Source organism: Tachypleus tridentatus, chromosome 12 (genome assembly GCF_004210375.1).
Source record: "Tachypleus tridentatus isolate NWPU-2018 chromosome 12, ASM421037v1, whole genome shotgun sequence".
Lineage (NCBI taxonomy): Eukaryota > Metazoa > Arthropoda > Merostomata > Xiphosura > Limulidae > Tachypleus > Tachypleus tridentatus.
Window position 1 is genome coordinate 61,373,107 of NC_134836.1, and position 140,032 is coordinate 61,513,138.

Sequence of the window (140,032 nt, forward strand, 5' to 3'; positions counted from 1 at the left end):
TATGATGTATTTTGGTTCCAGTTGGCATGCTTGTTTTATATGATGTATTTTGGTTCTAGTTGGCATGCTTGTTTTATATGGTATATTTTGGTTCTCGTTGTCATACTTGTTTTATATGGTGTATTTTGGTGCTTGTTGGTATGCTTGTTTTATATAGTGTATTTAGGTTCTAGTTGGCATGCTTGTTTTATGTGGTGTATTTAGGTTCTAGTTGGCATGCTTGGTTTATATGGTGTGTTTTGGTGCTTGTTGGCATGCTTATTTTATGTGGTGTATTTAGGTTCTAGTTCACATGCTTGTTTTATATGGTGTATTTTGGTTCTAAATGGCATGCTAGTGTTATATGGTGTATTTTGGTTCTAGTTGGCATGCTTGTTTTATATGGTGTATTTAGATTCTAGTTCACATGCTTGTTTTATGTGGTGTATTTTGGTTCTAGTTGGCATGCTTGTTTTATATGATGTATTTAGATTCTAGTTCACATGCTTGTTTTATGTGGTGTATTTTGGTTCTAAATCCCATGCTAGTGTTATATGGTATATTTAGGTTCTAGTTGGCATGCTTGTTTTATGTGGTGTATTTTGGTTCTAAATGGCATGCTAGTGTTATATGGTATATTTAGGTTCTAGTTGGCATGCTTGTTTTATGTGGTGTATTTTGGTTCTAAATGGCATGCTAGTGTTATATGGTGTATTTTGGTTCTAGTTCACATGCTTGTTTTATATGGTGTATTTTGGTTCTAAATGGCATGCTAGTGTTATATGGTATATTTAGGTTCTAGTTGGCATGCTTGTTTTATGTGGTGTATTTTGGTTCCAGTTGGCATGCTTGTTTTATATGATGTATTTTGGTTCCAGTTGGCATGCTTGTTTTATATGGTGTATTTTGGTTCTAGTTGGCATGCTTGTTTTATATGGTGTATTTAGGTTCTAGTTGGCATGCTTGTTTTATATGGTATATTTTGGTTCTAGTTGGCATGCTTGTTTTATATGGTGTATTTTGGTTCTAGTTGGCATGCTTGTTTTATATGATGTATTTTGGTTCTCGTTGGCATGCTTGTTTTATATGGTATATTTTGGTTCTCGTTGTCATACTTGTTTTATATGGTGTATTTTGGTGCTTGTTGGTATGCTTGTTTTATATGGTGTATTTAGATTCTAGTTCACATGCTTGTTTTATGTGGTGTATTTTGGTTCTAGTTGGCATGCTTGTTTTATATGATGTATTTAGATTCTAGTTCACATGCTTGTTTTATGTGGTGTATTTTGGTTCTAAATGGCATGCTAGTGTTATATGGTATATTTAGGTTCTAGTTGGCATGCTTGTTTTATGTGGTGTATTTTGGTTCTAAATGGCATGCTAGTGTTATATGGTATATTTAGGTTCTAGTTGGCATGCTTGTTTTATGTGGTGTATTTTGGTTCTAAATGGCATGCTAGTGTTATATGGTATATTTAGGTTCTAGTTGGCATGCTTGTTTTATGTGGTGTATTTTGGTTCCAGTTGGCATGCTTGTTTTATATGATGTATTTTGGTTCTAGTTGGCATGCTTGTTTTATATGGTATATTTTGGTTCTCGTTGTCATACTTGTTTTATATGGTGTATTTTGGTGCTTGTTGGTATGCTTGTTTTATATAGTGTATTTAGGTTCTAGTTGGCATGCTTGTTTTATGTGGTGTATTTAGGTTCTAGTTGGCATGCTTGGTTTATATGGTGTGTTTTGGTGCTTGTTGGCATGCTTGTTTTATGTGGTGTATTTAGGTTCTAGTTCACATGCTTGTTTTATGTGGTGTATTTTGGTTCTAAATGGCATGCTAGTGTTATATGGTATATTTAGGTTCTAGTTGGCATGTTTGTTTTATGTGGTGTATTTTGGTTCTAAATGGCATGCTAGTGTTATATGGTATATTTAGGTTCTAGTTGGCATGCTTGTTTTATGTGGTGTATTTTGGTTCTAAATGGCATGCTAGTGTTATATGGTGTATTTAGGTTCTAGTTCACATGCTTGTTTTATATGGTGTATTTTGGTTCTAAATGGCATGCTAGTGTTATATGGTATATTTAGGTTCTAGTTGGCATACTTGTTTTATGTGGTGTATTTTGGTTCCAGTTGGCATGCTTGTTTTATATGATGTATTTTGGTTCCAGTTGGCATGCTTGTTTTATATGATGTATTTTGGTGCTTGTTGGCATGCTTGTTTTATATGGTATATTTAGGTTCTAGTTCACATGCTTGTTTTATGTGGTGTATTTTGGTTCTAAAAACTAAAACTACCGTGGCAGGGATTCAGTTTAGAGAGAGAGAAATCAGAAGAGTTATCTCTCCAACTGGGGTGTTTAGGAACTTTGTAGTTCCTCTTCGTCCCCTTTCGTGGATTGTTATTAAGATTAAGTGGTGGTTTCTTTTTATTATTATTTTAATAGATTAATTATCGTTATTATTCTTGACTTTTTGGGTGGAGAATATCTCACTAAATGTTCTTTTGGGTGGAGGCAAAGGCAGCAGTGGAAAGAAAGGCCGGGACCTGTCCCAAAAGGAAAAGTTGGGCAGATGTGAACATGAAAGTAATTCATTCAAATTCAGATCAAATCAAACGGCCCGATTCTGGGTCTGGCAAAAGGTTGCCTAGGCTGGGATCTAGAAATCCAATGCCTGAAGATTTTGATGTGGGGGGAAACGGGAGTGCCCCGAGAAAACCCACTTTCACACGACAGGCGCCGAAAGTTTTGCCTGTCGTGTGCCCTGTACCTGAAAAAAAAAAGGAATTCATGTTAATAACATAGATTTTATTTGTTTAGATTCTTTTTTGAGTGGATTGTGATTCTTGAAATATGTTGTAAGGTGATATGTATTTTGTTGGTGCACTTGATAATTTGTGTAGTGATGCCCTTAGTTTGTTTCTATTTTCTGCTTTTTGATAATATTTGAGAGAAAGTTCTGTTATTCTATCTCTTATAGTGGGTAAATTACTAATTTGGTGTAGATAATTTGTTTTGGTTCTAGTTGGCATGCTTGTTTTATATGGTATATTTAGGTTCTAGTTCACATGCTTGTTTTATATGGTGTATTTTGGTTCTAGTGGGCATGCTTGTTTTATATGGTGTATTTAGGTTCTAGTTGGCATGCTTGTTTTATATGATGTATTTTGGTTCTCGTTGTCATACTTGTTTTATATGGTATACTTAGGTTCTAGTTGGCATGCTTGTTTTATATGGTATATTTAGGTTCTAGTTGGCATGCTTGTTTTATATGGTATATTTAGGTTCTAGTTGGCATGCTTGTTTTGTATGGTGTATTTTGGCTCTAGTTGGCATGTTTGTTTTATGTGGTGTATTTTGGTTCTAAATGGCATGCTAGTGTTATATGGTATATTTAGGTTCTAGTTGGCATGCTTGTTTTATGTGGTGTATTTTGGTTCTAAATGGCATGCTAGTGTTATATGGTGTATTTAGGTTCTAGTTCACATGCTTGTTTTATATGGTGTATTTTGGTTCTAAATGGCATGCTAGTGTTATATGGTATATTTAGGTTCTAGTTGGCATACTTGTTTTATGTGGTGTATTTTGGTTCCAGTTGGCATGCTTGTTTTATATGATGTATTTTGGTTCCAGTTGGCATGCTTGTTTTATATGATGTATTTTGGTGCTTGTTGGCATGCTTGTTTTATATGGTATATTTAGGTTCTAGTTCACATGCTTGTTTTATGTGGTGTATTTTGGTTCTAAAAACTAAAACTACCGTGGCAGGGATTCAGTTTAGAGAGAGAGAAATCAGAAGAGTTATCTCTCCAACTGGGGTGTTTAGGAACTTTGTAGTTCCTCTTCGTCCCCTCGTGGATTGTTATTAAGATTAAGTGGTGGTTTCTTTTTATTATTATTTTAATAGATTAATTATCGTTATTATTCTTGACTTTTTGGGTGGAGAATATCTCACTAAATGTTCTTTTGGGTGGAGGCAAAGGCAGCAGTGGAAAGAAAGGCCGGGACCTGTCCCAAAAGGAAAAAGTTGGGCAGATGTGAACATGAAAGTAATTCATTCAAATTCAGATCAAATCAAACGGCCCGATTCTGGGTCTGGCAAAAGGTTGCCTAGGCTGGGATCTAGAAATCCAATGCCTGAAGATTTTGATGTGGGGGGAAACGGGAGTGCCCCGAGAAAACCCACTTTCACACGACAGGCGCCGAAAGTTTTGCCTGTCGTGTGCCCTGTACCTGAAAAAAAAAAGGAATTCATGTTAATAACATAGATTTTATTTGTTTAGATTCTTTTTTGAGTGGATTGTGATTCTTGAAATATGTTGTAAGGTGATATGTATTTTGTTGGTGCACTTGATAATTTGTGTAGTGATGCCCTTAGTTTGTTTCTATTTTCTGCTTTTAGATAATATTTGAGAGAAAGTTCTGTTATTCTATCTCTTATAGTGGGTAAATTACTAATTTGGTGTAGATAATTTGTTTTGGTTCTAGTTGGCATGCTTGTTTTATATGGTATATTTAGGTTCTAGTTCACATGCTTGTTTTATATGGTGTATTTTGGTTCTAGTGGGCATGCTTGTTTTATATGGTGTATTTAGGTTCTAGTTGGCATGCTTGTTTTATATGATGTATTTTGGTTCTCGTTGTCATACTTGTTTTATATGGTATACTTAGGTTCTAGTTGGCATGCTTGTTTTATATGGTATATTTAGGTTCTAGTTGGCATGCTTGTTTTATATGGTATATTTAGGTTCTAGTTGGCATGCTTGTTTTGTATGGTGTATTTTGGCTCTAGTTGGCATGCTTGTTTTATGTGGTGTATTTAGGTTCTAGTTGGCATGCTTGTTTTATATGGTATATTTAGGTTCTAGTTGGCATGCTTGTTTTGTATGGTGTATTTTGGTTCCAGTTTGCATGCTTGTTTTATATGGTATATTTAGGTTCTAGTTGGCATGCTTGTTTTATATGGTGTATTTTGGTTCTCGTTGGCATGCTTGTTTTATATAGTGTATTTTGGTTCCAGTTGGCATGCTTGTTTTATATAGTGTATTTAGGTTCTAGTTGGCATGCTTGTTTTATGTGGTGTATTTAGGTTCTTGTTGGCATGCTTGGTTTATATGGTGTGTTTTGGTGCTTGTTGGCATGCTTGTTTTATGTGGTGTATTTAGGTTCTCGTTGGCATGCTTGGTTTATATGGTGCATCTTGGTGCTTGTTAGCATGCTTGTTTTTTCTCAAACTGATGTGATACATTTTATTATATCTCTTGTTTTTGCAATACAAACATTGTGCCATTTTAAATCATATACAGTTTTGTTGTATCTCAAGAAGACTGGTGTGGGTATTAAAACGTTTATTACAATAAAGTAGTGAACAACGTTTTACCCTTCCTAGGTTATCTTCAGGTTAACAAAGATGGCGTTTGCAATTGACCGTTGCCGGGCACGTGTCTTAGGAATGATAGTATAAACGGGTACGGGATTGTAGGGGGCGTTGCAGGTGGATGTTAGGTTATTAATTAGTATAGTTATAAAGGTGTTCCTTTGTATTGGTTTAATTTTGGTTTTAGTTACTGTAAAAGTAGGACTTCTTCGATTTTGCATTTGTTTTCCTACTTTGTATCTTGGTGTTTTCTATTGTTATATTGTGTTTGTTTAAATTGCAGTGTTCAAAAACGTTTGAAGGTGTTTGTTTGTATTCTTTGAATCTGGTTTCCATTTTTCTGCTTATTTCTCCAATAAAAATGTCGTGACAGTTGTTGCATTTTATGTTATAAATAATATTAGTGTTGTGTTTGTCAGTATAGTTTTTACATAGTATGAACCTTAGTTTTGTATATGGTTTTTGAATAAATTTTGTGTTTACTGGAATGTTGTGTTTTGTTATAAGATTTTTCCAAATGTTGGTTTTTTTCGCTTATGTTGGGAACATATGATATCCAGCAGTGTAAGGTTTTGTAGCTCGTTGTTTCTTGGTATTTATTATTGTTTGTTTGTTGTTAGTCTAGGTATGTACATATATTTATTATTGTTTGTTTGTTGTTAGTCTAGGTGTGTACATATATTTATTATTGTTTGTTTGTTGTTAGTCTAGATGTGTGCATACATTTATTATTGTTTGTTTGTTGTTAGTCTAGGTGTGTACATATATTTATTATTGTTTGTTTGTTGTTAGTCTAGATGTGTGCATACATTTATTATTGTTTGTTTGTTGTTAGTCTAGGTGTGTACATATATTTATTATTGTTTGTTTGTTCTTAGTCTAGGTGTGTACATATATTTATTATTGTTTGTTTGTTCTTAGTCTAGGTGTGTACATATATTTATTTTTGTTTGTTTGTTGTTAGTCTAGGTGTGTACATATATTTATTATTGTTTGTTTGTTGTTAGTCTAGATGTGTGCATACATTTATTATTGTTTGTTTGTTGTTAGTCTAGATGTGTGCATACATTTATTATTGTTTGTTTGTTGTTAGTCTAGGTGTGTCGTTATATTTATTAATGTTGGTTTGTTGTTAGTCTAGATGTGTGCATACATTTATTATTGTTTGTTTGTTGTTGGTCTAGATGTGTGCATACATTTATTATTGTTTGTTTGTTGTTAGTCTAGGTGTGTACATATATTTATTATTGTTTGTTTGTTGTTAGTCTAGATGTGTGCATACATTTATTATTGTTTGTTTGTTGTTAGTCTAGGTGTGTACATATATTTATTATTGTTTGTTTGTTGTTAGTCTAGGTGTGTACATATATTTATTATTGTTTGTTTGTTGTTAGTCTAGATGTGTACATATATTTATTTTTGTTTGTTTGTTGTTAGTCTAGGTGTGTACATATATTTATTATTGTTTGTTTGTTGTTAGTCTAGATGTGTGCATACATTTATTATTGTTTGTTTGTTGTTAGTCTAGATGTGTGCATACATTTATTATTGTTTGTTTGTTGTTAGTCTAGGTGTGTCGTTATATTTATTAATGTTGGTTTGTTGTTAGTCTAGATGTGTGCATACATTTATTATTGTTTGTTTGTTGTTAGTCGAGGTGTGTACATATATTTATTATTGTTTGTTTGTTGTTAGTCTAGATGTGTGCATACATTTATTATTGTTTGTTTGTTGTTAGTCTAGGTGTGTACATATATTTATTATTGTTTGTTTGTTGTTAGTCTAGGTGTGTACATATATTTATTTTTGTTTGTTTGTTGTTAGTCTAGGTGTGTACATATATTTATTATTGTTTGTTTGTTGTTAGTCTAGGTGTGTACATTTATTTATTATTGTTTGTTTGTTGTTAGTCTAGGTGTGTACATATATTTTTTCTTCGTTTTTTGAGGAAATTTCTTAATGTTGATGAAGTGTTGTTTTATTTTGTTGATTTCGTGGTTAGTTTTATCAGGCGAAAATAGTTTTGCGGTTGTGTTTATTTGGTTTCTTAATATGTTGAGTTTTTGTTTTGTTTCACGTGCTGAGTCGCAGGGAATGTATTGTCCAGTATGGGTGATTTTTCTATGGATTCCTGTTTTGAATTTGTGTATCAGTTCTAGTGATCTTGAGGTTGAGAAATATTGTTTTGTTAGTTTTTTCCTGTTCACAGATGAACTTAATGTTGAGGTGTATCGAGTTAACGTGATTGAAAAAACCAAGTGTGTGTTCTGTAGATGTGAATCCAGAAACTGTATCATCAACATACCTGTACCAGTGTAGTGATGGGTGTAAGGCTGAATTGATCGCTTGAGATTCAATATGTGTCATAAAAAGGTTGGCTAGAACTAGTGACACGGGATTCCCCATACTTAGGCCACCTACTTGTGGGTAGTTTTGGTCATTGAACATAAAGTTAGTTTTGGTGGTAGTGAATTATATAAGGGTTGCTAATTGGTTGCTGTGGATGTGTACCAATGGGTTGGGGTCTCGGACATGGAGTTCTAAATAATGCAGGATACAATGGTGGAGACTTCCGTGAAGAGAGAGATTACGTCAAAACTGGCCATTAAGACTTTATGATTTACTTTGTTAACAATATATTTAAAGTTAAAAGAGTCTTTAAAAATGAGCCAGCTGATGTTACATATTATAAAACGCCCATGCTATATATTTACCGAGGTTGAAGTTAAATGATTCGTAGGTCGGCATTATAGGTCGTAGTGAAAATCTGGTTTATAAGGCTGGGGGGTGCTATATAGTTGTGATCTTGAGGCTGGGGGGATCTATATATTTGGTTGTGAGGCTGGGGGTGCTATATAGTTGTGGTCGTGAGGCTGGAGGGTGATATATAGTTGTGGTCGTGAGACTGGGGGTGCTATGTAGTTGTGGTTGTGAGGCTGGGGGTGCTATATAGTTGTGGGTGTGAGGCTGGGGGTGCTGTATAGTTGTGGTTGTGAGGCTGGAGGGTGCTATATAGTTGTGGTCGTGAGGCTGGGGGTGCTATATAGTTGTGGTTGTGAGGCTGGGGTGCTATATAGTTGTGGTTGTGAGGCTGAGGGTGCTATATAGTTGTGGTTGTGAGGCTGGGGGTGCTATATAGTTGTGGTTGTGAGGCTGGGGGTGATATATAGTTGTGGTTGTGAGGCTGGGGGTGCTATATAGTTGTGGTCGTGAGACTGGGGGTGCTATATAGTTGTGGTCGTGAGACTGGGGGTGCTATATAGTTGTGGTCGTGAGGCTGGGGGTGCTATATAGTTGTGGTTGTGAGGCTGGGGGTCCTATATGTATCACACATATATAGTTCTGATTCGACACTGCGATGTCTCCCTGTTAAATATAGATAGTTGATACTGATACGATAATGATATTGTAGTACCTGGAGTGGTACTGATACGATAATGATATTGTAGTACCTGGCGTGGTATTTGTTGTAGAAGTGTACAATCTATTAATATAATATAGTTGAGAATGTTCTTTATGTATATAACACAATATCATTTATATTTAAACTCACCAACAGGCTGTCGGGGCAAGTTTTTCAAAGTCAGTTGCTCCAACAGTCACCTCAAAACCAACTTTCTGATTGTTGAAGTAAAGTCTCGTTTTGTGTTTACTTTAAACTGCATTGTTATTTCTGCTTCATTATTCCCAAGTGTATTTTTTACAGACCTTGAATTTTGTGTTAAATACTTAAAGTGTCCAAATTCAATATGTCGACATTTATCATTTATTATTATTTTAATACCTGTCACTCGAGATAGCCCAACATTTTTAATATGGAGCCGGCCCAGCATGGCCAGGTAGTTAGGGCGTTCGATTCGAAGTCTGAGGGTCGCGAGTTCGAATCCCCGTCGCGCCATTTCAGTCGTGGCGGCATTATAATGGGACAGTCAATCCCACTATTCCTTGATAAAAGAGTAGCCTAAGAGTTGGCAGTGGGTGTTGATGACTACCTACCTTCTCTCTAATCTTACAGTGCTAAATTAGGGACGACTAGCGCGGATAGCACTCGTGCAGCTTTGCGCGAAATTCAGAAACAAATAAACAATAGTATGGTGCTGGGATGGTCAACAGTAGTGGCTCGTGTTAGAAGTGTTCATGTAGTTAAAAGTTACCAGGCTAACAACATTTAAGAAGTCATATATAAACAGACATAACGATTCTGACATCATACATTTCAAAATATCCGTAATGACTAAATAATCATTTCCAGCAAGTCTTATACATATTGCACTGCGCATGTTATCTGAAGTAGATTGCTCAATCATCTTCGTATAATATTCAAAACGCTTAAAGTATAAAGATTTAAGTTCGGTTTGTTTCGAATATTCAAGCGAAGGAAGCCAACATTACTTTCCAAGTGACAGACAAGAAAGAAGGCGACTACGTAATCAGCAGCACGCGCCACAAACTGATGAACTGCTCGAATTCATTTGTTAGACTTCACCGTCATTCGTATGTCGTACTCAACGTGCAGAACATGATTTTGCGATAATAGGACGAACAACAGATTCTCGGATTCACATCCTGGCGCTAAATACTAGGTCACGCCCGGCCCATTTAAAATAATAAATTTATTCATTTATGAAAATATTCCACGATTTCTTGAGGTCAAGTTCCGTTTGAAACGATTACTTTATAGTGTCACATAAAATTTCAGAATCGTTTATTTCTATTGTTTGTTTATGAACAAGCACAAAGCTACACATGGCTATCTATACTCTGTACACCACGGGTATCGAAATCCGGATTCTAGCTTTGTAAGTCTGCAGACATACCGCTGTGTCAGTGGGGGTGATTACCTCGAAAAATTGAATTTCAGCATAATAATTAGGCATCTACCAAGAGAAGAATGATCTGTTTTCTTTCATTAGTTTTAAATTACCTCGAAAGTATAGTATTACTATATATCTTTCATATATAAAGTATAGTATTACTATATATCTTTCATATATAAAGTATAGTATTACTATATATCTTTCATATATAAAGTATAGTATTACTATATATCTTTCATATGTAAAGTATAGTATTACTATATATCTTTCATATGTAAAGTATAGTATTACTATATATCTTTCATATGTAAAGTATAGTATTACTATATATCTTTCATATATAAAGTATAGTATTACTATATATCTTTCATATATAAAGTATAGCATTACTATATATCTTTCATATATAAAGTATAGTATTACTATATATCTTTCATATGTAAAGTATAGCATTACTATATATCTTTCATACATAAAGTATAGTATTACTATATATGTTTCATATGTAAAGTATAGCATTACTATATATCTTTTATACCTTCGACGTAGTTAAATTGTCCTTTTCAGAAAATTTTTTCAAATAAATGATATAAAAGTAAAGAAACTAAGACAAACTACTTTGTTAAATGTTGCTAAGTAAAAATATTGTTTACGAACCTCAAATAACATTGTAAGACACTCAAACCTGATTTAGTAGTGGGTGGATATAGTGTACCACAGTTTATTGTCACAGGTTTAAGTGTTTATGGTTAATAAGGTCACTGGATATTAGAGAATGGAGTGATCAAATCTGTTATCACCAGAATAAAACTTTGTGAACCACAATGGTTCTGAAGTTAGTGTTTGTAGAAGACACTAGTAAGAAGGTAATATCAGAATTCTACTTACGCGCACTGAGTGTCCAGTTCTTCCTCAGTTTGAGAAACATTGTCATCTTGGTTGACCAGTAAAGCGGCGGCACACACATCAAGCTTTCTCATGTGACAATTCTGGGAGTACACCAGGTATGTTGCTAAAATAGAAATGAAATAAGAGTAGTTTCTTGTAAACCACTATGAGCTTTAGTTTTGTTTTCACTCGTCAGCTACAACTTAACTATATTGTGATCTAACTAAAACTACAACGTAAACTATATTATGATCTAACTAAAACTTTCTAATCTTCCTTCAGAACTTTTCAATAAGATAAAATGTATATACGTGACACTTGTATAAAAAAAGATGATACATAAAGTCTGATAGATATAAAATATCACGTCAGTTGTAATTACATTAATTTGGATAATATAAATATATGTATATACGTCAGTATACGTATTTGCACGTCAAACTGTGTGGCTATCTTCAACATATGCTTTTAGATTATAAGTTAAAAGTCAATGAGTGTTCATTTATAGCATTCTGTAAACAAATATTGCAACAATCAAAATAAAACTCGTCATAACGAAAATCGAGCTACACACTTGATTGTGTTTACAGTGGTAAACAGTAAATCATGAGATTAGATCTGTAAATGTTTTTCAAGTGTAAAAACAAAGAAGAGTGACCATTGTATGTGGTACTTCATGAGTCGGGTGGATTATTCGTATCTCACTAGTATACAAGGTAGAAGGCCGAATCATACACACATTCGACACGTGTCTGTCACATGTATGAATAACCAACAAATTATCGTTGAAAAGCTTTCATGATTGTTCTTTTTATTTTTGTTTCTTTCAATGGTTGACACAGCAATGATGTAGTTAATTTTAAAATCATTGTATATATAAGAGAAGTAAGAATCATTTGGTCTGATTAGAAATTAACGAAAAATCATCTTGACACACCTTAAAGTATAAAGCTGTTCTCAAGGAATAAGTAAAAAAAAAAGTGTCATACGTGTTTTACACATCAAATAGTAAATTAACTCAATGATTACTTACACTGAGTATTGCAGCGAGAAAACACGTAAATTCTCCCGGTATGACGAAATGCATAATATGATAGCCAATGAGATTTTTTTAATACGAAAAAGGACAAGCTGAACAAATATGACGTCATACGGACGAATATTGATATTCATACATGTATTTGTTTAAAATAAGGTTAGTTCAGTAAGTTTTATAACAACAAAAAACGTTTTATCTAAGTAGGTCAGAAGAACTAAACATTTTCAAAGCTCAGTTTGCCTTGAATTAAACACGAATTATTAAGGAAAGTAAATACTGAAATTCGAAGAAAAGATAAAAACTAAACTTGTTGACTGACTCAACTAGTTTCTAAAACTTGGGTGCTACCAAAACCCACACACAGATTCCACGCGCTTTTCCTTTCCTTTTAGTATGTTAATGGGCTAAATTTTTCACATAATAAGTCACTGGAAAGTAATATTACTATTATTCAATTGCTAATGTAACAATAATATTAGTCCAGTCATGAAGAAGATTTTTAAAGGTTTTCCTTTTATTAACAGGTACACACAATATAACATTAGTTTGTTTGTTTTTGAATTTTGTGCATAGCTACACTAGGGCTATTTGGGCTAACTGTCCCTAATTTAGCAGTGTAAGACTAGAGGGAAGGCAGTCATCCCTAATTTAGCAGTGTAAGACTAGAAGGAAAGCAGTCATTCCTAATTTTGCAGTGTAAGACTAGAGGGAAAGCAGTCATCCCTAATTTTGCAGTGTAAGACCAGAGGGAAAGCAGTCATCCACTGGTAACTCTTCAGTTACTCTTTAAGCAACGAATAGTGGGATTGATCGTCACATTATATAACCACCATTGCTGAAAGAGCTAGCATGTTTGATGACTGGGATTCGAATCCACGAGCCTCAGATTACGAATTGAGCGTCCTAGCCACCTGGCGATACCGAGCCCAAACAAAAATGAATATAGTATGATTGAAGTCTTGCAAGGTAAACATGATGGACCCCAAGCTTTAGTACACAGAATTCTGTGAATTTTCTTTAAATTAATTGGATTAATTTATTGAAATCACTGTATATGCTTTGAACTATATTTTTAATTAAGTTTAGGTGATTATAATAATTTCAGTTTGAAATATTTTCAATGTTCTTTACCATAAAGTCTTTAAAAATGAAGAGTTTATTCAATCTCCAACAGAAGCATTGTTGTTTTTCTAATTAGTATTCTGTGTTCTGCACAAAACTAGAATAATGAAATGAGCACTTCTCAACTGCCACCAAAAAGCTTGAAATATATGTCATGGTGGTCTCTTATTACTAAAACTGTCTAATCTCTAGACGTTATCTTTAAGGATACTGGTGCCAGTCTAGTTTCTATAAAGACATTGTCTTATATATTCGTTGAAGGATATATTTATTCAATTATGACGACATGATAAAGAAAAATTTATAAACGTTGGAGGAAAGTAGGGTCTTAATAAATCGGGATTTCCTGGCAAAGATGATGTTATGTTTGGCTACTACTTTATGCAGCATTTTATGTCCATGATGGCTGAGAGTTGGATTAGCAATTTAATCTGCTTAATAGTTTTGTTTTCTTTCTCCATTATAAAGTCCTTTTTCTTACTTCATTCTTAGAGCGGGTGTCAAAATTTGATTTCTCCAGTTTGCCTGCTTTGCTGTCTGTTAGTTCAAATTATCTAAAAAAATAAAATTTATATTAGTAGTACAATGATCCTCTCTTATAACCCCATGGTTAAACAACTAAGTTCTAATACATCAAATTATTTTTAGCAAACATGGAGTTACATAAGATTTAATATTTAAAATATAGTAAGTTTCTACAACAGACATCGACTGTTGTAAGGTTGCTTGCCAAACAAAACCTTTGACAATTTGGGTGCCTATGCAAGTAATCAATGCTAGTTACATTGAGAAGCTATACAGTGAGACAATTAAGCATCACTTGGTTTAGAGAAACATTTCTGTCTTGAGAAAGATAGGGAAAACCCCACAGTGGAAGCTTCTGTGGCTGAGCCTTTAACAGACCTAGGTATTCAATGAGTATCTTACGACATGTTCAAGCTTCACCAAGAGTAAACCAGCCCCTAATTTGTTCTGCCAGCGTGACACAATAACAATAGTGGCTCTCAATGAGTTTATTTCTTTCTTCCATAATATCTGTAAAGCACTGGATGCCTTCACCCTGATTTCACTCTGTAAGGGAGGACCCAAGTGACTATTTTGTGTGTGGAGACAGCAGGGTTATTTTAAATACAATTGGGCATACTTTACTACGCAGCAAGTTAGGTGAGGATACCAATTTTGAGTGACTATATAGAAGGGTAAGCACCTACTTCCTTTCTTGGAGCCAACAAACTTCATGTCAATTTTTGCAGTAGAATTGAAGAGATATAGTAGACAGCTGTACCAAGTCTTTTGAGTTTCTGATAGAAATTCCATCTATTAGGACATGGATAATCTTGCCATGTATCAGACATTCTCAGTGAAGCCACCAATTTGGAGATTTAACACTGACTTTGTTCAAGCAAACAGTAATAGACTACAGGTGACTGGCATTAAATATAGGTGATAGCAACCACTGAATGAAACTAGTTCTTGTCTAACTTGGTTCTGGCATTGTTATCCTTGTGATGGTCGCACCATTACTAGTTAGTTTTGCTTGTGAAGCACGGGTGAGCTACATTCTGTAAGAATGGCAGATAGAATGTTCCAGAAGCAGTAACTTGTATGATTATATATTGCACAGAGTCACAGTACTCACATACACAAACGTGGCGTCTTGCCGTTCATTAAAAACAGGGTTTAGTGTTGTGTAGTAAACCATTATGAAATATAATACTCTGTTCAGTCTTTTCTTGAAGATAGTTTCAAAAGTCCCACCACTAATCCTTCCAACATAGGACTATATGTACTTTCGCAACGTTCCCAAAGTGTTCTGTTTCAATAGTAAATAAAATAAAGAGTAATAAGTATTTTTATTTCTTGCTTTTAAAATTCATGTGTCATGTTATGTTGTAGCCTAGAGAGTGCATAATTCTTCTTGTGATTCATAGCATGCGCACGTTTTACTGATGTAACGACAATACAAACTGCAACGCTTAGTGTCTATTATATGAAGTCATTTTAGTGCTCACTGACTGACTGACAGACAACACACTATTGTATTATGGTGCGAATGGTTAAAACAAGTTATCCTTCCATGTTGTCTTCAGGCACGTTCGGGGTAAATTGTTTATCAACGAGACATTTCATGCTGAACAATAATAAAATTATTTAAAAATCACACTAACCTCATTTCAATCAAATCTCTTCTAATCGTCATAATGTCTCTGATATATAAATATTAAGTACCCTTGGGTAAACAATCGCTGTTAAGAAAGTAAACAAGAAGACCAGAGTAATTAATTTAATTATTTAACATCAAAATGGGAACATGTTCAAGTTCAGTTCCCTGTTGAAGTAATTTCTCTACTTACTTATATCAATTTTCTTTCTATCACGCTCTTTGGCAATTATTATATCTTAATTGCAAGTTCATTTGAACAAATTACACGATGTAACAAAATTTTTAATTTTTCTTGTTCCTCGGCAGAAAGTGTTATTTCCCAGTTACTTATGCCTAAAGTAAATGGAAAAGACCTATTTTTCTCTTTAAACTTTGCTTTTGTGACCTGAGAGCGTATAACGAAAATATGATGGGAGACTATATTTGGTAGCTGACATGAGAAAGTGACTTACATTACAGTCAGTCGCAAATCTCGAAAATCTACTCACTTCTAAACATTTTTTTGTGTAACTTTAGTATTAATACATGTAAATCTTGATTCATATGCTGTTTTATTTAGACCTTATGTAAATGAAAATGTGCAAATTTGCCCGTTTTTACACAGAATGGCCAGGCATGGCTAGGTGGGTTAAGGCGTGCGACTCGTCATTTGAGGGTCGTGGGTTCGCATCCCCATCGCGCCAAACATACTCGCCCTTTTAGCTGTGGGGGCGTTATTATGTAACATTCAATCCCACTATTCGTTGGTAAAAGAGTAACCCAAGTGTTGGCGGTGGGTGGTGATGACTAGCTGCCTTCTCTCTAGTATCACACTGCTAAATTAAGGATGGCTAGCGCAGATAGCCCTCGTTTAGCTTTGCGCGAAATTCAAAAACAAACAAAAGAAACAAAACAATTTTATATAGAAAATAAGTCAATTTCTAAATTTCATTATCCAGGTCACAAAGCAAAGTTTGAAGGGAATAATGGCCATTTTCTGTACTTTTACAACATAAATAATTAAGAAATAACTCACACTATCCAGGAACAAAATTTGTGTTATCGTATTATAACAATTGGTCGAAAAGTCAAGCACATGAGATACGTAGCGACATCTATTTTCATAAATGTTCATAATGATTCTTTTAGATGGAATGGAACGTGGCGAAGAATTTGTTTCGCAGTAATTCTATCATTATTATCAATTATTTTGAATTACTGTTAAAGCAATTAATGTATCTATCTGTGATTAGAAGACAACATAATGTATGTCACTTATTAAAGAAGTTTGTTTTTTTTAGTAAGGCAACTCGAATTACTGCGACACTTTAGAAATTTGGTTTCCTTAATAAAAAATACTGATACGATAACTAAGCAACTATTAGGTTTGTTTCCACTATTTAAATGTTATATTGAGATTGTTTGGAAGGGTTTCTTATGTTGTGTGTTGTTATTATTACCACTTAAGAATCATTTTTTGATTAAGAATTATATTTTGTTTCCAAGTTAAAATTTACTTCTTACATTATTCTTTTTGATTGGTTACTGTTTATGTAAATCTAATTCAATCACTTAACGAATATTATCACATGTTTTTACTGAATACGCATTATTTGAAGGTGTATTTTATATAGCGTAGAGCTACATTACATATCTGCTCGCTGGTAAAACTTAGACATGATTGGCTGAGTATCTCACAGGTACAGTTATGTGGGAACATTCTGTAACTCTGTGCTAAAAGTGTTTTAATAATTTTCAGTTGGAAAGCTGGTTTGGTGGAAGGCAAATATTCCAATAGCTGTTATATTATAGGCTAAGATTTTTTCCAGATTATAACAATAGAAACGTTACTTACAGTATTCCTAGCAAAACAGTGTTAAGACAAAGTAAAAAATTATATTTCAGGTTACTTTTAAACTTTAAAGTAAATCACAGATGGCGCCTAACAAAATTAGCAACCTTCATATTCCAGCTGATTCTCACACCGCTAGAAACAGGGTTAGATACCTGTAGTGGGCAAAGCACAGATAGTTCATTGTGTAGCTTTGTGCTTAATTCCAAGTAATCACTCAATCACTTGTTCGAATAACTACGGGCAGGCATTGTTAAAACACATTTAATTAAAGTGCCCTTTGGAATTTTACTCCAAATATCTTTAATACACTCTCATAAAGTTTCTTCAGAAGTAACCTTTCATTTGTTAAGGTTTTGATCCAAGCAATCCCAGATCTGCTCAACTGCGTTTAGATCGGGGCTTCATGAGTTAGCTACATCATTATCTTCTTGATAATAGAATCCTTTACCAATAATACACAAACCACTGGGTATACCATGATGGATCAGTATCTGATGGTACTAACGCTGGTCTATTATTCCATCTATTTTACAAATATCTCCTCTCGCCTCAGCAGAAAATCAATCCCAACCTATCACATTGCTTACCACATGCTTCAAGATAGGTTAGTATTGAGGTTAGTATATTTAACCTTTCTTCTGCCGGATGTACAATCTAGACTTTGAACCAAATATTTCAGACTTGGATTCATCCATTCATAACATCCTTTTTCAATCATGACCAGTTCAGTCTTTGTAGTCTTTAGCAACTTTCATTCTCTTGATAATATTCAACAATCGAAATGAAGGGTTTTTAACTGTTACATAACCAAATATTCCATTTTCATTAAGTCTTCTTGACACTGTAGATAGGGACACTTTTCTGTCATGTTTGTATATCTCACGTGTGAGGTTTACAACTGTTACACGACCAAATATTCCATTTTCATTAAGTCTTCTTGACACTGTAGATAGGGACACTTTTCTGTCATGTTTGTATATCTCATGCTTGAGGTTTACAACTGTTACATAACCAAATATTCCATTTTCATTAAGTCTTCTTGACACTGTAGATAGGGACACTTTTCTGTCATGTTTGTATATCTCATGCTTGAGGTTTACAACTGTTACATAACCAAATATTCCATTTTCATTAAGTCTTCTTGACACTGTAGATAGGGACACTTTTCTGTCTTGTTTGTATATCTCATGCTTGAGGTTTACAACTGTTACATAACCAAATATTCCATTTTCATTAAGTCTTCTTGACACTGTAGATAGGGACACTTTTCTGTCTTGTTTGTATATCTCATACTTGAGGTTTACAACTGTTACACGACCAAATATTCCATTTTCATTAAGTCTTCTTGACACTGTAGATAGGGACACTTTTCTGTCTTGTTTGTATATCTCATGCTTGAGGTTTACAACTGTTACACGACCAAATATTCCATTTTCGTTAAGTCTTCTTGACACTGTAGATAGGGACACTTTTCTGTCATGTTTGAATATCTCATGCTTGAGGTCAGTGACAGTCTTCAGACAACAGAAACAAAGGTACTTAACATTAGTATAATTGAGTTTAAGTGTTCTGCCTCTTCCATTCCTATTTTCATATTTACCTGTCTCAGTCTCACAATCTAGGATGTACTTGATAGTGCATTTCAAGTCTGCAGGAATTTGTTGAAGAGTTCAATTAGCATCACATAAAGCTTGTATGTGAGCTCTCTGTTCTACTGAAATCCTCTCCATTTCTTGGGGTCATGGCAAGACAACTGAACTTAATATTTAATGTTAAACACCGTTTTATCAATGTTTTCTTGTGCAGTGATTTAAACTGATTTCTTCTAGTACATATCTGTACCATGTGATAGATTATTTCGATATAGTTAAGACACTGCATGGGTGCTATGACAGTTATTTCAGACCCTAAATTTTGCAAGTATATTAATTTAAGCAGAACCCTTATGACATACTCTTGGTACAAGTATATTGGAATTCTAAAGAATAATAAGTATTCTCACTCTGGCTCATTCATTTGTCAACAGTGATCAGTGAAGTATTACCATAGTGTTGAAATTTACATTCTATATTGGTATGGATGAATTATCCACATAAAATGGAAAGAATGACAAAATATTCTACTGGTAACACTTTTGTACAGTACTGTGTTTATTAAAATTTTTGCAAAACAGGATTAATATACTTATAAACCAAAAATAATGACGATCTGAACTTTTAAAAACTGCACACATTAGATTTCAAAAACATTTTAATTCCACAAAATACGCTTGACTGAAGTACATAACATCAGCGCAATCAACGGTAGGAAAAAAGTTGTTGTTTTGGAATTTTGCACAAAGCTACTCGAGGGCTATCTGTGCTAGCCGTCCCTAATTTTGCAGTGTAAGACTAGAGGGAAGCACCGCCAACTCTTGGGCTACTCTTTTACCAACGAATAGTGGGATTGACCGTCACATTATACACCCCCACGGCTGGGAGGGCGAGCATGTTTAGCGCGACTTGGGCGCGAACCCGCGACCCTCGGATTATGAGTCGCACGCCTTACGCGCTTGGCCACGCCAGGCCAGGACAAAAGGATTAGAGCAATAAAACTAACTCTCGATTATTATTACACACACACTTCCTTTAGAACACCGTAAAATTTTATAATTATTACTTCCACTAACCCAAGCGAGTAATTCACTAATTTTTTTTCTTTCATAGTTACCTGGCGATTAGGGTTCATTAATCGTAATTTGAAAGTCACAGGATTAAAATCGTTCACCGAATATTCTCGCCCTATCAGCCACTGAGGCGTGAGGCGTTATAATGTGACGGGAGTCTTAGTATTCGCTGATAAAGAATAACTTTAACCTGAATGTAGAACATATCTATTATGAAACATTGAATTGTATGGAAATACCACTAATTGTAGATATATTTCGTAGATTAGTTTCTTGTTTTTTATTTTGTAAAATTAATATTTCTACCTAATATATTTGTTGTTAAAAATCATAATAAACAATTTGTAGATCTAGTCTATTCAGTAATTTCCTTCTGTTACTGAAAAAAAACAACAACACGTAATCAAAATCTCTTACTACAACTACCTGAAAGGACAAGCTGTTGGCGCTTTTCCGCTAATTTGCATAATTATATTTCAGAAACGAGGTTGTCTGCTGAATGTCTGTTTAAAATAATGATTTGCTTCAATTTTCTTGCGACTCCTGGAAACAATCATATATAGAAAAGAAGATTTCCAAGACTTAAACCAATAAAAAGATTTACAACTACAGAAACGATTAATTCAGAATATCTAATGATTCACGATCTTAATTATAAAGTAAGTTGTATATAAGTTGGTGCTGTCAACGTCATTAGTAATATCCAAGAGGAGTGGTGATTTTAACTGAAAAAAAGAAATATACTTACTAATCGCACTCTCTACGTGTAACACATTTACAGTCATAGCTTAAGGCCCCCTAATTAGTGTGAGGTCCTGGGCTTCAACCCTGTAAGCGCATGCCTTAATCCGGTGTTGTTTATATATAGATACAAAAAAAAACACAAAATAACAAACATAACCATTAAATATAACAGAAATGATATCAGCAGGTAAAAATTATAGGTAAAGGTTAAGTCTGAACAAGTGTATGAGTGGTGAATAGACATTGCTAAATACAGTTGATATTGCTAGGGCCATTATTACAGTTTAGTAAAAAGATGGCTTGCTTTGATAATTGGCGAATTAAAACCTGTCGTTATTATTAGCAAAATATAATCATTCATAAAATAGATATTTAACTTTATATGTTAATAATTCTTTAGGTACTGCATTTAAATATAATTTGAAATGAAACTTATAATATTTCATAGAATTTACTAATAACATGATTTACATTATGGATTGATCAACATTGCAATTTATTTACAGCTCCGTGATGGGCGGAGTACAGATAGCCCATTGTGTAGCTTTATGCATCATTACAAACAAACAAACAGGTGGAAAACGAAATTTTATAATATGTGTTAGAAACAACGTGATCCTAAAGAAAAAACAAACATATCATTAGTTACGCATGCTTCACAGTTGTTCAAAACTCCAACATCAGTGTTAAAACCTCAAAAGTCAATTCGCAGTATTATAACTACAAAACAAAACAAGCCATCTATTAACTAGGCGTTTTTGTTACTTATTTGTTGTTAAGCTCAAAGCAATACAATTGGTTATCTGTGCTCTGGCTGCTGTGGGTATTGAAACACGATATTCAGTGTCATGAATCCTCAGACTTATTGCTAAGCCACAAGGGAACGAAGAGATCTTCAAATACCCACAAAATTCGTTAGTTTTGTAGCTAAGCACATAGCTACGCAATAGGCCATCCGTGCTCACGTTTTATCTTACATTTTATTATATAGTTCTAGATTAAATATTTATTTTTCTGAATTTTTGGTTTACCAAAACCTGTCATTCAGTAGCTGATTTTGATTTTTGACTTAAGAATATTGTGAATTAACATTTTTGTTATTGTAACGCTGATGATGGGATATTTACAAAATCTGAAACATCTGTAATTAAAGATTTAACTAGTGTTACTGTGATTCTCAGTTTTCAATAATTGTTATTATTTATTTGCATTTCTTATATCAAAACTATCAAAAAAATCCGCATGCATCCTTAAATATCCGATATATCAGTGATTCTGCTGTTAAATTCACTTATAACATGGGCATGAGAAACGCGAAAGAAATCAGGTTACAACCTCATATATGTGTATAAAAATGATTTCATCAAATGAAATGGAAAATTTATTTAAATACAAATTTATTAGCCTAATATTAATAACCTTTCAAGTTGCTCTGGGGCCTCACTTGTCGTAGGAGTGTTAAACGTCTGAACAATTTGTTGAGTGATGGGAATGATGAGCAAGCGTGATTTGTGGGACGATGAAAGTGCCATTAGTTGCATTTTGTTGTATCATTCGTGTGTGTAAGGAATCGTATGTACTGTTTTACAAATGGTTATATTTATTTTCTTCACAACTGTAATCATAGATTGAATTATTTACAATTATAAATTATATTTGATTATTCAGTCGTCAGAGATGTTATTATTAAATGTTGTTAATTTTGTTAACCTATTCGTGTGTTAAGCCTAATTGATATGACTAAAATGTTAGAACTACTCTACCCGCAATAGTTAATGCGATGAGTTAGCGATAGTTAACTTTGTGATAACGAAAGTTAAAATTTGTGAATACATAACTGTATAATACATACACACACGTACACACAATTTAAAAAAAAATGTTTTTCGAAATAACTTGTACTCTCAGTAACAGGCTTAATAAAGTTAATTATAATAATGGTGTTAAAACTTGAGAACTGGAATTTATATTACTAGTCAAGTGTTTAGACATAACTGACTTTCTTAATGAGTGGTTAAAGACTTAGTTTATTATTAGTAATGCTAACAGTAACCTAATATGATTAAACTGGTGCTAGTAGTAGTAAATTAGATATGTATTTAACTTGTTTTCCAATATATGTCAATTCTTTGCGACTTAAATACTAGAGTGAACACTGACAATGAAAGATTGTTGAACTGTTCAGTATTTGTTTAAGTTAATTAGATTTTTACACTTAAATTACTTGTGTATTTATATTACTTCAGTACTGGATGCAAATACTAATTTACTATGAAACATAATTCTTGTACAATAGAAGGTGACAATTTATTTCTTTCAATTTCTGGATATTACTGATTCAAGAAGTGAATAAGTTACATTAAATAATAGTTTGCCTTTTCAGTCTAGTATAAATAAAAGTCATTAAAATTTTTATTACACACAAATGTTTAGATATATTTATAGAAATGCACAAGCAAAGAAGACATTTCATTACATGTGAATGTTGATTAGATCCAAGGACACTTCTGATTGGTAATGTATGAAATAAGGGTGAATAGTATTAGAATTGTAAGTTTGACACTGTAGAGATATTTCTACATTATTGTGTTGTTTTGATGGGGTTTTTTGTTTTTAGTTTTCTATAAGTAGAGGGACTCTGTTAAACAAACACTAAACAGGTTGAAGTTCTGTTCTCTTCTTATTGAACTGGTACTAATATAATGTTGCTGTGCATGTAGTTAAGATAGAACTTGTGGAACTGTTTTTTTTCATGTTGCAGGATTACAAAGGTACTGTCAGTGTAAGATTTCCAGTGTTTGGTATAAGAGAAGATGAAATCAGGACTGTTAGTTCAGATTTTTCCATGAAACTTTCACTTGAAAGCAGTGAGAATAGAGAATCCTGTGTTGTATGTTGAAAATCAGAACCCTGAAATTAGAAATATGACTTATTGGTGTATGTCAGTATTAATTCTGTTTGGTGAGCGATTAGAACAGTTATTATTTTCTGTCTGGTAACATTTGGTGCATTTGAAACTGGAATATTGGAAAAAGTGTTCTTTACATAAATTACAACAGATTCAAGAGCCATATTTGAGTGGAAATTTATAGGGAAGGGACTTCTTACATTTCAGTACAGGAATTTGGAAAGACAGAGATGTGTTATGAAACAATAGAATTATGAGTTGCCAATTACTTGTACATTTCTTTTAATTACTAAAATTGAAAAATAAATTAAACTTTGTTGTGTTTGTTTCTTTGTATTACAAGTGAAACAACTAATATAATGACTGTGTTAAGTTTTTATTTTGTCATAGAATCTGGTTTCAGTGAGTGGAGACACATGTTGAATCTAGCAATAAACTTTAGGCTAAGCATTGTATACACTTACGATTAATCAAATGTAATGAACTTTCCTTTTACATTTGTCTCTTATACATATCTGTGTATTGATTTATTATTTTTTATCATCTTGTCATTTTAATTATTGGTCATAATTAAATAGTACCACAGTTGGTTTTATTAATCTTCTGTTTTTAATATAATATTAAGTTTTTATAATATTATAAAATAAATATAATATTATATTTATAATATTTATTATAATATTTAGTTATTTTTGAATCTCAAGTGTTAAATAACAGTTGCTGGAAAGTAGTAATATTCAAATCATTAAGTGAGATGGGGCATTACATGAAACAGTTATGTACTTGGTGTTTAGTTACATTTTATACTTGGAACTTATGTTAATAGTGTTGCTGTTTGTTTTTTGTTTACAAATGTAAAAGTTATGGGTGAATAAAATTTAAATACATGTTGTGTACATGTAGTCCCTCGAGCGAACACTAACAGGCAAAATTAATGACAGTCAAATCTAAAGAGGTTCAAACGGTCCAATTCATTAAACTTGTTATATTAGTGTGCAGAATGGGCAAAAAGTCTGGGTGCCCATTTTATATTAAGTTCATGTTAAAAAAGTTAGTTTTTTGTATTTTAGTAATGACTGTAGCAAAGGAACAATACGAAACTAATGCTTTGAAACAAAAAAAATAATTGAAAGGTTTGTTGAGGTCAGCTGTAATATGCTAAGGAAGATGTCACATCACACTTGGAGATGTATCATTCTATGTCATGAAAATGAAGGCCATCAGACATTTTGAATTATTAATCAAATTTTTTATTAGTCTGTGTCAGTAAATGTCAACATGTTATAAATTATTTCATATATGTTGTTTTTATCTGATGGTAGAGGGTGCCGAGACATATCGTGTATTTTAACACTAGCACTTTAGGCTTGTTTAGTCATAGAAGTATTTCCCAAATATTCCAGGAAGCCAGAAATATGAAAAAACAACTAAGTGTGAAAATCAGCCAACACCCAAGGGCTATGAACAGTTATAATAAATATTATTCTGGTCTTGCAGTGTTTTAACTACACAAGTCATTCATTGAGCACAGGATGTAAAGTCTGTAAATACCTTTAGGAGACAGACTTATTGTATAGCCTGTACTGTGTAATGATGTTAAACATTATTTGGTAGCTATTTATCTTTATTAAAACATATTGGGGACAAGTCCTAGAGTCAGTGTACAAAATTGAGTTTACGTTATATTCATCTCACAACAAACCTTCACAGTTAGATAAGACAACCTCATTCCAACGTTACACCTGTCTTCTGTTAGGTACATTTTTCATTAATTTTAAAATTTACAGTATACCTTCACAGCTGGCCTTGCACAATTGTGTTTAAGCTGTCCACCTGTCTACTACTGAGCACGTTTGCAAGCATCATCTCAATTTGCAACTGGGTGAAGTATTTCTCATTACTCCTTCAAATTTACAACTAATTGCTATGTTAATTACCAAGTGTGATATGCACTAAGAATATTCCAACCATTTTGCAGTACCACCATGCATGGAGACTCAAGAGTACATAAAGATGGTTGCCATTTATGTTTGGCCACAATGGGAACAGCAAGGCTACTGTGAAATGTTGCACCCATGAATAATTTTCGGGCAATGTGATGCCAAATGTAACATCACATGACTGGGCATGGCTAACATGTGATGTTTTCTTGCATCAATTTTTAACATGCTCAACAATCTATAAGATATATTTTTTTCAACTTTGCATAATATATGACATTTTATAATCCAGCAAATGCTTAGACACCTAATTTACCCACCTGGTCTGTGTGTGCTTTTGTTTTTTTGGAACATTTTCTCTGAGTACGTGGCAAGGTTGTGAATTAATTTTCATTGTTATGTGTGTGACTTGAAGCACTGTTTCTATAGAATATGATTTGAATTTCACATGCACTTGTGTATTTCACAACAGGTACACTGCTGGGACAGCAGTAAGTCTTTGGATTTACAATGCTAAAATCAGGGGTTTGATTCCCCTTGGTGGAGACAGCAAATAGTCTCATGTGGCTCTACTGAAAACATACATATTTTACAACAGTGCACAAAGTATTTGTAGTATCTGACTTGGAAATGAAATGAATTGTGTTTTTTATATGCCACGTGATTAAAATGTCTGTGGTTTTCAAGTCCGTACAATATGTTTTGTTTATGATATACAGAAGCAGATGAAAAGAAATCACTGAATGTGTCATGTCCAACATGCTTAATATTTTAAAAATATCTTTGTTTTATATAAAGTTACAAAACATGAACTTTTGTTATACAATGCTATATGAAAATAACTTTTATCTTATTATAATATGGTAAGTACAACTAAAGATATTGTATAGTGTTATACAGGTACTGTTAATGTATGTAGCAGAGTACGACTAAAAATATTGTATAGTGTTATACAGGTACTGTTAATGTATGTAGCAGAGTACGACTAAAGATATTGTATAGTGTTATACAGGTACTGTTAATGTATGTAGCAGAGTACGACTAAAGATATTGTATAGTGTTATACAGGTACTGTTAATGTATGTAGCAGAGCACGACTAAAGATATTGTATAGTGTTATACAGGTACTGTTAATGTATGTAGCAGAGCAACGACTAAAGATACGACTAAAGATATTGTATAGTGTTATACAGGTACTGTTAATGTATGTAGCAGAGTACGACTAAAGATATTGTATAGTGTTATACAGGTACTGTTAATGTATGTAGCAGAGTACGACTAAAGATATTGTATAGTGTTATACAGGTACTGTTAATGTATGTAGCAGAGTACGACTAAAGATATTGTATAGTGTTATACAGGTACTGTTAATGTATGTAGCAGAGTACGACTAAAGATATTGTATAGTGTTATATAGGTACTGTTAATATATGTAGCAGAGTACGACTAAAGATATTGTACAGTGTTATACAGGTACTGTTAATGTATGTAGCAAAATGTACAGTAATGAACCATTATACATGAATAATTTGTACACAGAATTATATACATGTCCTTATGTCGTATATTTTTCACTGTTTGTAGGTTGTGAAAAGGTGTTTTATTTCACCAGATAAGACGAACAAAAGGCTTGATTTATTTTAATGATGGCTAGTATTAATCGTGATCACCTTCGAGAACAAAGAACTTCTGCAGCTGTTCTAAGTGAAAGTGCAAGAAGTATTGAGGATCATGCTTGGTCAGTGGATTCTGTATTAGATTTATCCTACATGGACCTTGATGTTGTGAGCTTGGCAGAAAACCTGGTAAACATGGACAATGATGAATGTGTCCCTGGGTCTGTTAAAAACTCTCTACAGTTACTTTACCTACATCATAACAGATTAGATGATCTTCCACAGACTATTTGTTATTTCTGGAACCTGCGTTTATTAGACATTAGTAATAATCAGATGACGGAGCTACCAAATTGTATAGTGCAACTTGTGAACCTTAATTCATTGATAGCCAGGGGGAACAATTTGAATGAGGATTCCTTTCCCAAAGATTTTGGTAACTTACTATCTCTTGAAGTTTTGAATGTAAGTGGAAATATTTTGAAACTTATACCTCATCAGGTGATGAACTTAGAAGGTTTAAAGTCACTGTATCTGGGGGGAAATCGTATTGAAGAGATTTCACATGACATATGGAAATTAGAAAGGTAATACCTATACCTGTTAAATTATCTTTTTGTATATACACACACAGGTAATTTTACGCGTTTCTGATTAGTTGTCAGTGCTGAGTTACTTTTTTTTTTTTAAAGGTTTGTTAAGAAACAAGTGATAATACAGGCTTATAGTTTGTTTATCTGATGTATAGAGACCTAATATGTACACTTACATTCACTGAAAATCCATGTCAAAATACTAATTTAACTTTTACAATGCTAACATACTTGTTCCTATTAAAAATCGTTTTAATAAATTATCAGGTAATGTTGCAGTCATATGCATAACAATTTCCATATTACTTTATAAAGACTGCTATTAACTTTGAAATATATATTTACATATTTCATGAGTGAAATGAGATGTTTATTATATACCTTAGTACATAAGTACAAATATATATTTAATCCTGCATGCTTATGAACTTGTATATTGTGTGGATAATATCCTGTAACTGTTTTAGTACTATAATAATTATTCACTGTGTATTTTCTTTTGACAATCATTTGGCTGTTTGTAATACTTTCATAGTGGTTTAAAAGGTGATCTGCTATTTGTTTTAACAGCTGAGACTTGATTGGTTTTTATAGGCTGGAAGTACAGTGGTTTAAAAGGTGTTCTGTTATTTGTTTTAACAGCTGAGACTTGATTGGTTTTTATAGGCTGGAAGTACAGTGGTTTAAAAGGTGTTCTGTTATTTGTTTTAACAGCTGAGACTTGATTGGTTTTTATAGGCTGGAAGTACAGTGGTTTAAAAGGTGTTGTGTTATTTGTTTTAACAGCTGAGACTTGATTGGTTTTTATAGGCTGGAAGTACAGTGGTTTAAAAGGTGTTCTGCTATTTGTTTTAACAGCTGAGACTTGATTGGTTTTTATAGGCTGGAAGTACAGTGGTTTAAAAGGTGTTCTGCTATTTGTTTTAACAGCTGAGACTTGATTGGTTTTTATAGGCTGGAAGTACAGTGGTTTTTGAGACTTGAAAGGTGATCTGCTATTTGTTTTAACAGCTGAGACTTGACTGGTTTTTATAGGCTGGAAGTACAGTGGTTTAAAAGGTGTTGTGTTATTTGTTTTAACAGCTGAGACTTGATTGGTTTTTATAGGCTGGAAGTACAGTGGTTTAAAAGGTGTTGTGTTATTTGTTTTAACAGCTGAGACTTGATTGGTTTTTATAGGCTGGAAGTACAGTGGTTTAAAAGGTGTTCTGCTATTTGTTTTAACAGCTGAGACTTGATTGGTTTTTATAGGCTGGAAGTACAGTGGTTTAAAAGGTGTTGTGTTATTTGTTTTAACAGCTGAGACTTGATTGGTTTTTATAGGCTGGAAGTACAGTGGTTTAAAAGGTGTTGTGTTATTTGTTTTAACAGCTGAGACTTGATTGGTTTTTATAGGCTGGAAGTACAGTGGTTTAAAAGGTGTTCTGTTATTTGTTTTAACAGCTGAGACTTGATTGGTTTTTATAGGCTGGAAGTACAGTGGTTTAAAAGGTGTTCTGTTATTTGTTTTAACAGCTGAGACTTGATTGGTTTTTATAGGCTGGAAGTGCTATATCTTGCAGGAAATAATTTACAAGAAATTCCGGCAGAGGTTGGAAGGCTTCAAAATTTGCAAGCCTTGGTTTTGTGTGAAAATCATTTACACAGTCTTCCGCCTTCAATATCAAATCTTCGATGTCTTCGATCCTTAGCACTTCATAAAAATAACCTTACCACACTTCCTCCAGAGATTGTGACATTAGGTGGTCTTGTAGAGGTAAGCTTTTACAGCAGAGTTACAGTTTAGTATAATCTCAATATATAATATTGACTTCTTCCAGACCACTGAGAAATTGTAAGGTGTAAAATATAAATCAGTGTTAGGTTTCAAAATAAAATAATTCCAACCGTATTTCAACAGTAATATTGTATATTGATATTTTGCTATTTTATAACATTTATTTAGTATAATTCACACTGAAAAATTAAAAACAACATTCAAACATATTTCTGCAAAGTTCTAAGGAAACGTCTGTAAACAACACACTTCTAAATTTTTAAAAATATTACACTCATTGAAAAGCACAGGTTGATATTTAATAATAAACTATCATTCTTTAAGGGTATGATTATTATTGTTGTAATATTTTCCTTTTATTTCACATAATTTACCAAATATAGCTTACATTTGTAATATTTTATGATTTTTGTAAATGTCCTCTGAACATTTTAATAAAGATGTCCTTTGAAAATAATTAGAAGCAAAATTTAACTGTGATAAATAATTTATTTTTTAAACACTTGTATGAGAAAGTGATAAGACCTGGTTTAGACAGAGAATAACACATTGTAATAAGTTTAGAAACTTTACAAACAAACCACAAATTGAGGAAGTGTTTGATAGTTTGTTTAGAAAAGAAGTCTGAACTTGACTGTTTAATGTGAAGTTCATTTATTTAAATAATGTAATTACAGTGTCTGGAGCTGTAATATTATAACAGAAATTCCCAGTTTACTGCAGAGTAAATTCTAATTGTGAATCTGTTGATTAATTTAATTTTTCTGTGATATTGTTTTTGGCAATAGTTTTTTTCTTTCTTAAAATATGAAATTTTATTAAAACTGTTTTGTGTGAGATATGTGTTAACTTTTTATGGCTGTCTCTAGTGGCTTATAAATAATCATAGAAGTTTGAATTTAATTATTAAAAATTCAGAATAGTCTGTTAAATAGCTAAAAAAATTGAACTCGTTGAAACAGTGGTGGAATAAATTATTAAGCTTATTAGTTTTCTTACTTATTATATCTTATGATGGTTTTAGGGTTTTATTTCAGAATTGAATTATAACCAAATTCTCCTTAAACTTGACTTTATGCTGACAAAATGTTTGTTATATCAATATTTCTACATACTATTAAGTCTTCATTAAAAATTGAATTACATGTTTTACTTCATTTTCTCTGACTTTACATGTTTAATTCATTACTGTTTTAATAAAAGTTATTTTAAATGAGTGCATGGAAAGATACGTTTCTAGCAATATACATGTTAGAATTTTCTTTTAAAACGTTAAGAATATTTTAAATTTAATTTTATAGTTGAGTCTGAGAGACAATCCTTTGGTAGTTCGATTTGTAAGAGAAATGACTTATGATCCACCATCTCTCTTGGAACTCTCAGCTCGTTGTATTAAGATCACCCGTGTAACGTATAGAAAAAGTGATCTCCCAGCAAATTTGTTTAACTACTTGGCTTTGGCTCAGAGGTGTGTCAACCCAAAGTGCAAAGGTAAGCCAGTAAGTTTTATATATGCAAATATATGTACAAACACACAGTAGCAGCTACAGTGTATTAGCATGATAACTTGTATCTGGACGGACAGTAGTATGTGCCAAAAAATTGAAACATATAAATTTTAATTGGTACCTAAACATATTTCTGTAACTATATAGTCCTGTGAATTGAATATATAAATCATATATCCTCATTTATAAGTCTGTGTGTGTGTGTGTATTTGAAATTATCAGCTATTGCTGCTGTAGATAAGTTTTAGATATTAATTTTTCAAATAAATATATAACAGGCTTCACAAATAGTATGACTGTTAGCAGATGTATTTAATCAAAACTGTTTGTAATGGTATTATTCTAAGGCCAACAATGTCAAAAGAGATTCCAATCAGGACTTCAGCTGTTAAAAATAAAGAATCATAGTGATTGGAAACTCACCATCTATTCACAGGATTTTTATACATTGAGCAGTATTGTTATAAACAAGTAAAAGACATGGCAATCGAGCTAAGCTAGTCGTTTAAGATTTATGGAAACTAGAATACCCATCCTTTGTATGGAACACTGAGGTATTGTAACAGGTACATCATGGGTATTTATGGAAAATTGAACATTTGTGTGTAAATTAATACAACAGTTATATATGAGAGCTAGGAGAGACAAACAAAAGATTATCTTGCTAGGTGAGTCAATATTCACTCTCTTTTGTTGTGTGTCTATGGAGACAGCCTATGAGAGCTTTGGTCTAATTGGAAGGGATACATGCTGTGACAAATGCCAAATTTTGTTGGTCTAATCATTGAGCCAAAAAACACTGATAGTTGATTGTTGTGGTAAGTACTTTAAAACACTAGTTGAGAATGTTCTTTTAGTTTATATATCGTTATATCTACTACAACAACTGCTACTGGACTGTCCTTTATCCTCACATCTGTATTTGTTAATAATGTAATTGATTATTTCAGTATATGTACACATAATTTGTTTCACTTACTGCCACAAGTTCTACGCATAATGTGCAGTTGCTACACTGAAAGGTAAATCTTATTTTTAGTTATAGTTAAGAATGAAGCCAAGCCTAGTGGATATATTGTTGATGGGAAAATCAGCCTAACTACACTACAAGTGACTATTTGTGATATTATTGGTTTTTAAAGTAATTTTGGTGATGATAAAGAATTTTAATACTTAAAACCCTAAAGTTATAACTATTTGAGAGGACTTCATTAAGTGAAGAATGACCAAGGTGGTATGTATTGAGACTGGTGTGAACTGCTTGTTTTGTTAGTGACTTGAAATCTATTCATCATATGTACATTTTCAACTATGTATGATTCATGAGACAGAAATATGCTTCACTTTGTGTAATGGAGATGCTTTGAAGATTAGGTTTAACAATTCATATTGATAAATAGTATGAGTATCAGAGTATCTTTATTAAAACAGCAATGAATGATCATTTGAAAGAGACTGGTAGTTGTCTCTTTGGATGTGACCTAAGCTGAGAGAGGTGTTTTTTAGCATGTGTATATTTATGTTCTTTTTTTAAAGTTTTGTTTTATTATCCCTCAAGGGTGTCCTACACACAGTACAGTACCAATTGCTGATCTTGACTCGTAAGGTTTGAATAACTACATTAATTATTTTATACATTTGCGAGTGCCCTGATATCCAGTTGTATGTCTCCCTATATTACCAATCATACATGTGTATATGTAGACTACTTGAGTATTTGCTATCTTTAATTTTTTCATTCGTCATGAAAAACCAATTTTTCATGTTTCATGTTTGTTAAAATGTTTGTGTTTACTTTCTGACAGGTGTTTATTTTGATGCCAGAATTGAACATATTAAGTTTGTGGATTTTTGTGGTAAATATCGCCTGCCTCTTCTACAATATCTGTGTTCACCATCCTGTACCAGTCGGCCAACTTATGTTTCTTCTTCTAGCAGTTCTGAGGTCAAGTTTCTGATGATGATGAGCAGGTAGCTGCTAGCAAACTGAAACGTGTTCTTCTGGGATGATTTATTGCTGTCAACTACAAGTTCCACTTTGTTTTTAAATCCATGTTTTGACTGTATCTCTGTATTAAGCTTGTTTGTATTTGTATAATAAGTAACTACTGAGAGATCATTTATTATACCTTTCAAGTTTAGTTTTAAAAACATTTTTTTGTTCTTATGTTACATATTAAACAGTAAGATTGACCTTTATAGGAGTTAGATATAGCTTTGTGAAACTGAACTGCTGGGGATGAGTTTGGTAGTGCAGTTTTTAGATGGTCCAGTGAGACCAATTGTTTACAAAGCCGTGGTAGTTAAGTTCATTGTTAACATACAACTTTTATAAAATATGTCAGTGTAAGGTTCATGGAAAACATCCCAGGCTTGAACCCGTATTTGTCAAGAGTTTGTGTAAAATCATTCTGAAAATTTATGAGTGAAAACCTGCTAGTCAGAAAGATATCTTTTATTATTATACATTCTTTTCATTGTAATTCTTGTTTCTTAGTTTGTATTCAGTAATAAAGAAAGAGAGAAACACAGAATAATAACTTTGATAGATTGTTTAGGCAGAGTATTCATGATTAAACTTTGTAGAGTGGACATCAACTGCCTGTTGTGGAGACACAAGTGTAGAAGACTATGTCTTCTGCCTTTCGTGGACCTGAAGACAAAAGACAGAAGACTTTCAAAGCATCATCCTCTACACTTGTGTCTCCACAACAGGCAGTTGTCGTTCACTCTACAAAGTTTCATCGCAGAATAATAACATTTATTAAAGACTGTTTTTCTTAAAACAACTTTCCATAAACATTGTGCTATTAAATATACAAGTTTGTGTATTTAAAACTTAACATATGTAGTTTAGCAGAATAGTTCACAGTGTTATAAAAGTTGTTCACTTCTGGTGTTTACAAGCAGTCACAAAAGATATAAAGTTCTAAATTTCATTTCATAACTAAAGTAAATTATTAACGATTCAAATGTAAGAACTGAAGTTGCTTTATAGAAACTGCGACAATGTATGTTCCAAATTATGCAGAGTATTTTTATAATGACTTTGAAACAAAGTTCACAATTTTTTTTATTCTATATTGAGGTTACATTTGTGATACTTAAAATCAAGAAGAGATTCAAACTCCCAGAATCACAAGCATTATCCTATGTTTAAGTTGGCTTTGTAATTACAAAGATTTTATTTAAAGTTCAAATTTTCTGTAGTGGTGTCATCTGTAAACCACCTTTGCACTTTCTAACAACTGGTCTATGTTTGTTTATGGTAAATAATAAACACCACAATTATAGTGTTACAATTATCAGAGAATTGATATTTTTATTAGGACAACATTTTTTATATGAAAAGTCAAGCAATAATTGATAAATACTTCCTTCCGAACATTAACTATTGTGTAAGTCTTGGGAACTTTACATGGTGCTCCATAGAATTTAAGGATATATATTATACTGCATTAAAATATTTTCGTAATTGACATGGATATATGTGATGGGTATGACTTGAGAAATTTATTAAAACAGTTGAACCAGAAATAAAAGTTACCTTCTTAAACTACCTCTACAACTACCAGTTAAAATAAGACTGAGGTATCTCAGTGAGATATAGCTATAAAATGCATTTATAAGGCTATAAAATATTAACCAAATTATGTATATAGAAAAATGTGCAATTTTATTATAATGACCATGTAGTACTTTATAAATATTTAGCTGTAAGACTTCTATGGCTACCTTGTTTGTGTTATAATTAACAATATTGAAGTGTGAAATGTGTTGTTTTCTGGATAGTTAGCAATGTGTATGTGGTATCTTAGAGAAGAGCAGATGGAATGAAAGTCTAACATTTATTGAGTGCTTATCTGAACATAACAGTACATTGAAAACTGGCTTTTTGGTATTTAATGAAATATCAAGGCTTGGATAGTTTTATGAAATATATAGATGTGATGTTGATGTCATATCTAGTGAATTGTTTATGTGGTGATTTGAATATTTAGGTATTAATGTTGAGCTACATGTATTTAAATGTTTAACTGTGAGTTTCATTTATAATGGAACTGAGCATTTGATTACATACTTGTGATGTTACGTACAACTTTTTACAGCTATGAGATTGATATAACAGTTATGTTTCTAAGGGTGTGTAAATAAAAGTTGGTGTAACAGTTCAGAAAATATTCTGTTCATATGGTGTACCATCAGTTCAGAAAATATTCTGTTCGTATGGTGTACCATCAGTTCAGAAAATATTCTGTTTGTATGGTGTACCATCAGTTCGGAAAATATTCTGTTCGTATGGTGTACCATCAGTTCGGAAAATATTCTGTTCGTATGGTGTACCATCAGTTCGAAAATATTCTGTTCATATGGTGTACCATATATGTAGATTTTTTTTTTAATTTGGTCACAGCATTAATTGAATAATTTTTCAGTTTAAGTTGAGTTAATGGTAAAAATGAAGACAATTACTCAACTTTCTGCCCATCAAAGAAAAAATAGAAAATGTTAAGTTTTAAAACAAATCAACAAGCTTGGATCTTACGTAAAACCAGTCATCTTTTTATATTATTCTATGCTGTTAAATTAAACTATTAAATATTATAATAGGAGTATATTAAACAAAAATCATAAAGGTGTTGTGGGTAGAATAAAAAATAGTCTACTTGTATAACAGTTTTTATGTACAGTGTATTACATACTAGCAAAGGCTTAAAACATGATGTTACAAAAGGGGAACACAGCTACTTTTTTAGTGTTTTAATCCACAATATGTGAAACCATTCATCAGATGCAAAATATACTCATGGTGTGTGTAACATTAAATGTTACTTTTATTTGGCATCAGCTCATTAATGAATCTTCCTGGACTTTTTTTAATTTTAAATATGGTTGAGAATTGGAATCTCATTTACCTTAAACTATTAAAGTTACAACAAATTAATCTTGGGACATGAAAACAAATTGACATTAAGGTTAATTGACAAAATTTAATAGGTATATTACTTTCCATCATTGTGAATAGGGTGACTTATGGCATTTTAGATTTTGTTTCCACTGTTAAAAGTGTAAAAAGTTCAAACCTTTTTGGCACTTGTTAACTTATTTCAAAATAGCAATATATAATTAAAATTAAGAATTGGTAGATGGATATGTTTGTAAAAATACTTTAACTTCAGTTTCATAAATGATGAGATTATTAAGTTTATAAACTAATTGAAGGAAGATAAAATCTTGAATTTTATAGATTGGGTGGTCAAAGCAATTTGAGATTATCAAAAGTAAACTCTAAAGTTATTACAATTTTTGTAATTTCCTCCTTACAGTTTCTGTAGATCTTCAATAACTGAAACAAGTTTGGGTTTGTTTTTTATAGTTTAAAACTAACAGTCAGTACTTTATCCACTGACATAAGTGACTGTGGAGGTACATTGAAATGAAACATTAAGAATATATTCTATAAAATTTTGTACTAGAAGAATAAACAGTGAATTAACATTAAAATGAAAGGTGTTAATTAAAAATTATAAACATTTGAAAATGTAACTAAAACAATTATCAAATGAGATAAAAGATTTAATAGAAGAAAATAATATCTTATTGGTTTTTTTCTTACATTTTTGTTTTTTGGGTGAATGATCATGGCATCTGTGTACATTTATTTTACCAGATGTGGCAAAAACTTGTTAATAAAAAACGTTTTCACCTTATTGAAGAACATTTTCATTATATTGAAGGCATCATGGTAACAGTATAATAGTATTGTTATAAATGTCAAATGTCCTATTTGATATAACCTTACTATTTCTGTTACTTAGAATATGAAATTATAAATAACTAATGAAAACCACCTTTTCAGCTTATTAAGTAATAATGAAACAACCAGTTGTTGATAATACAAATTTGTCAAGTCAGCTAAACTAATGAAGTCATTTGATTATTTTGTTTGTTTAATGTAATATCAACATAGGTTTTGAAATAAAACTTTAAAATGTTTATTAATATGGCCAGTGTTTGTTGTCAGTCAAATGTAATGACAACATTATCAGTTCTGTTCACGTACAATTGTATATTTTTTCTCAGTTCTGTTCATTAAGGTTTCTTTTTGATATTTGTGGAAACATTTTTTTGTGTAATTCTAAAAGTAAGATATATGAACAAGTTTATAATAATAATAATCAGTTTATCTGAAAAGTACATAATAATAATCAGTTGCAGTGGTCTTTCAACTACCAGGTATATTATATGCAACAAGTGGTTACCATGTGTACTTGTATCAACATGCTAATGAACACAGGTTTAATGAGTGGTCACAGCTTTGTTTTGTATATTTATCAAATTACACACAGCTTTGTTTTGCAAATTACACTATTATAAACAGTACTCAGAATGAAATGCCAACTTTACTGTATATAATTGAAATGTTTATCCGGATGACAGAATAATTATAATTAAACTTTTGTTACGGGTGGTACATTAGTGAAGTTTTTGACAACCGTGGTACATTCTGTAAGGTGCTATATTTGTAATAAACCAAAATCGAGCTATGCCCCACTTCTCTATTCAGTCTCCTACCCCTAGCCAGTGGAATGTCTAAAGGCTTACAATGTTTACAAAGTTTAATACATGTGTTTGGCACAGCACAGATAAACCCAGTTTGTAGCTCTGTACTTAAAAACGAACAAAAGTTGCCTTGTTAGGTAATCAGCATGACAATGGACCTGTTCTAGCATGCCTAGTGCTCTGTATTCAAACAATGTTCCTTGAACAGAAATATTGAATTGTTATTGAAGCATCTGTAACAATTAATTAATGTTTTATTACACAATCATAGATTATTATAACTAAAATATAATTAATGGTAAAATTAATTCGGTTTAATTGTTAAGATCATGGACATCAAAGGCAGATGGTACATTCAACTGTATTAAGAAATAAAACCTGGACCATTTTACTTTGTTTTTGATAAGTAGCAGGGATGTATGTTAAAACATAACTAAGATGTGACTAAGAATAATTTGTTCTATGTAACATCTTGTATCACAAGAACAAATTCAATTAAAATGTAAAGAAAAAGTGTTAATTACATATTTATAAGGACATTTAAATTTTAGATAAAGAATTTGAAATCAACTTCTGTTACTTAAGCTGGCTATAATGAAAGTTTTCTTGTTGTTATTAGTGTTTAGTTTGTACAGTGCTATTAATTGTTGAATGCAACACTTGTAAAAACAAAATAAGGCCTGGCATGGCCAGGTGGTTAAGGTGTTCGACTCGTAATTTCAGGGTCGCGGGTTCGAATCCCTGTCGCACCAAACATGCTCGCCCTTTCAGTACTTAGATCTGCATATTCATTATTTTAATTTATTTGCTTTCCATGTATTCTGTATGCAGCATTTTCTAAAATGTAAAAGTCACAAGTTCCATTCTCTCAGAAATGTCATTTGGTAATCATTTCCTACACCTTATATGCTTCATGATAGGTTGTTGCTCACTATGTGTTTGATATAATATGTCTTGAACTAAACTTTTATTGTGTCTCTTGTGTATGAAGGAACCATGTTTCTGTGTGCTGTGTCATCATAAAACGTATTTTTTCTAAGTCATGACACATTTATTTGGCCATTCAGCCTTATTTCTGTTTGTTTTTTTTTAACAAATATCTTAACCAGGCGATTTGTAGCCAGATATTATGTGTATGGTTCACTGTTATAAGTGCTCAGACAAACCAAAACAAAACCATGCTTCACATTGTTTATTTAGTTTGAATTTCGCACAAAGCTACACAAGGGCTATCTGCGCTAGCCGTCCCTAATTTAGTAGTGTAAGACGAGAGGGAAGGCAGCTAGTTATCACCACCCACCGCCAATTCTGGGGCTACTCTTTCACCAACAAATAGTGGGATTGACCACACATAACAACAACCCCATGGCTGAGAGTTCGAGAATGTTTGGTGTAATGGGGATTCGAACCCGCAACCCTCAGATTACGAGTCGAACGCCTTAACCCGCCGGGCCCATACTTCACATAAATGCATAAGTTGAGCATTTATATTAAAATGTCTTTCAAGCATCGCTAAGTCATCACAGTGTATGTCGTTGTGTCTGGTCATGCTCAGTCTGAAGTCTATGCATCTTGACAATAGCTCTGCGAAGTATTTCTATAACAAAAACTCTGTTGGAAAGATATCAAGTCAAAATCACAACATCTAATGTACAAGGATGACAGTTTACCAACGCCTATTTTAACAATCTCATTGTATAGAAATTCATAGCTGATTCATCCAGTAACTTCACTGATATTTCATCGTGGAACAGCATAACCACTCACTTTATTCTCCAGCGGTTTGAGGTATGTAGCAGTTGAACAAATATTTCGTAAAAGAAACTTTCAAACACGTGACTTAGGTTGTTTTTCTGAATGGAGATGAATCTTTATTATTCTGTATGATGTTGCCTTGGATACATACTCTATGTCATTAACTTTTGCGTTCGTGGATTCTAATTTTGTTACAAGATGCTGTATCTTGCTTATCATATGTGGGTTACGATTTGTTGCTGCCCATTTTATTGATGGTCCCGATACCCTAAGTTGATCCGTATTCCTCTGTTTTCCAATGCCATTGAGCACAAGAGGTACCCCACCTTGGAAATTATAAATCCTCAATCTGAACACATCTTTTGAATAGATACGTTACATCGGAAAGAGTTATAACGTCTTTCACCAAAAGCGATCAATTTTATATAACGTAACACTACTTACGTAACATTTAACAATGTCTGTTTGTTTGTTTTGTTGAATTTCGCGCAAAACTACTCGAGGGCTATCTGCGCCAGCCGTCCCTAATTTTGCAGTGTAAGACTAGAGTGAAGGCAGCTAGTCATCGCCACCCACCCTCATCTCTTGGGCTACTCTTTTTACAACGAATAGTGGGATTGACTGTAACATTATAACGCCCCCGCGGCTGAAAGGGCGAACATGTTTGGTGTGACGGGGATGCGAACCCGCGACCCTCAGATTACGAGTCGCACGCCTTAACGCACCTGGCCATGCCGGGCCATCGAAACAATGTCAAATGTAGTTCTTATACACGCTATCTGCAATTCTAATGTGACTTCTTGGTTTGCACATTTAGAATAGCGTTGATATAATACACACAACTCTATGTAAGATATATATAAAAAAAAGAAATATGGATGTTGTAAACCTAAACTTAAACTGCTCAAACTTGTGACTGGTATGAATGTTTTTAACATACAGTTAGTCAACTTATGTATAATGCACATGTGTACTTACGAAATTTAGTTAGGAAAACTGTGACATAAAACCTCGTGTATAATATTAGTAACCTGATTTTATTGCTCCTATATATACAAATCAGGGAAACTTATAAAGACAGAATTATGACAAAAAAATGTCGGGTTTTGGTTATCGGAGGACATTTTAAAGTGCAAAATGCTTATTGATAGTCCGGGGGGTATCTTATCTGAAAATTACCTGAAGCTTCATGACCATAAAATATGACTTTGACCATCAGAGAACTTGAAAACTTATCAAGTCTGCCTTTTTATCAATAGAGGATTAACCGACTTCTACAGATAGAATTTGAGATGCGTTTACGCTTTATATTACAAAAATAAAATACTAATGACATAAATGTAACATAAATCGTAACATCTGTACAGTTGGAAACATTAATTTAACAAAGTGACTTTCAAAAGTTATAGAACTATTATATTTGGAAGCCATTATACCCAAAGATATTGCACTGACCGGATAGTTCTTTCTATCCAATACCACAAAACATTCCTTTCAATTTAAACATTGGCGGGGTTATAAGATTAACACTTGTTCCCTTACCATGGGTGATAAGGATCTGATCTCATTCTCTGTGGCAGAGCACTAGATAGCCTTAGTTTGTCGTGAATATGAACTTAACTTTTAATGACATGTATCAAGGTTTATTTTTTAATGTTATGAAAACTAATATAAATCGAGAAAACAAAAACACTTCAAACTTATAATGCCATTTCAATGTACAGTAAAAGAAATCTTTGTACTTTAACATATCTTATGTATTTTGACAAACTTTTGATTTTGCACGTGGTTTTCCCACAATTTATAAAAACTGCCTGCAGCATACTTCTTATTAGTGTAATTCCTACAATAAATGCTTCCAATCGAAACCTACATTTGCTGTGTGAGTAAGAGGTAAAACTGGAGGACAAACCAAAGTCCACTTTCCATTCTCATCTTCTTCTGTTGTAGCTACAGCACAGTAAGGTATTCCATATACTCGATGGACAATATCGTGGGATGAACGTGGAGGATTCCCTGTCAGCTGTCGAGTGCACGTGTCTAACGTAGCAGCGTGACCCACGAATAACAGTGTTTGTCCTAAAAATATAAAAAAATCATTTGTAACGTTAAACAGAAAAACGCATGTCCAATGAACACGCTTATTATAACATTTATTTCAAAAGTAATTGAAGCTTCACTTTACAGGTTGTTCAATACTTTTAGATGTGCAATAACAACACATTTTGAACTTCAAGCACGGCCAGGTGGTTAAGGCACTCGACTTGTAATCCGAGGGTTGCGGGTTTGAATCCCCATTACACCAGACATGTTCGCCATTTCAGCCGTGGGGGCGTTATGATGTGACGGTCAATCCCACTATTTTTTGGTAAAAGAGTTGGCGGTGGAAGGTGATGACTAGCTGCCTTCTCTCTAGTCTTACACTGCTAAATTATGGACGGCTAGCGCAGATAGCCCTCGTGCAGCTTTGCGCGAAATTCAAACCAAACTTCAAGCGTAGTTTTGTATATTGCAAATAATTAGGGAATGGGTAAACAATGACCAGGTAAACAAAAGTACATGATAGAAGTACCCTTCGATCGTGTGCAAATGAACTGCTTTAGAATTCAACCTCGTATTAAGAGCTTACACTGTTTTTAGTTGTTACTTGTATAAAAGTGAAATGACGATATAAAACCTATTAGCGCACATACTTTTAAACTATTATCCAGTTTTAGTAGTATAAATGTCCCAGAATTCAAATACCGCATGGCAAGAATAATGGATTCAAAAATGTGGCTAGGAAAAGTTGGATATCTGTGTTATTTACAGACGACTCCATGTTTTAATTGTTCGACAACAATCAAAGCAGAAAGAAGAAGACTATTATAGCCAATCTGCACAAAATGTATGGCACATTGACTGCTGACAGGTACAGGACGTACCACGTTGTTAACCCTTTAGAAACATTTCTTATGACGTTTCCACATATGGAGTGTCAAAGCATATTTATGTAATATAATCGTGGTTTGTAGACTCAATATACGTACATATGTATGTATTCAATACTATCTGTTCAATTGAGCCTGTTTTAAAGTACTGAATGAAAATTTTAGCAGGCATACAACTGATATAAACAAAAAATAACGTATATCAAGGAACTTGACACCAACTATATCTTCAGACGGTTTGCTCCCACCCCCCAGAAGTACAGAAATACTGCTGTGGGGCTGATGTGATTCCAAAAATGATTAAACCTAGATCGATATCTTATTAACCAACTACTGGAACTTTTGTAGTCCTTATTTAGTGAAGTAGCAACATTATCTAAACATCTGTATTTATAAATTCAATAATCCCATACCACCAAAAAAATGTTCGACCTTAAGGTGTATTTTGTAAAACATTTCGGGAAATATATTTGTGCAGACATTGGTCATTTTTGTTGTTGACTATTGTAAACGTTATACTTATTGTTTGAAATTATCATGTTTGTTTCAATACTTGTTTGTTGGTTTGGAACTTCGTATAAAGATACCCGAGGATCATATGCGCTAACTGTCCCTAAGCTATCAGTACAAGACTAGAGGGAAGGCAAGTAGTCATCACTACCCATAGCCAACTCTTGGCCTACTCTTTTACTAACCAATAGTGCGATTGACCAACACCTTAAAACGCTCCTACGACTGAAAGGTCAAGCAGGTTTGGTGCGAATGGGATTCGAACCCGCGACCCTGAGTTTACGAGACGCACGCCTTAACCCACCTCACTAAAGTTCCATATTAAGATGTCATGTTCCCCCGCTCTCCCGTTACCTTCCTTTCCACATAACATACAATTCTGAAATATCTAAGTTAGTTTTGTTTCCCATATTTATTTTCCACACGTATTTTCTTGACATTTTCACATCTGAATAAACGTTGAGCATTTTTCCAAATTTGTTTCTTATTCAGTTTTGATCTTCTGCTCTATTTAGTTAAGTTTTATCTTTAGGCGTAACATGTACCGTTTCTGGTAACTAATTCTACATACTTGAAAATGTAAAGCTATAATAAAAATTAACATCCTCTATACTCTTGTAGTGATTACCAAACGTATTACTATTTTATCCGAAATGTCTCAGCCGGATTACGTGATAATGTTTTTACTTCATGTCTTTATCAACAGTCATCAAGTTTTAAAATACACGTCGAATTTCATTAACTTTTGTAGAGGATTGACTGAGATGTAATCAATATTCCTCTACAACTACATATATTAGAACACAACCTGTTTTAGTAACTGTAAAAGTTCACTGTGATGTAATCAATATTCCTCTACAACTACAAATATTAGAACACAACCTGTTTTATTAACTGTAAAAGTTCACTGTGATGTAATCAATTATCCTCTACAACTACAAATATTAGAACACAACCTGTTTTATTAACTGTAAAGTTCACTGTGATGTAATCAATATCCTCTACAACTACAAATATTAGAACACAACCTGTTTTATTAACTGTAAAAGTTCACTGTGATGTAATCAATTATCCTCTACAACTACAAATATTAGAACACAACCTGTTTTATTAACTGTAAAAGTTCACTGTGATGTAATCAATTATCCTCTACAACTACATATATTAGAACACAACCTGTTTTATTAACTGTAAAAGTTCACTGTGATGTAATCAATATCCTCTACAACTACATATATTAGAACACAACCTGTTTTATTAACTGTAAAAGTTCACTGTGATGTAATCAATTATCCTCTACAACTACATATATTAGAACACAACCTGTTTTATTAACTGTAAAAGTTCACTGTGATGTAATCAATTATCCTCTACAACTACATATATTAGAACACAACCTGTTTTATTAACTGTAAAAGTTCACTGTGATGTAATCAATTATCCTCTACAACTACATATATTAGAACACAACCTGTTTTATTAACTGTAAAAGTTCACTGTGATGTAATCAATTATCCTCTACAACTACATATATTAGAACACAACCTGTTTTATTAACTGTAAAAGTTCACTGTGATGTAATCAATTATCCTCTACAACTACATATATTAGAACACAACCTGTTTTATTAACTGTAAAAGTTCACTGTGATGTAATCAATTATCCTCTACAACTACATATATTAGAACACAACCTGTTTTATTAACTGTAAAAGTTCACTGTGATGTAATCAATTATCCTCTACAACTACATATATTAGAACACAACCTGTTTTATTAACTGTAAAGTTCACTGTGATGTAATCAATTATCCTCTACAACTACATATATTAGAACACAACCTGTTTTATTAACTGTAAAAGTTCACTGTGATGTAATCAATTATCCTCTACAACTACATATATTAGAACACAACCTGTTTTATTAACTGTAAAAGTTCACTGTGATGTAATCAATTATCCTCTACAACTACATATATTAGAACACAACCTGTTTTATTAACTGTAAAAGTTCACTGTGATGTAATCAATTATCCTCTACAACTACAAATATTAGAACACAACCTGTTTTATTAACTGTAAAAGTTCACTGTGATGTAATCAATTATCCTCTACAACTACATATATTAGAACACAACCTGTTTTATTAACTGTAAAAGTTCACTGTGATGTAATCAATTATCCTCTACAACTACATATATTAGAACACAACCTGTTTTATTAACTGTAAAAGTTCACTGTGATGTAATCAATTATCCTCTACAACTACATATATTAGAACACAACCTGTTTTATTAACTGTAAAAGTTCACTGTGATGTAATCAATTATCCTCTACAACTACATATATTAGAACACAACCTGTTTTATTAACTGTAAAAGTTCACTGTGATGTAATCAATTATCCTCTACAACTACAAATATTAGAACACAACCTGTTTTATTAACTGTAAAAGTTCACTGTGATGTAATCAATTATCCTCTACAACTACATATATTAGAACACAACCTGTTTTATTAACTGTAAAAGTTCACTGTGATGTAATCAATTATCCTCTACAACTACATATATTAGAACACAACCTGTTTTATTAACTGTAAAGTTCACTGTGTTGTAATCAATATTCCTCTACAACTACAAATATTAGAACACAACCTGTTTTATTAACTGTAAAAGTTCACTGTGATGTAATCAATTATCCTCTACAACTACATATATTAGAACACAACCTGTTTTATTAACTGTAAAAGTTCACTGTGATGTAATCAATTATCCTCTACAACTACAAATATTAGAACACAACCTGTTTTATTAACTGTAAAAGTTCACTGTGATGTAATCAATTATCCTCTACAACTACATATATTAGAACACAACCTGTTTTATTAACTGTAAAAGTTCACTGTGATGTAATCAATTCTCCTCTACAACTACATATATTAGAACACAACCTGTTTTATTAACTGTAAAAGTTCACTGTGATGTAATCAATTATCCTCTACAACTACATATATTAGAACACAACCTGTTTTATTAACTGTAAAGTTCACTGTGATGTAATCAATATTCCTCTACAACTACAAATATTAGAACACAACCTGTTTTATTAACTGTAAAAGTTCACTGTGATGTAATCAATTATCCTCTACAACTACATATATTAGAACACAACCTGTTTTATTAACTGTAAAGTTCACTGTGATGTAATCAATTATCCTCTACAACTACAAATATTAGAACACAACCTGTTTTATTAACTGTAAAAGTTCACTGTGATGTAATCAATTCTCCTCTACAACTACATATATTAGAACACAACCTGTTTTATTAACTGTAAAGTTCACTGTGATGTAATCAATTATCCTCTACAACTACAAATATTAGAACACAACCTGTTTTATTAACTGTAAAGTTCACTGTGATGTAATCAATATCCTCTACAACTACATATATTAGAACACAACCTGTTTTATTAACTGTAAAAGTTCACTGTGATGTAATCAATTATCCTCTACAACTACAAATATTAGAACACAACCTGTTTTATTAACTGTAAAGTTCACTGTGATGTAATCAATATTCCTCTACAACTACAAATATTAGAACACAACCTGTTTTATTAACTGTAAAAGTTCACTGTGATGTAATCAATTCTCCTCTACAACTACAAATATTAGAACTCAGCCTGTTTTATTAACTGTAAAAGTTCACTGTGATGTAATCAATATTCCTCTACAACTACATATATTAGAACACAACCTGTTTTATTAACTGTAAAAGTTCACTGTGATGTAATCAACTGTATCCTCTACAACTACATATATTAGAACACAACCTGTTTTATTAACTGTAAAAAAGTTCACTGTGTTTTATTAACTGTAATCAATCAATATCCTCTACAACTACAAATATTAGAACACAACCTGTTTTATTAACTGTAAAGTTCACTGTGATGTAATCAATTATCCTCTACAACTACATATATTAGAACACAACCTGTTTTATTAACTGTAAAAGTTCACTGTGATGTAATCAATATTCCTCTACAACTACAAATATTAGAACACAACCTGTTTTATTAACTGTAAAAGTTCACTGTGATGTAATCAATTATCCTCTACAACTACATATATTAGAACACAACCTGTTTTATTAACTGTAAAAGTTCACTGTGATGTAATCAATTATCCTCTACAACTACAAATATTAGAACACAACCTGTTTTATTAACTGTAAAAGTTCACTGTGATGTAATCAATTCTCCTCTACAACTACATATATTAGAACACAACCTGTTTTATTAACTGTAAAGTTCACTGTGATGTAATCAATTCTCCTCTACAACTACATATATTAGAACACAACCTGTTTTATTAACTGTAAAAGTTCACTGTGATGTAATCAATTATCCTCTACAACTACATATATTAGAACACAACCTGTTTTATTAACTGTAAAGTTCACTGTGATGTAATCAATATTCCTCTACAACTACAAATATTAGAACACAACCTGTTTTATTAACTGTAAAAGTTCACTGTGATGTAATCAATTATCCTCTACAACTACATATATTAGAACACAACCTGTTTTATTAACTGTAAAAGTTCACTGTGATGTAATCAATTATCCTCTACAACTACAAATATTAGAACACAACCTGTTTTATTAACTGTAAAAGTTCACTGTGATGTAATCAATTCTCCTCTACAACTACATATATTAGAACACAACCTGTTTTATTAACTGTAAAAGTTCACTGTGATGTAATCAATTCTCCTCTACAACTACAAATATTAGAACACAACCTGTTTTATTAACTGTAAAAGTTCACTGTGATGTAATCAATTATCCTCTACAACTACATATATTAGAACACAACCTGTTTTATTAACTGTAAAAGTTCACTGTGATGTAATCAATTATCCTCTACAACTACAAATATTAGAACACAACCTGTTTTATTAACTGTAAAGTTCACTGTGATGTAATCAATATTCCTCTACAACTACAAATATTAGAACACAACCTGTTTTATTAACTGTAAAGTTCACTGTGATGTAATCAATTATCCTCTACAACTACAAATATTAGAACACAACCTGTTTTATTAACTGTAAAAGTTCACTGTGTTGTAATCAATATTCCTCTACAACTACAAATATTAGAACACAACCTGTTTTATTAACTGTAAAAGTTCACTGTGATGTAATCAATTATCCTCTACAACTACATATATTAGAACACAACCTGTTTTATTAACTGTAAAAGTTCACTGTGATGTAATCAATTTCCTCTACAACTACATATATTAGAACACAACCTGTTTTATTAACTGTAAAAGTTCACTGTGATGTAATCAATATTCCTCTACAACTACATATATTAGAACACAACCTGTTTTATTAACTGTAAAAGTTCACTGTGATGTAATCAATTATCCTCTACAACTACATATATTAGAACACAACCTGTTTTATTAACTGTAAAAGTTCACTGTGATGTAATCAATTATCCTCTACAACTACAAATATTAGAACACAACCTGTTTTATTAACTGTAAAAGTTCACTGTGATGTAATCAATTATCCTCTACAACTACATATATTAGAACACAACCTGTTTTATTAACTGTAAAAGTTCACTGTGATGTAATCAATTATCCTCTACAACTACATATATTAGAACACAACCTGTTTTATTAACTGTAAAAGTTCACTGTGATGTAATCAATTATCCTCTACAACTACATATATTAGAACACAACCTGTTTTATTAACTGTAAAGTTCACTGTGATGTAATCAATTATCCTCTACAACTACATATATTAGAACACAACCTGTTTTATTAACTGTAAAAGTTCACTGTGATGTAATCAATTATCCTCTACAACTACATATATTAGAACACAACCTGTTTTATTAACTGTAAAGTTCACTGTGTTGTAATCAATATTCCTCTACAACTACAAATATTAGAACACAACCTGTTTTATTAACTGTAAAAGTTCACTGTGATGTAATCAATTATCCTCTACAACTACATATATTAGAACACAACCTGTTTTATTAACTGTAAAAGTTCACTGTGATGTAATCAATTATCCTCTACAACTACAAATATTAGAACACAACCTGTTTTATTAACTGTAAAGTTCACTGTGATGTAATCAATTCTCCTCTACAACTACATATATTAGAACACAACCTGTTTTATTAACTGTAAAAGTTCACTGTGATGTAATCAATTCTCCTCTACAACTACATATATTAGAACACAACCTGTTTTATTAACTGTAAAAGTTCACTGTGATGTAATCAATTATCCTCTACAACTACATATATTAGAACACAACCTGTTTTATTAACTGTAAAAGTTCACTGTGTTGTAATCAATATTCCTCTACAACTACAAATATTAGAACACAACCTGTTTTATTAACTGTAAAAGTTCACTGTGATGTAATCAATTATCCTCTACAACTACATATATTAGAACACAACCTGTTTTATTAACTGTAAAGTTCACTGTGATGTAATCAATTATCCTCTACAACTACAAATATTAGAACACAACCTGTTTTATTAACTGTAAAAGTTCACTGTGATGTAATCAATTCTCCTCTACAACTACATATATTAGAACACAACCTGTTTTATTAACTGTAAAAGTTCACTGTGATGTAATCAATTCTCCTCTACAACTACAAATATTAGAACTCAACCTGTTTTATTAACTGTAAAAGTTCACTGTGATGTAATCAATATTCCTCTACAACTACATATATTAGAACACAACCTGTTTTATTAACTGTAAAAGTTCACTGTGATGTAATCAATTATCCTCTACAACTACAAATATTAGAACACAACCTGTTTTATTAACTGTAAAGTTCACTGTGATGTAATCAATATTCCTCTACAACTACAAATATTAGAACACAACCTGTTTTATTAACTGTAAAGTTCACTGTGATGTAATCAATTCTCCTCTACAACTACAAATATTAGAACACAACCTGTTTTATTAACTGTAAAAGTTCACTGTGTTGTAATCAATATTCCTCTACAACTACAAATATTAGAACACAACCTGTTTTATTAACTGTAAAAGTTCACTGTGATGTAATCAATTATCCTCTACAACTACATATATTAGAACACAACCTGTTTTATTAACTGTAAAAGTTCACTGTGATGTAATCAATTCTCCTCTACAACTACATATATTAGAACACAACCTGTTTTATTAACTGTAAAAGTTCACTGTGATGTAATCAATATTCCTCTACAACTACATATATTAGAACACAACCTGTTTTATTAACTGTAAAAGTTCACTGTGATGTAATCAATTATCCTCTACAACTACATATATTAGAACACAACCTGTTTTATTAACTGTAAAAGTTCACTGTCATGTAATCAATTATCCTCTACAACTACAAATATTAGAACACAACCTGTTTTATTAACTGTAAAGTTCACTGTGATGTAATCAATTATCCTCTACAACTACATATATTAGAACACAACCTGTTTTATTAACTGTAAAGTTCACTGTGATGTAATCAATTCTCCTCTACAACTACATATATTAGAACACAACCTGTTTTATTAACTGTAAAAGTTCACTGTGATGTAATCAATTATCCTCTACAACTACATATATTAGAACACAACCTGTTTTATTAACTGTAAAAGTTCACTGTGATGTAATCAATTATCCTCTACAACTACATATATTAGAACACAACCTGTTTTATTAACTGTAAAAGTTCACTGTGATGTAATCAATTCTCCTCTACAACTACATATATTAGAACACAACCTGTTTTATTAACTGTAAAAGTTCACTGTGATGTAATCAATATTCCTCTACAACTACAAATATTAGAACACAACCTGTTTTATTAACTGTAAAAGTTCACTGTGATGTAATCAATTATCCTCTACAACTACATATATTAGAACACAACCTGTTTTATTAACTGTAAAAGTTCACTGTCATGTAATCAATTATCCTCTACAACTACAAATATTAGAACACAACCTGTTTTATTAACTGTAAAAGTTCACTGTGATGTAATCAATTCTCCTCTACAACTACATATATTAGAACACAACCTGTTTTATTAACTGTAAAAGTTCACTGTGATGTAATCAATTCTCCTCTACAACTACATATATTAGAACACAACCTGTTTTATTAACTGTAAAAGTTCACTGTGATGTAATCAATTATCCTCTACAACTACATATATTAGAACACAACCTGTTTTATTAACTGTAAAGTTCACTGTGATGTAATCAATATTCCTCTACAACTACAAATATTAGAACACAACCTGTTTTATTAACTGTAAAAGTTCACTGTGATGTAATCAATTATCCTCTACAACTACATATATTAGAACACAACCTGTTTTATTAACTGTAAAAGTTCACTGTGATGTAATCAATTATCCTCTACAACTACAAATATTAGAACACAACCTGTTTTATTAACTGTAAAAGTTCACTGTGATGTAATCAATTCTCCTCTACAACTACATATATTAGAACACAACCTGTTTTATTAACTGTAAAAGTTCACTGTGATGTAATCAATTCTCCTCTACAACTACAAATATTAGAACTCAGCCTGTTTTATTAACTGTAAAGTTCACTGTGATGTAATCAATATTCCTCTACAACTACATATATTAGAACACAACCTGTTTTATTAACTGTAAAAGTTCACTGTGATGTAATCAATTCTCCTCTACAACTACATATATTAGAACACAACCTGTTTTATTAACTGTAAAAGTTCACTGTGATGTAATCAATTATCCTCTACAACTACATATATTAGAACACAACCTGTTTTATTAACTGTAAAAGTTCACTGTGATGTAATCAATTATCCTCTACAACTACATATATTAGAACACAACCTGTTTTATTAACTGTAAAAGTTCACTGTGATGTAATCAATTATCCTCTACAACTACAAATATTAGAACACAACCTGTTTTATTAACTGTAAAAGTTCACTGTGATGTAATCAATTATCCTCTACAACTACATATATTAGAACACAACCTGTTTTATTAACTGTAAAAGTTCACTGTGATGTAATCAATTATCCTCTACAACTACATATATTAGAACACAACCTGTTTTATTAACTGTAAAGTTCACTGTGATGTAATCAATATTCCTCTACAACTACAAATATTAGAACACAACCTGTTTTATTAACTGTAAAAGTTCACTGTGATGTAATCAATTATCCTCTACAACTACATATATTAGAACACAACCTGTTTTATTAACTGTAAAAGTTCACTGTGATGTAATCAATTATCCTCTACAACTACATATATTAGAACACAACCTGTTTTATTAACTGTAAAGTTCACTGTGATGTAATCAATTCTCCTCTACAACTACATATATTAGAACACAACCTGTTTTATTAACTGTAAAAGTTCACTGTGATGTAATCAATTCTCCTCTACAACTACATATATTAGAACACAACCTGTTTTATTAACTGTAAAGTTCACTGTGATGTAATCAATATTCCTCTACAACTACAAATATTAGAACACAACCTGTTTTATTAACTGTAAAAGTTCACTGTGATGTAATCAATTATCCTCTACAACTACATATATTAGAACACAACCTGTTTTATTAACTGTAAAAGTTCACTGTGATGTAATCAATTATCCTCTCCTCTACAACTACTGTGATGTAATCAATATTAGAACACAACCTGTTTTATTAACTGTAAAAGTTCACTGTGATGTAATCAATATTCCTCTACAACTACATATATTAGAACACAACCTGTTTTATTAACTGTAAAAGTTCACTGTGATGTAATCAATTATCCTCTACAACTACATATATTAGAACACAACCTGTTTTATTAACTGTAAAAGTTCACTGTGATGTAATCAATTATCCTCTACAACTACAAATATTAGAACACAACCTGTTTTATTAACTGTAAAAGTTCACTGTGATGTAATCAATTATCCTCTACAACTACATATATTAGAACACAACCTGTTTTATTAACTGTAAAAGTTCACTGTGATGTAATCAATATTCCTCTACAACTACATATATTAGAACACAACCTGTTTTATTAACTGTAAAGTTCACTGTGATGTAATCAATTATCCTCTACAACTACATATATTAGAACACAACCTGTTTTATTAACTGTAAAAGTTCACTGTGATGTAATCAATTATCCTCTACAACTACATATATTAGAACACAACCTGTTTTATTAACTGTAAAAGTTCACTGTGATGTAATCAATTATCCTCTACAACTACATATATTAGAACACAACCTGTTTTATTAACTGTAAAAGTTCACTGTGATGTAATCAATTTTCCTCTACAACTACAAATATTAGAACACAACCTGTTTTATTAACTGTAAAGTTCACTGTGATGTAATCAATTATCCTCTACAACTACATATATTAGAACACAACCTGTTTTATTAACTGTAAAAGTTCACTGTGATGTAATCAATTATCCTCTACAACTACATATATTAGAACACAACCTGTTTTATTAACTGTAAAAGTTCACTGTGATGTAATCAATTCTCCTCTACAACTACATATATTAGAACACAACCTGTTTTATTAACTGTAAAAAAGTTCACTGTGATGTAATCAATTCTCCTCTACAACTACATATATTAGAACACAACCTGTTTTATTAACTGTAAAAGTTCACTGTGATGTAATCAATTATCCTCTACAACTACATATATTAGAACACAACCTGTTTTATTAACTGTAAAAGTTCACTGTGATGTAATCAATTTCCTCTACAACTACATATATTAGAACACAACCTGTTTTATTAACTGTAAAGTTCACTGTGATGTAATCAATTATTCCTCTACAACTACATATATTAGAACACAACCTGTTTTATTAACTGTAAAAGTTCACTGTGATGTAATCAATTATCCTCTACAACTACATATATTAGAACACAACCTGTTTTATTAACTGTAAAAAGTTCACTGTGATGTAATCAATTATCCTCTACAACTACAAATATTAGAACACAACCTGTTTTATTAACTGTAAAGTTCACTGTGATGTAATCAATTATCCTCTACAACTACATATATTAGAACACAACCTGTTTTATTAACTGTAAAAGTTCACTGTGATGTAATCAATTATCCTCTACAACTACATATATTAGAACACAACCTGTTTTATTAACTGTAAAAGTTCACTGTGATGTAATCAATTATCCTCTACAACTACATATATTAGAACACAACCTGTTTTATTAACTGTAAAAGTTCACTGTGATGTAATCAATTATCCTCTACAACTACATATATTAGAACACAACCTGTTTTATTAACTGTAAAGTTCACTGTGATGTAATCAATTATCCTCTACAACTACATATATTAGAACACAACCTGTTTTATTAACTGTAAAAGTTCACTGTGATGTAATCAATTAGTTCCTCTACAACTACATATATTAGAACACAACCTGTTTTATTAACTGTAAAAGTTCACTGTGATGTAATCAATTATCCTCTACAACTACAAATATTAGAACACAACCTGTTTTATTAACTGTAAAGTTCACTGTGATGTAATCAATTATCCTCTACAACTACATATATTAGAACACAACCTGTTTTATTAACTGTAAAGTTCACTGTGATGTAATCAATTATCCTCTACAACTACATATATTAGAACACAACCTGTTTTATTAACTGTAAAAGTTCACTGTGATGTAATCAATTATCCTCTACAACTACAATATTAGAACACAACCTGTTTTATTAACTGTAAAAGTTCACTGTGATGTAAATCCTCTACAACTACATATATTAGAACACAACCTGTTTTATTAACTGTAAAAGTTCACTGTGATGTAATCAATTATCCTCTACAACTACATATATTAGAACACAACCTGTTTTATTAACTGTAAAAGTTCACTGTGATGTAATCAATTATCCTCTACAACTACATATATTAGAACACAACCTGTTTTATTAACTGTAAAAGTTCACTGTGATGTAATCAATTATCCTCTACAACTACATATATTAGAACACAACCTGTTTTATTAACTGTAAAAGTTCACTGTGATGTAATCAATTATCCTCTACAACTACATATATTAGAACACAACCTGTTTTATTAACTGTAAAAGTTCACTGTGATGTAATCAATTATCCTCTACAACTACATATATTAGAACACAACCTGTTTTATTAACTGTAAAAGTTCACTGTGATGTAATCAATTATCCTCTACAACTACATATATTAGAACACAACCTGTTTTATTAACTGTAAAAGTTCACTGTGATGTAATCAATTATCCTCTACAACTACATATATTAGAACACAACCTGTTTTATTAACTGTAAAGTTCACTGTGATGTAATCAATATTCCTCTACAACTACAAATATTAGAACACAACCTGTTTTATTAACTGTAAAAGTTCACTGTGATGTAATCAATTATCCTCTACAACTACATATATTAGAACACAACCTGTTTTATTAACTGTAAAAGTTCACTGTGATGTAATCAATTATCCTCTACAACTACAAATATTAGAACACAACCTGTTTTATTAACTGTAAAAGTTCACTGTGATGTAATCAATTATCCTCTACAACTACATATATTAGAACACAACCTGTTTTATTAACTGTATTAACTGTAAAAGTTCACTGTGATGTAATCAATTCTCCTCTACAACTACATATATTAGAACACAACCTGTTTTATTAACTGTAAAGTTCACTGTGATGTAATCAATTATCCTCTACAACTACATATATTAGAACACAACCTGTTTTATTAACTGTAAAGTTCACTGTGATGTAATCAATTATCCTCTACAACTACATATATTAGAACACAACCTGTTTTATTAACTGTAAAAGTTCACTGTGATGTAATCAATTATCCTCTACAACTACATATATTAGAACACAACCTGTTTTATTAACTGTAAAAGTTCACTGTGATGTAATCAATTATCCTCTACAACTACAAATATTAGAACACAACCTGTTTTATTAACTGTAAAAGTTCACTGTGATGTAATCAATTATCCTCTACAACTACATATATTAGAACACAACCTGTTTTATTAACTGTAAAGTTCACTGTGATGTAATCAATTCTCCTCTACAACTACAAATATTAGAACACAACCTGTTTTATTAACTGTAAAAGTTCACTGTGATGTAATCAATTATCCTCTACAACTACAATATTAGAACACAACCTGTTTTATTAACTGTAAAAGTTCACTGTGATGTAATCATCCTCTACAACTACATATATTAGAACACAACCTGTTTTATTAACTGTAAAAGTTCACTGTGATGTAATCAATTATCCTCTACAACTACATATATTAGAACACAACCTGTTTTATTAACTGTAAAAGTTCACTGTGATGTAATCAATTATCCTCTACAACTACAAATATTAGAACACAACCTGTTTTATTAACTGTAAAAGTTCACTGTGATGTAATCAATTATCCTCTACAACTACATATATTAGAACACAACCTGTTTTATTAACTGTAAAAGTTCACTGTGATGTAATCAATTATCCTCTACAACTACATATATTAGAACACAACCTGTTTTATTAACTGTAAAAGTTCACTGTGATGTAATCAATATTCCTCTACAACTACAATATATTAGAACACAACCTGTTTTATTAACTGTAAAAGTTCACTGTGATGTAATCAATTATCCTCTACAACTACATATATTAGAACACAACCTGTTTTATTAACTGTAAAAGTTCACTGTGATGTAATCAATTAACACAACCTCTACAACTACATATATTAGAACACAACCTGTTTTATTAACTGTAAAGTTCACTGTGATGTAATCAATTATCCTCTACAACTACATATATTAGAACACAACCTGTTTTATTAACTGTAAAAGTTCACTGTGATGTAATCAATTATCCTCTACAACTACATATATTAGAACACAACCTGTTTTATTAACTGTAAAAGTTCACTGTGATGTAATCAATTATCCTCTACAACTACATATATTAGAACACAACCTGTTTTATTAACTGTAAAAGTTCACTGTGATGTAATCAATTATCCTCTACAACTACAAATATTAGAACACAACCTGTTTTATTAACTGTAAAAGTTCACTGTGATGTAATCAATTATCCTCTACAACTACATATATTAGAACACAACCTGTTTTATTAACTGTAAAAGTTCACTGTGATGTAATCAATTATCCTCTACAACTACATATATTAGAACACAACCTGTTTTATTAACTGTAAAGTTCACTGTGATGTAATCAATATTCCTCTACAACTACATATATTAGAACACAACCTGTTTTATTAACTGTAAAGTTCACTGTGATGTAATCAATTATCCTCTACAACTACATATATTAGAACACAACCTGTTTTATTAACTGTAAAGTTCACTGTGATGTAATCAATTATCCTCTACAACTGTGATGTAATCTACAACACATATATTAGAACACAACCTGTTTTATTAACTGTAAAAGTTCACTGTGATGTAATCAAATTCCTCTACAACTACATATATTAGAACACAACCTGTTTTATTAACTGTAAAAGTTCACTGTGATGTAATCAATTATCCTCTACAACTACATATATTAGAACACAACCTGTTTTATTAACTGTAAAAAGTTCACTGTGATGTAATCAATGTATCCTCTACAACTACATATATTAGAACACAACCTGTTTTATTAACTGTAAAAGTTCACTGTGATGTAATCAATTATCCTCTACAACTACATATATTAGAACACAACCTGTTTTATTAACTGTAAAAGTTCACTGTGATGTAATCAATTATCCTCTACAACTACATATATTAGAACACAACCTGTTTTATTAACTGTAAAAGTTCACTGTGATGTAATCAATATTCCTCTACAACTACAAATATTAGAACACAACCTGTTTTATTAACTGTAAAAGTTCACTGTGATGTAATCAATTATCCTCTACAACTACATATATTAGAACACAACCTGTTTTATTAACTGTAAAGTTCACTGTGATGTAATCAATTATCCTCTACAACTACAAATATTAGAACACAACCTGTTTTATTAACTGTAAAAGTTCACTGTGATGTAATCAATTCTCCTCTACAACTACATATATTAGAACACAACCTGTTTTATTAACTGTAAAGTTCACTGTGATGTAATCAATTAAAAGTTCCTCTACAACTACAAATATTAGAACACAACCTGTTTTATTAACTGTAAAAGTTCACTGTGATGTAATCAATTATCCTCTACAACTACATATATTAGAACACAACCTGTTTTATTAACTGTAAAGTTCACTGTGATGTAATCAATTATCCTCTACAACTACAAATATTAGAACACAACCTGTTTTATTAACTGTAAAAGTTCACTGTGATGTAATCAATTTCCTCTACAACTACATATATTAGAACACAACCTGTTTTATTAACTGTAAAAGTTCACTGTGATGTAATCAATTATCCTCTACAACTACATATATTAGAACACAACCTGTTTTATTAACTGTAAAGTTCACTGTGATGTAATCAATTTCCTCTACAACTACAAATATTAGAACACAACCTGTTTTATTAACTGTAAAGTTCACTGTGATGTAATATTATCCTCTACAACTACAAATATTAGAACACAACCTGTTTTATTAACTGTAAAGGTTCACTGTGATGTAATCAATTCTCCTCTACAACTACATATATTAGAACACAACCTGTTTTATTAACTGTAAAAGTTCACTGTGATGTAATCAATTCTCCTCTACAACTACAAATATTAGAACACAACCTGTTTTATTAACTGTAAAAGTTCACTGTGATGTAATCAATTATCCTCTACAACTACATATATTAGAACACAACCTGTTTTATTAACTGTAAAAGTTCACTGTGATGTAATCAATTATCCTCTACAACTACATATATTAGAACACAACCTGTTTTATTAACTGTAAAGTTCACTGTGATGTAATCAATTATCCTCTACAACTACATATATTAGAACACAACCTGTTTTATTAACTGTAAAAGTTCACTGTGATGTAATCAATTATCCTCTACAACTACATATATTAGAACACAACCTGTTTTATTAACTGTAAAAGTTCACTGTGATGTAATCAATATTCCTCTACAACTACAAATATTAGAACACAACCTGTTTTATTAACTGTAAAAGTTCACTGTGATGTAATCAATTATCCTCTACAACTACATATATTAGAACACAACCTGTTTTATTAACTGTAAAAGTTCACTGTGATGTAATCAATATCCTCTACAACTACATATATTAGAACACAACCTGTTTTATTAACTGTAAAGTTCACTGTGATGTAATCAAATATCCTCTACAACTACATATATTAGAACACAACCTGTTTTATTAACTGTAAAAGTTCACTGTGATGTAATCAATTATCCTCTACAACTACATATATTAGAACACAACCTGTTTTATTAACTGTAAAAGTTCACTGTGATGTAATCAATTATCCTCTACAACTACATATATTAGAACACAACCTGTTTTATTAACTGTAAAAGTTCACTGTGATGTAATCAATTATCCTCTACAACTACATATATTAGAACACAACCTGTTTTATTAACTGTAAAGTTCACTGTGATGTAATCAATTATCCTCTACAACTACATATATTAGAACACAACCTGTTTTATTAACTGTAAAAGTTCACTGTGATGTAATCAATTATCCTCTACAACTACATATATTAGAACACAACCTGTTTTATTAACTGTAAAAGTTCACTGTGATGTAATCAATTATCCTCTACAACTACATATATTAGAACACAACCTGTTTTATTAACTGTAAAAGTTCACTGTGATGTAATCAATTATTCCTCTACAACTACATATATTAGAACACAACCTGTTTTATTAACTGTAAAAGTTCACTGTGATGTAATCAATTATCCTCTACAACTACATATATTAGAACACAACCTGTTTTATTAACTGTAAAAGTTCACTGTGATGTAATCAATTATCCTCTACAACTACATATATTAGAACACAACCTGTTTTATTAACTGTAAAAGTTCACTGTGATGTAATCAATTATCCTCTACAACTACATATATTAGAACACAACCTGTTTTATTAACTGTAAAGTTCACTGTGATGTAATCAATTATCCTCTACAACTACATATATTAGAACACAACCTGTTTTATTAACTGTAAAAGTTCACTGTGATGTAATCAATTATCCTCTACAACTACATATATTAGAACACAACCTGTTTTATTAACTGTAATCACAAGTTATGTAATCCTCTACAACTACAAATATTAGAACACAACCTGTTTTATTAACTGTAAAAGTTCACTGTGATGTAATCAATTATCCTCTACAACTACATATATTAGAACACAACCTGTTTTATTAACTGTAAAGTTCACTGTGATGTAATCAATTATCCTCTACAACTACAAATATTAGATCACAACCTGTTTTATTAACTGTAAAAGTTCACTGTGATGTAATCAATTCTCCTCTACAACTACATATATTAGAACACAACCTGTTTTATTAACTGTAAAAGTTCACTGTGATGTAATCAATTCTCCTCTACAACTACATATATTAGAACACAACCTGTTTTATTAACTGTAAAAGTTCACTGTGATGTAATCAATTATCCTCTACAACTACATATATTAGAACACAACCTGTTTTATTAACTGTAAAAGTTCACTGTGATGTAATCAATATTCCTCTACAACTACAAATATTAGAACACAACCTGTTTTATTAACTGTAAAAGTTCACTGTGATGTAATCAATTATCCTCTACAACTACATATATTAGAACACAACCTGTTTTATTAACTGTAAAAGTTCACTGTGATGTAATCAATTATCCTCTACAACTACAAATATTAGAACACAACCTGTTTTATTAACTGTAAAAGTTCACTGTGATGTAATCAATTATCCTCTACAACTACATATATTAGAACACAACCTGTTTTATTAACTGTAAAAGTTCACTGTGATGTAATCAATTCTCCTCTACAACTACAAATATTAGAACACAACCTGTTTTATTAACTGTAAAGTTCACTGTGATGTAATCAAATTCCTCTACAACTACATATATTAGAACACAACCTGTTTTATTAACTGTAAAAGTTCACTGTGATGTAATCAATTATCCTCTACAACTACATATATTAGAACACAACCTGTTTTATTAACTGTAAAAGTTCACTGTGATGTAATCAATTATCCTCTACAACTACAAATATTAGAACACAACCTGTTTTATTAACTGTAAAAGTTCACTGTGATGTAATCAATTATCCTCTACAACTACATATATTAGAACACAACCTGTTTTATTAACTGTAAAGTTCACTGTGATGTAATCAATTCTCCTCTACAACTACATATATTAGAACACAACCTGTTTTATTAACTGTAAAGTTCACTGTGATGTAATCAATATTCCTCTACAACTACATATATTAGAACACAACCTGTTTTATTAACTGTAAAAGTTCACTGTGATGTAATCAATTATCCTCTACAACTACATATATTAGAACACAACCTGTTTTATTAACTGTAAAAGTTCACTGTGATGTAATCAATATTCCTCTACAACTACAAATATTAGAACACAACCTGTTTTATTAACTGTAAAAGTTCACTGTGATGTAATCAATTATCCTCTACAACTACAAATATTAGAACACAACCTGTTTTATTAACTGTAAAAAGTTCACTGTGATGTAATCAATTATCCTCTACAACTACATATATTAGAACACAACCTGTTTTATTAACTGTAAAAGTTCACTGTGATGTAATCAATATTCCTCTACAACTACATATATTAGAACACAACCTGTTTTATTAACTGTAAAAGTTCACTGTGATGTAATCAATTATCCTCTACAACTACATATATTAGAACACAACCTGTTTTATTAACTGTAAAAGTTCACTGTGATGTAATCAATTATCCTCTACAACTACAAATATTAGAACACAACCTGTTTTATTAACTGTAAAGTTCACTGTGATGTAATCAATTATCCTCTACAACTACATATATTAGAACACAACCTGTTTTATTAACTGTAAAGTTCACTGTGATGTAATCAATATTCCTCTACAACTACATATATTAGAACACAACCTGTTTTATTAACTGTAAAAGTTCACTGTGATGTAATCAATATTCCTCTACAACTACATATATTAGAACACAACCTGTTTTATTAACTGTAAAAGTTCACTGTGATGTAATCAATATTCCTCTACAACTACATATATTAGAACACAACCTGTTTTATTAACTGTAAAAGTTCACTGTGATGTAATCATATTAACACAACCTCTACAACTACAACTATATTAGAACACAACCTGTTTTATTAACTGTAAAGTTCACTGTGATGTAATCAATTATCCTCTACAACTACATATATTAGAACACAACCTGTTTTATTAACTGTAAAAGTTCACTGTGATGTAATCAATTATCCTCTACAACTACATATATTAGAACACAACCTGTTTTATTAACTGTAAAAGTTCACTGTGATGTAATCAATTATCCTCTACAACTACATATATTAGAACACAACCTGTTTTATTAACTGTAAAAGTTCACTGTGATGTAATCAATTATCCTCTACAACTACATATATTAGAACACAACCTGTTTTATTAACTGTAAAGTTCACTGTGATGTAATCAATATTCCTCTACAACTACAAATATTAGAACACAACCTGTTTTATTAACTGTAAAAGTTCACTGTGATGTAATCAATTATCCTCTACAACTACATATATTAGAACACAACCTGTTTTATTAACTGTAAAAGTTCACTGTGATGTAATCAATTATCCTCTACAACTACAAATATTAGAACACAACCTGTTTTATTAACTGTAAAGTTCACTGTGATGTAATCAATTCTCCTCTACAACTACATATATTAGAACACAACCTGTTTTATTAACTGTAAAAGTTCACTGTGATGTAATCAATTCTCCTCTACAACTACATATATTAGAACACAACCTGTTTTATTAACTGTAAAAGTTCACTGTGATGTAATCAATTATCCTCTACAACTACATATATTAGAACACAACCTGTTTTATTAACTGTAAAAGTTCACTGTGATGTAATCAATTATCCTCTACAACTACAAATATTAGAACACAACCTGTTTTATTAACTGTAAAGTTCACTGTGATGTAATCAATTATCCTCTACAACTACATATATTAGAACACAACCTGTTTTATTAACTGTAAAAGTTCACTGTGATGTAATCAATTCTCCTCTACAACTACAAATATTAGAACACAACCTGTTTTATTAACTGTAAAAGTTCACTGTGATGTAATCAATATTCCTCTACAACTACATATATTAGAACACAACCTGTTTTATTAACTGTAAAGTTCACTGTGATGTAATCAATTATCCTCTACAACTACATATATTAGAACACAACCTGTTTTATTAACTGTAAAGTTCACTGTGATGTAATCAATATTCCTCTACAACTACAAATATTAGAACACAACCTGTTTTATTAACTGTAAAAGTTCACTGTGATGTAATCAATTATCCTCTACAACTACATATATTAGAACACAACCTGTTTTATTAACTGTAAAAGTTCACTGTGATGTAATCAATTCTCCTCTACAACTACATATATTAGAACACAACCTGTTTTATTAACTGTAAAAGTTCACTGTGATGTAATCAATATTCCTCTACAACTACATATATTAGAACACAACCTGTTTTATTAACTGTAAAAGTTCACTGTGATGTAATCAATTATCCTCTACAACTACATATATTAGAACACAACCTGTTTTATTAACTGTAAAAGTTCACTGTGATGTAATCAATTATCCTCTACAACTACAAATATTAGAACACAACCTGTTTTATTAACTGTAAAAGTTCACTGTGATGTAATCAATTATCCTCTACAACTACATATATTAGAACACAACCTGTTTTATTAACTGTAAAAGTTCACTGTGATGTAATCAATTCTCCTCTACAACTACATATATTAGAACACAACCTGTTTTATTAACTGTAAAGTTCACTGTGATGTAATCAATTATCCTCTACAACTACATATATTAGAACACAACCTGTTTTATTAACTGTAAAAGTTCACTGTGATGTAATCAATTATCCTCTACAACTACATATATTAGAACACAACCTGTTTTATTAACTGTAAAGTTCACTGTGATGTAATCAATTATCCTCTACAACTACATATATTAGAACACAACCTGTTTTATTAACTGTAAAGTTCACTGTGATGTAATCAATATTCCTCTACAACTACAAATATTAGAACACAACCTGTTTTATTAACTGTAAAAGTTCACTGTGATGTAATCAATTATCCTCTACAACTACATATATTAGAACACAACCTGTTTTATTAACTGTAAAAGTTCACTGTGATGTAATCAATTATCCTCTACAACTACAAATATTAGAACACAACCTGTTTTATTAACTGTAAAGTTCACTGTGATGTAATCAATTCTCCTCTACAACTACATATATTAGAACACAACCTGTTTTATTAACTGTAAAAGTTCACTGTGATGTAATCAATTATCCTCTACAACTACATATATTAGAACACAACCTGTTTTATTAACTGTAAAGTTCACTGTGATGTAATCAATATTCCTCTACAACTACAAATATTAGAACACAACCTGTTTTATTAACTGTAAAAGTTCACTGTGATGTAATCAATTATCCTCTACAACTACATATATTAGAACACAACCTGTTTTATTAACTGTAAAAGTTCACTGTGATGTAATCAATTATCCTCTACAACTACAAATATTAGAACACAACCTGTTTTATTAACTGTAAAGTTCACTGTGATGTAATCAATTCTCCTCTACAACTACATATATTAGAACACAACCTGTTTTATTAACTGTAAAAGTTCACTGTGATGTAATCAATTCTCCTCTACAACTACAAATATTAGAACTCAGCCTGTTTTATTAACTGTAAAAGTTCACTGTGATGTAATCAATATTCCTCTACAACTACATATATTAGAACACAACCTGTTTTATTAACTGTAAAAGTTCACTGTGATGTAATCAATTATCCTCTACAACTACAAATATTAGAACACAACCTGTTTTATTAACTGTAAAGTTCACTGTGTTGTAATCAATATTCCTCTACAACTACAAATATTAGAACACAACCTGTTTTATTAACTGTAAAGTTCACTGTGATGTAATCAATTATCCTCTACAACTACATATATTAGAACACAACCTGTTTTATTAACTGTAAAGTTCACTGTGATGTAATCAATTATCCTCTACAACTACAAATATTAGAACACAACCTGTTTTATTAACTGTAAAGTTCACTGTGATGTAATCAATTATCCTCTACAACTACATATATTAGAACACAACCTGTTTTATTAACTGTAAAAGTTCACTGTGATGTAATCAATTATCCTCTACAACTACATATATTAGAACACAACCTGTTTTATTAACTGTAAAGTTCACTGTTTTGTAATCAATATTCCTCTACAACTACAAATATTAGAACACAACCTGTTTTATTAACTGTAAAGTTCACTGTGATGTAATCAATTATCCTCTACAACTACATATATTAGAACACAACCTGTTTTATTAACTGTAAAGTTCACTGTCATGTAATCAATTATCCTCTACAACTACAAATATTAGAACACAACCTGTTTTATTAACTGTAAAAGTTCACTGTGATGTAATCAATTCTCCTGTACAACTACATATATTAGAACACAACCTGTTTTATTAACTGTAAAAGTTCACTGTGATGTAATCAATTCTCCTCTACAACTACATATATTAGAACACAACCTGTTTTATTAACTGTAAAAGTTCACTGTGATGTAATCAATTATCCTCTACAACTACATATATTAGAACACAACCTGTTTTATTAACTGTAAAGTTCACTGTGTTGTAATCAATATTCCTCTACAACTACAAATATTAGAACACAACCTGTTTTATTAACTGTAAAAGTTCACTGTGATGTAATCAATTATCCTCTACAACTACATATATTAGAACACAACCTGTTTTATTAACTGTAAAAGTTCACTGTGATGTAATCAATTATCCTCTACAACTACAAATATTAGATCACAACCTGTTTTATTAACTGTAAAGGTTCACTGTGATGTAATCAATTATCCTCTACAACTACATATATTAGAACACAACCTGTTTTATTAACTGTAAAAGTTCACTGTGATGTAATCAATTCTCCTCTACAACTACAAATATTAGAACACAACCTGTTTTATTAACTGTAAAGTTCACTGTGATGTAATCAATATTCCTCTACAACTACATATATTAGAACACAACCTGTTTTATTAACTGTAAAAGTTCACTGTGTTGTAATCAATATTCCTCTACAACTACAAATATTAGAACACAACCTGTTTTATTAACTGTAAAAGTTCACTGTGATGTAATCAATTCTCCTGTACAACTACATATATTAGAACACAACCTGTTTTATTAACTGTAAAGTTCACTGTGATGTAATCAATTATCCTCTACAACTACATATATTAGAACACAACCTGTTTTATTAACTGTAAAAGTTCACTGTGATGTAATCAATTCTCCTCTACAACTACATATATTAGAACACAACCTGTTTTATTAACTGTAAAAGTTCACTGTGATGTAATCAATTATCCTCTACAACTACATATATTAGAACACAACCTGTTTTATTAACTGTAAAGTTCACTGTGATGTAATCAATATTCCTCTACAACTACAAATATTAGAACACAACCTGTTTTATTAACTGTAAAAGTTCACTGTGATGTAATCAATTATCCTCTACAACTACAAATATTAGAACACAACCTGTTTTATTAACTGTAAAGTTCACTGTGATGTAATCAATTCTCCTCTACAACTACATATATTAGAACACAACCTGTTTTATTAACTGTAAAGTTCACTGTGATGTAATCAATTCTCCTCTACAACTACATATATTAGAACACAACCTGTTTTATTAACTGTAAAGTTCACTGTGATGTAATCAATTATCCTCTACAACTACATATATTAGAACACAACCTGTTTTATTAACTGTAAAAGTTCACTGTGATGTAATCAATTATCCTCTACAACTACATATATTAGAACACAACCTGTTTTATTAACTGTAAAAGTTCACTGTGTTGTAATCAATATTCCTCTACAACTACAAATATTAGAACACAACCTGTTTTATTAACTGTAAAAGTTCACTGTGATGTAATCAATTCTCCTCTACAACTACATATATTAGAACACAACCTGTTTTATTAACTGTAAAAGTTCACTGTGATGTAATCAATTCTCCTCTACAACTACAAATATTAGAACTCAGCCTGTTTTATTAACTGTAAAAGTTCACTGTGATGTAATCAATATTCCTCTACAACTACATATATTAGAACACAACCTGTTTTATTAACTGTAAAAGTTCACTGTGTTGTAATCAATATTCCTCTACAACTACATATATTAGAACACAACCTGTTTTATTAACTGTAAAAGTTCACTGTGATGTAATCAATATTCCTCTACAACTACAAATATTAGAACACAACCTGTTTTATTAACTGTAAAAGTTCACTGTGTTGTAATCAATTATCCTCTACAACTACATATATTAGAACACAACCTGTTTTATTAACTGTAAAAGTTCACTGTGTTGTAATCAATATTCCTCTACAACTACAAATATTAGAACACAACCTGTTTTATTGACTAAAAGTTCACTGTGATGTAATCAATTATCCTCTACAACTACATATATTAGAACACAACCTGTTTTATTAACTGTAAAAGTTCACTGTGATGTAATCAATTATCCTCTACAACTACATATATTAGAACACAACCTGTTTTATTAACTGTAAAAGTTCACTGTGTTGTAATCAATATTCCTCTACAACTACAAATATTAGAACACAACCTGTTTTATTAACTGTAAAAGTTCACTGTGATGTAATCAATTATCCTCTACAACTACATATATTAGAACACAACCTGTTTTATTAACTGTAAAAGTTCACTGTGATGTAATCAATTATCCTCTACAACTACATATATTAGAACACAACCTGTTTTATTAACTGTAAAAGTTCACTGTGATGTAATCAATTATCCTCTACAACTACATATATTAGAACACAACCTGTTTTATTAACTGTAAAAGTTCACTGTGATGTAATCAATTATCCTCTACAACTACATATATTAGAACACAACCTGTTTTATTAACTGTAAAAGTTCACTGTGATGTAATCAATTATCCTCTACAACTACAAATATTAGAACACAACCTGTTTTATTAACTGTAAAAGTTCACTGTGATGTAATCAATTATCCTCTACAACTACATATATTAGAACACAACCTGTTTTATTAACTGTAAAAGTTCACTGTGATGTAATCAATTATCCTCTACAACTACATATATTAGAACACAACCTGTTTTATTAACTGTAAAAGTTCACTGTGTTGTAATCAATATTCCTCTACAACTACAAATATTAGAACACAACCTGTTTTATTAACTGTAAAAGTTCACTGTGATGTAATCAATTATCCTCTACAACTACATATATTAGAACACAACCTGTTTTATTAACTGTAAAAGTTCACTGTCATGTAATCAATTATCCTCTACAACTACAAATATTAGAACACAACCTGTTTTATTAACTGTAAAAGTTCACTGTGATGTAATCAATTCTCCTGTACAACTACATATATTAGAACACAACCTGTTTTATTAACTGTAAAAGTTCACTGTCATGTAATCAATTCTCCTCTACAACTACATATATTAGAACACAACCTGTTTTATTAACTGTAAAAGTTCACTGTGATGTAATCAATTATCCTCTACAACTACATATATTAGAACACAACCTGTTTTATTAACTGTAAAAGTTCACTGTGATGTAATCAATTATCCTCTACAACTACAAATATTAGATCACAACCTGTTTTATTAACTGTAAAGGTTCACTGTGATGTAATCAATTCTCCTCTACAACTACATATATTAGAACACAACGTGTTTTATTAACTGTAAAAGTTCACTGTGTTGTAATCAGTTCTCCTCTACAACTACAAATATTAGAACTCAGCCTGTTTTATTAACTGTAAAAGTTCACTGTCATGTAATCAATATTCCTCTACAACTACATATATTAGAACACAACCTGTTTTATTAACTGTAAAAGTTCACTGTGATGTAATCAATTATCCTCTACAACTACAAATATTAGATCACAACCTGTTTTATTAACTGTAAAAGTTCACTGTGTTGTAATCAATATTCCTCTACAACTACAAATATTAGAACACAACCTGTTTTATTAACTGTAAAAGTTCACTGTGATGTAATCAATTCTCCTCTACAACTACAAATATTAGAACTCAGCCTGTTTTATTAACTGTAAAAGTTCACTGTCATGTAATCAATATTCCTCTACAACTACATATATTAGAACACAACCTGTTTTATTAACTGTAAAAGTTCACTGTGATGTAATCAATTATACTCTACAACTACATATATTAGAACACAACCTGTTTTATTAACTGTAAAAGTTCACTGTGTTGTAATCAATATTCCTCTACAACTACAAATATTAGAACACAACCTGTTTTATTAACTGTAAAAGTTCACTGTGATGTAATCAATTATCCTCTACAACTACATATATTAGAACACAACCTGTTTTATTAACTGTAAAAGTTCACAGTGATGTAATCAATTCTCCTCTACAACTACATATATTAGAACACAACCTGTTTTATTAACTGTAAAAGTTCACTGTGATGTAATCAATATTCCTCTACAACTACATATATTAGAACACAACCTGTTTTATTAACTGTAAAGTTCACTGTGATGTAATCAATTATCCTCTACAACTACATATATTAGAACACAACCTGTTTTATTAACTGTAAAAGTTCACTGTCATGTAATCAATTATCCTCTACAACTACAAATATTAGAACACAACCTGTTTTATTAACTGTAAAAGTTCACTGTGATGTAATCAATTATCCACTACAACCACATATATTAGAACACAACCTGTTTTATTAACTGTAAAGTTCACTGTGATGTAATCAATTCTCCTCTACAACTACATATATTAGAACACAACCTGTTTTATTAACTGTAAAGTTCACTGTGATGTAATCAATTATCCTCTACAACTACATATATTAGAACACAACCTGTTTTATTAACTGTAAAAGTTCACTGTGATGTAATCAATTCTCCTCTACAACTACATATATTAGAACACAACCTGTTTTATTAACTGTAAAAGTTCACTGTGATGTAATCAATTCTCCTCTACAACTACAAATATTAGAACTCAACCTGTTTTATTAACTGTAAAAGTTCACTGTGATGTAATCAATATTCCTCTACAACTACATATATTAGAACACAACCTGTTTTATTAACTGTAAAAGTTCACTGTGATGTAATCAATTATCCTCTACAACTACAAATATTAGATCACAACCTGTTTTATTAACTGTAAAAGTTCACTGTGTTGTAATCAATATTCCTCTACAACTACAAATATTAGAACACAACCTGTTTTATTAACTGTAAAAGTTCACTGTGATGTAATCAATGATCCTCTACAACTACATATATTAGAACACAACCTGTTTTATTAACTGTAAAAGTTCACTGTCATGTAATCAATTATCCTCTACAACTACATATATTAGAACACAACCTGTTTTATTAACTGTAAAAGTTCACTGTGATGTAATCAATTATCCTCTACAACTACATATATTAGAACACAACCTGTTTTATTAACTGTAAAAGTTCACTGTCATGTAATCAATTATCCTCTACAACTACAAATATTAGAACACAACCTGTTTTATTAACTGTAAAAGTTCACTGTGATGTAATCAATTATCCTCTACAACCACATATATTAGAACACAACCTGTTTTATTAACTGTAAAAGTTCACTGTGATGTAATCAATTATCCTCTACAACTACATATATTAGAACACAACCTGTTTTATTAACTGTAAAAGTTCACTGTTTTGTAATCAATATTCCTCTACAACTACAAATATTAGAACACAACCTGTTTTATTAACTGTAAAAGTTCACTGTGATGTAATCAATTATCCTCTACAACTACATATATTAGAACACAACCTGTTTTATTAACTGTAAAAGTTCACTGTCATGTAATCAATTATCCTCTACAACTACAAATATTAGATCACAACCTGTTTTATTAACTGTAAAAGTTCACTGTGATGTAATCAATTCTCCTGTACAACTACATATATTAGAACACAACCTGTTTTATTAACTGTAAAAGTTCACTGTCATGTAATCAATTCTCCTCTACAACTACATATATTAGAACACAACCTGTTTTATTAACTGTAAAAGTTCACTGTGATGTAATCAATTATCCTCTACAACTACATATATTAGAACACAACCTGTTTTATTAACTGTAAAAGTTCACTGTGTTGTAATCAATATTCCTCTACAACTACAAATATTAGAACACAACCTGTTTTATTAACTGTAAAAGTTCACTGTGATGTAATCAATTATCCTCTACAACTACATATATTAGAACACAACCTGTTTTATTAACTGTAAAAGTTCACTGTGATGTAATCAATTATCCTCTACAACTACAAATATTAGAACACAACCTGTTTTATTAACTGTAAAAGTTCACTGTGATGTAATCAATTCTCCTCTACAACTACATATATTAGAACACAACCTGTTTTATTAACTGTAAAAGTTCACTGTGATGTAATCAATTCTCCTCTACAACTACAAATATTAGAACTCAGCCTGTTTTATTAACTGTAAAGTTCACTGTGATGTAATCAATATTCCTCTACAACTACATATATTAGAACACAACCTGTTTTATTAACTGTAAAAGTTCACTGTGTTGTAATCAATATTCCTCTACAACTACAAATATTAGAACACAACCTGTTTTATTAACTGTAAAAGTTCACTGTGATGTAATCAATTATCCTCTACAACTACATATATTAGAACACAACCTGTTTTATTAACTGTAAAAGTTCACTGTGATGTAATCAATATTCCTCTACAACTACAAATATTAGAACACAACCTGTTTTATTAACTGTAAAAGTTCACTGTGATGTAATCAATTATCCTCTACAACTACAAATATTAGAACTCAGCCTGTTTTATTAACTGTAGAAGTTCAGTGTGATGTAATCAATTCTCCTCTACAACTACATATATTAGAACACAACCTGTTTTATTAACTGTAAAAGTTCACTGTCATGTAATCAATTCTCCTCTACAACTACAAATATTAGAACTCAGCCTGTTTTATTAACTGTAAAAGTTCACTGTGTTGTAATCAATATTCCTATACAACTACAAATATTAGAACACAGCCTGTTTTATTAACTGTAAAAGTTCACTGTGATGTAATCAATTATCCTCTACAACTACAAATATTAGAACTCAGCCTGTTTTATTAACTGTAGAAGTTCAGTGTGATGTAATCAATTCTCCTCTACAACTACATATATTAGAACACAACCTGTTTTATTAACTGTAAAAGTTCACTGTGATGTAATCAATTCTCCTCTACAACTACATATATTAGAACACAACCTGTTTTATTAACTGTAAAAGTTCACTGTGATGTAATCAATTATCCTCTACAACTACAAATATTAGAACACAACCTGTTTTATTAACTGTAAAGTTCACTGTGATGTAATCAATTATCCTCTACAACTACAAATATTAGAACACAACCTGTTTTATTAACTGTAAAGTTCACTGTGTTGTAATCAATTATCCTCTACAACTACATATATTAGAACACAACCTGTTTTATTAACTGTAAAAGTTCACTGTGATGTAATCAATTATCCTCTACAACTACAAATATTAGAACACAACCTGTTTTATTAACTGTAAAAGTTCACTGTGTTGTAATCAATATTCCTCTACAACTACAAATATTAGAACACAACCTGTTTTATTAACTGTAAAGGTTCACTGTGATGTAATCAATTCTCCTCTACAACTACATATATTAGAACACAACCTGTTTTATTAACTGTAAAAGTTCACTGTGATGTAATCAATTCTCCTCTACAACTACATATATTAGAACACAACCTGTTTTATTAACTGTAAAAGTTCACTGTGTTGTAATCAATTATCCTCTACAACTACAAATATTAGAACACAACCTGTTTTATTAACTGTAAAAGTTCACTGTGATGTAATCAATTATCCTCTACAACTACAAATATTAGAACACAACCTGTTTTATTAACTGTAAAAGTTCACTGTGTTGTAATCAATATTCCTCTACAACTACAAATATTAGAACACAACCTGTTTTATTAACTGTAAAAGTTCACTGTGATGTAATCAATTATCCTCTACAACTACAAATATTAGAACTCAGCCTGTTTTATTAACTGTAAAAGTTCACTGTGTTGTAATCAATATTCCTATACAACTACAAATATTAGAACACAGCCTGTTTTATTAACTGTAAAAGTTCACTGTGATGTAATCAATTCTCCTCTACAACTACATATATTAGAACACAACCTGTTTTATTAACTGTAAAAGTTCACTGTGTTGTAATCAATATTCCTATACAACTACAAATATTAGAACACAACCTGTTTTATTAACTGTAAAAGTTCACTGTGATGTAATCAATTATCCTCTACAACTACAAATATTAGAACACAACCTGTTTTATTAACTGTAAAAGTTCACTGTGTTGTAATCAATATTCCTCTACAACTACAAATATTAGAACACAACCTGTTTTATTAACTGTAAAAGGTTCACTGTGATGTAATCAATTATCCTCTACAACTACATATATTAGAACACAACCTGTTTTATTAACTGTAAAAGTTCACTGTGATGTAATCAATTATCCTCTACAACTACAAATATTAGATCACAACCTGTTTTATTAACTGTAAAAGTTCGCTGTGATGTAATCAATTCTCCTCTACAACTACACATATTAGAACACAACCTGTTTTATTAACTGTAAAAGTTCACTGTGATGTAATCAATTATTTTCTACAACTACAAATATTAGATCACAACCTGTTTTATTAACTGTAAAAGTTCACTGTGATGTAATCAATTCTCCTCTACAACTACAAATATTAGAACTCAGCCTGTTTTATTAACTGTAAACGTTCACTGTGATGTAATCAATATTCCTCTACAACTACATATATTAGAACACAACCTGTTTTATTAACTGTAAAAGTTCACTGTGTTGTAATCAATATTCCTCTACAACTACATATATTAGAACACAACCTGTTTTATTAACTGTAAAAGTTCACTGTGATGTAATCAATATTCCTCTACAACTACAAATATTAGAACACAACCTGTTTTATTAACTGTAAAAGTTCACTGTGTTGTAATCAATTATCCTCTACAACTACAAATATTAGAACACAACCTGTTTTATTAACTGTAAAAGTTCACTGTGTTGTAATCAATATTCCTCTACAACTACAAATATTAGATCACAACCTGTTTTATTAACTGTTAAAGTTCACTGTGTTGTAATCAATATTCCTCTACAACTACATATATTAGAACACAACCTGTTTTATTAACTGTAAAAGTTCACTGTGATGTAATCAATTATCCTCTACAACTACAAATATTAGAACTCAGCCTGTTTTATTAACTGTAAAAGTTCACTGTGATGTAATCAATTATCCTCTACAACTACAAATATTAGAACACAACCTGTTTTATTAACTGTAGAAGTTCATTGTGATGTAATCAATATTCCTCTACAACTACAAGTATTAGAACACAACCTGTTTTATTAACTGTAAAAGTTCACTGTGTTGTAATCAATTATCCTCTACAACTACAAATATTAGAACACAACCTGTTTTATTAACTGTAGAAGTTCATTGTGATGTAATCAATATTCCTCTACAACTACAAATATTAGAACACAACCTGTTTTATTAACTGTAAAAGTTCACTGTGTTGTAATCAATTATCCTCTACAACTACACATATTAGAACACAACCTGTTTTATTAACTGTAAAAGTTCACTGTGTTGTAATCAATATTCCTCTACAACTACAAATATTAGAACACAACCTGTTTTATTAACTGTAAAAGTTCACTGTGTTGTAATCAATTATCCTCTACAACTACATATATTAGAACACAACCTGTTTTATTAACTGTAAAAGTTCACTGTGTTGTAATCAATATTCCTCTACAACTACAAATATTAGAACACAACCTGTTTTATTAACTGTAAAAGTTCACTGTGTTGTAATCAATTATCCTCTACAACTACATATATTAAAACACAACCTGTTTTATTAACTGTAAATGTTCACTGTGTTGTAGTTACTTATTGTTATTATAGTTTATTTAACTTACTTATCCCCACGCGGTAATATCTTATTGTTATTATTATTATAGTTTATTTAACTTACTTACCCCCACGTGGTAGTATCTTATTGTTATTATAGTTTATTTAATTTACTTACCCCCACGTGGTAGTATCTTATTGTTATTATTATTATAGTTTATTTAACTTACTTACCCCCACATGGTAGTACCTTATTATTATTATTATAGTTTATTTAATTTACTTACCCCCACGTGGCAGTATCTTATTGTTATTATTATTATAGTTTATTTAACTTACTTACCCCCACATGGTAGTACCTTATTATTATTATTATAGTTTATTTAACTTACTTACCTCCACGTGGTAGTATCTTATTGTTATTATAGTTTATTTAATGTACTTATCCCCACGTGGTGGTATCTTATTGTTATTATTTAATTGTTTAAATTTTGTTTAATTTTTTCGTTCTTTTTCTTTACTTTGGAAAGCAGTCACCTTTCCACAACTGTCTGCACACTGTGAAGGGTGATGTAGACGTGAGACGTTGTGGGCTTGAGCACCCACATTTCGCTCTCCTAATTTATATTTATATTCCTTTGATTATATCATAATTTAATTATTCTTCACGTGAAACTGGCGAATGTTTAAGACTGATAGACGATGTATCCCCACTGCAATGTGGGTCCTACTTGGCAGTCGCCTCCAAACCCTAGGGTACATTTTATATCCCACATTATAGCCTGCATCCTGTGGATCCTTTCTATTTGTAAAGCGTTTTTTATTTTTGTTTAGACTTGTGTTTTGTTTAAAATAAACTATATATTTATATACATGTTTGTGCCACATTACCTATCTACTTGGTTTAAAGACAGAGGTAGTTTGCAAAATAAAATGTGCGTAGGTTAGATGTCTAGATGTATAATAAGTTATTTCAAAGGCCATCAGAATAACAAAAGATTCAAAATAATATATATATACCAGCCAATAATCAGCAATTCATTATTGCTTTGTTAATTTTGTTGTAGCCCAAGGCTGCACAATAGGGTATATGCACTTTGCCAGTCACAATTAATTGAACCACGGATTTTACCGTTGAATCTTTGGAGAACTTAATTGATTATCCATAACCGATCGATTCTAATATCGGCACAGCTAAGTTTTTATTTCAAGAGTACCCCACTGGGTGACGTGCCGGATGACGGACATACAGGTCTATTGTTAACTTTCCGTTATAGCAAAAAATAAACTAAATACATTCCGCATTTTGGGGCCATGTATGCGTTAGAAGGACGAGAAACGAAGCCCCAGAGTTAGGGATGAGTGCTGTTGACAAGCTGCCTCCCCCTTTGTCCATCTGTTCAAAATTACGTACAATTACCACAGATAAACCTCGAGAAGCTTAGCGCGAATATTCGATAACAAAAAGAGAAACCAAAAATCTTTAAATTTTGCAAAACTCTTAAAGAAAAGCAAACTGACTCTAGAAAATGTCACTATTAAAAGGCATATTCCAAGCTCAGTATAAACAGTCGTGTAAATTAAAATTACTCTGTCTGCTTCTTATTATAATCAAATAAGACATTTTAAACCCCTCCCCCAGTGGCATAGCGGTATGTCTGCAGACTTACAACGCTAGAAACCGGATTTCTATACTGTGGTGGGCAGAACATAGATTGCCCATTTTGTAGCCTTGTGGTTAACGTAAAGCAGGCGAACAATACGTTTTAGTAAAGGACTGTTTGATTTTTGAATTTCGCGCATAGGTACACGAGGGCTATCTGCGCTAATCGTCCCTAATTTAGCAGTGTAAAGCTAGAGAGAAGGCAGTTAGTCATCACCACCCACCGCCAACTCTTGGACTACTCTCTCACCAACGAATAGAGAGATTGGAAGTTACGTTATAACGTCCCCACTGCTGAAAGGGCAAGCATATTTGATGTGATGGGGATTCGAACTCGCGACCCTCAGACTGCGAGTCGAGCGCCATGCCGAGCCATTTAATAAAGGAAAAATCATCCTTCAGTCAAAGGTTACCAAAAGTAAGTTCTATCATTGAACTACTACAAATAATACGGACAAACTTTAATCGAAGGAAGTTTCTGAAAATCTTCTAAGCTTTAAATTATACTTAATTAAAAATCATTAAAAATGGGGTGGGGTGGAGAACTGATCACGGGTGGGGGCGGAGAACTGATCATGGGTGTGGGCGGAGAACTGATCATGGGTGTGGGCGGAGAATTGATCATGGGTGGGGGTGGAGAACTGATCACGGGTGGGGGTGGAGAACTGATCACAGGTGTGAGCGGAGAACTGATCACCAAAGATTTTTGTCTTTGTGACTCCAGATCTATTTCCAGCAGGTTAAGTCAGACTGATTACTAAGCAATCGTCAAAAGTTCAAATAAGAGCTTTTAAAAACACAAGAACGAGTCTGACTATTAGACGTTTTATTTTTATCCAGAGTTCTGATATTTATTCATAAAGAAATATATATCATACCTACCTGGTTGACAGGATTTCTCTAACAACGTTTGAGTTACATAATAACTTCGCATATAATACTCTTCTCCAGATTCGTTTTTGTTCCGGATTTCATTTTCTGTAATAACTGGTTTGTATTCCTCGTTGATGTTGAAACAACAATTTTTCAGTTCCTCTGTAGTCATCCATTCTGGCATACCATCCTGGTACCAACCCAGCCATTCAAAAAGACCAGGCTCAAGGTTTACAGGAAGTTCGCTTTGGCCCATTCCTATATTTAACAATAATATTTTATATAAAGTAATTGTTACTTTTTATTTTACACTTATAGTTTCACGTTAGCGACAGACAGACCAAACTTCCAAAACGGGGATTTCTTACTACTTGTAATGTATACAGTAGAATGTCCTACAGTTAAACTCCAAACGGGGATTTCTTACTACTTGTAATGTATACAGTAGAATGTCCTACAGTTAAAACTCCAGGTAAAACAGCTAAACAAAATACAAATTCTTTGTGATGCAAAAACATCAACAGATACTAAACGTCGAACACCTAATTTAGTTTAATAGTTAATGTACTCTTTAAACGCACGGAGAAGCAATATCAGGCTCCAGAAGTGTTTGTTTTTTTAATTTTGTGCAAAGCTACACGAGGGCTATCTGCGCTAGCCGTCACTAATTTAACAGTGTAAGACTAGAGAGAAAGCAGCTAGTCATCACCAACCACCGCTAACTCTTGGGCTACTCTTTCACCAACGAATAGTGTAATTAACCGTGACATTATAATGCCCCACGGCTGAAAGGACAAGCATGTTTGGTAAGCCGGGGATTCGAACCAGCAACCCTCGGATTACGAGTCGAACGCCTTAACACACTTGGCCATGCCGGGCCAGGCTCCAGCGGTGACGGAAAGCCTGATTCAAATGTCATCTCTTATATCACCCCTGGGAAGCTATAAGGGTATATGTCAGGTTTTAAGATAACAGGTTGAATGGTTCCTAATTGAAGCGGTAACGGACACGCAGACGACTTTAATCAAATTGTCCCACTTATATCACTTCAGTACCTGTAATTATCTTTATAGTCCCTCCTGATTTTCTAATTTTATTTATCTCACCCTACATCATGTTTAACTATGTCCCTCGGTGGGTTAGTTGTAAGCTTATAAACTTTCAGCGTTAAGTGTCGGAGTTCAATTCTCCTTACCAGAGAGTACATTGCCCATTGTGAAACTAAAACAACAATGATTATACTCTAAGAAATGCTACTCTGTTAATTTTATCCTGTAAAAAAGTTGAATTATGTTTTTGCTTTTCCGTTGCCAGAAGAAGAAAGGCCCGATATGGCCAGGTGGGTTAAGGCGTTCCACTCGTAATCTGAGGGTCGCGGATCCGAATCTCCGTCGCACCAAACATGCTCGCCCTTTCAGTCGTGAGGGCGTTATAATGTGACAGTTAATCCCACTATTCTTTGGTGAAAGAGTAGCCCAAGAGTTGGCGGTGGGTGGTGATGACTAGCTGACTTCCCTCTAGTCTTACATTGCTAAATTAGTGACGGCTAACGCAGATAGCCCTTGAGTATCTTCGCGCAATATTCAAAAACAAAGAAGCAGAATAAGAAAACAAAATTATGATATCCAAATATTTGAGACAAATTGAAGTTAGTTCAGTATTTTCCAAATTAGCTGATAGGGATGTTGCTCAAATCAAAGTGAGTGGGTTAGGGTGTTGTTGACCGAAAAAATGGTTGGAGATCTCTGAGTCAGATTCATCAAACTAAGGATTTAAACAACAGTATGATGTTGAACCTTAAGCCAAAGAAAGTATTTACGCAGATATATTTAAACAAAGAAATAATTTGAGAAATATACGCTACTGGAAAAAAATGTTATTCGTTTTATGTATTTAACAATTTCACCTCAAGAAACACATTAGAACTTAGGCTAATCTCAAATAGTTGTAACACTACTTGCTTTTAACGTAAAGCTACACAAATATGAATTTGTGCTGTACAAACTGTTGTTATCGAATTGTTCATAGCATTATCCGCACTGAAGCTTACCGCTGAACCACCAGGTGCATGAATGAAATGTAAAAAGCGTTAGTCGAAAAAACAAACCACGATAAATTGTCATTAAACAATCATAAATACTAGTTTTTACTCATTTCGTTAAAAATAATACTAATTACTGATTAATAATACTAATATTAATATACAATACTATAATAATTATAACGTGTAAGCTTATAAACTTTCAATGTCAAGAAAAGAAAGCTGGCGTTTAATATTAAGAAAAAAGGATATTAAAACCTAAAAAATAGAATACCAATTTTTACTTTCCTTAAAAACGACAACAGTTTGAAACCTGTTTTGTACATTAAAGTTAACAGTAAATATATATTCATTTCCATTTTTATCACTGTCCACCGTAAGATACATGTATCTGCTGATGTTTCGTTCTATTCAAGAAAACATGGAGGGAAGGGTTGCGTGACATTTATTTGTGGTGAGAAAACCTTTGGTAGAGATGCTGACGTCCACACACCCCCACAGAAAAAAACAAAGAAAGTACATCTGTGTACAGGAGAAGTAAACTTACAAAGATATTCGACGAATTGTCTTCAGATGAAGATGAAGAGACTGAAGACGAACCGACGTGGTATGAATTTTGGCGATAGGAAAAACAACGACAAATATGAGATAAAGAGTGTAAAATACAAAGACATTATATAAGTAAAGTGCAAGAATGATACAAGGAGAGGAAAACTGTGAAATAATAATGGTAAGACCAGAACGTACAGGAGACTCACTTTGGTAGGATAAAAAAATCCTACACTGACCGGATCAAAGAAGACAGTAACAATAATATACCTCACTCTTCTGAATCTCTTGGGATACCACAAGACTTATTGAATGGTTATATTTATTGCCACTGTGGATACCACAACACCTAATTAATGGTCATAGTTTTTGCCACTTTGGATCCCACAACATCTAATTAATGGTCATATTTTTTGCCACTGTGGATACAACAACACCTAATTAATGGTCATATTTTTTGCCACTGTGGATACAACAACACCTAATTAATGGTCATATTTTTTGCCACTGTGGATACAACAACACCTAATTAATGGTCATATTTTTTGCCATTGAGGATGCCACATCACTTAATAAATGGTCATATTTTTTGCCATTGAGGATGCCACATCACTTAATAAATGGTCATATTTTTGCCACTGACCGCAGATTGCTTGTTAGTATAATATCATTAAATGTACAAGTGTGGATTTAATATTTTACATTAACGATAATTTACTTAGGTATTTGGTACATTCAAAATAAGTCTAATTTCCTGTTGTTAACGCTTAGAGATAAAAATAACATCGGCCTAATCTTGTGTGCGACTTAAAGATGTGAAACAAAAGTTTTTTTTCCTTATGTTTACTGCACGAACAAAATATAAATAGTTAATAATATAAATTCATAATTCTGGAGCTGATTGGAAAACAACGGTTTTTATCTTAAGTTTGCTAGTGTTATTATCTAATTATAATTTAAGAGAGAGTAAAGTATTACCTTTCAAAACGTTGGTGCATGTCTGTATACATCGAAGATAAGAGAAAGTAAAGTATTACCTTTCAAAACGTTGGTGCATGTCTGTATACATCGAAGATAAGAGAAAGTAAAGTATTACCTTTCAAAACGTTGGTGCATGTCTGTATACATCGAAGATAAGAGAAAGTAAAGTATTACCTTTCAAAACGTTGGTGCATGTCTGTATACATCGAAGAGAAGGGAAAGTAAAGTATTACCTTTCAAAACGTTGGTGCATGTCTGTATACATCGAAGATAAGAGAGTAAAGTATTACCTTTCAAAACGTTGGTGCATGTCTGTATACATCGAAGAGAAGGGAAAGTAAAGTATTACCTTTCAAAACGTTGGTGCATGTCTGTATACATCGAAGATAAGAGAGAGTAAAGTATTACCTTTCAAAACGTTGGTGCATGTCTGTATACATCGAAGAGAAGGGAAAGTAAAGTATTACCTTTCAAAACGTTGGTGCATGTCTGTATACATCGAAGATAAGAGAGTAAAGTATTACCTTTCAAAACGTTGGTGCATGTCTGTATACATCGAAGATAAGAGAAAGTAAAGTATTACCTTTCAAAACGTTGGTGCATGTCTGTATACATCGAAGATAAGAGAGAGTAAAGTATTACCTTTCAAAACGTTGGTGCATGTCTGTATACATCGAAGATAAGAGAAAGTAAAGTATTACCTTTCAAAACGTTGGTGCATGTCTGTATACATCGAAGATAAGAGAGTAAAGTATTACCTTTCAAAACGTTGGTGCATGTCTGTATACATCGAAGATAAGAGAGTAAAGTATTACCTTTCAAAACGTTGGTGCATGTCTGTATACATCGAAGATAAGAGAGAGTAAAGTATTACCTTTCAAAACGTTGGTGCATGTCTGTATACATCGAAGAGAAGGCGATGAGTAAACACCATCAAAGGATGTGTTCGCTTCCTTCAAAGCTTCACCTAAATGAAATAAAATGTAAAATGTGGTGTAGGTTTACATTTACAAATTGTTTGGAGACATCGAAAGGATAAACAATTAAAAAACTTCCATGTTAGTATCTGTTTTTAAATTTCGTACAAAGATACACGAGAGCTATCTGCGCTAGCCGTCCCTAATTTAGGAATGTAAGACTAGAGGGAAGGCAGCTAGTCATCACATCACCACCCACCGCCAACTCTTGGGTTATTCCTTTACCAACGAATAGTGGGATTAACCGTCACATTATAACGCCCCCACGCCTGAAAGAGCGAGCATGTTTGGTGTGATGGGGATTCGAACACGCGACCCTCGGATTACGAGTCGACTGCCTTAACCACTTTGGCCATGCCGGGCCGCCATGTAACTACACAAGTAAACCATAATGATTATTTAATTTGTATATTAATATACATCGACTCATAAGATGTCTTGATTAGTCTTAACAATACCACTGGTGCATAGTTATTAAACTAAATGTACTACCGCAAGGTTCCAGAAGGTGTTGCTTCAAGAGTAAATAAAAGAGTGCAAATTCTCGTGATTTGTGGTAAACCCAAGTTTTGCTGATGTCACGATCGTACAAATTGTAACCTTAAGTGCCCTTTATGTGACTTTATTTTAGTATCTACTGACTGACCAACAGACAACACACTATTGTATAGTGATTAAAACAGATAACTTCCAGAAAGCCTTTGTCCCTCTTTCGGAGAAATAAAAGAACGTATACATTTATGATTTTCGTAAATATTGTATAAAACAATACTTTAAATCGCTATCTACAATTTTTATCAGATGTTCCCACAATTCAAAATTCTACTTATTCTCAGAATTAAAAAAATATTAAATACAAATTAGCAATAAAATTCCCACAAATATATTATAATCTAGAGCTTAGTGCATTTTTGTCCTTCAGTTACAGGAGATCATGTTACATACTGATTGACGTTATTTTTGACATGAGTGAATTCGTGAAATAACTTGACTAAAACCAGATAATAATTGGATCGTTTCATTTGATATAAAATTGTTAAAGCACAGCTCATAATATTAAAATTCTGTATAAGAAATGTTTACGAGTCTAAAATGGTCAGTTTTCAAATCAAGACAGCAAAGTCAACCCTGCTTATGTGGCGATCAATCACTTGTAATGTAATAACATTTATTTTCATTGGCGGGTAATGATCTGATGGCAGATCTGGGATTAAATATATTCTTCAACTTTATAAATCAATAAAACTTTAGACGAACAAAAAATAAGCCCATCAAAGATGTCCCTTCCAGCTATAACCATCCCTCACTAATTACATATTCATACAAGATGTTCTTCATTTCAGTTAAATGTTTCTGTCTTCATTACCCTTGAAGGTAGCTCATTCAAAAAACCAACCATCCTCTTTGAAAAGTATTGCTGTCTAAACTGCAGATGACTCCTAAGCTGTCAAAATTTGTCTTTGTGATCTCTTGTACTATTGCTTTCAGTGCTAAACACAAAAACGTTTGATGGATATATATTATAAAGACCCTTAAACACCTCAATCCAAATCTCCTTTAACCCTTCTACTTCTATAATAAAATAAGTTTAGAGGTTTTAATCTCTGCTCATACAACAATCATATCATCCTACTGATCCTTCTCGGTACTTTCTCCAGTATTTCAATTTCAATTTTGAAGACGGGAGTCCAGAACTGTACGCAGGCCTTACAAGTGATCTCTATACAGTGACACAATAACATCCTTTATATTCAATATTTCTATAGATGCTAACTAAAGTCCAATTAGCCTTATTGTTAGCTACGATAGACTGTTTAGATGACTTAAGTGGTTTTTCGATCACAACACCAAGATATATTTTTTTAACCACAGTATTTATTGTTTTCCCATTTAAATAACAAATAGAATTGTGAATATTTATGTTGTTTTTTTATATCAGAGCCACATCAGGCTATCTACTATGTCCACAGAGATGAATCGAACCCTTGATTTTAGTATTATAAATCCGAAGAGTTACCAGTGCATCAGTGAGGGACTTGAACTGTGAAAACCTACATTTTGGATAGTTAAAAATGATCTGTCATGATTATCCCAATCTATCGAATGATCCAAATCACACTGGTAGCCTACAGCATTTATGATACAATTAGCCACGTCAAATATCTTAATATCATCTGCAAACTTCAGTATTTTGTTAGTCACTCTAGAGTCAATATTATTATTATAAATTGAAAACAACAGAGGGCCCATTACAAAGCCTTGAGGTACCACTTGTAACTGTGATCCAGTCAGATCTAACTCCATTTGAAGTCACTAAGTTGAAAATATTCATTTTACAATTTGTAGATACATTCATGTCCCTTAATATAAATTAAATCATTTTTAGTCAAAATGTGTATTTTTATTATAGCAAAGCCACATGAGGTTATCTGCTGAGCCAATCGAGGAGAATCGAACCCCTGATTTTAGGGTTATAAATCCGTAGACTTGCCGCTGTACTAGCGATGGGCTTAGTTAAAATGATTTAATTGTAAATCAAATTTATTGAGATGGTACTTGTCTGAGGAAGAAAGATCATCTGGTTTGTCATAAATTATTTTGAAATCTTCAAAGTTACAAAGGCAAAGAGAGAGTTTTGTTTTGGTTGGTTTGAAGTTAAGCACAACACTCTGCTCACCACGGGTATCGAAACCCGGTTTCTAGTATTGGCCATATATTTGATAAATGTGCAATAGGGATACATTATGTATCTAATTTCTACAGAGACTTAGTGAAATTTAATTCTTACAAAATATTGTACGAAGTTCGTCATAATGGGGTGGATTTATATCATACTTCAACCCATAGACATGTCAAAGAAACCTCAGTACACACCTGTCGAAAATATTCAATGTAATAAGCTGTCGTTCATGGATTAACATATTATTTCAGTGCTTATAATCCTTAAATAAAACCATTTTCTGTGCTCTGTTTTCTGTTGCTTTAACAAGTTCTCATTAATAAATTATTGTTTAATTACTCAAATTTGCAATTGTCTCAATGCTTTGCAATGATCTGTTAAGGTAATTAGTACCTTTTGAAAGAGAATACCTGTAAGTGTGGCTTGATGAAGTCCTATATTGGTTAATGGACAATCTTTGAAGAACGCTTGTGGACCACCAGAACGAACAGGAACTGATGGTGGCATATTTAGATTCTGTCTAAAATAATTTCCTGTTTTATATAAATAAAAAATACAATAATTAGAGACATTTAGAACAAAAGTGTTACACTAAAAACAAAGTAAAATGAGGTACTTATTTAATTGTTTGTTTTTTGTTAAGCGCAAAGATCCACAATGAACTAACTGTGTTTTGACCACCGCGGGCATTAAAACCCGATTTGTTAATATCATACACCGTCAAACTTACTGCTGAGCTACCGTACGACAGTTATTTGTTTTTATATTATTATAACAGTTCCTTGAAACACGCAGAGCCACCGTACGACAGTTATTTGTTTTCACATTATAATAACAGTTCCTTGAAACACGCAGAGCCACCGTACGACAGTTATTTGTTTTTACATTATTATAACACTCCATTGAAACACGCAGAGCCACCGTACGACAGTTATTTGTTTTTATATTATTATAACAGTTCCTTGAAACACGCAGAGCCACCGTACGACAGTTATTTGTTTTTACATTATTATAACACTGCATTGAAACACGTAGAGCCACCGTACGACAGTTATTTGTTTTTACATTATTATAACAGTCCCTTGAAACACGCAGAGCCACCGTACGACAGTTGTTTACTCTTAAATTATTATAACAGTTCCTTAAAACATGCAGAAAGTTGCCCATTTCTTTCTAACATCACAATATGAATAGAAAAATAAAATAATTATAAATATACAAACAATAATGCTTAAATGTTCTTTTGAATTAAACACAAAGATACACAATGGGCTATCTGTGCTCTGCCAACTACGGGTATCAAAACCTGGTTGCTGGCGTTGTAAGCCCACATACATACCACTATGCCACTATGGGAAAAATAATGCTGGTATCCTGTAACACTAAATAACTGGACACTATTGATCGAGGTTACATAAAACATGCGCGCCCTTTCTGCTGTGTGGGCGTTATAATGTGCGATCAATCCCACTATTCGTTGGTAAAAGAGTAGCCTAAGAGTTGGCGGTGGGTGATGATGACTAGCTGCCTTCTCTCTAGTCTTACACCGCTAAATTAGGAACAGTTAGTGCAGATAGCCCTCGTATAGCTTTGCGTGAAATTTAAAAAAACAAACAAGCAAACACTACTGGGAGTTCCATTTAATATTGAATTCAACCAACTTAACATCAGAGAGAAGCGGTTTTTATGGGAATTGTTGATCACCACATAACCTTATTGTAATATTCTTCAAAGCGTTTGAGGTAGGATCGCGAATGAGCAAAACAGGACACATTATAAGGTATATTACACTATATCTGTTAACACGATTGCTCCCAAGCCTCTTTTGACAATACTTTACAGGGTCTTACTAGTCATCTTACATTATTTTGTTAAGAAGAATGCATATGTAGCCGTTGTGTCCAAGCTAATAAGTGGCTCTTTAAAAAGAAAACAGAACACAACAAACCGATGGGTCGTGTGGGTGCCAAAATGTAAAATAGAACACAACTCACCGATGGGTCGTGTGGATGCCAAAATGTAAAATAGAACACAACTCACCGATGGGTCGTGTGGATGCCAAAATGTAAAATAGAACACAACTTACCGATGGGTCGTGTGGGTGCCAAAATGTAAAATAGAACACAACTCACCAGTGGGTCGTGTGGATGCCAAAATATAAAATAGAATACAACTCACCGATGGGTCGTGTGGGTGCCAAAATGTAAAATAGAACACAACTCACCGATGTGTCGTGTGGATGCCAAAATGTAAAATAGAATACAACTCACCGATGTGTCGTGCGGGTGCCAAAATGTAAAATAGAACACAACTCACCGATGGGTCGTGCGGGTGCCAAAATGTAAAATAGAATATAACTCACCGATGGGTCGTGTGGATGCCAAAATGTAAAATAGAATACAACTCACCGATGTGTCGTGTGGATGCCAAAATGTAAAATAGAACACAACTCACCGATGGGTCGTATGGATGCCAAAATGTAAAATAGAATACAACTCACCGATGTGTCGTGTGGATGCCAAAATGTAAAATAGAACACAACTCACCGATGGGTCGTGTGGGTGCTAAAATGTAAAATTGCTTTTTTCTTTGATTAGTTCCCAATGGGTGGACACCAGACTCACCAGTGTTTCATAGTAACATTTTTATTATATTTACTTTGACAACTATTCTTAATAGATTCTTACGAGATATATATTTGATCAGCAAGTCAAAGAAAAGGTCTCTCATAATAATACTCCTGCTACATAGACACTAACTATAATGCATCTCTCTTTGTGAGTGGTCCTAAAACGTGGCCCGTAAGCACACAGTAAATTTACACATGTTCAGAGTCTTCAGTCTTCAGGACATTGAAGCATTTATATTATTTACGTGATGTTAAATATACGTTTCAGAAAACAAAAAGTGAAGTTCAACTATACGATAAGTAACACAGAATAGTTATTGTTATTCCTTCAATAAAGATAACGTCCCCAACTCCACAATGTCTCAGCGGTAAGTCTGAAGGCTTATAACCCTTAAAAACCAGGTTTTGATAAGCGAAGTGCAGACAGTCCATTAAGTAGCGTTGTGCTTAACAAATAAAAACTCGGAACACTAAATCAGAGATACAGTATCAAAGGGCTTACAATCGTTCCTCCAAACTTAAACCTAAAATATTAACCAAAACCGTTTACTTAAGCACTTTAAGAATTACATTTATTGGCAGTTTACTCTCCACGTTATGATAAGCATACATATAATTCATAATCAATTGTATATTTTCATTCTAATCACGTTTAACACTTCACTTTTCTTTCTATTTAAACTGATAATGTTCATTAAATGTGCAATTATAGAGAAATATAATTACTATGTACGATTTGTTGTTTGTTTGTAAATAAGCACAAATCTACACAAATAGTTGTCTGTGCTCTTCCCACCACGGATATGAAAACCCGGTTTCGATCGTTGTAAGTCTGAAGACATACTGTTGTGCTACTAGCGGCAAGTTGCACGAAATAAAGCGATTTAATAACAAGTAAGGAAATGTTTTGTTCGAATTTTGTTTGTTTTATATTAAAAAACGGAAGTTGCAGAAAGATACAATTCATCAACAAGTTTCAAAGACACGCCACAATAAGTTTGTTTGTTTGTAGTTTAGCACAAAGTTACCCAAAGGGCTATCTGTGTTGTGTTTTCCACAGGTATCGAATCTCAGTTTTTAGCTCTGTAAGTCCACAGCCTTATCCTTGTGCTACTGAAGGGAGACGTCAGAATACATCTCTCATTTTACTTCAATGAATGCCTGTTCTCCTAGACTACAGAGTGAATTTATGAGTGCCATTTCTACAATGTCTCTCTTCTGTGTAACATTCTATTTTCATATTTTTTCATTAACACATACAAGCAAATGGCCTTTGTCAAAAATTTACCAACTTGTGCTTGTGTCTGTAAAACTCCTTGACATGAGATTGACCCACCGGAAGGAGTAGACACAGACATGGGGTCACACTGGTACGAAGTTTATATAATATAGCTATAGCCACATGTAACCTTATTCAAGTAAAAGGATTCGTGCGTGTTTACGAACTTTACAGAAATAACAAAATACAATACATACGAAAATAAATAAATTACGCCTTACTATAAATAGATTATAAATTACTTATCTATTGAAAGATGAAATTACACAGTATATACATACAATAATAAATTATATTGTTCTATAACAATTAAGTACCAATAGCACCATGCTGCCACATGGCGTATTAAAATATAATATTTAAATATATATTAGTCGTTTAACTATTAAAAAAATTACCTGAACAATTAAAACATTTGGGTATCCACGCACCAAAAGTAAAGTCCACTCTTTCAGCATGTCTAATAATAAAGAGTTTTCGTTGCATGTTCATGTTTTATTCTGTCTTGTCCAACTCACGCTATTCACTTAAAAGAACAAAGAACTCAATTTTTCTTATAGCAGTCTGTATTACGGATTAGTGCCAATTACCTGTACTAATAAAAAGCCATTGTAATTATATATTTTCATACTGTTTCTATTACATATATATATATTGATATTAAAAGTTTTGCAGTATTGGTATTCAAATTAGAACAACCAGAGTAGATAATTTTTAAGTTAACAAATAACTATGGCAGTTGGTTTGTTATTTTCTTTTATAAATAAGCTATTATTTCAAGATTTAAATAGTTGTTTATGAATTTAGCGCAAAGCTACACGACGGCTATCTGGGCTAGCCACCTCTAATTTAGCAGTGCAAGACTAGAGGGAGAGCAGCTAGTCATTACCACCCACCGCCAACTCTTGGGCTACTCTTTTACATACGAATAGTGGGATTAACCGTCACATTATACCGTCTCCACGGTTGAAATGGCGAGCATATTTGGTGTGAGAGGGGATTCGAGCTCGCGATTACGAGTCGAGTGCCTTAACCACCTGGCCATGTCAGACCTTAAAACAGAGGAACTGAATAAAGGATATGAACTTCAATAATAGAATAAGCCTAGTACTCGCGATTTTGTTTCAGTTAAATCAGTTTGGCTCTGGATAACATTAACCAATGTTTCCTTATTCAACTAATTTAATTGCATATCATAATTATATCCATTGATCTGGTAAAACTAAAAAAAAAAAAAACTAATTCAGGCCTACTTCTTCACAGCTTGAAAAAGAAAGTGGTGTTCGTTGCTATTGGTTTCTTAGTAATAAAAATCACAAACTAGGAAAGTATTTTCTATTTATTGCAAAGTTATTGAGGCTATCTGCCACTGTCTCTAATTTTGAATTAATACTTCCCAGGTGAAAGGCATTCAATTAGAAGCATTCTGATGCCTAAGATCCACGATAAGGGATGCCAGGCTTCTATGACACCCACAGCAGTGCGAGAATATTTTGTGGTATAAGCGGATTCCAAGAATCCGGATCTCTAGTACAGAACCAAAGCACGCTTCAGAAATGTTGTCGTTAGTTTTTCAGCGCAAAGCTAAAATAAAAAAAAAGCAATCTTCGCTCTGTCCTCTGCGGATAATCGAATCCTAGATTTTAGCATTGTAAGTCTGGAAAATTTGCCGAGTAGTCTGGCGAAAGGTGAATGATTGAAATGTAACAGAAATAGTAATAATAACTTTCAAATGATGTTTGTTCTGATCATTTACCCTGTACTATTCATTATAGTCGTTGTTTCTCCATTTTATTTTAATATAAGTATTGCTTGCATATTGAATAATTTCTTAAACCTTATTTCCGAGTAACGTACAGAAGCTGAAGTAAAGAATTGACGTAAAAACAAGCAACCACTTACAAAAAAAAAATCAAAAAAATCCAGCTTTGCATTACCAAACAGTTGGACTTTTCACAATAAATGTTATATGTTATTATGTTATTATTGGAATTTTGGTTATATTTTATAATTACTTCCAGGGTTAATCTTGAATAAATAGAAAACCTCTTGTGATAAAAATCATATTAACTATGATTTTTTTCATATGTCCATTACAGTAAAAAAATCAGCCACATCGAACAAATTAATAGAAATGTGGAAAACAAACCAACAACAAATATCTGTAATTAAATTAACTTTAATACCAGTTTCTAGGCTTACTAGTTTCAATGTTTAAACTGTATTTTTTTTGCGATAAGTTAACATAAATTTATGTCATAAATATTATAAAATCAATAATCTACGGCCAACAGATGTCGCTTATCTTAGTCGACATACTTGGTAAGGACGTAGGCCTACTGCACTAAACTATCGAATGGATCAAAGAAGGTGATAAAATTGATTGCACATTAAAAGTAGATTCAGGACCATATTTCGAAGTAGGTTATCAGTTAGCAAGCAATGCAGTAATATGTAGTACTACTGAACTAGTAACGTAGTTATAAAGACGTGTCAAATTTCAATACAGTATGTGTACCCTAAATAACTTTCAATTGTTGTTACTAGTACAACTACTACTTGTGGTAGTACGAGCCTAGACTTTGTGGCTTTGGCGTTTTGTAATTGTATACTTGAACTTAACGCAAAGCGAAAAGGTCACAATACTCTAAAAAGCACGTGTTTATTGCATATTTACTTAGCTCAAATATTTAAGGCAAATTTTTCGATACTAGTAAAGCATGTTTATCTAAAAGTTTAGGTTGCATGTATAGAAGGTCTGACGTAGTTACTTGAAATGTTGAGATGTCTCAATTATCATTGCTACGGGCTGTTGCGTTCAACAGTTCAAGAGAACTGAAAAAGATTACTAATATTAATTATTAATATTAGCTTTTGGTCATAACTTAATCTTTTAATTTAAACCTAGTATAATTCGCTTGCTTATATCTAAATTCTTAACGATATAAAAACTATAAAATTATATTTCCAATATGCAATTACCATTACCAATTTAAACGAATTTGATGTCATATTCATGATTAGTAATTAGCAATATTTACAGGTAATTTAATAGTACTAACGCCAATATATTTCTTTTGTTTTGAATGCTAACTCCTGTGTTTCGATTTATAATTAATTACCATCAGTAAGTTGCTTACGTTGCAAAACAAATCAACTTTCAAAACGTTAGTTATAAAATATTAATACTTACAATAATTCAAATCATGTTTCAAGCCTCATCCGAAAGTTTAACGCTTTTTATTTCTAAATTGAATATTATGAGTTTTGCGGGTTCCTTTCGCCACACTGCTGATGTAACTTTATGTGTAAAAAGAAACTCGATCTACAGATGGCGCTAATAAAGCATGGTCTTCTCAACATGTACAGTGTCTCTGTTCCAGTATTTGACGTCATCAAGCGAGACAAACGCAGTGGTAACTAAGCAAATCACGACTGCATGGAAGCATGAACTTCATTTTAGCTGAAGATTCAGCATTTGTTGGTAGCCTACAATATACTAATTACTCCATACTTTATTACCACATTACAGTTATAAAGTCTGAAGCCGTTATTAGTACACCCTTGTGCAAATTAATTGAAACAAGACGGAAAATTACGATTTTTTTCATTTTTTTGCGTTTTATTTCTGAGAATCCAAAAATTAATCACAAATTAACGTGTGTGTTTTTCTTATAGCAAAGCCACATCAGGCTATCTGCTCAGCCCACCGAGGGGAATCGAACTCATGATTTTAGCGTTGTAAATCCGGAGACATACCACTGTACTAGCGGGGGCCCACAATTTAATACATGATATGACCGCCTTTATTTTTTAGAAGATCATTAATCTGCTTTGGCATCAAGTGCACGAGTTGACTGCAATCTTTACTAATTTTTGGATCGCGGTACCACACCTTAATTATGGCCTCAATTAGCTTATCTTTCGTAGTACAGTCTTTTACCCGAAGTCTTTCTTTACAAATCGCCCAAAGATTTTCAATAGGATTTAAGTCCGGAGAGTTTTCAGGCCGGTCCAGCACCTTTATTTGCGTTGTAGTCATAAAATTTCTTCACAAGTTTCGATGTGTGACACGGAACCAGATCTTGCTGAAAAATGCCAGATCCATATGAAAATCTCTTTTTTCAATTCCGGAACGACTCTTCTCTGCAAAACCTCGATGTACTGTGGTCCTCGCATCATACCTTCTACGATATGTAAGTCTCCGACGCCATAGTAGCTGAAAAAGCCCCAAAACATCTTCTTCAAGGGATGTTTTACAAACTGATTGATTTGAGATTCTCGAAATTTCTTACCTGGAGATATGCGAACATGCAGACATCTTTGACCCTGTACGAAGAAATGAGTCTCGTCACTGAATAACACCTTCCTCCATTGTTCTTGCGTCCAATTCTTGTATTTCAGACCCCACTGATACCGTTTATTCTTCATTGAGTTAGTAAGTTGTTTTTTGACTGGTCTCCTGACCCCTCTAGCGCAATTTCGAATGACGTAATATTCCTCAAACTTTCATATATCCCAAAAATAGATTGCCCGTACTGCAAAATACAACTAATGACGCCGTCTGTGTGAAAAAAAATGACTATTAAAGGAAATCAGCGAGTCCAGCGAGCCAACACCGGCTACCATGCTGAAAATATTGTAAAATGACCATTTGTTTCAATTAATTTACACAAGAGTGTAGGTAATGCAGGAAACTTTATTACAAATTTAACATAATATTAATTGGGTATCGTTTCAAAAAGCTTAGCATCAACGTTTTTCATTACCTATTCAAGCTGTCTCCAAACTTTAATGTTTCAACGTGGATTTCTCGTCAGTACATTACATCTACTTAGAAAGGAAAGTTGGAAATACAGGATCATGTATGCAATAAATCCGAAAGAGGCTTCTCTTTCTGACCACCTAAATGTTAATCAGTCAATTATTCCTATTTCTCCTACATTGGTTTGATGTTTTTAAACTGTAATTTTCCATTCCAGTCTTCTAAAATTCCCAACCAAACATATTCCGTCTACCAACAAAGAAAAATATGACACGTATAAAATACAAGGGGCAGGTGGTTTATTTACAAAATACCTAACGTATAATTCCAATTATCACAGGTTGTGTTGGATTTTGAACTGTAAATTTGTACACTAATCCTCTGGAGGTTCCACAAGTAATCTTTTCTGAATATATTACCCATCAAAGTTTATAAAGAAAATAGCGCTCCCCAAATTAAATTCTTTAATATACTTAAAAAGTGTTTTTCTTATAGAAAACCCACAAGGGGCTCTCTGGTTTGTTATCGAGGGGAAACGAACCCATCATTTTAGCGTTGTAAATGAATAGATTTACCGCTGCCCCAGTAGGAAACTATCGAAAGACTAATCTAGCTATTGAGTTTTAAAAATAAAAGATGCCGTGTCACTACAATAAACACTTTGTTAATTATAAATTTAGATGTTTCATAACAATTATGTAGTATCGTTATGAATATCAATAATAATGATTAAGTTGGTCTGCAATATGTTGTTTTTTGTAATACATCCGTGTTCTAGTTTACGTAAACATCTGGCGAAACTACTTACGATGTTTAAATTGATGTTACGACATTGGTAAACCTATCTAGGATGTTTAAATTGATGTTACGACATTGGTAAACCTTTCTAGGATGTTTAAATTGATGTTACGACATTTGATAAAGCTTTCTCGAATGTTGAAACTGATTTTGGGAAGTGACATCAGTAAGAAAGAATTCTGACAAATGCATAAGGAAGAATCGGTTCCTTACCCATATATCATGTTATAGAAAGGAGTATTATCTTTAACATGTCTTTAAAGTACAATCACATATTTTCTTTGAAAGTGCTTTGTGAATCAGTTATTTCACTTATATCTTGGACGCGTATTTCACTGAGATGGAAGTGGTTATTTCCACTATCAGGTACAACCACAGTAGAGAGGAGGAAGCAGTAACCGAAGAGAGATTGATTTAGACCTTAGAACATGGTGCAATCTACAGTATATTCTTTCCCGAAAAAGAGAACACACTTATTAAGGATGGTTTTTGGAAATATTATTCGAGTTCGGAACCATCTTCCATTAAAAAGTTTTTATCATGTGTAACTGGTGTACCATACACGTATTTACTATCTTTACAGTTTGATTCTAATTTTAAGAAAAAAACTATGAAAAGAGATTTAAATATGGAAATTTTAATAAAAATCTCGTGACATACTTTAATGTGAAGGATGATACTGGTTTGTTGATACAATCTGGTGAATTTCATGGTCAATGTCTGACAGTTTCAAACGAAGATCCACATATCTTATTTCTATACTTCGAATTTATATGCGTCAGTCTAACAGTAATCAACTGTCTTGTTTTGTATTACTGGTTTCTTTATTTGATTGACAAACAGTGGTGCATCATGTTAATTACAATTATTAATTTGTAATTTATATTTGTATTATTATATTATGTTTGTAATGTCTCAGCATTTTATTTCATCCGTTACCTTTTCAGATAATGATAATTCATATAAAAGGTGTTTTACCGCAGACACCTTTAAGCACCATAGTGGACCACAGTTTGTGGAAGATATTGTCAGTTTTTCGTAATTGAAAAACGGCATCGAAGTTTTGTTTGCTTACTTTAATGTACACATATTTATATGATTTCCTTGTTAAAGTAAATATTTTATATTGTAAAATCTGGGTATTACAGTGATTATTAAAAACATTAGTGTATGTACTGGTATAAAATCTGGGTATTACAGTGATTATTACAAACATTAGTGTATGTACTGGTATAAAATCTGGGTATTACAGTGATTATTAAAAACATTAGTGTATGTACTGATATAATATCTGGGTATTACAGTGATTATTACAAACATTAGTGTATGTACTGGTATAAAATCTGGGTATTACAGTGATTATTACAAACATTAGTGTATGTACTGGTATAAAATCTGGGTATTACAGTGATTATTAAAAACATTAGTGTATGTACTGGTATAAAATCTGAGTATTGCAGTGATTATTAAAAACATAAGTGTATGTACTGGTATAAAATCTGGGTATTACAGTGATTATTAAAAACATTAGTGTATGTACTGGTATAAAATCTGGGTATTACAGTGATTATTAAAAACATAAGTGTATGTACTGGTATAAAATCTGGGTATTACAGTGATTATTAAAAACATTAGTGTATGTACTGGTATAAAATCTGAGTATTGCAGTGATTATTAAAAACATAAGTGTATGTACTGGTATAAAATCTGGGTATTACAGTGATTATTAAAAACATTAGTGTATGTACTGGTATAAAATCTGAGTATTACAGTGATTATTAAAAACATTAGTGTATGTACTGGTATAAAATCTGGGTATTACAGTGATTATTAAAAACATTAGTGTATGTACTGGTATAAAATCTGGGTATTACAGTGATTATTAAAAACATTAGTGTATGTACTAGTATAAAATCTGGGTATTATTAAAAACATTAGTGTATGTACTGGTATAAAATCTGGATATTATTAAAAATATTAGTGTATGTACTGGTATAAAATCTGGGTATTATTAAAACATTAGTGTATGTACTGTTGTTTCTTGTATTATTTGGATGTATTGAGATTGGAAGATGCGTTATTTCATGCAGAACATGGATATTTTAGAATGGGACATATGAAGGTTTTACAGTTTATCAAACAGTTTGTATAACATAGATTTTTATAAATATAACTCCTTTTTTACAAGCTTTGTTACAGGTAATAGTAATACCTTTGGAGTTAAAGTAATATTTTAAAAGTCTTGGTAGATGGTGTTTGTCCTCATTTTTTTTAGCCTTATTGAAGGTTTCATGCCTTCTAGTGGCTCAGCGGTATGTCAGCGAACTTATAACGCTAAAATCTAGGTTTCGATAACCGTAGTGGGTAGAATACAGATAGACCATTGTGTAGCTTTCTGCTTAAAAACAATCATGCCTCCTTATGGCCAGGTGGTTAAGGCGCTCAAATCGTAATCGGAGGGTCACGGGTTCGAATCCCCGTCGCACCAAACATGCTCGCCCTTTCAACCGTAGAGGCGTTATAATGTGATGGTCCAATCCACTATTCGTTCGTAAAATAGTAGCCCAAGAGTTGGCGGTGGGTGGTGATGACTAGCTGCTCTCCCTCTAGTCTTACACTACTAAATTAGAGATGGCTAACACAGATAGTCCTCATGTAGCTGTGCGAAATTCAAAACAAAAAAATAGTTCAACTGTTATTTCATTATTTGTGCAATTTTTATTACGATCATTTACGCCCCCCGCTAGTACAGTAGTAAGTCTCTGGATTTATAACGATAAAATCAGCGGTTCGATTCCACTCGCTGGGCTCAGCACGATGTGGCTTTGCTATTAGAAAATCACACAAACACACGATCATTTATCAAATAATTAATATTAATTGTAATATATTGGCTTTAAGACGACAGCAGAAAATTTTTGTGGTTTTTAAAATGTCATGAAATAATTTACTTACGTTAGCGAAGAACATTAAGTAGGTTCCGAAGCCAAAATGTCATCGTTGCACGTGTGGATGCTATGTCACAGTCTTATATACAGGGTGTTCGGAAAGTCACTGTGCAGTTTTGTAACACCATTCATTCAGTCTATTTCAAGCCAGCAACTGATAGCGGTGTTTAGAAACAAAATAAGAAGGATCCAAGCCTGTATTGATGCCAACGGGGGTCACTTTCAACATTGTTTATAATTGTCATTCATATTTACCTTCTGTATTCTGTATGAAACATGTGTGTTAATAAATATATAAGTGGACAGTGACTTTCCGAACACCCTGTAGAAAGTATTCTAACGTCTCAGCGGCCTTAATCAACGATTTTCCATAACACTTGAAACTTTTTATAAAGTTCTGTAAAGTTTAACTTAAAAGTCCTAACGCACCATCAACGAAGTCACTTCTAACATACCCAGTTGTATATTTTTCATTATACTGTACTTGTAACTTATCCAAGTTCTCTCTGTGTTATTTCTAACCCCTGGTTGTAATTTTAGCAACGTAATACACTCTATTGTAAAACAACGACTGTAAGACCTTCACTGAAGCCAAGCAAACACAACGAGGGAAAGTGTGTCAAATTTATTAAACTTAACTTTGTGATTTTCAGGAATGGAATTATATGGCAAAAAAAGTCATATGCTTTTAATTTTGTGCCTATTTCCTTTTATAAAGTTGTTACCATAATTCTAACATACAGGATTAATTATTTGATGTAAGTACGTTGATCTTATTAAAAACAATTGAGTCGTAACACCCAGTAGACCACTTCAGTCCAGTAAAATATAAGAGTAATTTAATTATTTTCGCATCTGGAAGACATTTGTTAGATCGGCGCTTAAGTCCAATTTCTTGCGGCACAGGCGAATAAGAATGGTGACACAATGGTGATTGGTGTTAATATCCTAGTCTGTCGCAAGTTGTCTATTATTTAGCTGGGTAGACCAAAGTGTCATGTTCAAGGATACAAAAATATACCTCTTATAAGTTTCGTACTCGCAACCTTTAGACTGTTAAAGAACTCTTTTCTCAACACTTAACGTAAAATAACACAAATAATTTATCAATACTGTTACAAACAAAAGCTTCAAACCTTGATATAGAATGCTTGTCACTTTAATGTTTGTAATATTTGCATTTCCGCGTAAATTTACAAACTGACATTTTGTCTTAATGTTTGCCACTTTATTAGCCAGCGTGAAAGGTGACTTCGACTTGGTTTCTGTACCATAACAGCGAAATTCGTTATCTTGAAAGATAACACAATTCGCCTGTTAAAGTTATTTTTACAAATAAAACATTTAAAAGCACAAAAATAAAGATGGCGGCAATAATTTTTTTTTATAAATTATCAGAATTGGTGAATATTAATCTTGCCTATATTAACATGCTTTTTTGTTTCATTCGCGTCAGCAACTCATACAAACAAAAGCTTAATAAGGCCAGCTTATTGATTCTGTGTTTCATCTGTAGACATCACTAATTGGACCCGGGGAACAGAGGGAGAGAAGTTAATCGCCCACATCTACTACCTGGATCGTCTGGTTTTAGTTGAGTAGTGAGACTCAGATTCAGTAACACTGTTGTAACACACTTATGGTGTTTAGTTGTACCTTGTCTCAAACCCGAAACCCTTGATTCTTCAATTCGACATGTTGTATTAAAACGGTGATAACGTAAACCATTTTGTAACGCTTAATAAATGCTTAGTAAATATCTATTGACTAATTTGTATGTGCGAAGCTCTTGTACTAATCTTATTAATTAAGGTTACGCTAAATAAGGTTATTCATGATATATGTTAATACTACTGAGAGGAAAGTATACACTTATACTCTTCTTCCATTGACGGTAATGTTCCTGGTGACATGTGCTGACTTTTCCTTTGCGACGCAATTTCAAACTGATGAAGGCTTTTTGCTTAAAATTTAAGTTAAGAAAACAAAAAAAATTGTCCAGTTACATTTTACGTGTTTATCATAGTTCATTAACAATATACTGAAGATAACTTCTAATGGTTCATTTGAGCAATCCAGAAGGAAATGCATCTCGATTTACTAATTGGCACTTTTGCAGATTGTATAGAATTATTTCTCACTGGAGTTTGCCTGTACTGAGGATGAATTAGCAGATTGAATTGGAATTGTGGCCGAATGTGTTGTGTTGATAAAAATAGCTTAGTAGCGTCCAGTTTTACAAATACGATTTTTCTTCCAGGTAAATTTGTGCAATCGCGTTAGCCTATAAGTAGGTAGAACTAGCAAAGACCCAAATATATTTGCGAGTCGATTTAGTTTTGTTATTCTAACACTGCGTCTTTAAATACAAGTTTTCTACAATAACACAAAAGAATTCTTATTACAGATACCAAAATCTGCATACCCAACTTGTTTTAGTTAATCCTTTAAGTATGGCTTTTATTCCATAAAGAAAGAAACAATCACTACAAGTGTTTTAATTTAGTTAGGGCTGAACTTTACTGTTAATAACTCTATCAATAAATAAACTTACAATCTCATTCTACGATATAACATTAGACTTTTTTTTAAATTGGCAAAAACTTTTAATATATTGTTGTACAAAATACGTACTAAAGTATATTTATATCTGCCTTTTGTTCACATCTGTTGAAATGTAGTGGCGCGAATGTGCATTTAGAGTGAAGTGCGCGCGTATTTTCAGGACAAACAAAAACTGAGTATTATTTTCATAAACCAGCAGAAAACCATAAAACATTTACGGTCTTTAGTACTTCTTAAATACACACTTTCTAAAATAGTAACTAATTCTAATCGCATACAACGAAATCTATAAATTTACTTGTCTTAAGCCTAACATTAGTTAGCCTTTATTGATTGGCCTATTTTCGATAGAGCAATTAACTTATGTTTCTGCTGTAGATTAGTTACGGCTAAACTTTACCGTAGTTAATTACTATCAATAAAAGAACTTACAATGTTATTCTAGGGCCTAATGTTAGATCTTTTAAATAAATGCTTTCTATTTTAATATTTTCTTACAAAATATCCAGTAAAGCATACTTACATCTGTCCTTTATTTGCATCCGTAGAAATGAAACACACGCATGTGCATTTGATAATGAGGTGCTCGCGCATTTTAAGTACAGATAAAACTGATTATTACAACAGACCAGCAGAGAACCATGAAACATTTGCAGATAAATAAGTATCTTTATTGCAATAGTACTTCTCAAATACTGACTTTCTACAATAATAACTAATTCTAATCGCATACAACGAAATCTATTTAATTTACTTGTCTTAAGCCTAACATTAGTTAAGTCTTTATTTGGCCTATTTTCGATAGGGAGAGAAATTAATTTATCTACGTTTCTGCTGTAGTTTAGTTAGGGCTAAACTTTATCGTAGTTAATTACTATCAATAAATGAACTTTTAACGTTATTATAGGACCTAATGTTAGACCTTTTAACAGATTTTTACATATTTTAATATTTTGTCTTACAAAATACCTACTAAAATATATTTACATCTACCTTTTATTTACATCCGTTGAAATGAAATATGCACTTACGCATTTAGATAGTGAGGTGCTCGAGCATTTTCAGTACAGATAAAAATGGAATATTACAATAGACTAGCAGAGCCATGAAACATTTGCGGTCAAATAAGTACTTCTTTAAATCATAGACTTCCCAGAATAAAAGGTAGATTCTAATGAGAATAACAATTAACCGCTGTATTCTTGAATTACTTCTCTTGACAAGCTGTTTGTCTTTCTTCACCACTTGAGTTGCTCAACTTGTAGATGGTTGTGGAGCAGTATGTTGTTTTTTCCAGTTTCAATCGTGCACACTTTCAGTCAACATTATTGGTATCTTATTTCTTCATTTGCTTTATTTTCTTGCCTTGAATGTTTCGTCTCCAGCTGGGAGAGTGGTAAGTCTTCGAACTTATGATGCTACAATCAGGGGTTCGATTCCACTCGGTGGACACAGCAAAGAGCCCGATGTGATATTACTGTAAGAAAAACACACACACTATCGTTAGGACCTCCAGTGGCCCAGCGGTATGTTTGTGGACTTAAAACGGTTTAAAGTAGGTTTCGATACCTGTGGTGGGCAAAGCACATATAACCGATTATGTAGGTTTGTGCTTAACTACGAACAAACAAATAATTATTGTTGAAAACTTCAGGAGGAAATTAATTAATTGAAGAAAACTTAAACTTCAGTTCATCGTCTGTTGGGGATTTTATTCGGTTTCGGTATTGTGATGTATATTCGTTATCAAGATTATTAAAAAATAGCCGTTGGCGAGGATAATCAGCAGTGATAGCACTAAACAAAAATATATGATACATATTTAGAAAGTAACGGTAATAGGACTAAACAAAAATATATGATACATATTTACAAAGTAGTTTTAAAATTTTAAACGTGTATATTCATTATAATCATTCAAAACAGATAACGGTTTTTGTGATTTTTAATTTAATTATTTTATAAAAGTCAGTAATAAATCAATTTTACAATAGAGAAAATATAAAATAACTTGGAAGAATGTTTGATTTAAAAAAACGTAAAATATCTGACTAGGTTTATATCTGTATTTTGTACTGTAGCATATAGCTTTAGATTTGTGTGTGAATATATAAAGAACATTCCAAATTTTTCATGTTTGGGAGGTATTTGTGTGTGTGTAACCAAACATGACAAGCAAGTCCCATAGTGTTTCTCTAATAAAAGTGAGAAGTTGCTGATTAAACTTTTATAACATTTCTCTGACTTCAATCAGTCCAATAATTACACGTCGTTACAGTTTCGACAAAAGGACTTACAGGCAGTCAAAGCAAGGGAAGTTCAACGCTTCCAGAAAACCGTAATGGTAGTATAAACGGAAACCGATTCCAGAAAAGACAGGATTGCACCAGTTTGGTTATAGACAGTTTGACGTGTTATGATTATAATGGAAAATTCTACTTGCTAAGATATTCGCTGAATTTTGTACCTACATCATCATATTAGTGCAAAAATATAATGAAATCCAAGGTTATACCGAATAATGGTTGTGTAAGTTCATGATTTATTATTTCTAAGGATTATTCTTATTAGCTACTCAGAAATAAACTTCATTAGAACACTTGTGGCGCATAAGTATATGTGCCACGTTTGATCGCTCTAACTTGTTAAGGGGGGGGGGGTATAAATACTTTCAAATATAGTGTCTCCGTGACACTGAGAGGGTCTGTAAAACAAATTTCGACTCTGAAAGCTCACTGCTGTTCCCTAACATACCAGAGTAATCTTTCAGGTGAGGGAGAAGGGAGTATTACACAACTTCGATGAGAACATCATTTGGGTAACATTGAGTCACAAATAAGATACAACGTGGTTAGTATAGGATTAGGGCACTTGAAAAACAAAATATACTACTCTGTCATCAAACTGCAATTCAAGACAAACATAAGCAATAGGAAGAAACATAATCATTTGAAACATAGTGATGCTACTAGAGTCCACTTTATAAATGTTTTAACACGATGGTTGTTTCTTTACAATATTACTGATGCTACACAAACAATGTTAATTCATCTAAATTCCTCATCTAAGTTTAAAAGTCGATTTGACGTATCCTGCTCATTTCATCGCAGCATACCCAAGTAAGTAAAACAATGTTCCCTGCATTATGTCTATTAAAACATACATACAACATTCGAACTTATATATTAGCTGGATAAAATACTTGCAATTTGAGTGGGAAGCGTTTTAGTCCTACTAAATATACATCTCGAAGATGAAACACTAAAATCAGTCTTCACTGCATTATCAGCTGCGTGCGAAATAATTAAAATGTAAGAATAATATGGCCTATGAAAGGAAAAGTTTCCATTATATCTAAGAAACTTAGTTTATCTTCATAAACTTCCTGAATTTTGTTAAGTGAAATAGTTGGCTTGAAAAGATATGATTTAACAATATAATTCGCGGTGATATATCTGTGGGCCAGGTTACTTAGTTTGACAAAATATTTCAAAAAATGCAACCAACATTTAAAAATTGAGAAAATTTCACAGAAGTGGTAATGCAATGTTAAAGTTAAGTAAGTCGCTAACAGTAAGTATTTTTTCTAGTATTTTCTTGAAAAGGTGTTTTTTGTTTGTTGTAAATTTCGCGCAAAGCTACACGAGGGCTGTCTGCGCTAATCATCATAATTCAGCCGCGTAACATTAGAGGGAAGGCAGCTTGTCATTGCCACCCACAGTCAACTCCTGGACTACTCTTTTACCAACGAATAGCGGGAATGATCGTCACATTATAACGCTCCACAGCTGAAAGGGCGAGCATGTTTGGTGTAACGGAGATTCGAACCTGCGACGCTCAGCTTACGAATTGAGCGCCCTAATGCCCATGCCAAGGCCGCTTGGAAAGGAAATCTTATGTTTATTCTACCCGTAAATTTTTACAGTTTATGTTTTGTTTGTTTATATCAGACATTCTCTCAAAGCTGCACGAGGACTATCTGTGAAAATCGTCCTTAATTCTGAACTGACAGACTAGACAGCAGCTATAATCAGTAGCACAAACCGCCAATTCTTGGAATGGTCTAGTAATCTAACAGCCCGGCATGGCCAAGCGTGTTAAGGCGTGCGATTCGTAATCTGAGGGTCGCGGGTTCGCATCCCCGTCACACCAAACATGCTCGCCCTTTCAGCCGTGGGGGCGTTATAATGTGACGGTCAATCCCACTATTCGTTGGTAAAAGAGTAGCCCAAGAGTTGGTGGTGGGTGGTGATGTCTAGCTGCCTTCCCTCTAGTCTTCCACTGCTACATTAGGGACGGCTAGCACAGCTAGCCCTCGAGTAGCTTTGTGCGAAATTCAAAACCGAAAGTAATCTAATAGTGGCATCGATCAAAAGCTTTGCATTCTTTCAGAAACTCAATGTAACAAATTATTTTGAAATTGTCTACGTCTTTTCAACATTCCTTCATAAACATTCCCATACATAAAATATAAAAATAACTTACTTTCATTCGTTCATTCAAATTTTATGTTTTAAAATATCACTGGTTGTAACTTGCCCTCAGACCTCATACCAAAACTTCGCATGTATGCATTCACAAACATTCGATGTTCGCTACACTACAAACTATCAAACGCCATCTTTTTACTTCTCTAATTTGGTAGTGTAATTTTACCATCACCTTTAGAGCATCTCCACGAACGTAAAATGCAGGGATCTATTTTTACTTTAAGTAGTGATAAGACGTAAATCGTAGGTTCCCAAGTCCATAGTCTGGATCGTTACCCAAGGGCCACGGACTGCTCGTAACGTAGCTATATTTAACTCATTCATGTCTGTTTTCTAAGTAACAATAATATTGGATTTGAGAGTCAGTTTCTTTTATTATCACTTATTCATCAGACTTGCTTTACAAATTAACAGAAGGGTATTTTGAAAAAAAAAAAGTAAAAACGTAATTATGTCTGAATATTTCACATTTGTATTACCACAAAACTTTCGTTTCTTGTACTTCTTCCTCCATTTTGATGGAAAATTGCACAATATATAAATTTTTGGAATTTTATGTTTCTTTAATGATGAAAAATAATTAGATTTAATACTTATGTCAATATGTTATCATTTTGATTTGCTTTATCTTTCTAGTTATATTTGTTCTTATGAATCGCTGAAAAATTATTCTCTTTCTGGAGTTTCACATGGTACTAATACTACAAACAAGTATAAGCTGAAGACGTTATGATAATTCATACTGAAATTATTCTTTCACGATTAAATTGCGAAACACAAACTTGTACTACGAACAACTGGTATAAAAACAAATATATTTAATATTTACAACATTTTGAGTTGGAACTCTCACTTTGATGAAAGTGTATTTTATAAGTGATTAAGTCAGAATTTTTTGGGTGATTTAGAGCTGCGTTTATTACACTTTGTATCGAAAGGAGTCATTCAATTCTAAAGATACATATGTCAAAACTTACCATTGTAATAGATAATAAAGGCATGCTATTTTTAATTTTTGTAAAAACTATTTAACTTTAAAAGAATATTTATGTTCTGAAGAACACAGCAGACATTTTGAAGGACTACTGTTCGACAGTAATGCTGGAGATCAGTTAAAATTCATTATTGATACTTGAAGACAGAAATTATGATATATTTTAAATAATCCGTGATGACGACGAGAAAACCCACTTGTAGAGAAAAATATATATGTAAATACATAGCATGAGCATTCTCCAACTATGTAACATCAGCCAGCTCATTCATCAAAGACTCTTTTAATTTCAAGTCTAATCTAAATCAACTTAATCATAAAGCCTTAATGGCCAGTTTCGATGTTATATCCCTCTTTACAGAAGTTCCAACCAGTGAAGCCTGCACGATAGCCTTAGAACTCTATATCCGAGACCCTAACACATCTATAGATATTCTCAGCAACCAGTTAGCAACCCTCATAAAATTCACTGCGATGAAGACAAACTTCATGTTCAACAACCACAACTATATACAGACAAATGGCCTAAGCATGGGCAACCCAGTATCACCAGTTCTAGCCAATATTTTTATGACAGAAGTTGAAACACAAGCAATTAACACAGCATTCATCCATCACTATACTGGTTCAGATATGTACATGTAGACGACACGATTGCGGGATTCAGATCTACAGAACACAGATTTAATTTTTTCAATCGCATTAACTCTATACATCCCAACATTAACTTCACATGTGAACAGGAAGAAAGCAATCAAACATCATTTCTTAACCTCAAAATTACAAGAACCGATACACAATTTAAAACAGAAATTCAACGAAAAATAACCCACACTGGACTATACATTCCTTGGGACTCAACACATGAAACAAAACAAAAACTCAATATACTAAGAAACTAAATAAACACAGCCATAAAACTATGCTCACCAGATAAAATTAACGATGAATTAGACAAAATAAAACAATATTTCATGAACATGAATAAGTTTCCTCCACAAACCGTAGAAAACATTATACGCACACACCTAGACAGAAAGCAAAATCAACCAACAAAAGTAAATGTATCTCACGAATCAAAAAATTACGAAACCATATACTGCTGTATACCATATATTCCTGATATCAGCAGACAAATAACCAACATTTGGCAAAAACTAGTAATAAAATATGGCATTCCAGTTAATTCCAAATTTATTCAAAAACCAGGCACAAAGCTAAGGTTTATACTATGTAAAAACTACACTGACAAACGCAACACTAACATTATTTATAAAATACAATGTGATAACTGCCACGACTTATATATTGGGGAAACAAGTAGAAAAATGGAAACAAGATTCAAAGAACACAAAAAGTCACTTTCACATGTTTTCGAACACTGCAAATTAAGTAAACACAACATAACCATAGAAAACACTCAAATATTAAATAAAACAACAAACATAAACAAACGCAAAATTAAAGAAGCCTTACTTATACAACAACTCAAGCACAAAATAAACCAATACAAAAGAACACCTTTATACCTATATTAATAAATATAATCAAACATCTAAGCACGCCCTCTACATTCCTACACTCAATTTCACAACCGCCTTCAAACATGTGGTCAGCTATCGGTCAGTTACTTCTTTCTTTCTTTGTAAACCTGAAGAAGAAGGTCGAAACGTTGTTCGCTCCTCTACATAGTGCTTTCTCTACCCATACCAACCGTTTTTATACAGATATATCTTAAAATTTTCTTTATGAATCTAATTCTGTTTTAAGTTGCAGAACAACTTTTTAAGTAAAACTTTTTTTTTATAAAACCTTAAATCGAAAATATCCCATTATCTGATAATATGTTGATAATAATGTGTCACCAGGGACATTTCATTAACTACTTAATTTTACAGCCATCTATAATGGAGCATACATCTAAACAGTATTATCGTAGGAAATTCTATTTAAACAATTTAGCTCTCAAACGAAGTTTAAATTGTTGCTAAGTTTTCTTTGTAAAAATATTTTTACCATTAATGAATAGCATACAAGGTTTTCGATTACTATGCATAGCATGATTACTGGAAATACATAACAAAAGTTACAACATTTGAAAAATGAGAGATAAATAATATTAAAAGTAGACAAAACAAGTGGAAAGTACATTACATTTTATAATTACAATTAGTATTGCATAGATATTTCTGTGGAATTATTGAGCAAACACAATGAATTAAAAAACAGTAAAAATTGGAGTGATGAAGTGATTTATTCATAAGTGTCATAAAGTTGCTCCGTTTTCAATTGCTGGAGTTGTTTTACATAATTACTTTATATTTACACTTGTTATAATGCAATACATTGTTAATTACATATACAACACTTTAGGTAATACTGAACTTTAATTAATAAAGATCACATAAGTTTGACTAAACATTCGCAGAGGTTATACTTGACATTTGTGTCGAGTCTTCCATAAAATATGTTCATGATAACAATGATTTTGGAAAAATTTAAATCCACTTAATACCCTTTAATTAGCAGAAAATAATAAATATATTGGGTTGAGGAATAATTCGTGAGCGTTTTTTTCAAGTTAAAAAAATATATTCATAAATGAAACGCTGTCGCAAAATATTTCATGTCATTTGGTAGATATTTTTTTGCTCTAATAGATGGTGTGTTTGATTTTCATATGTCTTTAATTTTTGCTTTCATTTTGAGCTCATTAAATGAAATGTCAAGTGGACAAAATCGAGCATTTTCGACACCATCTGCTTTTCGCATTTAATTTCTTGCAATTTCATTTAAAACAATGCATACTATATACCTAGGTATTACATGAAATAAAGTATCATAATAAATGTTTTGGGTGTAATGTGTTCATGCATTGAAGTATTGTATAGTCTTGCATGTAATGCTTGAATGAAATTATTTAAAAACGCTCACGAATTATTCCTCAACCTAATATTATGAAAGAACTGAAGGGTGCATTATCTATTGACAAATAAATAATTTGAGTTCAATTTTTTCAAGTCCATTATGGTGAATAGAAAATTAATTAAACCATTCTTATTCTTATGTAAACACAAGTTGATATTTTTTTCCATATTTTAGATTTGTCTATTATTTGGGCAATACTTGAGTTGGTGTAATAACATTCAAAATGTTAAGGATTACTGTGGTCCAATGGACGATTATCTTCAGATCCTCTTGTTTTGTGAATAAAGAATTAAGCTGCAGCTCAAAAAACAGGTTAAGTATACACCGTGAGATTAAATCACAATTATTTCTCCAAATGTTTTCAAATGCCATGTCTAGTTTCAGTAATTCAGAAAGCGTTTTATAATATTTCGAGATTTATAATAACAGTTTCTCTGCTGTTCAGTTTGAAAATCAAACAGGTAAAACAAAGAGATAATTGATAAATTGAGAGATAGATTGGCTTCATGTTTGTATTCTATCTTCTTTGGTACATTATGTAATGAAATAAAACTTATTTAGTGCAATATTGTCATTAGTATGGAAAGTAGGGTTAAGCGTTATCAACATTTGATAGCAAAAAAAGTATAGGTAAGGACTTTTATTTTTTTTTGTTTTTCATGTACATTATTTATTTTATAACATTAGTTCAAATGTAGAAATAGAAAACTCTTTAGGTTGGATTAGGTAAAATAGATAATAATAATATAATAAGCACGCACGTGAGCAGATCAAAGTAGCTTATCGGTTATGTAATTTAATAGGATAATGTGAGCAGCAAAAGTGATTCACAACTCATAATGGAACGAATAGCAGTTAGACGCAGTTCAAATGTCAATGAAATAATAAAATTTATATATAAGTAGTTGTATACTGTTACTTTTAAAAAATACTTAGGATAAACAAGTGTAGTTTCATATTACAGTTTGAAGTCATTCTAGATAATAAGGGTCAATTAGATTTATGTCGATTTTATCGTGGAAGTTACGAGGTTGGTCAAATTGACCAACCATTTACAGTGTTACAGTAGTAACAATAAGAGTTAGACTATAAAGTATTACTGAAAAATGTTTGAAATGTATTTCGGTGGTTTTAGATTTTACGCAAATGAAAACTGAGATTTTTGAAATGAGAAAAGTGCTTTAATCTTAACATGTAAATCACGTTGCAACCACAATAGTAATAAAAAGACTTGGCATATTCACGAACATATCTTTTTACTTTATTCAAAATACTTTAGTAACATATCAAAATTTTCTTTTGTAAGTAATAAACTTGTAATGTTTATTGAAAGTTTGTCACAGTCTGTGACGATACACATACTATATTAAAGGTTAGTTAGTTATATCAAAACTATAAAGAATTTTTAGTGGTCACTCAGTTCCAACGGACTCGTATAGAAGAAGTTAATTTAATAATTATTGGACCAATCTTTCTAGGTACTTGTTTAACAAATAATGTTTTATCACTTAAAGTCAAGTAAGGATGTTAAAGAGGATGGCAGTTATAGTGAAATATTTGAAAGTGGTTGAAATGCATCAACATGTTAAACTTCAGTTTGTAGAATATTAAATAATCTATTATGAATAACGAGAAAGATTTGTAACAATCATTTCTGATGATGTCAAGAAATCCACTTGAAATAAATATAAAGTTGATGTGGGTATTAAAAACGTTGTTACTTCTTTTATATTACAAATAAAAGTTTTATGATAGTTCTGTAACATCTGTATCAACTGAGAGGCAAACAAACTTCTAATTAATGTTTTGGTATAAAACCACAGCTATCATACTTGTAATAGAGCCTTGTGAGTATTGCGGCTATAAATAATAAAATTTTGAATTATGTATGTATTATAACATACATAAATGGATTAAGTAAATTTATTATGACATACATAAATGGATTAAGTAAGTTTATTATGACATACATAAGTGGATTAAGTAAATTTATTATGACATACATAAATGAATTAAGTAAATTTATTATGACATACATAAATGGATTAAATAAATATATTATGACATACATAAATAGATATAAAAATCGTTTATATTATCTGAGAGATAATAACAAGAGATTCAACTGATAAACTGAATGAATTGGCAAGTTATCCAGCTAAATATTACAAATCATGTAAAATAATAAGTCATAAATTTACTCTAAATTTCCAGTATAAATATTGGATCAGTCTGTGAGTGTAAAACTATTATCTCCACCATACATATAATACACTCTCTAACATTATACGACGCCTCCCTTTAGGAATTTGAAATTTTTGTGTAAACGTACATATGATAAATAAAAATTCCTAAAAATGGTATACTTTGGTAATAAGTAGTTGATCGAAATATTTATCAACAATTAATACGTTAAATAACTTTTGTGAAGGAGTTACGCACGAGAGTTAGTTAGTAGTATCAATTATTCATAATTATGACATTTCTATACAAACATAGATTTGCTCTGTGACTAAATGACGTATACATACACATATGAAAACACCATATATAGCTGATAGCTATAGTGTAAGTGTTTTTTAACACTAAGTTATTTTATTAAAATTACCTTTCAATATTTGTCCTTCTTCATCTATCACATAAGAGATGGATTAGCTGCCTAAGCCTTACGGCGTTATTCATCGCGAAAGTTATTTAATATGGATATCTGAAGGTACAATTTATACAATGATAATAAAACCGATATGAAATATTAAATCTCTTTAAAATAATTACGGAATTATTATTCAGTTTTACTCTATTTCACCTTCTTAATATTTTTCTATCAAACATTCTATTTCGTTATTTTATAAAGATTCACTTAAGAGAAATGCTTGTTTTGTTTTCCCTTGTAGTATGTGAGTGTGCTCTGATCTTTTGAAACGTCTCATTCGCTAACATTGTTTAACAACGTCACAACACTTCTTCCTTCTTTGTATAAAGAACAATATGGACTTGTATTTATTGGGAACATTCCAGTTTCTTTTATATTCCTTAAATTTTTATTATTAGTTGTTTTATTTGATTAATCTATAACGTATTAACTTCTGTTTCTTTATATTTTGTAGTCATAATTACAAAATTGTGCAAATACTTTCGTGAAACATTTTTTTTTGAAGCAAAACAGTAACATTTGTTTTAACATTTATTTTAACAATTCGTTTCTATTTTAATTAATATGATGAATTTTAAAATCAAACAACTTAATTTTTTCTCAAGGTAATAAATATACGTATATTTAATGCTATATCAACCCTAAATTTATAGAATTGTAATGTTAAAGGTTTAACCCTTGTTGTGGCAAAATACTTATTTTACGCTAATGAGCTTTTAATTTGAAGTATGAATATCAAACAAACAAACCACTGTTTAACTGCAAACAAACTAACAATACTGAAGTAGAAATGTTTTAACTCTCACACACCAGGTGTAGTAATTTGGTAGATTGACTGTAGTTCTTGTATTTTGTGTGGTATTTGTTTACATTACTTTGAACATTAAACACATTTAAATTTTGATACCACACTTTAAAAACACAAGTGTATAATGCGGGGGATCTATGCTGATTTGTACCTACACAGATTATTTGAAACAGTTAAGCTTTACTTATCTACGAGTTTAAAACACCAAGATATTAATCTAATTTTGTTTGTTTTATTGGATTTTACAGAAAACTGTTCAAACAGCGCTGGCCATATATGATTTTGAAGCGATCTACCAGAGGAAGCTACTCAACACTACCCATCGTCAACTCTTGACGAGTGTTAATCTGAAGATGACTTACGAAGGTCGAAACGTTGTTCTCTGCTTTATTAGTAATACCCATACCAGCCGTTCTGAGATACATTTTTACCATAATTAACTCAGGAGGAACTGGACACCACATTAGAAAGATCTCAGAGTAGAAAGGACAAATGTGTTCACTGACGAGTTTCGGTCCTGCACATTGCGAGTAAAACGCTAAAACTAAAAAGCCTTGCCAGACAGCCTTTATGATCGGCCTGCCAAAGTTATATTGCTGCCTTTTAATGCACTCTACCAACAACACAGTAAACACTGTTAACTTATATCTTTTATATAACAACTTTGATCAATTTTTAATAACAATACAATGATAGACTTGTTAACGGACCATCTAATAAGAATACAATGATAGACTTGTTAACGGACCATCTAATAAGAATACAATGATAGACTTGTTAACAGACCATCTAATAAAAATACAATGATAGACTTGTTAACGGACCATCTAATAAGAATACAATGATAGACTTGTTAACAGACCATCTAATAAAAATACAATGATAGACTTGTTAACGGACCATCTAAGAAAAATACAATGATAGACTTGTTAACGGACCATCTAATAATAATACAATGATAGACCTGTTAACAGACCATCTAATAAAAATACAATGATTGACTTGTTAACGGACCATCTAATAAAAATACAATGATTGACTTGTTAACGGACCATCTAAGAAGAATACAATGATTGACTTGTTAACAGACCATCTAATAAGAATACAATGATAGACTTGTTAACAGACCATCTAATAAAAATACAATGATAGACTTGTTAACGCACCATCTAGGAAGAATACAATGATAGACTTCTTAACAGACCATCTAATAAGAATACAATGATAGACTTGTTAACGGACCATCTAATAAGAATACAATGATAGACTTGTTAACAGACCATCTAATAAGAATACAATGATTGACTTGTTAACGGACCATCTAAGAAGAATACAATGATTGACTTGTTAACAGACCATCTAATAAAAATACAATGATTGACTTGTTAACGGACCATCTAATAAGAATACAATGATAGAATTGTTAATAGACCATCTAAGAAGAATACAATGATTGACTTGTTAACAGACCACCTAATAAGAATACAATGATTGACTTGTTAACGGACCATCTAAAAAGAATACAATGATTGACTTGTTAACAGACCATCTAATAAGAATACAATGATAGACTTGTTAACAGACCATCTAATAATAATACAATGATAGACTTGTTAACGGACCATCTAAGAAGAATACAATGATAGACTTGTTAACAGACCATCTAATAAGAATACAATGATAGACTTGTTAACGGACCATTTAATAAATAAACTAGAAAAACCAGTGTAATATTAGAAATGTAGAATGGACATTTAATGAGAAACATGTGATGCTAAACTTCGTAACTGGACACACTTTGTAAACTGGAAGAACATTACAGTGTCAACTTGACATTTAGTGGGCTATAACAACACTACACTGCTAGACTTGGAACAGATCACTTTGTAAACTAGGTGAAACTACAGTGCTAGATTTATAAGCATGCTTCAACTAGAAAAGTTTCAAATATTTGTTGAGGTAGGATGTGTCTCAGTTGTTACTTACATACAGCTGTTATAATTATGTTTAATATATCCATTCATCATAGAGCATAACAGACTTACTGTTCACCTTTCTTCCAGTCATTTGTCTTATTAAATGTATTTCAGGCTAAGTGCTGCTAATGCTAGCAAGTTTCAACTATTCATGTTACTTACGTAGTCGACTTTATAAGCCAATATTCAGTTTATAAGTTGTTATGTACGACACTAATCATACCGTTGTGCGATATCACATACGGATTTAAAGGTGAAAAACAATTCCATGGTCAAGACGGTAATGGTGATAGTGTACAAAAAAGAACCAGTAACTGATATACATATATGTATATATATGCATATGCATATATATGTATATGTATATATATATGCTGTGTTAGGAACAAAACCAGAAACTTAGTTGTTGTGATACTTTTAGTGGTTCTATTTACTTATATTTTCATAATTTGGCTAATATAAACATATATTAATTAAACATATATAATATAAACATATATTAAGTGTTATATATCTTCATAATTCTTCACACCATTTCTAAGTTATAAGAATGGTACTGAAATAAGGTAATGAGAACGTTTATCTTAACTGTTAATCCATTTCACGAACTTACTAACAGGAAGATCAAAACACTTTTAGTTTGGTATATATATATATATATATAGATGTACATTTATAAAACATCAGCTATAGTTTTAGATTTCTTTCTTTAATTATAAGAATACGTATAACCTCATTCCAGAAAATATGAACACTACCAAGTTTTTCCGTAGACAATAATAGGTATAGGACTGTAGAGTATGAAGAAAAATGTAAGCGACAAGTTTGTTTATTGAATTTTAGACAAATGTATATTCTAGGCTTAACAACGATTGTCCATAATTTTACAGCGATAGCGAAAAGAGAAAGCATATAATTACCACCTCTGGTGCTGTAACTGCCATGTATTATGTTCTAGCATCCATATCATTTTCACGTTTTTTTTAAAGATATAAACGTAATGTCTTCCTATTCGTTCATTCACAGTATATATCAACATATCACTGGTTATAACGACTTGACCCCCAGAACCCTTACCAAGGCTTCCCATGTATACCATCACATACTTTGTTGCTGGCTACGCAATCTTCAGCCCCACGCAAGTACAGCGATAAGTATACGGATTTACAACGCTAAAATTAGGGGCTCGATTCCCTTCGCTGGGCTCAGCAGATAGCCCGATGTGGCTTTGCTATCAGAAAACACACACACACGCAACCTTCAGTGGAAATATCTTTCAGTTTTAATCAGATGAATGTAACTATTCAAAAACCATTTAAATATATAGTTACAAAATAAACTACATTTCAGTATTATGATTTCTCTTAAATGTAGTAAAGAGATATTCCGTTATATCTTACACTCAGTTTAAAGATAGATGGCAATATGTGTTTGTATCCATTACGCATGCGTAAAGCCGTTTGAATTTCACTTTTAGTAAAATATTTACACATGCACTTAAACTGAAATGTGATTAGTTAAATTCAACCTAATAATTATAATTATATTGAAATGTATTTGGTGATTTTCTCGAATTCATATATATATATTTGAGAACAGGATTTTTCACAGTTTTATTTTCCAAGTATCGTGACGTAGAAATTTGTGGTTATCGGACGTATTACATCCGTAAACTATTCCAATCACAATACAGTAGAAACTGCATCGAACGCGTTTATTCGTGAGAATCTACGTAAATTACAAAGAAACAGATTATTCAACTCTTAGTAGATTTCTGGTTGAAATACTATAAATACCATTAGCTGCGGAGTTAGATACTGTCCAACCATCACTTGAAATGGGTTAATGTACCAGAAATATAAAAAGAACTCGCCTTCTTCGGGAGACAAAGTTTACAGGTAAGAAATGTTAAACGTGTTTCTTTATCTAATGACATTCTAGAGGACCATTTCACTGTATTTTCATTTTATAAAATTTTTTTTTTCATTGGGAAAGAAATAATGTTCTTTTTTGTAGGTATATCTTAGTCTTTATATTTAAAAGTTACAATATTTTTATTAGTAGTGTATGTTTCAGCTGAATGAAGTTGATTAAAAGGGGAGAGATAAGTTTATCATAGGGCTAAATTTTAAAAATTAACATTTAGTAGGATGATCAAGTGAGGCTTAGAAGTTCAGTCCTCATTCGAGTTTTAATATGGTAGAAGTTTACAACTAATAATAGAGTAGGCTTAACGTACAATATACAAAACAACTACTAACTGTTTAATCTAAAACGTTACACAAAGAAGTTTTATCAGTTTTAGTATCGCAAAGCAGACATCATTGTCTGGTGATGGCACACTGTTCTAAGCATAAGACTATAGATCAACAGATACATATTTCTTCATAAGAATATACACCCAGTGAGGCGTACTGTGTACAAAATGTCGAGCAAATGTTTATATTCAAGTACTTTTTTAAATATCTTTTACTGGAAATCTAAACTAAAACAACACCAGATGTTACTTGAAATGTACTAACAAAAATTAGAAAGAACCTCGCCTAACAATATCTGTATTTATGTGTGTGTGTTTTCGTATAGCAAAGCCACAAAGAGTTATCTGCGCAGCCCACCGAGGGGAATCGAACCCCTGATTTTAGCGTTGTAAACTCGGAGACATATGGCTGTACTAGCGTCGGAGCATCTGTATTTAAAGAAAATATGTCGTTGTTGTTGTTTTCAGTGTAAATTACGTAATGTACCATCTAGTTTCTCTAAATAGCAGAAAATGGAACTCTGGATTTTTGTGTTACCACTGACCACATTAAATGACCAGTATATTAAAACAACTTTTTATTCACACACACCTTCGAAACTGTTTGTTTTGGAATTTCGCGCAAAGCTGCACGAGGGCTATCTGAGCCAGCTGTCCCCAATTTATCAGAGTAAGACAATAGAGAAGGCAGCTAGCCATCACCACCCAACGCCAACTCTTGGGCTACTCTTTTACTAACGAATAGTGGGATTGATAGTAATATTATAACGCCCCCACGGCTGAAAGGGCGAGTATGTTTGGTGCGACCCGCGAACGTCAGATCACGAGTCGAACGCCTTAACCCACCTAGCCATGCTGGGGCCCTTTAAACAGGGGCGTAGATCCTGGGGGTGGGTGGAGGATATACATCCCATCTTCATTTTAGGTGGGGGGTATGGTGCATACAATCATCCCCCCTACAGTTTGGTCTGTTGAATTGTTTTATTGCATCACAGGCCTACAAATTGTGTGTTTGTAATTGTGATTCTCGTGTTCTTACCAATCGAATAACATAATTAGGCCTAGATGTAGGCTATTTCAGTAGCAGAAATGTACATCTTTAATATAGGCGTGCTTCTAAGCTTTTCGATCTAAGCGATAGTTCGTAATAATTAGTCAATAGGCCTAAGTAATACATGCAAGTATCGCGGCAACAAGATTACTCTGTGACTGCATGTTTACAGCTTTCAGGTTCACGTAATCAGAGATTACCAATTTGCAAATTGAACAGTCCACATAAGTGGTTGCAAAAATCATCCCCCCCCCATGGTGTGTAAAAAATCTACGCCCCTGCATGCTTCAAAACTAACAATATTTGTTGATAGGTAAAAATGGCTGGGGAAAATCTAACAACGCAATACTATGTTCTGGTTTAGCAAATTCTGATGAACGATAAATCTCTATATCATTTATTATTATTATTTTTACGATATATTATTCGTATCTCACTAGTAGATTGTATAACATACAGAATTTAGTTGACGTATGCTAATCACAATTGCCCAGTTTATTACTAAGAGAAAAATACTAAAACTTTCGTACATTATAAGAAATTAAATATAGTATTTTATTGTTCAACTAACTTAAAGCAAGAAGAATGTATTTATTATAACTCTAAAATATATTTCTTGTCATTAAAAACGCTTTGTTAATGAAACATCTGATTTATTCTTTAATGTTATTTTATTTGTCCATATAACATGTAATTTTTGATAGCGTTTATTTTGTTGAGAAGCACTATTATGTTCGAAAATATGAGATGTAATTTAATTTAAAGTTTTTCTTTTTTTCAGTGTCTACCCACATCTTCGATATTTATGTCCAATTCAGAATTTCCGTATCAGAAGAATTTCGCTTCTTCTGTCTGAACAATCCAACGGTGATTCCCGTTAACCGTAACGAAATATCAAACCAGAACAAAATTGTGTTGTCTCAAGTACACGAATTTCTGTTTGTAGTGAGAATATAGGTTTATATCTTTCTTACAGTGGAAGAAAAACCTGAGTTGCGACCAAATACGTTCTACGTGTAAAACGAAGAACGACAGCCTTATTTATCATGCAATAAGAATATAGGTGCACACCTATCACTCTATTCTTTCTCTGTACATTTCACCTGTGATTTCCAGAAAGCTCGATCCTTCTCAATGTCTCCACGGAGTAACTTGCAGCCAGTGGCTGATTTTCCAACTTATTGTGATAGAGTACCAACTGCTACTCCTTCCGCTCCGAATTTCGAAGTTATGTTGTTCAACAGTGAGGAGCAGTCTGATGTTGTGTTTCTAGTGGGAGAGGAGCCGGATGTTTGGAGGTTTCCTTGTCATTTGCGTGTTCTGAGCTCCATGTCTCCTGTTTTCCATAGCCTACCCATCTATGACTTGAGGTCCTCATCAAAAGTCGTGTTGACTGTAACTGACATAAAGCCGTATGCCTTCGAAAACCTCCTTCGGTGAGAGACATTTATTACTTTCAATTAATAAACTCTACATATATTAATACACCAAAAAAGAGAATCATTTCATAAGTAACTCGTATGTGTCACTTTATAGAGTAGAAAAAAATAGTGCTTACGTGTAAGGTTGTCCTAGAGAAAATAAAAATAACATTTACAAGTGTAATGCTGTAATAGTAATGGAAAGAACAACAAATGTAGGCTATTTAAATTGCATTAATTATAGAATCAAATTTCATATACTCCGTAATTAATGGATGTGGATCAGTGCTTTGGCTGAACACTGTTTAAAGCAAGTGTTACTAGATCGAAATGATCAAGTTATTGAATGATATCTTTTTAATAAATTTGATAAAGAACTATTATAAAGACTAAATTATATTTGTACACATATTTTATATGGAACTAATTAACATCTGATGTTTTTAACTATAAAATCAAAATATATAAAAATTATTGTTTTTACAGAATATTTGTAGCTGATAGAATAAATGTTTTTGGTTATTTCGACTGAAGGTATTAACAGTATTGTTGTTAATATGTAATACTGAAAATGTTATGGTAAATCTGGGAGAAAAAAAAAGTTTAATTTGACATGAAAAGCTTAAAACAAATCATTATATAAAAATAACCATTTCTACAGTTTACAGGTTAACACTTCTAAGTTTATATTTTTGTTTTTACATGAACTGTGTTAATATATGTTTAAAATTAATTATTTGCTTGTTTGTTTTTGAATAATGGGCTTGACCGTCACATTATAACGCTCCCAAGGCTGAGAGGGCGAGCATGTTTAAAATTAAACTGTTTGTTTTGTTATGTATAAAGCTACACAAAGGGCTATCTATGTTCTGCCCATCGGTAGTATCGAAAGCCAGTTTCTACTAGTGGAAGTCCGCAGATGTACCACTGTACCACTGGAGATCCAAATTAAACTGTCTCTCAAACCACTAAGCTATAATTTATTGTTAGTGATTTTTATACAGTATGAAATCTGGAAAACGCTTTGCATAGCTGCCAAAAATCTCCCTTCGTAATTTAACCAACAGAGAAATGTGCATCTTTTCTTTCTAATATGCAGTAATTAATGAATCGCCTCCCAGTGGCACAGCGGGTTTGTCTGCGGATTTATAACACAAAAACCGATTTCGATACCCGTTGTGGGCAGAGTGCAAAGAGCCCATTGTGTAGCTTTATGCTTACTTCAAAATAATGAATTTTCATCTCCTTTTTCCGAATCCTAAAAAATTAGAAACAATTTAATTTAACATATCATAATTAGAGATATTAAGCTGCTCCAGTTTGATACTTTTTACAATATATATATATTGTTTACTTTTTCACACATTATAAATAGTTTTACTGATTTTCCCAGTTGGAGTAGATATTGTGCAATGTAAAGTGTAAATTGTTTTAGATTAAAAATTTTTGTCTGTAATTTATTTAAACAGTTGATGAACATTTCCACAAAAAAAAAAAAAACATTCAGGGATTTTGTAATTACCAAATGTGTCTTACATCTATAAACTCTGCTTTTTTTAAATCATAAAAGTAACGTGCTGAAAGACTGTACATTTTTCGGAAGTCTTGAACAATTTCTTTGTGTTTTTAAGGTTCTTGTACACCAAGGAAGTCACTCTTCCATCAGTGGAAGCAGCACTTCATACCCTTTACGCAGCACACAAGTTCATCGTGTCAGAGCTGTCAGCACTATGCTTCCGTTTCCTTTCCTACAACATCCGTGAAGAGAACGTTCTTCTTGTTTTTCAGTACATGATGAGGAATGTGGTGACGTCCACCCACAGCGAAATGACCAACCTACAAGACGAGGTCATGACGAAGTGTTTCAATCTCTTAGATAAGCACGCTGAGACCATTTTACAGAGTGAAGATTTCTTAAACCTCGACAACACAACAGTTTATGATATCGTAAGTCGTGACACCTTGCACCTGTCATCTGAGAGAGCCGTATTCAATGCTCTCCTTTCTTGGGCTTGTCAGGAGTGCAAACGTCAAAGGCAGGAAATCACGCCCGAGAACAAAAGGCGTGTGTTAGGGCAACTTCTCTACTGCGTGCGATATTTGGTGATGACCTTGGAGGAGTTTGCACAAGGTCCTGCTGCATCAGGCGTACTTAACGAGCAGGAGGTGTTTGCTATCATCACAAATTTCTCCGGAGACACGTGTTTCCAAATTTTTGATCAAGAACTTGGAAAGCGTATGAGCGTTAAAAGACAAGATCGAAATATTCCTTCCAGCTCCATTTCTTCTCCATTCCCTCTGTCTAGCAACGACTTTATCAAGATTTCACGAAAGGATTGCTCCAAATCAAAGACAAAATCCGTCACAAAAAAAATGTGCAGATGTCTTGGTATCTTCATAATTTATCTTTTTCAATTGATTGATTAATTATTCAGTGTACACTTAATCAAATGTTAACATTATATCTCTAAAGATTTATCAGTTCACGTAATTTTCATATTAATTATAGTTTGTGTGTCAAGATGGAAAATTTTTTCTCTTACACAGTAATTTTCTAAGTTTAAATGCATATTAAATTGTTCAACTAAAACTAAAATGTTGGTTTTAAATGTAAAGAAAATTATAACAGTAATAACTGAAACACGAAAAAAATTGATAATGTACTTCTTAGAGTAATAAAAATACAGAGCTGTGATTTCTGTTTACTGTGGAAATTTTTATTAGCATTGTTTGTTCTCACAATGCATATAAATTTCAAAACGAATACAACTTGCACTTGTCCAAGTAATTTACAGTACCAACTTATATAGGCCTACATCATCTATAAAGCCATAAGCTTAAATGTGTATTGAATAGTTATACGATATTTTCTAAGAAAGAAAGTGCGTTATATGGTACTTTTATGTAACTTTTAACAAAACTATGTAAAAGGCATTAAATTTAATAGTTGTTTTTATATACATTTCTTAACAAATATGAAATTAAATTCCAAGCCGAGTCACATTTCGTAGGTTGCAGTGTATTTCCTCACGTAGGAGAATTATGTCTCAGGCACCCGTTGCTATGATACAACCCTCAAGTTAGGTTATGGAACTGAGAATTTCGCTTTCAAAGGCTAGACCTTATTAGAACCACGATATAGAGATTGTACTTTAGCTTACATTTTTATCTAGCTGATACAATTGCAGGTTGATCACGTAACGCATAAACAATCGAGCAACCGCACGTGATATAAAGGTGGGTTGTTTCTTGGACACTCACAGAGTATGCTGGTAATCATAGAATGTGATTACCAGTGTATTGTTGGCTCTTTAGTAGCGTTGCAAAATGGTTATTCTTGTAACTTGTTATTTCTAAAGTTATAGGTAAAATTAAGAAAAACTCTTTTAGTCACGTCAGAGTAATTCAATAACATGTATTTAGCTTTGCGTAAAGCGAAGGCGTGAGAGAGCTATACCTTTCCCACAACATTAGTAGATCAGTTAGATGGTCACATTGACAAATTTGTGTGTTTGTAAATTGTTATTTTTGTTCTTCCAACCTTGTTAAGTGCTTTGATGGATTTTTTACTCTGCACTTGGTTTGTTTCCTACTCAACAGTGTGTGTAAAGTGCTTATAGAGATTGCAATATGTTCGAGATTTTAATTTGTATCGTGCATTTGGGCCGTTCCTATTATAAGTACTACCGTACGTCTATTTGTTTTGAATTAAGCACAAAGTTACACAATGGACTATCTGTGCTCTGCCTACCACAGGTATCGAAACCCGGTTTTTAGTGTGTAAGTCCGCAGACATACCAATGTGCCACTGGGGACTCCGTACTTCTGCTAGTTTGAATAATCTAAACAAAGAAGTAAAATATGACCTTATCAAACCTTGACAAAGTTAAAAACATAAAGCGTACCGCTGATAAACAATAAGTGTTTTATCCTGCCTTAAAATAGTTGTTTTTTTTTTTTAATTTCGTGCAAAGCAACACCAGGGTTATCTACGCTAGCCGTTTTTAATTTAGAGGTGTAAGACTATAGGGAAGGCAGCTAGTCATCACAACCCACCGATAACTATTGGGCTACTGTTTTACCAACGAATAGTGGGATTGACCGTACATTATAACACCCTCACGGCTGAAAGGGCGAGCACGTTTGGTGCGACGGCGATTCGAACCCGCAACCCTAAAATTACGAGTCGAACGCCTTAACCCACCTGGCCACGCCGGGCTATTAAAATAGTATAATCTACATCAATCTTAGGTAACCCACCTGGCCATGCAGGGGTCTTAAAATAGTATAATCTACATGAATCTTAGGTTTGTTAGTTAGTACTCTTAATGGCACAACGGTAATTAATCATCACCACCAGCCCCCCAGTGGCACAACGGTACGTATGCAGACTCACATCACTAGAAACAGGGTTTCGATGCCCTTAGTGGGCAGAGCACAGATAGCCCATTGTGTAGCTTTGTGTTTAATTCCAAATGATCAATCAATCAATGCTTAGCTAATATGAAGGTATAAGTAAGCAAAAATCATTACCTTTCTTTGAGCTACACAAGCACTTGGTGCCAAACAGACAAAACTGAACATGATTCCAATATGACTGTATTGTGCTGAAGATACCATATGTTTCTTGAAGACAAAATAAAACACGAAGACAGTAATTAACTGTAAACAGATATGCAGTCTGATTTAAAGTGCAGTTACTAATATCAGAAGACTTGTGTGTCGTTTTTTGGCAGATGAATATGCTGACTCCAAAACTGTTTTTATTGGATTAAGAAAATGTGTGTCATTTTAACGCAAGGCTATATGAACTGTATCCGTCGCTGGAATCGAATGTCAAATTATTTAGTTACAGATTTTGAAGCATATTACAACTGAACCAGAGAGATAATTGAGGAATAAGAAACCCACACAAAATGACATAATTAGTTGATCATAAATACAGTTTTATTTCATAAAAGGTGGTAACATATATGAATTATTATTTATATATGTATAACTTAGCAAATGGACACAGGCACATAGTACTCACGTGCCTGTATTTAACAACGTTTCTACTCTAGTTTCATGACTGTCATTAACACGCGTGTAGTCTACAAGTATTAACACAATGTAAATTATATATTTTTATAAATATATGATTACTTTTACGATGATGGCTAGAAAATTCGAATCTACATTTGGCTCATAATTTTCTCCATTATCACAATAGTATGTCTGCAGACTACTAAAAACTGGGGTTTGATACCCGTGTTGGGCAGAGCACACATAGCCCTTCGTGTAACTTTGCACTTAATAACAACGTTTGGTTTGGTTTTTGGGAGGGCGAGTATGTTTGGCGGACTCGGGTGCGAACCCGCGAATTATGAAGCGCACGCCTTAACTCGCTAAGCCATGCCAGGCCCGCTTAATAACAAAACAAGAACATTTAATAACTATGTATTTGGTATATTAGACGACATTCGTTTGCTAATATTTCATGACTTAAACTAATAAAAACCTCTGATGTTATCCAAGCAAACAGTAGACCAGTATTTACTCTCCTCATAAGTCGCTTCTTTCTACATTTTTTCAGAAAATAACTTTTAGTTTTGTTTGTTTTAAATTTCGCGCAAAGCTACTCGAGGGCTATCTGTGCTAGCCGTCCCTAATTTAGCAGTGTCAGACTAGAGAGAAGGCAGCTAGTCATCACCACCCACCGACAACTCTTGGGCTACTCTTTTACCAACGAATAGTGGGATTGACCGTCACATTATAACTCCACCACGGCTGAAAAGGAGAGCAGGTTTGGCGCGACGGAAAGGCGATCCCGCGACCCTCAGATTACGAATCGCACGCCTTAACACGCTTGGCCATGCCGGGCCCCAATTTATTAAAACGTATAATTAAAATTAATTCAACTGAAATATTTTGAGTATGACTTGAATTAGTTTTATTAAAACGTATCATTATAGTTAATTCTACTGAATTATTTTGCGTGTGACTTAAATTTATTTTGTTAAAACGTACCATTAAAATTAATTCAACTGAAATGTTTTGAGTATGACTTGATTAATTTTATATAAACGTATCATTAAAATTAATTCAACTGAAATGTTTCGAAAATGACTTCAATTAATTTTATTAAATCATATCATTAAAATTAATTCTACTGAATTATTTTGCGTGTGACTTAAATTTATTTTGTTAAAACGTACCATTAAAATTAATTCAACTGAAATGTTTTGAGTGTGACTTCGATTAATTTTATAAAAAAGGTACCATTAAAACTAATTCAACTGAAATGTTTTGAGTATGACTTGAATTAATTTTATTGAAATAAATTATTAAAATTAATTCAACTGAAATGTTTTGAGTATGACTTGATTACTTTTACGAAAACGTATCATTAATATTAATTCAACTGAAGTGTTTTGAATATGACTTGGATGAATCTTATTAAATCATATCATTAAAATTAATTCTACTGAATTATTTTGCGTGTGACTTAGATTTATTTTGTTTAAACGTACCATTAAAATTAATTCAACTGAAATGTTTTGAGTACGATTGAATTAATTTTATTAAAACGTACCATTAAAATTGATTAAACTGAAATGTTTTGATTCTGACTTGATTAATTTTTTTTATTCGTACCATTAAAATTAATTCAACTGAAATGTTATGAGAATGACTTCAATTAATTTTATTAATAATATCATTAAAATTAATTCTATTGAATTGTTTTGCGTGTGACCTGAATTTATTTTGTTAAAACGTACCATTAAAAATAATTCAATTGAAATGTTTTGAGTTGACCTAATTAATTTTTAAAACGTAACATTAAAATTAATTCAACTGAAATGTTTTGAGTATACCTTGAATAAGTGTTTTTAAAACGAACTATTAAAACTAATTCAACTGAAATGTTTTGAGTATGACTTGAATTAATTTTATTAAAAAGTGTCATTAAAATTAATTTAACTGAAATGTGTTGAGTATGGCTGAATTAATTTTATTAAAACGTACCATTAAAATTAATTCAACTGAAATGTTTTGAGTGTGACTTGAATTTATTTTGTTAAAACGTACCATTAAAATTAGTTCAACTGAAATGTTTTGAGTGTGACTTGAATTAATTATATTAAAACGTACCTTTAAAATTAATTCAACCAAAAATTTTTTAGTATGACTTGAATTAATTTTATTAATATGTACCATTAAAATTAAATCAACTGAAATGTTTTGCGTGTGATTTGAATTAATTTTGTTAAAACGTACCATTAAAATTAAATCAACTGAAATGTTTTGAGGGTGACTTGAATTAAATATATTAAATCGTACCATTAAAATTAATTCAACTGAAATTTTTTAGTGTGACTTGAATTAATTTTATTAAAACGTATCATTAAAATTAATTCAACTGAAATGTTTTGCGGGTGATTTGATTAATTTTATGAAAACGTACCAATAAAATTAATTCAACTGAAATGTTTTGAGTATGACTTGAATTAATTTTATTAAAACGTATGATTAAAATTAATTCAACTGAAATGTTTTGCGGGTGATTTGATTAATTTTATGAAAACGTACCAATAAAATTAATTCAACTGAAATGTTTTGAGTATGACTTGAATTAATTTTATTAATACGTATGATTAAAATTAATTCAACTGAAATGTTTTGAGTGTGACTTGAATGAATTTAATTATACGTTTTAATTACAGAAGAATTGAATGTATATAAGCTGATAATATTCGCTACTTTGAACTATACTAACATGATTCACACTAGCGCTGATTTCATCATCTGTTCAATATGTAATGACGTTCAGAAATATTGTATTAGAATATGATGGAAAGAAAGAGATATTCATTATAGCGTTATTGTTAATATAGCCTGAACAGGTAGTTATTTTAATATATATATACTTATAAAAGTTATAAATCAGGCAGCCAATTCAAAATATTTGTATTTCTTTAAATATATTTACAACGTTAGAAAGCATGCTTATTAGTTTAAGTGCTGGTTGTAGCAATGGGCATAATATAACATTTGCTCATCTTACGAGAAGTAGAATAGGTGGATCATAATTACTAGTTTCTTTTTTGTTCTAGTTATCATTTATAGTAATTACTATATTTACAGCGCCATCTTGCGTTCATTACTTCTTGCCGTACCTTACATTTGATCTTAATGGTACTTTTATTAGAGTCTAAATAAGTGGTAGTTTCACTGTAGGAAAGCCAATCAAGTGAAAAATCATAGCTTGCAAGTCTTGAAATAACCTGTATTTGATAGCCTAACGTTTGAAACGCAATCGTATCCGCCTACGTACATCAAACTAAGAAACTTTAAACAAGTTTTATATTTATTTAATAATGTACTTGTTATGATCAGTTTGGATTGAAACCAAATCAACTAAGTCATTGTTTATGTCATTACTGAACTAAACGTAGCTCTACGACAGTTGCTATAAGACGTTTGAGTATTAAAAATATATTTACAACGGTTGGAATCATATAAAAGTAATATATTGTTGTGAGGAGATATATGGCATCGGTCGTTTTAACCTAAGCCTGATCTACCTTTACTAACAAAAGTTTTCAAAATTTTGCTCCAAACCAAAGGCTGATCTAACCTTAAGTAATATTTAATCAGACCAGGTTGTTGTTCAACATAACTTACACTAGTATATCTTGCTAGAACAATGATATTACCTGGTCATAGTGACTTCCATAAGACTTTCCGACCTATGTTAAATATTCTTAAGGTAATTGGGCTATTTCACTATGGGCATACAAAGTCCTGCAGTTTTATATCTGATCGATACGGAATCGCTGTAGCAACTTTTATGTGGTTCAATTTTGGAAGAACGACTTGTGGATTCTTTCTATCAGATGACAAGACTATGAGTTACTTTGGAGACACAGCGCCATTGTTTAATGGTGAAGAATGGCAGAATAGAATGATATTAATAGGGTGGTATTTCTTCTGTGCTGCATCAACAACCACATTTACCTTGGCCTGGAGAAAAGCAGAATTCCGCAGAAAAGTGTCTTACCTATGGTCCCTCACATCTAATCCTTGCTACTTAGATCATAAACTGGAATACGCTGAGACCAGATTCCAAGGAAAGGTTATCTGCTTTGCAAGCATGATATCTTTTTTACTGTCAGGCGGACTGATACTGTTCTACATTTTTGTTCTCATGAATTACGATGACCGAAGTAAGAGCTATGCAGCGTGGTTTGGAGTAAACATACTTTCAGCTTTATATGGGGGACTCATCTGGCCATTTTCTTTAGCTTTCATGTGTGTGGTATGCTTAGCTCTGCGGGAAAGGTTCCTTCACGTCGACAGAGGACTGAGAAACTTGGAATGGTATGGCTGTAAGGATCTGCTACATTTGAAGAAATTGTTTATTCGACACCAGGAGTTAACGGAACTGATAGTTTTGATGGATTCGTTCTTGCAAAAGTATATTTGCTTTATATACTCAGTGTTTGTTCCTCTAACTTGTTTCTTATTGTTCCAGTTTGTGTGGTCTACTCAAGTTCTCTTAGTCAAAATAATGTGTATAACATGGACATTTTTATCAACGTTATCTTTACTCGTCAGTTCTTTGTCAGCAGCCCTCACGTCCTCTGCTGTGAGTCAAAATAAGTTTCTATTTGTTAGCTTTCCTTGTCCTAAAAATATACTAATTACTTTTTTAATTCAAATATTTAAGCCTATTGAAAGACATCGTTAGCAGTTAAAATGTGTTTTGACCTCATATGGTCTCTAAAAGTACTTTTGAATTGAACAAACTCAGTACGTAGCTATTTATCCGTGAAATATCATAGAGTTAAAATTGAATTATGTTTGTACAAAATGTTTGAGGCTCAAATCATACGAAAACGTTGATTTAAAAGTTCAACTCAGCATATTAAAATATCAACAATTTTTGTAACTTTTACAGAAAGTATATAGTCCTATTCCCTTGTGAAGAACAACCTTATTCTTAAACTATGATTGTTTCGAAAATTACATTGCGTTAAAACTTGGAAATAAAACTTGCTGTAAGCTTTTAAAACTTAGTTGAAGTATAAATGTAATGGTAACATCAAAATTTTATCATATTGTGAAATAATGTGTATAGAATAGTTCACTTTGATTGATACAAACATCAGTGTGTATATACCATAAGACAAAGTACAGAACAAATTCTCAAATCACCCAACAGCCTATAAGCCATGAAACTTAAGTTTCGCCCACTTTCATTGTATCTCAATTCACAAATCATAATAATCGAGCTAATATAAATGTTTATTTCAATTATTATGGTTAAGTTCATTGGCGTGACATTCAGATTTTAACTAAAATAACATAATATGTTAGACATATCCAAAACCACCATTACTCAACAAAAGTTTCCGATGTATCATCTTATGCCTGACGAACCATTAAGTGGATCTTCTCCAAACCTGGAGTGTACCTCTAGTGCCCCTGGAGAGTGTCACAAGGATGTCAGTGTCACTTTCTTGGTGTCTCTTTGTCCTCACATTACGTTAGTGATTGTATCGCGTGTTAAACCATATATTCTTCTATAAGCATTGTTTTGTCTAATAAAACTGTTATTGGTGTACAAATCAATGTACCCTCATTTATATTTACACATATATGTGTAGCAGCGTTTCCACTTGAACTAGAATTACAAACTAAACTGTGGCACAGTATTCTGAAATCTGAATCATGTACGTTCAATTCCTTGAAATTCTATGGGTTCCGAGTTATGTTTGGAAAGGTAATCACGGTTATCTTTTTCACCAAATTATCTTTCTCTATTCTGGATAAACCTGTTGTAAATAAGAAATATTTCATTAATTAAATAAATGAATGTTCTATTAATCAAATACAACAGTGACCTGAAAATCTGGTATATATATATATATATATGTATATGGAGTTATATATATGTATATGGAGTGTATATAACAAATGTTAACATTTATATCTTTGTTTTGTGTATTGAATGTTGATTATAACTCTAATAATGCTACTAATATATGCTCTACATTATTATCTGAGTAAGAGCAGGTCAAAAGAGGAAGGAAAACAAAGACAATCAGTTTTAGAGAATAAATGAGAACTTGGAGATATGAACTAGTGACAAAAATAAAAGATATTCATGGGAGAGTCGGTATTTAGTATTCATGAGGAACATGACGTCAACGTGTGCACAAGAACATGTGAACCACAAAGAGCAGACATAGTCTTATTTTGTAATTTGCAAGTACGAAACAGCTGGGTCTAGAAACTTGGTTTCACTATTATACCAGTTTTGTATATACAGACGGTTGAAGGCGTTATATCAAAACGATTTCAAACATACGTCACAATAAGTCGTACAAGTCGAGTTTTTAAAGCCGCAAAATGTACAGTACGTATCATAACTAAATTTTGGCAATGTTTGGAGTTATATAGATAGTTTGATACCATCAAAAATTGGATATTTATGGAAGGGTATGTAACTGCCTCTTCTGGTAAAAAATATTCATACACTCAGGTCATATGTAAGAGTTAATATCGGGATTTTATAATTTGTATTTAATTGCATTGTGAAATGAAGAAAACATACTGTTAAAACAGGCGGTTAGAAACCGCTGACCTTGTACACCGAATAAATATGGAAAGCAATAAGGAGGAAGAATATGCTTTGAACATGACAACGTTACAAAAGTCACTATGTTCAGAACTTCTTCAAGATGCATGTTCACTAGACAAAGCATCACTGCAAGTGATGGGAATAACTTACGGTGTGATAGACTTCAGAGCTGTTTTATTAAAATGTACTCAATAAATGAATATGCTCATGGTTGTCTGTGTAGATAAGTATTTGTTAATGTTTTCAGTTTGATTTCTCTTCGTAAATATATTATAGCACGTTATTGCACAACAATTATTAAATTTATATTAATATTTACCTTCGTTTCAACAGAAAAAAGTTATGGATAAAATTTATTCACATACAACGTCTTCTCCATTAAAATTCATAACATATAGCTTCTTCGATATTTTCAGTAATGTGATTCATCATACAATAATAAAACTATTGCTTACATGATACTGGAAAACACTTTCTAATCACACAATGTGCAACCCCCAACTTCACGAAATTTTTATCCTGTGTTCATGTACATTTACAATAGGGGTCATAATTTCCCCGTTTCAACACCGTTTGTTTCTCGTCACCGAGAACTTTATTTTTCTCCATTCTAAGAGTACAGATATGACGTCAAGAGTACGTCACACGCGGATCTGATGCATTAGCGCCACGGGTAATCGATTAATGTAACACAATCGTTAATAACAGGTGTAACACATACCTTTCAAAAATAGAACAACATCGCTGTGAGACGAGTTTTATGCTATAAAATAGTTGTTACAAGATTGGCTGCTTAGAATAATATACTGACTGTTTATTGGTTGGTTCATTATATTTCTTTAATAACTCCTAGCTGAAAGTAAAAACATTGAAAGTTTTATAAAATATCGCATGTTGTATATTTACCATAAGCATGTGCGTATTTTTATGATTAAAGTGTAAGCATAATAGTGTATTTCAATTACTATGTAATCTTTCTTCCTGCAGGCTCACAAACCCTATATGTTTCTCAACCGACTTGTTCTTTCGGTCCCTTCTGGTGGACAACCTATGGTAAGATTTTGGGTCTTCCAGCGTCAGCCTGAATTATACATATATTTACTAGAATTTACGGAAAAAAATTCAGGTAAAGAAACAACATCAATAATTTGCCTCGGACAACCCAGGATCTCGAGATTAATCAAATTGAAATTTCGAGACACTTTAAAAACATACCCACATCTAATTACTTTTGTAGTTGCTTTGCAACAAAAGTTATGACTTACTTAGCCAGATAGATGTGCACCAATGAATGGTAAGAAATATTAATAACAGATTAACAGTGAAGGTGAAACCATTTCTTACTAATATGACAAAATACAACGTTCCTTCTCTTAAGATTTGCTGAATTATTGTTATTAGTTTTATTAATCTGGTATACATGGTATAGCAAATTGTAGTGAACATCACATATTTCTAATTCAGTTAGTCAGTGTTGACGATGTTGGTTTTAAAAAGGAAGATTTGGTGAGCTATACATCTGTGAATGAATAACTATGATGTTTATGTTTTAAATATTCAAACTTCATTCCATTCAAATTCATTGTAACAGATTTTAAACGTTTTTGTTTGTTGATCTTCCACAGGTGGAAAGTTTCCTTCAGAAGCTGGGAGGACCAACAATATCTTTTACATGTCTTGACTTATTTGTTGTCACCAAATCTGCATTGCTTAATGTAAGTTGTCAGCTATATAAGTAAACCTTTGACATTTACAAGAACAATCTCCGCATTTAAGGCTTAACTAAAAACAGATCTTGTGTTTTCATCAAAGTACATTGTTACCAAACTCATAGGCAAAGAATGTAAAATTCGAAGTATTTCAGGTTAATATCGGAATTGTGTTTAATTATTTATGGAAACTAAAAAACAGTAGGAAAATATTTAAAGATCTAAAAACAAACGATAAAGTCAGTAACAAAACAAATTACAGTTTAAATTAATATTTATTTTGGCTACAATCATAAAAAATACACGAAATGTTGACAAAGTTCTAAATTCTCCATAAAGATGTTAAAATAAACACCTAGCAGTAAAGAGACAAACTGAAGCTTAAATGTATTTAATTATTTCAAGGATGAAATACAAAACTTATCCATTATTGATTAATTGCAATAAAACCCAGAGATGGTGGATCTAAAATAAAACACAAGCATTATTTATAACTTGTATTATTTATAACCTATTAATAAACGGTTTTGGAGGAACTAGCACGAATGTTTGGATTATGATTCTTTTAAGGCTAGTATCCACTACTATCCATGATACAATGATGTCAGAGTATTAGCCTGTAGTATATAGACCTCATTTTGATATTTTTTTCGAATATTTAACTTTTTTTTATAAAACTATTATGAAGTTTTTGTGAGAGTCATCTGTGGATTTAAAAAATACAGGACCACTCTATGATTATGAAAAATATAAATTTGATATTAGTAAAACAGTTGTGTCTGGTGTGGTTTTGAACTATAAAGATATTTATCAACAAGACAATGTACAAATGACATAAACAAAGGAGATATGTGAAAGTAGATAAATTAAGGAAGAGAGAAAGGCGAAATGAAAGATGCTGCCAATGTGAACGAAAACTAATTTTAAACACATGTGTTATTGATTAATGAAAAAAATAGAAATTTATGTATAAATTAGTGTGAGTCAATTTCTAATGGAAATAAGTACAACTTAATGAAGTTGAAAGGTTTGTTTGTTTTTGAATTTCGCGCAAAGCTACACAAGAGGTATCTACATTAGCTATCCATAATTTAGCAGTAAAAGAATAGAAGAAAGGCAGCTATTCATCACCATCCATCGCCAACTGTTGGGCTACTCTATTACTAATGCATATTACGATTGACCGCACATTATAATGTTCCCACAGCTGAAAGAGCGAGCACGTTTGGTGAGACGGGGGTTCGTATTCGTGACCCTCAAAGTGCGAATCGTGAACTCTAACAACATGTCCATGCCAGGTCATAAAGTTAGAGGATAATTGACGTTCGAGTGTAGCATAATCATCAACAAAACACCAACTTGTAAGAAAGTCAAAATCTGTCTACAAAGATAACTATAACTTGAACCCATAATAAATCCATCGGGAAAGCTTTGTGACATGCCCTGCAAGTACAGATTTAATAATGCGTTAAGATCTGGTTACTAGAACCCATAACGACCTAAGTTCCACAACGAGACATCGTTTCTATCCAGTTGTGAGTATGGTATTTATCCCTAAAGACATAATAGGACTGACTCTGATACTCACTCTTGAGTTTTATTAAAAATTATCAACCAGCCTCAACCCTTTTTTATAGTTGTAACAATAATTGATATTGAAATTTCCAGATATAATGTCATAATATGATTGAGTTTTTTTTAAATAATTATTTCTTTGAATTATGTTTTAGCTCATTAGCCTTCTGTTTAATAAATGATTACATTATCATGTGAAAAGCTTCCGTTTATAAATAAAGATATATTAAAATTGTAATTTATATCACCTAATGAGTACTTGATGAACTTTTGTGGTGGGAAATGTAAGATAGTACATAAGTCTTTAGAGTATAAGTTTGCATTAATATGATAAAAATGATATTCTCGGTACAACGAGAATATATTGTCCAAAATTTTTTTTACAGTCAATGAAATAAACAAAATGCCCTGCTTTGCATTAAGTAAAGATTTACTTCTGTTTGTACGAACATAGCACCTGAGTATTTTTTGATTTGAGATCTAAATCCATTCATTTTGTATACATTTCCAAGGGAAGTTCCTACTTTAGCTGCAGTGTATCTGTGTAAGACTGGTGAACAATTTTTATCTGGTGTGGAAACATGCTTTTTGTTGCTATACCAGCATGTTTCAACATTATATATAACCCTTACCTCAAAACAATAAAACTGTGTTAATCGCATGCTTATATAATACGGAAATTGAAGACCTTTGTACAACGTAACACAAAACACCTAGAAATAGTAAATTTTAAGCGTTATCTGTGCTTACAAATCACAACACTTCAACTAAATTGAAACAATGAATACAGGGGCATTTAGTCCGTGTAGATACAAGTCACGGGTTCGCATCCGGGTCGCGCCAAACATGCTCTCCCTTTCAGCCGTGGGGGCGTTATAATGTGACGGTCAATCCCACTATTCGTTGGTAAAAGAGTAGCCCAAGAGTTGGCGGTGGGTGGTGATGACTAGCTGCCTTCCCTCTAGTCTTACACTGCTAAATTAGGGACGGCTGGCACAGATAGCCCTCGAGTAGCTTTGTGCGAAATTCCAAAACAAACAAACAAACATAAATCACTGTGTAGAAGGAGCTATGCTGATTTGGTATATATTCTAGCTTTAACATCCATAATAATAATTAGTTGTTTGTCTTATTATTGAAAATAAACACTTTTATAAATATTCATAACAATGAACTGTTCACCTTAAATTGAAACATTGTGGATTTTTGTTACTTTAGACAAGATTTAAATATTATTTATATTAAATATAGTAACGAAATATTTTATCTTTCATAGATTTTCAGCATTCTGGTGACTTACTTCTTTATCCTAGTTCAAATGAATCTAACCTACTCTGGAAGTTCACAATGTCACAACAATGGGACTACGACACAGGCTTGAACACAGTTACGATAAAAACAGCAAACATCACTTTATCTCTTTGTTTATGTTGAGCTGTAATAAATAGTTTTGTGTTATTTATAACCAAATAAGATAAAAAATTAATTTAATGTTTTTCTTTGGGTGTTTTTAATGCGTCTCCAGTTACTGTATTTAATATTATATACCTGATGGTTTTGCACTCGTTTAGAACAATGCACGTTAAACGCCGTTTACTCCTGTACTATATATAAAAGTGAAAGTACCAATGTACATTTCACTAATATGAATATTGGCTTTCCATGTGAAGCAGCTCGGACACACATTGTTATTTTGATTACATAGATTAACTTGTTATAACCAAATTTACCAACCTAATCTTGCTTTATTTCTAGTTATAGTGTTCGATTATGAGGTAAGTTTTTTTAACAAACAGAAAGCTTAGCAACAAAAAAATTTCAATGCCTTTCCTGTTAGAAGACAAACTAGTTTTCTGCACTTACAAATTAAATGAAAAGAAAATATTGCATTATAGTCACCACATTCGGAGTAACATCACTTAGTATTATTTTTAAACATTTCTATTAAGAATAAGGAATCCCATTCGTTGAATTTAAATGAACCAGTATAACTCAGCATGATTGCTACTCGAATAACCAATTTACTTATCTCTGCGTAGTATTAAAATAATTTAATAACATGAACAATTTCAGTTCAAGAGTTATTTTAACATGTATATTGTTTTAGGTTAAGTAAATCAGTCAGTTTGTGTTAATAAAAATATTTTCTGTGTACGAGAAAAAATAATTGTCTTTAATTTATTTAAATCCACTTTTGAAAAACAAGCTCACCAACATAACCAGAATCAAGCTCACCAACATAACCAGAATCAAGCTCACCAACATAACCAGAAACAAGCTCACCAACATAACCAGAATCAAGCTCACCAACATAACCAGAATCAAGCTCACCAACATAACCAGAATCAAGCTCACCAACATAACCAGAATCAAGCTCACCAACATAACCAGAATCAAGCTCACCAACATAACCAGAATCAAGCTCACCAACATAACCAGAATCAAGCTCACCAACATAACCAGAATCAAGCTCACCAACATAACCAGAATCAAGCTCACCAACATAACCAGAATCAAGCTCACCAACATAACCAGAATCAAGCTCACCAACATAACCAGAATCAAGCTCACCAACATAACCAGAATCAAGCTCACCAACATAACCAGAATCAAGCTCACCAACATAACCAGAATCAAGCTCACCAACATAACCAGAAACAAGCTCACCAACATAACCAGAATCAAGCTCACCAACATAACCAGAATCAAGCTCACCAACATAACCAGAATCAAGCTCACCAACATAACCAGAATCAAGCTCACCAACATAACCAGAATCAAGCTCACCAACATAACCAGAATCAAGCTCACCAACATAACCAGAATCAAGCTCACCAACATAACCAGAATCAAGCTCACCAACATAACCAGAATCAAGCTCACCAACATAACCAGAATCAAGCTCACCAACATAACCAGAATCAAGCTCACCAACATAACCAGAATCAAGCTCACCAACATAACCAGAATCAAGCTCACCAACATAACCAGAATCAAGCTCACCAACATAACCAGAAACAAGCTCACCAACATAACCAGAAACAAGCTCACCAACATAACCAGAATCAAGCTCACCAACATAACCAGAATCAAGCTCACCAACATAACCAGAATCAAGCTCACCAACATAACCAGAAACAAGCTCACCAACATAACCAGAAACAAGCTCACCAACATAACCAGAAACAAGCTCACCAACATAACCAGAAACAAGCTCACCAACATAACCAGAAACAAGCTCACCAACATAACCAGAATCAAGCTCACCAACATAACCAGAATCAAGCTCACCAACATAACCAGAAACAAGCTCACCAACATAACCAGAATCAAGCTCACCAACATAACCAGAATCAAGCTCACCAACATAACCAGAATCAAGCTCACCAACATAACCAGAATCAAGCTCACCAACATAACCAGAAACAAGCTCACCAACATAACCAGAAACAAGCTCACCAACATAACCAGAAACAAGCTCACCAACATAACCAGAATCCTGAATTCTGGTTTATTTCAGTGTGCATACCAGATCATGTAACCAGAATCCCGAATTCTGGTTTAGTTCAGTGTGCATACCAGATCATGAATTCTGGTTTAGTTCAGTGTGCATACCAGATCATGTAACCAGAATCCCGAATTCTGGTTTAGTTCAGTGTGCATACCAGATCATGAATTCTGGTTTATTTCAGTGTGCATACCAGATCATGAATTCTGGTTTATTTCAGTGTGCATACCAGATCATGAATTCTGGTTTAGTTCAGTGTGCATACCAGATCATGATATTGATGTGGTATTTAGAATAATATTTTTTTTATTTCTCCTCTGACTCAGAGTAACAGACATTTTCATTCCATCAAAATTTAAGAGATAATTTCACTTACACACTCATTCCTTATGCATGTAGAGTTAAACACACAATGGACATTATTGTTTACATTTGTCAGACATTGTTATAAGTAATTTCTCTTCAAGATTCCATGGAAGATGACATTGAAAAATATTCTGGTATTACATCAGTTTCTTCTTCTCTGGTAACATTGGTCTGTCATACAGAGGATCATGATTACTTAGAGACTGTGTTCTCCTTATCTTAACTTGTGGGGTGACAAATTTTCGTAGGTGAAAAGTGTGTCGTGAAAGAAGTCACCTTATTGTAATAAGTACAAACTATATTGGGGATAGTTCTCTCAATATTATCAAATTTTTGGCTTGATTTTCTGTTTATTTGTTTATCCAATTTCAAGCGAAGTTAACCAAGGGCAATCTGCACTAACAATCCATGTTTTTTCAAGTGACAATATAGAGTTTGTTTGTAAAAGAAACAGTAAAACTAACCATCACGTTCTTTGAAAAGGTTACTGCTTATGTAGCCGGGAATAGGGGTTTAGATTTGGCATATATGTATTTTCAGAAAGCATTTGACAAGGTGGCACATAAAAGGCTTATAAAAAATTATATGTGGGTGTGGGGATAAGTTAGTAAGTTGGATAGAAGATTGACTAGATTGAAGAAAGCAGAGGGTTGTTACAAATGAAGTTCAGTCAAACTGGATTATTCTCACAAGTGGAGTACATCAGGATCCAGTCTTGGGACCTTTTCTATTTTTGATTTACATCAATGACATAATAAAAGAAGGATCAATACATTACTTAAATTTACAGGTGCTATTACGGTCTTATGTGTTGCTAACTGTGAAGAGGATGCTGCTGATTTACAAAAGGATTTAGATTATTTATTGGGTTAGCCAAATAAATGGCAGATGGGTGTTAATTATAATAAGTACACAATAAACCATGTGGGTTATCACAATTTGAATTATTCGTATAATTTTGGACAGGAATAATATTAAAATTGTTATGAAGGAAAAGGATCTTGGGGTAGTAGTCGATCAGTCTTTTAGGCTATCCAAGTAACGTGCTCTTGCTAATGGTAGTACAAATAGGAGTTTAAGTTGTATCTACAGAAATATTCAGTTTAAGTTTAAAGAGATTATAATTTCACTCTATAAATTACTAATTAGGTCACATTTGTTATATTGTATTCAGTCTTGGGCTCCTTACCTCATAAAAAATACTGAACTGTTGGATGGAGGAGTTGCCATATGTGGATAAGATGAAATCTCTCAAATTATTTTCCCTTAAAAAATAGAGGGATCTTATTTATGTTTCCTAAATTTTGTAAATATGAAGCTTTATCAATTATTAATTGTATTAAACATAGTAATTTCTTTGTCAAATTTAATCAAAAATTGATAACTGAGTCACTTTTTTGTTTCAATTTCAAGAATAAAAACTCGCTTAACTGGTTACGAGGTAATAGCTTTAGAAATTATTACATTTTTTTCTTTATCGTGTTTTTTATACATTTGCAGCTGACTATAGGGTTAATTATTAACAAATTTAATCCTTTTATTACATTTAGTACTAAAATCATCTTATTTATACAAAAAATAAAACAGGGAAAAAAATAACTGGTATGAGACGTTCACTTTTGTACTGAATTTAACCTGTTCACTGTCCTACATTTGAAGAAACTTAATACGGATAATAAATTATTCAAGAATCTATTCAGTATAATATTTTGTGACTATATTACAAATGGTTTCTCGAATCAAGCATATTCAATGTCTTGTTGTTTTTTTTAAGTGTAGTTTGGTATTTTATGCTGATTTTATTCGTTAAAAAGATGAGTTTTCTTATAAGCAGTTAAGAAATATCTTTGGATAATTATGATCATTTCAATAAAATATTGACTTCATAATAAAATCCTAAAATATGACTCCTACATCTGATTGTCCGGAGGGACAGTAGTCAATTCACAGGTTTACAACGTTAAATTCGTTTCGTTTTCTCTCGGTGGACCCAGTCCGATTTAGCTTTGGTATAAAAAAACATTTGGGCAAACTATTACACTTCACATGATCATTACAACGTTGTACTTACTACTATTCAGAATTTTCGTTATTTAAAAAAAAAGCACTCTTCAATACAGGAAGAACAGTATAGATGGCATTGATCTAATTACGTATTTAAGTGTTACTAGAAAATAAAATATTAAAATACGGTATGTGTCCAAAACTAATAAATTATAATAAATTAATTCATTTCATAAAATTGATAATTAAACTTTTATCTCTTGTTTAATTCATTAACAAATGTTCGTACAATAAACATAATCACCTTCTGAAGTGTATAATATAATAACCATCTGAACATATGGTGATCACCTTCTGAAGTGTATAATATAATAATCACCTGAACATATGGTGATCACCTTCTGAAGTGTATAATATAATAACCATCTGAACATATGGTGATCACCTTCTGAAGTGTATAATATAATAACCATCTGAACATATGGTGATCACCTTCTGAAGTGTATAATATAATAAC

At 32.0% G+C, this 140,032-nt stretch overlaps 2 protein-coding genes, 2 long non-coding RNA genes and 1 pseudogene across 11 annotated transcripts; 4 read left to right on the top strand and 1 right to left on the bottom strand.

The window, feature by feature from the left end:
* The first annotated feature begins 22,050 nt into the window (after positions 1-22,050).
* LOC143233397 (leucine-rich repeat-containing protein 58-like) lies at positions 22,051-33,752 on the top strand (annotated as a pseudogene). The gene is made up of 5 exons (XR_013018118.1): positions 22,051-22,202; positions 27,063-27,681; positions 29,227-29,443; positions 30,766-30,955; positions 32,778-33,752. The product of XR_013018118.1 is annotated as a leucine-rich repeat-containing protein 58-like (transcript).
* Positions 33,753-40,981: 7,229 nt separating this feature from the next.
* LOC143233398 (ecdysteroid-phosphate phosphatase-like) lies at positions 40,982-98,027 on the bottom strand. 7 transcript variants are annotated; one of them, XM_076469597.1, is made up of 6 exons: positions 97,589-98,026; positions 89,469-89,596; positions 85,573-85,695; positions 82,380-82,472; positions 77,944-78,192; positions 40,982-41,370 (listed from the first exon to the last, which is right to left on the bottom strand). In XM_076469597.1, exons 2-6 carry the CDS (start codon positions 89,560-89,562, stop codon positions 41,135-41,137), a joined length of 795 nt encoding a protein of 264 aa, XP_076325712.1. In that variant the 5' UTR covers positions 89,563-89,596; positions 97,589-98,026; the 3' UTR covers positions 40,982-41,134. The 7 variants fall into 7 exon arrangements, with proteins under 7 accessions (XP_076325712.1, XP_076325713.1, XP_076325709.1 ...); XM_076469598.1 differs by having other exon boundaries at positions 89,469-89,660; XM_076469594.1 differs by lacking the exon at positions 97,589-98,026 and adding an exon at positions 92,264-92,394.
* LOC143233400 (uncharacterized) lies at positions 91,334-96,620 on the top strand. The gene is made up of 2 exons (XR_013018119.1): positions 91,334-91,440; positions 92,749-96,620. It is a non-coding gene; the product is annotated as an uncharacterized LOC143233400 (long non-coding RNA).
* A 17,662-nt stretch (positions 98,028-115,689) lies between the features above and the next one.
* Positions 115,690-121,419, top strand: LOC143233401 (BTB/POZ domain-containing protein 6-like). Its single transcript, XM_076469602.1, has 3 exons — positions 115,690-115,893; positions 118,085-118,739; positions 120,356-121,419. Exons 2-3 carry the CDS (start codon positions 118,438-118,440, stop codon positions 121,149-121,151), a joined length of 1,098 nt encoding a protein of 365 aa, XP_076325717.1. The 5' UTR covers positions 115,690-115,893; positions 118,085-118,437; the 3' UTR covers positions 121,152-121,419.
* Positions 121,420-131,291: 9,872 nt separating this feature from the next.
* Positions 131,292-135,789, top strand: LOC143235165 (uncharacterized). The gene is made up of 3 exons (XR_013018954.1): positions 131,292-131,406; positions 131,979-132,068; positions 134,914-135,789. It is a non-coding gene; the product is annotated as an uncharacterized LOC143235165 (long non-coding RNA).
* The last annotated feature ends 4,243 nt before the right edge of the window (positions 135,790-140,032 follow it).

Bases quoted from the DNA above. Each gene is read 5' to 3' on its own strand.
- LOC143233398 (XM_076469597.1), bottom strand. From the start codon at position 89,562: ATGAACATGCAACGAAAACTCTTTATTATTAGACATGCTGAAAGAGTG. The intron at 82,473-85,572 runs GTATTCTCTTTC...TATTTCATTTAG, and splicing joins TCATCAAGCCACACTTACAG to GTGAAGCTTTGAAGGAAGCG. The intron at 78,193-82,379 runs GTAATACTTTAC...TGTTAAATATAG, and splicing joins ATGCACCAACGTTTTGAAAG to GAATGGGCCAAAGCGAACTT.
- LOC143233401 (XM_076469602.1), top strand. From the start codon at position 118,438: ATGTCTCCACGGAGTAACTTGCAGCCAGTGGCTGATTTTCCAACTTAT. The intron at 118,740-120,355 runs GTGAGAGACATT...TGTGTTTTTAAG, and splicing joins GCCTTCGAAAACCTCCTTCG to GTTCTTGTACACCAAGGAAG.